This window comes from Citrus sinensis, chromosome 2, assembly GCF_022201045.2.
Source record: "Citrus sinensis cultivar Valencia sweet orange chromosome 2, DVS_A1.0, whole genome shotgun sequence".
NCBI classification, from domain to species: Eukaryota; Viridiplantae; Streptophyta; class Magnoliopsida; order Sapindales; family Rutaceae; genus Citrus; species Citrus sinensis.
In genome coordinates this window covers 28,706,284-28,843,696 of record NC_068557.1, presented here as the reverse complement: position 1 = coordinate 28,843,696, position 137,413 = coordinate 28,706,284, and the positions used below count along the sequence as shown (strand labels likewise).

The following is a 137,413-nucleotide window of genomic DNA, read 5'->3' as shown; positions in this document are numbered from 1 at the left end:
ATGTGAAGCATATACTCCTATAGTCCTATATACAACTGGAAGATCATAGACTGAAAGTTGTCTGGCATACTGCCGATCATGTATCAGAGTAGTTATCGACTCTACCCATCAGGGCTCGCCTATCTAATTCCTTCCACAGTTTTTGAAGCAGAAATATAGTACCATTGATCAGAGAATTTCATCTTTTGACCTAAATGTGGCAGCATCCTTATACTATTGTTTTCATGGTTGGAGTATGTTTACTCATTTACATGGAATGGTTCAATTGCAGGTCCGACTTGCTGCTAATAGCTGTGTCTTCAAGGACATCACAGAGCCTGGGGATTATGGTGGCTTCCCTGCTGTGAGGATTTTCTTTTAAGCTCATTCATTTATTTGAATTTGTCGTGTAATAAAGAGTAAAATCTGAGTGTGTCAACTAAATTTGTGAGTGTCAGTTGATTGATTTGTGCAACATTGTGACGTTCATCTATAAACCCTTTTACAAATTGCTCTACAGGTTCCGATTCATGAATGGAGAAGACAAGTCGCTAACCAGATTTGTAGTTCAAAGAAAAGGACCTCATGAAGTCTTATGTTCAACGGATGTTGGGCAAAACACTTATAACATATATTTTGATATTCTTGTGTTAAGAAGGATTTAGGCCAGGACGGCCATGATTAGGGGATGGACAATTTAGAACATTATTAACAATGTTGGTCATATTTGACACGTTTAACAATTATCTAAAGATTTCCTTCTAATGGATCAACTGTTTTTGTACTAACATTCACGTCATCGGTGCACAAAAGTTGAAATTATTATGCAAATTGTCTTTTTCCTTTTTACTATTTTTCTAGTATCTAGTGAGTCTGAATTTCACGCTATGATTGTTCAAAAAAGTAGTATAATGTTCAAAATACTTCTCATTTTTTTTGGTTGTGCACAATTCTTGAGTATAATTTAGAATGCAAAAAATCACACTTTTGTCAGGTAGTGATTCTCTGTTATTATTATTTTTTTTTTAACAACCGAATTAACTATGTGACACTAACACTCGGTACTCTCTCACAAATCTAACAAATGGAAACCTGTTTCAACTAGGAAGGTGTCAACTCTGCGAAACAATCTGTTCACTGTAAAAACAAGTGTATGAAGCTAAAACGCCACTTGACCCTCTGTTTACTGAAAGTAACAATGCTGATCAAATCTTGTGAAGTTAGCAGCCGGGAAGGCTAGAGATGCTGCAGAAGAGTATTTGAAGCTTCAGAACGTAGACATGGCGATCAAGCAGCTGAAAGCAGCCAAAGATTTTAATGGAAATTTACCCAATCTCGATGATTATTTCACCGCCTACAGAGTGCATCAACTACCAGAGATGAAATCAACCCGGTACGACATTCTTGCCATTACTGATCCCGAAGTTGATAATATCACTGTCAAGAAACAGTACAAGAGATTGGCGTTGATGCTGCATCCGGAAAAGAACCCATCTATTGCCGCCGAGGGTGCTTTTCAAATAGTTCAATCAGCCGGGGACGTTTTGACAAACCCCGAAAAGAGAGAAGCTTATTACCGTCGTAGTTTCTGTTCAAAGAAAAGCAAAGCGGGTTCCAATTCAAGTTGGTCTCAACCTCGAGCAGATGGTGATAGTAATTTCTCAAGAGCACGAAAGCCTTCACCATTTAGGTTCCAAAAGACTGACCCTGACCCAAATAATTCATCTTAGTTCGAAAACATAGACCCACCGGTTGATGCGGAAATCTGGTCGAGTTGTGTGGCAATTAGATGCCCACGCCAACATTTAAATTTGTTATAGTTGGGGAGATAGTTTTTACTTGCAACTTCTTGCTCAAGCAAACCCAAGCGACCACAGGCACTTCTCGTTGCGTTCATAGAGAACTGTTAGGAGGATGCCAAAGGTTTTTCTAACTTGAATCCTCCAACACTCAAGTCAATTATTTGAGTTTTTTTAAATAAAAAAAAAAACTTGTACAACAACTCATGTGGTTTAATTATTCAATTATTTGAGTTTTTTTAAATAAAAAAAAAACTTGTACAACAACTCATGTGGTTTAATTATATTTGCTTTAAACAAAAAGGTATAAAGAAAATCTAAAAAAAAAGTGAAAGAAAGAAAGAATTTTTGAGTGAGAATAAGAGTGAGATCTATGGTAGAGACAAAAATATATTACTTTTTTTTTTCACGGATTAAAAGGATTTTTTTTTTTGGGGGAGATGAGGTAAGATATTACTTACCTCATTTGAATTTTTTGGAGTTTTTATAAATAACCGAAATTGCCGTCTTTAATTTGCTGCATGACCATTAGTGGATTTGTCTGTTCTAATTCTTTGGAGGGATTTGTAGGTTGACTTGATCCAAACCGGTGGCGGACCTACAGCTGGGCTAGACTGGTCAGTAGTCCGGTCTAGTCCAGAAAAAATCATTCACCCCCTTATTTTTTCATCATTTGTTTCAAATAGCAGAGTTTCTATTTTCTTTACATATCTGTCCCTAACTCAATTACCCTTATATTTTCATCAATTTAATATTACAATAGAATTTTTATTTTATATTCAAATATGTCCTTAACTCAATTGTCCTTATGTCTCATCAATTTTAAATAACAATAGAGTTTTATTTAATTTTCAAATATGTCCCTAATTAAATTATATCTTTTTTTCTAATTGAAATGAGTGACTTATTTTATTAAATGATAAATTATATATTTATTGAATAGATTGAAAACATTAGGGAGATAAAATACTATTACTACTTTAATTTATTTTAAAAAAATACTAATTGAAAAAATTAAAGTATAACAATGTAATATAACGCCGTCATTAACACTAATGGTACTTACAAAAGCAACATATAGTAACAATTATCAAAATTTTCATAAACTTTTTAATATGAATTTTTAGATTTTATTTATTAATTACATTAACTAAGAGTATAAGTTAGAAAATAAAATTTGAGTATGAGGAGTTTTTTATGGAAGAATCATCAGCATTTGGGTTTTCAAAAAGAGTCAGAGCGCATGGTAAAAAAATAACAATACTGAAATACTTTTTTGTTGAGTTAAGTTTAGTTTATTATTGAAACTTTTAACAAATAATACTTTTATAATTTAAAAGGATGAATAAATTTTAATTGTTTAATTATTAAATCTGATAATTAAGTATTTGACTTCAAATATAAAAGTTTTACTAGCTATTTTTAACAGATTGTAATTACATGTATTGATTTATTTTAGTTTGAAATTCTTAATTGATTTATTAATCCTTATATAATTAAATGTTATTGTAGGTTGTAATATCAGATTTCATAATAGAAAAATAGTATTTTTATGAATTGTCTTTTATTTTCTACTCTTTTATAACTATTTTTGTTTAAAATAAATATTTATAGGGATAAAGTTCATCATGTCACCCTTTATTTAATGTATTTTTTTCTATTTATAAATTTTTACACTCACTTCAAAATATTAAATCCTGGGTCCGCCCCTAGTCAAGACTTCTCCTTCTAATGCCCTTGATCGTCCACACCTTATCGGTCATCTGCAAAGGCGCGTCTAATCGTGGTCCTTCTTTTACCTCCCAAGCATCACCAAATACCTCTTCGAAGCCAATTAGAACAAGTTATTATTCATACAGCCAATGCAGCGCCAGAGTAGAAATTAGCAGACGAGATGGCGGAAGAAATATTATAATCTCTATCAATGGACGAGACGAGAATTTTCAAAACCTCGATGCCAATGATAGCAGTGTTTTCCGTTTTTGTTGTTCTTTCTTCTTCGGGAATTGTCCTCCAACTGTAATCATCGGTTCTTGAATCTTATGAAACCATTACTTCGACCGAACTTTTTGTTATTCTGTTGGCTTTTGGACTGCGTTAATATTGAATCAATTATTGATTATATTCAATTGACTTTAACGAAATTGACTAAAATCTATTGGATAGATCAATTTAAGCAGATTAAATCAGATTCACTACAAAAATAATACCACGAATTCAAATCATATTGCTTTGCAAAAAAAGTAAATAATAAAAATGGTTTAGAATAAATCAAATACATCAATTACGCAATGGAATTGACATCTTCCTATTGTGTATATACAAGTACATATACAGCTAACTGATTCATTCATGAAACTATGAATGAAATACTTTTATTCTTTCTGTATCAATTAATTTCCTGTACATATAATTAAAAATTTGGTAAATATTTTATATATATAGTCCCGATTTGTTCCGGAATTTAAAATATAGGAAAGTCTAGAAATTAAGCGGATTTAAAACTTAAAGCACATATTAATTTTCAGACTTTCCCACACTTTTAAATTTCGGATTGGAATATATATATAAAATAAATCCGAAGGAATACATTAATTTATCATATTGTTTAATGAAAATGAGAAGCTCTCACTCTCCATTTCTTGGATGTAAACTTAAGCTTAATCTTCTTCTTCTTTCCTGAAATCTTGCCATCCTTACCCAGTTGTACATCGCCTTGCAACTTAGCTCCATGATGCTTACTCTTTATGCCTATCGTTTTATAACGAAACTTGGTTGCAAAATCAACTTTCAGCAGCGCCGTTCCATTTTTTGATATTGAACTGCGAAGAGATTTCCATGAACGACCATTGATATTTACGCTCTGTCCTCGTATTTCTCGATCTTTGTTCTTGTCAAGATCGAAAGAAGGAACTGTGTCCGTTGCTGCTGCATCCTGACCAAAAAGGAATGTCAGTATAATGTCATCAAAATTAATACTAGAGTCTTTGTTTGGATTTTCAACTTCAAGGGCGAATGAGAGGGTGCCATTGCTATCATCAGCCGGAGAGGAGCTGTCACCTATCGGCGGGATTGTGAGCTCAACGACGGTGACAGTTGGGTTCTTAGGACGTAAACTTAACCATAGGATAAGTGCGATGAGCCCCAAGAGGCCCACAATCTGAAGAAGCCAAAGATAAAAATTTCTGGTTTCGCACATATTAGTATTATTGTTTTATTAAAATGGTTGCGGCATGGAGAGAGGAAGAAGAAAGTAATTTGAAGGGATTAATTGTTAGGGAGGCAATATTTTAGTAAAAACAAATGTGAAAAAGCATAAGGCAGCTTGCTGCTTAGAGTTCGTGGTGCCCCCATCAAGGGAATATTATATTTGCAAGCTATCGAATAAGTTTCAACAGGGACGGGAAATAGATGCTTTCCTTTGGAGTGATATTTAGCTTTCTGTGCGACCACAAAATGGGGCCTCAAGGCCACATGAAATTAAAGTAGCTTCGAGGAGGCTGCTACTCCCTTTTTTTTACATGGAATTGATACATACAGGCAGTTGAAAGGCTTATCTCTTATCAGACAGGGAATTTTCTTTAAACATTGAAAACAAGTCAAAGGATATCACTTGTTTTCTTGGGGAAGCTTGTTTTATGCACTTCAGAAAAACCGTTAGGGGGGTGTGTGTATAGTATATGTTTTTCTAATAGACACAAAAAGATAATAAATTAAACCTGAACGAAGTGTTATTAATTACAACTATCTCGATAAATTATCTAGGCTTTTTTGTCTAAATTAATTAAATAAACCTTAATTTCCATCTTTGATTTTCTCCTTCGCCATCATTTGTTGTAGCTTTATCTCTCTCTGCCCTGAAATCCTTCCATCTGAACCAATGCATATGCATGCCTCAAAATTCATCCGATGATGCTTCGTAGTCGATAAGAATATCTTGTACCTAACAGCAGTTTTCAAGCAAACCCTGATCATTTCTACAGTGGTAGTGTTGCCTGTAAGCACTCCTCTTCTTAATAGTTGGTGATCATCAGTTGCATTCACCAACACTCCGTATGATGTCGCTTTCTTGTAGCCTTGGTAGAATCCTGCCAGAGAATTGGTGCCAATGACTGTATCCTTGTAATACAAGGTTATGATGATGTCGTTATAATAGATGCCAATTCTTTCGTTGGGGTTTGAGAGTTCAAAGTTGAGGTTAACAACAGAATTGTTTCGTATGGGTTCTGTTGAATTGTGTTGATTCAAGGCTGGTACGTAGGCATTAGTGATCATGTAAACAGGACTTATTGGCTTCAAACATAGCCATATCAGCACAGAAATCAAAACCCAAACTATTACTACTTGACAGAGCCACAACAAAACAGAAATTTTAGATTTTGTTTCTTCACGGAGACGCATTTTTGGAGACATTTTTGCACCACAGACGGAATGATGACTGTATGTATATAGGAAGGGATAAGGACAGTGAATGTGACGAGAAAAAAGATAGCCTCGAGTTAATCAAGCTGGAAGAGAAGTAGAATTAATTTTGAGTTTTAAGCCATTGAAAAGGTGATTTATATAAGATCACTCCACACATTGTGGTCAAAATCACTGGCCAAAAATTTCTATTATAATTGGTTTAAGCGCTGTAAGCAAGCAATATTGCTAAAAGCATTGTGATTACGTGATCAACTTTTGCTTTCACTGACTTGACATCTCATTAACTAATAAGGGCGGTGTGTAAACGCAAATACTTTCATTTCCCACTTGAAAATTGTAACAATTATTTCACTTTCTGAAGAAACTTTTACTTTGTAATTCTTTGGTGGAAAGTCCTTTTAGCTGCTTTATATCACTGCGATGATATACAGATGCAGGGAAAAATCTTTCGCAGGCCAATTCTTTAAGGGACTGGTGGATGTACACCAAAGAACAGATCTCTTAGTACCATAATTAATCCTTAAAATAGGATTACTTACTCGCCTGGGTTTTTTAACAGGGAACATGCTTTTCCTCTCTCTGAGTTGAAAAAGTAGCTTAAAGCTAAAACAACCAACCTGCTTTATTTCCTTTTTCTTAAGAGCATCAACAACATGACTCAATCTTAATTTTGTGATCGGATTTCTTCATGAATTTAGCGAAACAATGGTTATCGGCCGCATTGGAACTTGATATCATGAAAGATCATTTTTGAAATATCAGTAACTGATCAAGGAAAACAAAATTCTAGGTAGGCCCGCTTTAACAAATTTTGTGCTGTTGAACAATATATGTTATCGTGTTGTTTGGAAATAGACGCAGACAAATAGTCATGTACAAACAATTGTTGCTCAATTAAGCAATTAATTACACCTCCCAGCAGGTTACAAATCAAATCAAAAACCAAATTTCCAAATTCTATAAGAAATTACTCTGAACTCACTTCATGTTAAGAAAACAAACAATATTACATGATAATAATCAAATCAGGTGAAATAGAGTGGACACCTCTTATCTTTATAAGCTGGCAAGATAAATCCATCTGTACCCACAAAAACATCACAGGTGGCGTGCATCGTGTGGCGCTTACTATCCCACGTGGACACCTGAAATCGGATGGTTGATTTTATCTCCAGACGAAAACCAACCTTTCCTTGTCCACGATCGTGCATGAACTCCATCCAGCGCCGGCTATTTACAGTTAACGTTGCCCCACTTAATGTAGCATGTAAGATAGTTGTAGTCTTGGGCTCTTGAAAAAATGTGTCCGCCAACGGAGTTGCCCCGACCTGTTGGTTCTTGTAATAAACCGACCCCTCCACGGAATCGAAATATATCCCAACGTGCTGGTTGGAATTACGGGCCGTTACATTAAAGATAATTTCAGCATTCTCGAACCCGTTGGGTTGAGCCAAAGCCGGGATGGAAAATTCATGGATAAAAATTCTTGGCCTATGGGGGCGTAAGCTAAGATATAAAACAAATAAGATGATGCCCGCAACCAAAAGGAGTGACAAGAATATGATACATAGCGTTTTGGAGACCCTAGTGGTTAGGCTTTCACGCACCCTGTGGGCATAGTAGCGGGCGGTGTTGTGGCGCTTGATGGGCTGGTTTTGCGGCGTGGATCGAACTGGTAGCCGGTCAGTTGAGTGCATTTTTTTTTTTCTAGCGAGGGTTTAGCTGGAACTGCAAGATGTGTTTATGTAGTAATTAGAAAGGTGGAGGGAATGAGAAGTTGTACGAATTTTGGATGTTGATTTGCATGGATAAAGAAAAGAATAAGGACATTGTTTCATGAATCAGCTATTTTGCCATATTATCTTCTTCCATGTTGATTTGCCCGGAGAAAGAAAAGAATAAGGGCATTGTTATATGGTATAATGCCATAATTGTTAATTTTGTAATTTGGGACTAACAAGATAACAATACATTAAGACAAGCAAATAATGAAATTTAAAGAAGATACATGTATAATGCCGTATATGCTGAGCTTTGCCAATAAACGAAAATAAGGTATAAAGGTTCCTTACAAGAGGTGAAAGGTATTTTATATATACATACATATATATATATATATATATATATATATATATATATACAGATTGTGTGATAAAGTTTCCTCTGGACTTCTGATCATATGTTAGTTGTATTTGAGCAAAAGCTTACAATCATATCTGTACATATACTTGAGCAAGCAACTAAGCATAAACCAAAACACGTCATCCATTCGCTACCTACAGTGCCTTTTACATCTTAGGAGTCTTAATTCTCGATGCTATGATATAAATATAACTCTGTGAGATTTATCTTGTCACTTAGAAAACAAAGAAGGGAAAGGCAACTTGTAAGCTGAATTGTGTTTTTGTATTGCTCAATAAAACAGTAATTCAAATGAAAATACATGCAATTCAAATTGAGTTTTTTGTTTTAATTTTTTAAAAGTTAGAGGTTGGCAAAGCTCAAGTTGATTTTTTTCCCCATATCTCCCTTAGAATTCGAACCTAATGATAAATTAAATAAAATTGATTGAAAACGACTCGCCTAAAGTCTAAACCCCTAACCTAAAGGCCAATAAAAAAAATAAGTTTAGTATAACTACAAGATGAGCAAGGGTTGAGCCTAAGTGAAGAAACTCATTTCATGGCTCGCAACCCAATGAGCATGTGAGTACTTTTTATCATTCCGCTATGCATCTATTAACCTTCACTAAGAAGCGAGGTCCTCAAGAGGAGAATAATGTAATATACAACATCATGGGCGATTGAGTTCTTGTAATAATTTATAATTCATTGGTTCTTCCAACTTAGGAGGCATGTTTTGGATTGTAAATTCAAAAAAAAAAAAATTGTAAACGGTTGTGTGCCCAAAATAAATAATATCTATTCGATTACTATGCCATATCCATTCCAAATTAAGTTTTCATTATTGTTATATTTGTATAGGATTAGTCGCTAATAGTGTGGCCAACCTGAGTTTTACAAGTTTCATTATTCTTATATTATAAACGATTGGCCTAACTTGGGTTTATTATGTTTGACATTTGTTCTGTGGGGGTAATCCTCCTAGAGTCAATTTTTTTTTTTTTTCATTTATACAGCTATAGCATTTGTGATCCCCTCTTATTTTGGAAGTTGACGACGACGCCGACGATGATGATAATTAATTGAGTATTTAATTTTTTTTAAAAAAAATCTAATTCACCTTTATGTACTAGCCTAATGTAGTAATAATGTTTGGAGCCTCTGAAGGTTATAAACTGTCAAGTCATTTAACCTTTAAGAGGAAAAAAATCCTTAAACTCGAGATTGTTCACTTTAATTGAATTTGAAACATTAAACTTGAAATCCACGACATCAATAATACATTTATTACACGTTTACAACAATATTACACATAAAATAAAGTCAGAATCAAAGACACATATTCTGACGTTCGTGAATAAAGTTTTATATCTAAGTCACGTCAATTATAGAGTTATACCAAACAACACATAATTATATCATATGCACTATAATTTTTTTTTTTTTGTTTGGTGTAACTTTATAGTTGATGTAATTTATATTATTATATAAATATAAAGGATCGAGGTTCCAAGAGAAAATCAGAAAAAGCAAAATGAAATGTACGGACACTGACATCCTTTATGTGTACAATTCAAATCAACTCATATGCACATGGCATTGTCTGTCTTTATATTTTGCCAAGATCACGCCGTTCGGACCAACCCCAACGTTACAAGTGGCACGCATCCGATGGCTCCTTTTATCCCACATGGACCCTTTGTATTTGATGACTGATTTGAATTGTAAGCTATAAACCACCATTCCTTGCGTACGATCATTCATAATCTCAATCGTACGTTGATTGTTGGACGCCTGCGCGGTCAGGGTCAGGGGCTCATTATAAACATAATGCAAAATGGTTGTGTTCTTCGGCTCCTGATAATGCGATTCGAAAACCGATACTACCCCGACCCGTTGATCCTTATAGTAAACCGACCCGCGCATAGAATCGTAACATATCCGAACCCGATGGCTCGGGTTTCGGACTGTTACATTGACATTTAGATATCCAGTTGTTTGACCCAAACCCTGAAGGGTGAATTGTTTGACGTGGAATTTTGGGTGATGTGGGCGTAGGCTAAGCCATAGAATGAGAAAAATTATGCCCACGACAAAGATTGGAGTGAAGAAAATGGCACATAGTAGTCTATAGCTAAAAGAGCGTCGCTGAGTAGCCATTTCTCGGCAAGATAAATTTTTTGGTTGCAAGAATGTTAGTGATGGTTTCGTCGTTTTATAGTGACCAACTAGACTGCAAGTGTGAGATACAAGACACAGAAGAAAAAAAAAAGGCGGAACTAAACAATTTGTGTCTCTTTTGCAAGGACAAAGTAATGTAAGCTCGCTGTTGGGGCGGCTAGGTAAATTAGGCAGTCGGTCCTTTATGTTAGAAAGGTCAATTGTTGTCGTTTAGGCCTCACATGTTAACAATGTTCTTTTTTTTAATATTTCTTTGATACACTCAATTTAATAATTTTTTTAAGTTGCTTATTTAGGCCTCTTTAATTAATAATTATCCTACAATTAATTTTTTTTATATAAATTATATATTTAGTAATCTTAGTGTTTAAAGGCTATAATTAATATTATTATTTGACAATCAATTCATTATTATTATTTTGCAAGGACAATGTTAACGTGAGCTCACTGTTGAGGCGGCTAGGCAAACTAGGCCGTCCTATATGTTAGAAGGTCCGTTATTGTTGTTTAGGCCTCGAATGTTAATATGGCCTATTTTTTTAATATTTGTTTGATACACTCAATTTAATATTTTTTTTAAGTTACTTATAATAGGAAAAGTTATTATTTAGTCTTCTCTAATTATTATTATCTTACAATTAAATTTCTTTATAAAAATTATATATTTGGTAATCTTAATGTATAAAGGTTATAATTGATATTATTATTTGACCATCAATTCACTATTAATTTTTTTTTTAAAAAAACATAAATTCTTTATTTGTTTAAGAATAATAACCTTAATTATTTATCATCATAAATTTCTTGCTCTCTTCTGTACAAAGAAAATTATTATACATACTCATTTTTTAAGTTAAAAAAAAAACTTGAAATAATAGTTCTAAAGAAAGTAAAAAAAAAATATATCTTCTTGTCTACTTTTCTTTTTTAAATTCCTTTCTATCTTTGTTGATTGTTGATATTTAAGATATAGTTGAAATTGATTGAATTTTAAACTTTTTATGTTTATTTTAAGTGTTAAAGTTGCTAAAGGTAAGAAAACCTCATAAAAAATTTTGCCTAAGGCTTCTAGTACTCTAAAGGGAGCACTGCTCATTGTTTACATATTTAATTCATGAACTTGGCTACTATTAAATTTCAACCCTACCTCTGCCCCAGAAATCAGAATTGATTTATCTTAATGAAAAAGCATGAAAGTTCTTGATTTTGCTACAAGTAGGAAGCTTGCTCGAGCTAATGATGGATAAAATACCTCATTTTATGATAATATTTTCTTGATGGTTTGCTTGCACGAGCTAATGATGGATAAAGTACCACATTTTTATATTAATATTTTCTTGGCGGTCCGCTTTATAATATTTCCCGAATCACTTTCCACTAAAAAAGTGAAAAATATAACGTAAAATAATAGAAGGAATGAGAAAAAGAAGACTAGAAGCAAGAAGAAGAAGAGAGGAGAATAAGGGGTTGGTTTTACTTCCAAGGAATTAGTTTTGACCTTAGATTAGATTCCTAGAAAAAGGTCAGCTTTATAAATAATTTAAATAATTTAGTAAGGAGTGTGATAAATGAAGATTATTTGCAATCACTTCTCAAATGATTTAAAAATTAAAATGCAATTTCATGGACAATGATAAAAATAGGCTGATTTAATTTATAATTTGTTGAACATATTTAGTAAATTAATCATGGGCACAAGTTTTCTTATATAGTAATATATTAATGATAATTATTAATATAATTATATTAATGACAAATCAATAATAATGATTATTACTATTAGTCCATATTAATGAAGCAAAGTAGGTTAGGATTAGCAGTTGAAACTTTTCAATCTCTATGACGGCGCCGTCGCCATCAGCGATGCAAGCAAGAATACCACAATAGCAATAGGTGACTCTTTTCAAGCATCGTCACAGTATTCCAGGTCGCCATTGGCCTATATATCTAATGGAAGTGGCTGTGCCACCCTTTTTTATCCTCTATTTGATGGCGGCTTTCTGGTTGCCGTTTTATTAGGGAAGCTATCATCGGTTGCCCATGACGGCGCTGAAAAATTAACGGCACCGATGATAGCTTTATTATTTTTAGTTATTTTAGGAAAATTAAATTGCTGAATATTAATAAATTATATTATTTCAGTTCATGTGCATTTTTGGAAATATGTTGTTAAGTTGAGGATAAAATTGGTATTACATATTATAATATCAAATGCTTAGAAAATTAAATTTTTTTAAAGTTACTTCCAATAATTTTTAATGTTTAGTACAAAAATAGATTATCTTATAATCAAAATTTTAAATAATCTATTTTAAAAGCATTTAGCAAACATTTTTTGAGTGCTAGATTGATTATTTGACGATCTAATACAATCTCAAACATACTCTAAATGAGATGAGAATATAAGTATAGATACCGTGATAATTTATCAAGAAGATAAATTGGCAACAGTACCTTGAGCATATTAGTTTAGAGTTTACGAATGTGTACAACAACTAGGAATAACATTGGGAACAAATGTTCTAGTAATGTAAAATTAAAATAGCAAATCGATAATAATAAATTCATGACTGAGGCAAAAAAAAAAAAAAGGGGGGGGGGGGGGGAGGGGGGGAAAAAGAGAGTTTAACTCTGTAAATTTCAAAGGTCTAAAATTAGATTTCATATGTTTAGTTAAAAAAATTATTTGAAAATCATTGGATCAAGCCTTGGGGACGACCTAGCTTTATAACCTAACTAGTAACTATATTTGAAAAAAATAAAAAATAAAAATATTATATGCTTTGTTAGTAACTATCTAAATATTGTATTTGTTTTAATGGGTCAGAATATTTTAACATAAATTTTGTTTACATAATTTCAAATCTATTAATTTTACACAATCCAATGGTTGATAAATTTGTACCACTAAATGCTATTTAATATTTACCATTAAATTGTATCAAATCAATGGCTTAACATTTGTGTAAAAAGTTTTAAGTCAAAATCTTAAACTTTGTGTACGTAAAGAATACGCCAACATACATAAAGAATGTTCTTGCTTTATAATGGGCCTCAAGTAAATGAGCCATTACTGAGGTCCATGTAACTATTTGGGCCTACATATTAAACCCAACGATTGATAGGAGATGCCCAAACCACCAGAACAGACAGTTGTTTTTATTTTGAATCAGAAAACTTATTAGAATCACATCCATTATCGAATCAAATAATCAATCCACACACTCATTCATATAACAACTATTAAAAATCCACAGAAAATAGAAAACATTAAATATATTACAATACACCTTTCAAACAACCGAGTTTTATATAAAATTAAATCAGCTTAAACTGGTATGACATTTTTTACCTCTAAAATTTGGCAAGATCAATCCGTCCGAACCTACACCAACATCACAATTGGCATGCATCCGATGGTGCCTTAAATCCCACATGGACTTTTGGTACTGGATAACTGATTTGAACTGCAAGCGAAAAATCACCGTTCCTCGCTCGCGATCATTTGTAAACTCAGCCCAACTTTGGTTACTCACCGTTGACATCATCATGGCCCCACTCACTTCATATTGCAATGTAGTTGTGTTCTTCGGGTCTTGTTTGAAGGAATTTAGAAGGAGTACTGACCCGACTTGATAGTCCCTGTAGTAAACCGACCCGTCTAAGGACTCGTAGAGGATCCGGACTCGCCGGTTCGGGTTCCGGGCTGTAACGTTGAAAGAAACACTGGCATTCTGGAACCCATTGGGTTGACCCAAACTCAAACCCGGAACTGAAAACTCGTGGATGTGGAATTTGGGGGCATGTGGGCGCAACCCAAGCCACAAAATGAGAAAAATTAGGCCCAAAGCGATAATTGGAGTCAAGAAAATGGCACACATTAGCCTAGCTGGTGCGGTTTCTTTCATTCTCATGGCGACTGCAGGAAAATTAGGATAAATGGTGAGTTAAACAAGAGTGTTTATATTTATGTAGCGTGAGAAAGATACGTGGCAGAAAAAATAAGGGGAATTTAGGACTTTTGCTTGTTGAAAGAAAAGAATAAAGTCGTGTTACCTTATTGGCTACTTTACTCTGTGTGTGTGTCTCAAATTTCACGTTGTTTAGATTATGAAGCCCATATCATGCATAGTGCAATCACTTCCTCTATTACAAAATTATATGAAGGAACTGATCGATCATCAATTACGGTTGTTCCGCCAAAGTTTACCGAGAAATATGCTACATTCAAAATTGACTTTAGTTTAACTTACTATTTCAGTAAGGTATAAGTAAGAAATTGACCTCATATAGCACACTTGCATATTTACTATTTTTATATTGTCTTGTTTGGTTGTAAGAAACAGATGTACTTTACACACATGCATGCTCACTAGTATCGTTCTTTCTTTGGTTTTTGTTGCCATCAGGATTGATTATCAACAAGGAATATAGATATTATAAATAGCTATGTCACAGGAATAAAGTTTTTCTTCTTCTGGTTTAGTTTCAAGTTTTCCTATCAACTATTGACACATGTGAAATTTTAAAACATTAGCAGAAATTTCAAAACATACTTTGGGATGAGACAGAAGCAGAAATTTTGAAGGTACAAGTGGAAGGTCATGAACATACATCTTGAAAAGTCACTCAGTATTATATACAAACTTTATGTGATGTTTATTGTGCAAACCTGCAAACCACCCTCAGTGAAGATGCGCAGAAATCTGTCTTGCCAATAATCTCCTACAGTGGCTAACTGGCTATTGCAAAACTATATTATAATGTATGATACATCAAATACAAAATCTATTTTTATGAACTCAAAACATAATTTTGTTCGATTGGATATTACTATTAGGTTAATGTATGATACATTATAACGTATTATAACAATGTTCTCCTAGTTTAGAATCTATTTAGTGTGTCTATATATAATCAAATTGAGTCTTTCTTGGGGTTATAAAAAATATAAGTTGATTTTGATTCTATCAAATCACTAGAACTACTTCCTTATTTAATTTTTTTTTAAAATTATGGTAATTATTTTTTATTAAGTGAAGATGTGATTACACCAATTAGTGCGTCAATAAATATGACCAGTCTTTTTTAGTAATATATGCCAACCTACGACCACTCGGATCGTGGTGGACCGAACAGTTCGAATCCTTAGGGACGCACACTTCCTCAATTAAGAATAATTGAGTGGCTCCCTCACAAAATGTGAGTGGAACAGACAACTCTCGAATATTAATGCGAATAAATAATCTAGACAAGTGCTTCTAACTTCATAGAATATAAAATTTAATAAATATAAAGTTGTAGTCTTTGCATGTGTAGCTGTAATTGTCTGTTGAAATAGCAGTGTAAATATTTAATGTAATATCAATTGTCTTTGTATTGTCAAGGTTATATATATATGCCAAGCTGTGTATTGTTCAATCTGCTTGCTATATCCATGCAATCCTCATGCTATTTGAATATTTCGAGCTAATCCAATATTATTAAATCTCTCGTTTTAGCATTTTGCTTAGGAAACAAATAATAATTTATTTTTGGATAGGTCTAATTCATGGATGGGGTGCACAAGAAAGGCCCATTAGTACACGTGTAAGGCCCACATACCAACATAGCCTATATTAGTTGTGCGCATGGGTACAGGGCACTCGCAAGAAATTAGCTATCGTTAATTGCACGAGGAAGAGGAACCCCAAGAGCAAATATGACGAGCATAGCAATTCAAGGGAGGGTAGGTTAGCAAACATCCAAAGCTCGGTTTATTCATAAGTTACGGCCCACAGTGCCCGGCCCAAAAAAAATAACAGATTACACAAATGTGCTACACATTCTAATGTCCTCAAACTCAATAATATTATTATGCCATCTAGATTAGGAACAAAATACAGTAAATTAAAGAAAAATCTGAAGTCACATCTAGCAATAGCATCACCGGGCCTGCGTGAAAGCTACCATTTGCCTAGGCATAGGCCAATAGGCAGAAAGGAAAAAGATTAAACAAAAAAAGAGTGGTGCTAAGGGGAGAGAAAGATGAGAGAAAATGAGAAAAATTTGTCTTATTTCTTTATAATTTTCTTTATTATTTCTCCTAGTTTTCTCTCTCCTCAGCATTACACACTTGTGCTAAGGGGAGAGAAAGACAAACTTATTTCTTTTCCTTTATAGAATATTATAGTCACGAGCATGGCATGCTTTTTTTTTTTTTTTTTATAGAAAAGTGACTCTTTGATCAACTTATTGATTATCCATCGATACAAATTGAAACTAGGGAACTTTTGAGATTGCACCATCATAATGAGTTGTACATGTTTGTGTTAATTATGTGAGACTCATAATCAATCACACAGTCACAACTGAATATGCACATATATCACAAGATTACCAAATAAGAAGAGTGCTTCTTCAGGGATATTCAAGAGATTATCAATTGATAATAAGTAAGGCCCCCTGCATATTCTTCCATTCGTTAATATGTACTGTATAATATAGAGGAGCTATTGCATTATTTCATGCCAATATTTTATTCTATATATCTTTATGTTCAATTATTTGTTAGCATAGTATTGATCAAGGGATACAAATCCACTGGCAATTGAGTCCCCTTAAGTGGCTTGACTGAGTTTGCTCCCCAGTTCGAGTCGCAGGGAAGTCACCTTTATTGGGAGAACCTGTGCCTCCCGATTCAAGCGGGGACTTCTAGTTTGGGTTGTGGTACGGGCTTAAAGGTGCCTCCCACAGTTGGGACCCTCCCCAGGATACCTCGTGATTAATATAAAAAAAAAAGGATACAAATTACGAGGGCACATGATACTACATGCATGCTACACAAAAACATTCCAATCAGTACCAAATTATTCGAAGAGAATTTCGTCAGAAATTCGATCAGCTGAGCTGACAGTATTGAAGGCTCTCTATTTGAAAATTCAAATACAGTTGGTTAAACTTTGCCAGCTTCTCAAGTCCCTTTGTCCTATTCATTCTTGTGCATGCAGCTCTACAGTACGCCAGGATCTTTGTCGGCGCCAATGGTAACTCCGCCACCGTATGTTTATTGGGGCGACTAAGCTATGATTATATGGGTTCAAGATTTAACCAAAATGGAAACCAGAGATTCTGTAGTTCTATACACAAACAAGTTTTCCCTTAAACGAGAATTCAAATTGTTATCAAGATGAATGGTGGGCGCAAATTCATACAAATGAGATGTATTTAAGATTATGTTTTGTTTGAAGCTAGCCATGGATTGGCTCTGAAGTGTAGTCAATCATGCTGTTATAGTCTTTTAGTTTCCCTTTTTCACCCTTTCAACTTGGAACTTAACCCTCATAATGAGAGAAATATTGATGCGTTCAACATTTAAATTATATGTCAAGAGATCAAATTGTTCATGCCCTGGTAGGCTATCTGGCCATGATTTTATTATTTAAGATTCAAAGTGGAGGTTGGAACATGTAGCAAGTTTTCAATTCGAGTAATAAGAGATATTGAATTTTCAATTGAATGCAACCCATACATGATTAATAGTCTCGATTACGCGTTCTATCGGTTTCTCTTTCTCCATCATCTATGTATGTTTGATTGGTGTTAGTTTGATAATGATCCTGAAAACGTGATGGTGCCACTATACATCATTTCATTACGCTTGAAATAGAATGATACACACAATTGTCCATTTGCTGAATGGAAATAGAAGAATTATATATATGATCGATTCATCCATCACAATTTATAAGAAAATCCAAGAAAATTGTGGCCTACATGTGATTGGATTGTCGAGCTTGTTATAAAGTACACATTACTGAAACAATAACGTGTCAACAGAAATTATACAGATAACGCAAAGTGGGGCAACATAACCATCATAAGTAGTTACTTTGTAAGTTAAACAAATTGATCATGATTATCAATTTGGTAAGATTGAGTTTATTGTAGAAATGAATTTTCAAGAGTGAGAGGTGGTCACTTCCTAATGATTGCGCATCACCAAAGGGTGAGAGAGGGCACAAAAGCTCATAGTGATTATATCATCACAAATCACAATAGATCAACCAACATAGACCAGAAACTGGGGAATTTGTTGATGACCCTTCACAAATCCCAACACACACCACCTCCTCTGTACTTGGCCTAGTAATATTAGAGTTCTCTTCTTTTCTTTTTATAGGCAAAGCTTATGTTACAGTAGTTATATGTTACAGTTATGAATTTTTAAACCCTTAAAAAAGATAATAATTATTAAAAAGGTTAATAAGTTTTAATTTTTTACATTATACCCCAAGTTGTTTATACTACAGGTTGTTTACACCTAACTTGCAATATTTCAATTTTTTTTGAAGCTTTTCATTTATATTTATAGCAAAGTTAGTATTAAACTGCTCAACAATTTTTTCTATTTTATTTAATTGAATCTTTAACTTGTTTAATTTTATATCTATTGAGTTTTTATTCATTATATTTATAATCCCTTGGTTTAATATATCATGATTTTTAATGTTGAAGTCTTCTATGAATTCTTTAACTTTATTAAATTCTTTACTTAGTTGATCACTTGATCTCTTAACTTTTTAATTTATTTTATATTCCTTCATTGAAATTATTAATTTCTAATATTTTGTTTACCATTTCTATATCATTTATAGATAAGTTTAGATTTTCTAATTTATTTAATAAATATAGTGACATTCAATTTAATTGATTATTTCTCCACATGTTTGAATCATTGATAAGATCAAAGAATTTGAATCTTTTTATTAGAGGCTTTGGTAATTTATTCATTGTTAATATATTTATTACATATAATATCTCTTATAATTCATGATACTAAATTTAGATTATAAAATCTGTGTGATGGCATTGATGATATGTATTTAAGAAGGAAAATAGATTGAATGTGTGTGTGTGTGTGTGTGTGTGTGTGTGTTAGAAGAAAAATTTAGTTTATGTCTCAAGAGAGACAAGAAATTATAAATGTAAGTGCAAAAATATATTCAAAATTTGTGGATCTTTATGAATATAATAATCATTTAAATCTTTATAAAAATGTTGTAAAAAATTTATAAAGTTTTAAAAATAAATGTAGAAAAGATGGATGAAAAAATCATTTAATTATAAAAAATCAATGAGGACTTATTTGAAAAAATAAGTAAATATATGATTAGAAATAAAATTTTCTGTAAATATCTATTTCACCTGTACTTTATTTTATGTTAAAATTATTTTTATCCATTAGATTTAAAAAATATTAAAATTAATGACCTATATTCATTGATTGTTTGTTACATTATATGTAATGTAAGCTTTGCCCTTTTTATAATGGTCAGTAAAAGAAAGTATAAAGAGAATATATTTTGATCGCACAAAATATGATCAGGTGCTGCGATATTTCTTATTCAACAGGAACCACTCAGTTCAATGGTTTATCTTAATTACCCTGCAATGAGATATTGGTACGGATACTGTGGTTACATTCTCTTCCCATTTAATTTTTTTCTTGCGTAAAATTTACAGTTCCACTCCCACAAATCTGTTTCTCTTTATTCCTTCTTTAAAACTAATTATGAAAATAACAACAAAAGAGGGGACCCAAATTGAAAATGTAATTAACGGGCAAAAAAAAAAAGGGAGGTTACAATCGTCCTTTGGATCATCTGATGTTACCGCTATACTTCGTTCTCAGAATCTTTGGAGCTCTTCAAGTTGCCAGCTGCTGCAGAAAATCCAAGAAAATTAATTTTTAAGGGACAAACATGAAATGGGTATGCTGCTTCATCATAACTGACAGAGACCCCGAGGTTTTGTTATAAAATTTCAATTTAAAAGTTGATTGAACTTGTTAGTTAACTTAAATCTGGGTAAGGTTTGATAATCAAACTTACATTCCTCAGTACGTATGCAATTTCATTTAGGTTGCGTTTAGCATTGAGATTAGACATGTATAATTTAAAAGTTACAGTATTAAAGTGTTTGGTAAATACTAGTTACTGTAACTTATAAATTATGTTGATATAATTTTTCACTTGTATAATGAAAAATCTATTATATCTTTAATAATTTTATCAAAATTATTATTTAAAATTTATAATTACTACATATTATTAATTTTTATTTGATAATTACATTATTTTTTTACAGTAGTTATAACTTTTAAGTTACAACACTTCAATCCCAAACGAGACCTTAAACTTTCCCTTTCGAGATCAATCCTCGTTCGTTGGTAGTCATTGTTTCACATTTCTATTTTATAACCTAGGAGAAAAAGAAAATTATAATCTAGGAGCATGTTTTAGATTGTACATCAGCATAATAAAGATGAAACACTTCTTTGTCCCATTGGCCATTCCTGTACTGTGATCATGCAATGTCCGACATTAAGAACCATTCACGCCATCATTTTTTGTACAAGGTGTCAAGCATGTGCAATTTTTAATCAAATTAACGCTGCGTTTCAATTCCTAGCTATTATTTTATTTCACGGTGGAAAATATATATGAGGTCCGCCATTACCACCCAAGAACTGGAGGTAATAAATTAACAAGCCATGACATGCGCCGCACTTGCTTTCGCCGCCCATCATGTGCATGCAATGCAAGCCCTTCGTGTTTATTTCGCTTATATTTAAGATCACAAGCCATCGCATGAATTTTTAATTAATTCTGTAAATATTAATTACCAAATGGACAGACTAGACTGCACCACACAGAAAACCAAAAAAAATGATGCCAGCAATCAATCACCAAAGCAAATATGTGTATGTTGTGAAGGAAATATACAATGAATCAATAATGTTCATTTTAAATGGATAAATAGATAATCTCATTGTCAATGCCATCAATCAATCACCAAATACACACACACACAAGCACACATACATATACATATACATATATATTACGGTAACAAAAAGCCCCTGTTTTTTTTTTAATAAATTTGTTTACGAATCTTAAGAGATATTCAAGAAAGTATTAACTTGGTCAAAATTAGACTTAGTTTTTGGATTCATTAGAAAGAAATATGTACTAATTAGGAACATTAAAAAAAAAAAAAGAAAAGGAGGCGGAGAGATGATAATTACTTGATTGCGAAACAACTACGAGCTTACAAGCATTTCATTTTCTACCTTCATACCATCGTTGACTTTCCCCCAAGAATTCTCTTTCACATGTATATACCGAATCCAACGAAAAGAACATGAAAAATAAAATAAAATCAATTGAATGTAATCATTTGCTGATTATTTGAGATGGTTTTGTTTCTTAATTTTAGAATTTAATCATATTAATTAATATTCTTCCAGCTTTCTCCCATTGCGATAAAGAACCATTTACGTTTATAATTAAGCAAGTAATAATGGTATTTATATAAGTATAATGAATCAATAATTAATGTTAGTTTTAAACGGATATAAAGATAATCTCACAGTCAATGTCACCAACAATATTGCGGTATCGTCACACTTACCAGGTGGGCGTTATCCTATGATTTCAGGTTGAACACGCAATTAGCGATCTTATCGCTATCAATAAAGAAAATTGGCTCCACAAATTAAATATCAAACACCCATCATCATTCTTATCATTTTGTTTTCTGATTCTAGACCCATTAGCTCATGCTGGTGTGGTGCCTATGCCTAATTCACGACTCACGACTTGATGGTTGTCAATGTCACATCTCTTGAATCGTTTTTTAATTAAAATTTCACCCCTTTTTTAATTTTTTATTTTTTTGGGGCCAATATTCAAGAAAGCTTTTGCTTTAAAACTGAAAACATTTCTGTATTTGAATAGATCTTATATCATCTCCTTGGGAGGGCTTGGTACGAGAACATAGAAATAGTGAACTTTCCAAAATAATTTAATATATGGATGGCTTCAAGTATACAGAAGTAAACTTGTTAGTTGATATTCATTATTGTTTTAAAAAGAAACGAAAACAGTTCTTCCTTTTCTCGGATCGAAAAGTAAATATATTTAATACTTTTTGACTTTGGTTTATTTTGGACCATTTAATTGGCTCCCCGGTCTGTTTCGGTTCCATAGTCAAATGCCTCGATGGTGCAATAAAACGTATAGCTGGGGGTCCAAAAAGCTACTACACCGAATTGTTGTTAAACTTGTTTATATATATGTCTTATAGATCAATTATATATTTATAATCACAGGTCTGGACCAAACTACATTGTTATTAATACTTAGATATCTACTAAAACTCACCTAAATCATAGCTACCATAACGGCTAACGCAGTCTAAATCTATATTCTTATTTTCATGATATGTTTACTAACTAATATTCAATATTGTTGGCGGCGTTACTATTAAGTTAGAAATAATCATTATTTAAAAAATGAATTTAGTGCCCATATTGCATGTTTTAAAAGTATTATACACTATTAAATTTTAATTAAGTGGTGATAGATTTCCAATAGACAACAATAACAGTCTTTAAAGATAAAGTTAGATCACAGACGAATTCAAATCCTTAAGAAATTATGTTAGGCTATGTTTGGGAGTAAGGATTATGTGCAGGATTGGATTAATTTTGGGATTAATTATTTATCTTATGTTTGGCAAGTTCCACTTTGAATTAGATTATGAGACTAAATGTAAATTTAGTTAGGATTAACTTTAAAAATAATTGTCTATTTAATTAATTATTACTTGAATATCTAATGTAGTATTTAATTGAATAATCACTATATTAAAATTAATCATGAAAATTAATAATACTAATAATTGGTTGTTTGTATATTATTTGCTAACATTTTAATTTAATTTAATTTAACTTTATCTAATTTATATTTGTTTATTATAATTGTGATTACATAATAACTAATTTTCTAAATATTAAATTTTAATTGATTTCTTTTAAATAATATTAATAATTATTTTGTTATTAAATATTAATAAATAATTCATATTTATATTTAAATGTCAAATTAAATGCTATTTTTATTCAAATATAATTTAATATGGTCCAATCTAATACTGTACCAAACATAATACAATATTATATAATCTAACCTAATTCAATTAAATCTAATTCAGTTCAATTATAATAATTAATACAACCTAATCTTGCTTGTCAAACGTAACGTTATAGAACTAGTAGCCGGTTTGTTATCTGTAAAAGATACAACTTGTCTTTGTATGTGCTTAGGGATGTAGAGTCTTACCATAGTCTCAATCTTACCTAATCACCACTCCGAAGCTCATAAACGAATCAACAATAAATAAACAAATATGGAGTACATAATGTATTTAAATTTTAATACGTCACAACAGATGTATATATAAATCAGAAGTACACAGCAACAACAGCTCATTAAAACAACTCATCGTATAAAATAAAATCCTTCAACACAGTTTGGCTTCATGAGTACTTCAGTTGCCTCTGTAGTTCCATTTTTATGTCCAGATACCAACAATCTCATCACACTTTTTTTCGCTTGACCAATTTTCTTTTCGACTCCTCTTCATCGAAACCAGCCTGATAGCGATAGAATACTATTCATAAGGTACTACTTATTATAAAATTTTACTGCAGTTTTTTTCGACCCAGAAGGAAGGAAGGAAGGAAAAAAAAGAAAAAGGAAAAATTCTGGAAATCCAGAATTTCCAGCTGTGTAAGCGATATCTTGAGAAACTTGCAAGGCATTTCTACAACATTCTTTAGCTTGCGGAATTCACGAGATGTATAGGAATAGGGACTCATATATATTTATTCTAAACATTCAAGTTTTGACTTAACGGCGCAGATATTTTTATTTTTATTTTTTGGGTTTTTGATTCCGATCACTAATTGGAACGTGAATAGCGTTTCCTTTCCTCCATCGGGTACGCAAATCCATTTAACACACGTTCTTCCATCTTTCTTCAGCTTTTGTACATATATATACATACATATCTATATTTTCTTTTCCGGGAAAGTGACGACGACAGAGAAACGGCGGACGATCCTAAGTTGGTGAGCATTGGTTTCGGGGTTTCTTTTATTATCTCTTAATTAATTAATTCATGTTACTGTTGTATTGGGTTCTGTATGTAACTCTGCTGTTGTTTCTTCTCACTCCTTTAAATAATCTCAAGGATATGGCATCTTCTGGCGAAGCATATGGAATGGAAGAGAGCTCGTCAAGCACACCAAAAATTTCTCTTTTGGATCATGTCAACGGCTTTCACTATAACGCACTCAAGAAATCTGATAATTTTGTTATTGACATGGATGCCTTCTCTCATGGAATCAATAAAGATAGTACTAATAACGCAAATTCAAGAATTACTGTAAGTTTTTTTTTCTTTTTTTAATTTTCGTTTTGTTGTTATTATTGGCTTTGCGGGCAATTCAATTCAACGGCTCTCTCTTTCTCAAGCATAGTTGTTATCTTCTCTCTTTTTCTCTACTTTAATTCTTAATTTTTGTTAAAGAAACCGTTTCTTATGTTTAAATATAGAAGAAACCCCATAAACTTCTGATTGTCTTGTTTTATTATTGATGGCTGTGCTTTGGTTTTAATGTAAACGTTAATTATGGAAAAAGTTGCAGAAAAGCCTTTCGAGAAAAGGATCCCAGCGTGGCGGCTGCGGCGCCGAAAAGAAGTCTAATTCTAATGCTAATGACAGAGATGCCACTCTTGCTGCATCCTCCCCCAGAGGTAACATTTTCATCAATTAGACATACCAAATTCAACCCCTGGAAAATAATCCGATGAAGGATTTGGGCTAACAGAGTATTCACCAAAAGAGAGAGAATGTTACTCTTTGCTGGAAGGTGGAATTTCAAATTTGTATGAAAGAGAGCGTTAAAGAAACTTTAGCCGTAGACCGTTCGATTACATTGATCAACTTAGCTTGGCTGGTTGCCGAATAGTTTGTTTGATCTCTTACTGGTCCCCGATTTGCCAGGGAGATGCAAATCGCTAGAAACCAATACTTGGAATAAAATTAAGATTTGGCCAAATATGATATATGTTTGTCGTATATATGCTAAATTACAAATATTTTATCTCCAAGACTCCAACCTGTACTGGTCTCTCATTGAGCTGGGTGACCCCAATCGTCTAATGCCACGTCCCCCGATCCTCCACATGCTTCTTCTTCTTCTTCTTCTTCTTCTTGTTATTATTATTATTAGAACTACCATGGATGAATTAGTCGGACTGTTACAATTTGGTTGTTGTAATCTTAGTCTTCTGAATTTAAGTGTTGTATGGGGTCAAAGAAGTTGGTGATCCTACGGTTGAGAAAGTGAAATGTTACCAAACTGCTGGTTCGACTACAGGTGGGTCATGAAACTTAAATTGGGACTCGGGCCTTTTTGTTTTGACAACTAGTTTGGTGCAAGTTTGGTTGAAGAATATCATTGTTTTGCGTGCTGCTTTACATGATTGGGAATTTGGTGGTGAAATGTTAGCTAGCTAGCAAAGTGGTACACTCTTAAGTGCAAATTTGGTCTCAATTTACTAAGTGCAACTGTTCATGCAGGGCCTAGCACGCCTGAAAAGCCAGCGGGGGCTGCCATAGGGTCCACGGATATCCCTCAAGTTCATCACCAGATTACCATAACGACCGGCAACATCATCACAACCCCAGATAGCAAAAGCGGTTTCAGGAGAAATAGTTTGAAGCGTTCTTCTCATTCATGGGCTATTGATCCTAAAAGGGTTCTTCTCTTCTTTGCCACCTTGTGGGTTTATAATCCTAACTTCTACCAACATGCTTTAGCTCTGGAATTTGAAACGCGTAATAAATCTTCTTATGTTTGTTTACGACAGGTCGAGCCTGGGAACAATTCTGCTGATATACTTCACGCTATCCTTGAAGCACAGTGCTGAAGAAAATAATTTGGATTATAAAAGTTGATAGTAAGTACTGTGGTATCAAAACCTAAGTACAGCAGTGACCACATCATGAAGCTGAATGCATCACAGAAAGAAACATGAGCAGGCTTAGCTTATGGTAGAGGTTCTTTTTGTAATTACTGTCTTCTTTAAAACAAAGTGAGGCGGCAAAATTCACAACAAAAAGAAAGCAGCAGAAGATAAAAACTACAGGGCAGCAAAAGCTAACCGACGTTCCATTAGCATGACTACAAGCTCGGCAATCCTTTACTTTTTCAAGACTCCATAAGGATTTTAGAAATGAAGACAATTACATGCTGCATTATGACAAAGAGGAGGAATCTTCTTTAATTATATGTTATTGCAGAGATCAGGAAAAGGGGGAAAAAAAAGTGATGTGTTTAACGTTTGTGGTTTCTAGTGCTTTTCTGCCCAGCTTAATGGAAGATCGCAAAGTTACTTTTTGCTATTTTTTTAGCAAACTATTTTCCTTTCCCATACCTTCCATTTCGTATTTTGCTAGCTCTTTTTGGCATATCACCTTAGTGGTCTCTTTTTGTGGTTTGTGGTTCTCATGTGAGCCAGGAATTAGCACATATTAGAGCTTTCCAGTAATAAAGTATTCGCGTGTGCGCGCAAAAGCACGCGCAGCTTTAAGCTTTTTCTAGTTACCTGAAAGAATAAAGGAATACCTATGAATAAACCTATAAATGCTTCTAACTCATTATGCCGACCATTGAATAGACAGGGAATTCACTTACTCAGGCAACTTGGACGCAACTTCAATTAGAAAGCAGAAATCCATCCATGGACTTTCAACCTTGGCTTCGCCGACCACAAATTTCCAAGGGGGCAAGGATCGGTTAACTGTCTCTTTCTCAAGTTGATTCTTCTAGTCCGTCCACAATAAAATACAAGTTTTATTTTTCTTCTAAACAAATACAATGTCGAGATTTTCCTCTTAGAGCACCATTACCAACTACTGAACCTGATGACATCTCCTAATAATATCACAAACCTACTCCATTGACTTTCCCCATAGATTCACCAATCATAAACATTGATTTATTCGCTTTTTGTGTGGCTAAATTTTCTGACTTTCTGTAGAAGACTGCCATGAGTATGCTAATTGTTTTACATCTAAATTAATACAACTTTGTATAAGACCATAATGAGTATGCTAACTGTTTTACATCTAAATGAATACAACTTTGAGATTTCTTCTTATAAAATAATTAAAAGCTGATCCGGATAAGATCTTCCAACAAAGATAGAAACCCACTCTGCAGACTGTCAACAAATGTTCAACAACCACAATTTTTTTCCAAGCGTGGTTTAATCTCTCTTGTTTTCTGTTTCTCCAGTTAAACCATTGATTCCTGTGCACAAGTGATCCTGTTAGTTTTATAGAGTACATTCTCTGAGAGAAACCACGATGGATGATAAATGTTAGAAAAGACTTGAAAAAGGTTACCCAAATCATGATACTTCATGAATTAACCATGATGGATGATACGGGGGCAATCTACCTTCACCTCGTTTATTCATATGGTTTAATTGCCAAAAGTTACCATGTATTGACATTGATGACTATTTGCTTTGGAGTTTATCTCTTCATTGGATAAACACATAAGAAAGCCATACGTCATCAGATTGGCTTCACTCAACAATCTATTGCATCAATGATAAGAAAGCTGAAAAGTGTGATGGCTATACCCTGTATTCAAATATTTTTTGCAGAATTTGCAATTGATGATGGATCTGATGTTGGCTCACCATTATTCAACATCAATATCTAATCAGTCATCCTTGCATACGAAAGAATAAGAACTTTACCTCTTCTAGTAGCGTTTTGAGATTCGTGGCATTGAGCATTTGTGTTTCCGGTCATGATAAAGTCTCAATACAACTGCTGCAGTTTCTTCAATAGCTTTGCCAGTCACTTCTGCAGTAACAAACAACCAACAATTTTATTTCTATAAACATAGGGTTCAATACGGCTTAAATTCTGAATGTTTTAAGAACCATAAGTAAAAGTAATCACATAACTCGTAGGTAAACAAATGAACAAATGAAACTTGATTTGTCTCACCAATTACAGGCCAAACAGGATTCTGCGCAAATATCCTGCCGGCAAATTCTAATTCCTCTCTAACATAATCCATCTCAGAATAATTGCTCCTTATTTCATCTCGGAATCCCAAACTCCTAGCTCTTGCTTTTCTAATAGATTGCAGGACTAGAGGATTAATTGTCAAACCAAAAACCTTTTCTGGGTCTACTTGAAAAAGACTCTTAGGCAATTCTACACCCATCACAATTGGGACATTTGCCACTTTGTATCCCTTCTGAGCTAAATAGATGGATAACGGTGTTTTTCCAGTACGAGAAACACCTGATAGAATAATGTCGGCTTTTTGCAAATTTTGTGGAAGGGCACCATCATCTTGCTTAATGGTAAATTCAATAGCCTCTATGCGACGAAAGTACTCCTCACTAAGAGGAAAATTTCGGCCGGGAGCACCGCGGGGAAGGCCAGAAGGTGAGACACCTAGATGGGATGCAATTGCCTCCGTAATCGGTCCCAATACGTCAGTGGACGGTATACCCCAAAGCTCGCAGGCCTTTTTAGCAGACTCCGCCATGGAAGGATCGGCTAAGGTGTAAACAAGCATTGCCCCGTCCTTGGCTGCTTGCTTTATTATCACCATCAACTGCTCTACATCATCAATCTGACAAAATTGTTGCAACTACAATATGTCAGTGCTCACATTTTAGCTGATTAAATTAAATGAGATTTCAACATTAAGCAAAACAATGCAGATTATAGTAATAAGCATGGAAACATTTTCTAACATATTATGCATCTCAAGATAAAGAGAAGGCCTGATTCAAAACAGTTTGTCCTTCAATGATCTCTTGTTTTATTCCATCCACTTGGAATGCGAGGTCAGGTATCCCTTTAGTTTTGATAAGTACCTTGAGAAGCACATAATAAAAGTGCTTCCTGAAAAAGCAACAGATAGGGTGATTTGGCAAAAGTGCTTTTAGAAGAAACTTGCCCCATCAAACAAGGCCACAGATTTCAACATAATAAAATATCAAGGTATCGGACATAGGGGGAGAAAATAAAAAGACGAACATACCCCTGAGAAGAGGTGGGTATTTACAGCACAGTTTCGATCTACTAAACAGTGCTCGAACTGCCCCAACGCAGCATTAACGGCGTGCTCCGCCGTCCATCCAGTGCCGTCAGAGACCATGTAAATGGACTTCCCTTCCATCGCCTCCACGTTATCCTCGCCGTCACTTATTCTTTCCGGCTCCAAATCAACACCATCTCTGTCTCTAACTTTAAAATTAACAGACGACTGGGGGGACCGGTGGCCCAACCGGTCCAATTTACGACCTGATCGTACAGCGCGGGCCCTCGACCAGCGGTTCAGCTGAGGGCTGCTCTTCAGTTTCCGAGCCTGGGGTTTAGAGTCAGGCTCGGATGTGGTTTGGCCGGGGGCGGTCGGCGTGGAGTGGAGGTTCGGGAGGTTGGAACTTAGACAAGCTATCATTTTTTTTCACTATTATTAATCTTCTTGAAGGGAGATTTTATTCGCACACACACATTGATATTAGGAAAAAGAAGCTGAGATGCTAAACTGCGGAATGGATGGAAGCAACATTAAAAATTCTTCGGAATTTTTTTTTTTAAATGAACGTGTTTTTTTGGGTTAATTTTATATTATTCCTTATAAATTATTTTCTCATTTTTTAAATTTTAATTTATTAATGTTTTTTAATTAAAAAATTTCATTGATTCACTCCTTTTTTTTGTTATTTTTTTTTAAATAAGAGTAACTAAAGTTTTTAAAAATAAAGAGTGATATGAAGATATTCATGTTATGGGAGATAATCCAAAATTTTCCTCTTTTCTCTTCAAAATTAGTTAATACCAATAGTTGTTTTTTCACATCCAGTAATTGATTTATATGACTATCAAATTTTCATGGAACATAATTTAAAGATATTTTTATAGAAGACGTGTTAGAATAAAAACATATTTCATAAATATTAAAAAATAAATATTTATTAAAGATATTATTAAATTATATTTTCAACACCCACTCTCAAATAGGGATCGCATTCATGCGATGCAAATATAATATGATGTAAGATGGTGATGTAGAATTAATAGGATCTTTTTTCTAGGACTATAATTTGAACTACAGATGTTCGTTTAGGTAATATAATTATAATATACTATTTCGAATCTCCTGATGAAACAAATTTAATCACATCATGTACTATGTCGTATTAACCACGTGGTTGGATCAAGAATTTTGTTTCTTTCATGGTCATTTTGAAAGTTTTAGTTATTTCCTATTTTTCTATTGCTTTGAGGATTTTACTTTTTTTTTTCTTGTTTCAATTAGTACAATTATATTTATAATAATAATTCGGGTTTACTTATTTTGTTATATTCACGTTATTTAAGATTTGTTCTATAGGGCCTTAAAAATCTAATTTTGTCATTTAGATTTCTATAAATAATATATCAGACTTTCGAAAACATGTATTTCTATATCTTTTATCAAGCTTTATCTTTTCCTTTTTGGTCATAATATACGGTAAGAATCAAGACTATAATGTGAAGCACATATGGCAATAGTCAAAATCACTATGACATAGACAAATGGTAAGAATCAAGACCATTGTGTGATGCATGGATGGTAAGAATCAAGACCATTATGGCATTCACATATGGCACTAGCCAAGGCCATTATGTCATATGCATATAGAAAGTGTATCAAGAACATTATGTGCATGTTAATGTGGAAGATTTCGTTTATAATGTTTGATTATTTTCCTTTTATGTTATTAAAAGTCTTGTATAAATAGGCTTTTGAGTCTTGAGAGACAATCAACAAAACGAATCAAATCAAGAGTAGCACTATTGGCACTCCTCAATAATCCTATTAAAACCCCATTGTTCTTTTTACAATTTCAACCATGCAAGATATTACATTAAAAGACAAATAAAAACCTAACGAAACTCTTGCATGCAGCTTGCGCAATTCCGTTTGGAATTTGGGTACAAACTACTCTTTTTTGCACCCATTTAAAATAATGGAGAAAAAGCTCAACTAATAAGCCCAAGTGGCTAGAGTCACGCCACTTCGGCCTTGGCCGAAGTGGTGGGCTGCTGCCCTCACAAGCAGCGGTTCTAGCCCCCACAAAAGCATTGTGGGGGCTAAATGTTCTTTATACTTCCAAAAAAATCATTCTCCCTTGCGAAATGCGAGTGGAGTATGGACATCCCTCTCCTGTGAGAGGTTATTTGTTTGGGCATGTACTTCATAGAATTCAATGTCATAATATAAGTCCCAATTATGTATATCTGATTGTAAATATCAGTATAATATCTCTGCTACAATAGCAGTTGTTGTAAATATCTGTGTAATGCAGTAATCTGATGATTAATCAGTATTCAAAAAAAAAAAGTGGCTAGAGTCACTCCCTCACAATTGTAGGAGAAGTGGTTCGAGCCCCCGCAAACATATTGCGGGGGTTTAATTTAAATATCCTTTCTTAGAGTTTCAAAACTTGAGTGAAGACAGTCTTTCTTTTAAAATGGGAGTTGAGTGTCCCTCAAATATTTGAGAGGGTTAAAAATCTGAGCAGTGCCATATCAGAACTGATGTAAACAAGTCTCAGTAATTTGTATGATGTAAATATCATGAGCAATAGTTCTCTTAAAAAAACAATAATAAATAAACAGTTGACTATATATGCTCATAAATTTTTACTATTAAATTTTGGCCTATGGCGAGATTCTAAATTTGTTCAGTCAAATTTGATGAGTTAATTTTCAATATTCATAAACACATCTCTCTCTCTCTCTCTCTCCAAAAACTTTTTAAACTCCTGTGTACTATATTATTATTATTATTTTTGTATTTGATTCTTCATTGATGCTGATGCGTGCAATTAAATTGTAATAACCAGGGAAACTTTCTATTTCAAGAGTTCTGGAATAAGAAATTTGTAGAAGAAGAAATCTTCTCACGAAAAAAATATTATCATTTTCGCTTCTAGATGGGGGTTCGTTAGTATATTAAAGTTTTACTACTCCTCTTTTGGCAAATATGATTTCTTGCATATAAAAATGGAATATTTTGCTAAAATTCCTTGTATTGTCTTCTTATTTCTCAAACCCCACTACATTTTCTTTTTTATGTAAATTGAGGCAAACTATTAGACCTCCGTTCTTTATATAGATCTTATTATTATTATTCAATCATTGTGAACAAGGGCATCATGGGAATTGAAGGTGGTGTTATAAGAGGAAAAGTCAGTTTTGCAATTATTAAATGGGGTGTATCTAGAGAAGGGGTTGTGAGAGAATTATTGACGGGTGCCTGCCAATAGTACCACTCTCAAATCAAATTATGCTCCCACTCTTTGTCCATTCCAACGAACCCAAATCATTATCTTATACTCTCGTGTATTATGACTTGTGCAACTGGTTTTATTTTGCATTTACAATTTTTCACCCGAATATTTTCTCTATTTCAAATACTTTAAATTTACAAACATAAAGAAGAAGTCAATTGTAAAAGAGTAAGAACTTGATAGAAGCTACACTTTATCCCAATTTGTACTTGCAGGAAAGGTAATATTGTGAAGTTTACATAAAATATCAACTTTTTGAGCATGCTACGGAACAAACGAGCTTTATACTTTTTTTTTTTTTTTCTGAAATAGAATACTGAAATAAATTAAAAATACACACACTTGAGTTACCTACATCTTTATATATTTTGAGGAATACAAGCTTACTTATGTCGTAAGAGTACTAAATGCACATTTGAGAGGTTCAGCTGTGAAATTGGAGAAAGAGCCCTACTAATTGAGAGGCTAATTGTTCGAGGGATTATTTTAGAAATTAAAAATATTATAGATAGAGAAGGGTTTTGATAAGGATAATAGAGGGGTGGGTGCGAATAGCACGACCCATATATTATTATACCCACTTAACAATAGATATAAAGATCTTTCATTGTAGGCTTGTAGTGAATCACACAAAATTAGTTAGCAACTAAATAAAGATACTGGAAGTACGACTTCGTCCTAATACTTTATATTCAACTTTCGAGCTAGCAAATTAAGAGTTTTTTTTTTTTTTTTTTGGGTTTTCTGTTTTGGTGGTGCGGTGATGAGGTACAAATATTAAACTAATCGTAGAAAAGATTCATTTAATGACTTATAAGGAATCTGGGGAGCCCTACTTTGTGACCATACTTTTGAACGTCCTCCTGAACCTGCAGTCTGAATTCTCTGAAGCTAAACTTCCTGTAATTAGAAGGCTCTGAATTCTGAATCACAGTGTCGTACGAAGGACAGAAGAAATACGCAATCGAAAACCTCTCCGTCGACGGATTCGTAACAACGCGGTGTTCCACACTCTTGTAAACGTCATTGCTCCAAGCCTGAAATAATGTAGCAACCAAATATTAATTAGAAATTAATTATCACATCTCTTACAATCAACTCGAAATGATGTAAGTACGGTATGTATGCTGAGCAAGTACAAAAACGCACCTGGAATAAGTCTCCAATGTTGACAATGAGAGCTTCTGGATTAGGTTTCACTGCAATCCATTTGCCATCTTTGACTAACTGCAAGCCTCCAACCTCATCTTGGTGCAATATTGTGAGGAAGTCACTGTCTGTGTGCGGCATCAGCCCGTGTATCGCTGAAGGGACAGGGCATGGTGGGTATCGGTTCATTCTAAGGTAGCATGTGCTTGGCAAGCAATTTTCTTGGAAAAACGTTGACTCGCGACCTAATTTCTCCGCCAGGATTGCAGTTAACTTTCGGGCAAGACCCGCCACTGTCGTAGCAAACTGTTCCAGAGTTGAACTGCACATATACCCATTCAGAAGAACCTCACTTGAGTTAAAAAGAAAATAACAACAACACAGTCAAATACATTATAGTTATACTTGAACACATGGCTGGCAAAAGGAGCTGCGTGTATATGCATATAACTATACATGGGCCAGGAAAGATCAGAATTATGGGTCGGATGTTGGGTGAATAAGGGTGGAGAGTCAAAAGGCCGACTCTATCAATAATCAGCAAATTGTGGACCCATTAGAGGCCCGCTTCGGGGTCTCTTAAGCTGTCCGACTGATGTATCCTGACTTCCAGCGCATCGATTTTTTTATATTCACGTGAGAGCGAGCCCCTAACCATGCATGCAAGCAAGTTGTGTGCCTGATTTGATTATATGGTAAATTTGCAGAATCATTAGGAATTGCAGTGTTTTGTTTAAGTGCAAAACGAACTGCCACCAAGAAAAAGGTAAGTTGCTTTCTGGGTATCGTCTCTCTCTTTAATTGGAAAGCCAATTTGAGTACGAACTTCCACAAATTAGATGAAACATCGCACATGCTACTATGACTCTATGAGCTTCAGCCTAGCTAGACGAGTACTGTGTATTAATTAATCACATGAGCTGTGGTTCCCAACAAGTAACACTCAAACGTGAAACAAAACTAGCCATGTCATTGATGTGTTAAGCGGGTCGGATACATTCCCATATTCTTCTGCTCATGTTTCTAAATCATATATATATATATCCTAGATTAGAAAACAAAAATAAATATATATAAACAATATGGTTACGTTAATCTGAGCTAATTAACAAGGAAATTATGGTTATTTAGGAATAGGGATACTCAGTAGATTAAAAGCGTACACTCTTTTAGTTACAATATAATTAATCACAACCTTTCCTAGTCATTAATTGATTAATACTTTCTATTAGTATGAGATTTTTTCCATCACATGCTGCATGCTGTGCTCTATGCATACTGCAGGTGCTAGCTGCACTTGCCGTACAGGCAACATATATAATATTTTATATTCAGGCTAGAGTATTTACTTGTTAAATTATATAAAAAATTTAACTAGGATCCCATTGACTGACATCACATGCTCACATGCTCTAATAGGGGTTATATAAATGGGTTTGACTATTTCTCTACTAGCTAATAGTCCCAGCGAATCCAGAAACATGTTTCATTGAAAATTAATGTTAATCTTAAAATGTCTCGCCGCATTAAAATAAAGGTGTCATCAATTAAGCTATTACATTAATAAAAAATTTGGTCAATTAAGAATCAGATTGACTCTAAATGTTCTCCTATATATGTTGTATATGTGAATGAATGAATACTTTAATAATTACGTCATGTGGTACTGCTCTCTAGTCTCCCTTCATCTCTCTCCGGTCTTCAGGAAATAAATGGAAAAAGAGACAGCAGATACGTACTCATAAAATGATGATGAAAATAATAATAATAACAAAAGGAAAAATAAATAAAATTAACCAGGGTACGTTAGCGGTAGGTTGTTATGAAATATATATAAAAAGAAAAAAGAAAAAAAAAGGGTACCTGAGAGTAGTGAAAGCAGCAGCAGAAGCAGAGATATCGGCCATAGGAATGTGAAAAGCTTCGGACCACGATAACTGGTTGAGACATGTGGCCGTTGGTGTTCCCCAGCGGTAACTGCCAGCTGGGAAATTCATGAACTTGTCTTCTTTGCTTTTCTTATCAAAAGGCTGCTTGAAAACTTTCACTTGCTCTTCTCTCATCTTCTCCAGTAAATCTTTTGAAATCCCATGATTAGTAACTTGGAAAAAACCCCATTGCTGAGAAGCCCTAGCTATCTCCTCCTTGCACTCTTCTCTTTCTGATTCGTCGACGACGTTATCATTATGAAGTATTCGGCTAAGATCAATCAGCGGAAGCTCACATTCCTCAACAAGTACAAGCTTCTTGCCAAAGATATTGTTTGAGGTATCTTCGATGAGGGACTTGTAAGCTTGGTGAAATGGTGGGTCCGTGGCCATGTTTAGTGGCTAATAGAAGATGATGGATGCGAGTGAGAGGAGAATTATAATATCAAATTAAAAAAGGGCAACACATTAATTGTGGGAAAAGATAGAGACAGAGAGTGTAGGGACTGGGACACTACGTTTGATTCTGTTTCCCTTCCTTTTCTATAGATGAAAAGGTTACATATATGGCGGTTACTTTTCCACGTTTTGGACCTTGGAGAAAAAGTTGATTGCATGTCTTTTCTTCTTCTTCTTCTTCTTTCTTTTTACACCTTTTTTTTAACTGAGCTTTTGTTTTTCATGGTGCACTCTAGCTTTTCGCTTTCTTTTTCTCTCGGTAATTATTTTTTCTAAACATAAGATCCGATGGAAAATTATTATGGTTGTTACCAAGAGAAGGAGAGGATCAATACATGTTCTCCCCAGTGATTCCATTTAATAAATTATGTTATTTATTATTGCGATATTGCCTCTAATAATTAGCTTTCATTATGATACGATAATTGACACACATTGAAAAGTAGGGACGGGTGTATCCAAAGTCTTGTGATAAGACCGCCTGACGGAACCTTTGTGTGATGGGACCTTCGGCCGAAAAATTAATTGAACATAATTATTTCATGGGATCCTCCAATTAAAAATAAAAGAAAAAAGTACATTACTAATTAGCTCTTTGAGTTGGACCTTATTCAATATGTTGGCTAGTTTTGAGAGGTCATCCCCGTCGAATTTTTATTTTTACTTTTTAACCAAAAAATGCACATCTATTTATTGATATCGGTGTTAATAACAACTTGTTGATCTAAAACATAAGCTGCTCATCAATTATTTTTTCGGCCATGCACGCCATATATTTTTCCTAAAAATATTGCTATGGGTGAGTTTTTTTTTTTTAATATTGATTATAAATCAAATTACTGAATTATATCAGATATATATAACTACTATTATAGCATATAATATAACTGAGACTACAATATCACATTAAATCTATGAAGTACTTGCCCAGACAAATAGTCCTCACAGAGAATGAATGTCTCTACTTAGGGAGAAAAATATAAATTAACTCCACATAATCATACTTAATTGAGGGATGTTGAATCCATGAAAACTTGAATCACTGCCCTCACACTTGTGAGGAGTGTGGTTTAGCACTCGGCCAAAAACTGAGTGACTGAGCGGGATTAATATAACATGTACCTCTTATAAATTAAAATATCATTTACTTCACCATAAGTTACTTCTAACTATCTAGATATTTTGGATTTTCATTTCTTTTCTTAAAAAATGTTGTAACCTAAGTTTTTGTCAAAGTAACTGTTCAACTTATTTTATTTTATTTATTCTAATCACCATTACAACTAGCTACCTGGATATTTTAGTTTTTTTCATCCCATTAAATACTCTCTTGTGCTGTATAAAAACAATAAAAACTGATAACCTTTTTCAACGGGTTCTAGGAAAATCTTGTCTACAACAAGGCAGTTTTGACATCTAACTTTAAAGTTGTCTTTCGAGTTTCAGTATGTGCATGGCCATTTGAAGCTGGAATTTTACGATGTCCAGCTATGTCTTAAAACATGTGGCCCCTTGGAGTTGTCTCGTGGAGTGGGATTTGGTTAGCATGGAATCCAGATTTGAATTAGACTAGGCCCTTTCTAATTATTGTGCGACTTCATATAAGGATTCAAGGAAAATAAAAGTACTACAAATTAGACTAGGCCCTTTTGATCAAGCTAGCTATCATTCTCCAGGATATAATTAAATGATATCATCATAACAAGTACTACAAATTTTGTGCACTTTTCTCTCTTTTTTTTCACAAAAATAAAAAAGAAAATAAAGTTAGATGCCATACATAAAAAGAAAAGTAAAGTTCCAGAAAATACTTAAAAGTCAATATTTCTAATGATCATTTTTAGTCCATTACGATTGACTCAAAAATAAAAGTTATGCGAGATTCATTCACTTACCTGGTTTAATTCTGTGATGAAGTTGTCAGACTCCAGCATTTGTACTTTCTTGAATGAGGGATGCATCACTTCCTGCAAGACTTCTGCTGGTAAGAACCAATTCTGCAGTCTAGCTGTAGGGAAACTGAAAATGACAACCTAATATCACTCATGACTCCCCCCCACACCAACAAAAAAAAAGAAAAAAAGAGCTCAACTCAATAATCTTTTTATTTATTTCTTTACTCTACAGTAATCGATAATTAAGGCCACGAATTCAAACATTGAAATGATAAAAGATAAAAGATAAGCAAGGAGAAAGATATAGAGTTACTTGCATGACAATGCACGGGAATGTCTACGTCTACAAGTAGTTATCTGTCAAGCAAGAATATGTTTTTAATATGAATTTTAATAATTCTGATATGTGTAGCACATTCGTATGCATATTGAAAACAACTGTTGAAAGAAAACAAAAACATGAGAACAAATGGAAGATTAAGACATGCATATACAATATATAACTTGTGTTTTATAGAACATCAAATACCTATAGATTAAGAGTCGCAAAGATAGAACTTGTAGAGGAAATATGCACAAAACTGAAACAAGCGTAAAAGGATACTCACAAGGGAAAAGTTGGGTTGAGAGCTGAGATACATAGAGGGAGCAAATTAAGACTAAAATGCGTGTACTCCAATAAGAATGGAGGGGCAGATATTTAATAGGGGGAAGGGAACAACACACCAATAATTGTGGTGATGATTAATGCAATAGGTAATGAGGATTATCAGCCTATGCTTAAGAGAAGTACACGTTTCTCATAGAGCTATCAAAGATTTTTAATCCGGATAGACTAGAGTTAGTTTCTAATGTTATTGAACCGCATGGTTTGTAGAGTATTAAAAACTAATTCTATTAATTCGCATAATGTAACAACGTATTTGCATTAAAGAAAATGAGAGTGCTTGTATATACATATGTATTCCTTCTTTAGTGAGGACATTTTCGCTTTATTAAAGAATCAGTAAAATGAAAAAAAAAATTTCAATACATTGAAAATTGTATTTTTTTATTTGTTAGTGAAGTATGTATATATATGTGTGTATCAAGTACAATAATATATCATCTATTTATTATTAATTTTTTTAAGCATCGACAAAAATAATTTCTTTTTCCCTTTCATAGTGTCGACAGGAAGTGAAAGCTAGGAAAGTGATAAGGGAGGCAGAGACTTGGATGAATGAGAACCAAATGAAAATATTGTGAATGAAATTTGCTTGCTCAAAAATTGAAAGATACATAACTGGTTTTATTTTCAATAACCATTAATTGAAGGTCGTTTGATTTGAATATCCAACCTACTAAAATTCTCCCTATCTTTTCAGTGAAATCTGAGAAACAAGGCACATGATGATTAGTATGGGACCCAACTGTAAAACCAAACCTCTCGACTCGAGAGTCCATGTCGGCACAGACGTGGCAGCATCTATAAACACATGCACGTCGAAATATTTTACACGCTCAAATAGGGCTATGGAAGGACAAACAAGGGCAAGCATGTGCATTGCTTGGGTGCATAGGACATGAAGATCAAAACTGTAGGATTCATGCCCAAAGTCCTTCGAACAAGAGGCTATTTGAAAAATCTCCATAAGCATTATAGGGTATTTTAATATAGGTAAGGTTCTCACTTTTCCTAGACAATATTGATTCTCTGCTTTTGAGAAAACTACAAACATTTCAATTAGGCAACGTGCCCTGCTGCCAGTCGACGCTGTTCACTCATCTAACACCATGCGAAAATAAAGGGCCAAATTTTGCAACAGTTCCGCCTACGGCGCATCGCATTCTCCATTAAAAAAATTAAAATAAAATTGAGTGCTGATATTTGAACAGAAGAATCTAATACAATAAGGATAAAATAACTGTAAAATTATATAGTATTATAGTATCAGGTGAAAATTTAGCATAATTTTTCAATGAACATTATAATATTGTAAGTTTTACAGTTATTCTTGTCACCGTTGTGTCACCGATAATGCTATTTCTAAATCATTTAAAAAAAAAAGTTTTGTAGTAGATATTGCAGCTGCGGACTGCCACATTGCATATGTGTATGTACACTGAGTATAATTTTTTCTTTCGGTCAACGAAATTCCCTGGTGCTGGCGGGCTGCCAGGTTTAAAAAAAATAATAAAGATTTAGAAGATTAATCTCTTTTTTTTTTTTTTTTGTTCATTGATATTTGTTTAATATCGATAGTTTTTAAGCTACAGCTACTATGAAAAAGAAAACTATGATTATTGTAGAGTGTTTGATAAATCACTTGTTTTAGAATAAAATGTTAATGATATTTGAAAGCATAATTATCAAAATTTATCAATAATTTCATACGCATAACAGTTTTAATCAAAGAATATTAAAATTTATTTTAAAAAATCGTAAGTTTTTAAAGCGCAATAGACCCGTTTGGTTTAGACGTCAAGCAGTTGGCCTTAGGCAACCTAGTTCCTACACAGTTAAGCTAAACTAGGCTTTAAACAATCAATCTTTATGTTAATTTGTCCTTCTTATCTTCATTTTGATTTTTATCATTGTTAGAGGATAAATCTTTGACAAAATCTATACGCTTAAGATGATATAAATTAGACCCATAAAATTCTATAAATAAATGTATGATGTTCAAGTTTATTATGCTTTCTCTTGGTTTACTTAAAAAAAAAAAACAACAACTAAAGTGGAGGGTTTTTTTGAGTTGGCTTATTAAGAGTATCTCCAAAAGATTTTATTAATTTTACTCTTTAAATATTTATTTGCTTACCTATGTGATAAACAGGAGAGTGAAAAAGTATGTTATTCTCCAAAAGACTATTTAATTATAAATAAGTTAATATTATTTTAATCAAATAAATATTTTTTCAAAGGAAAAATAAATAGTAATTAAAGCACTTCTCTTTTTTTCTCTCTCTCTCTCCCAATAAAAAGTAATAAAATATAAATTGAAGAGAGAGAAACCAACTCTACAAAATTGAAGGAGATAATTATTTCTTATTTGAAGAATATTAATTGGAGTGTCCTTTAAAGTCTTAAATGCTGATGTGACTCTTCAAATAAGTAATAAAATATTATTTGAAAAGTCTTTTAGAAATGCTCTAAGACTGGTTAAGGTTTCAATATACTTTGTTTAAAGTACTAAAAATATATTCTTTAAAGGTGTTTAACATTAATTTCCTAAAATGTTCTTTTTTAAAAAATATTGTTTCTCTAAAAAACGTGTCAAGATATTACAATCAGAAGACTAGTGATCTTTGCAATAAGATAATTACTGAAACGAATTTACATTAACATATTTTGTAGGGGAGAAGGCTACCTCCACTCAATTTTTTTTTTTTAATTGAGAAAGGAAATTTGAATCCTCATTTTCAAATGGGTGACTTGAACTACTACCCTGAGAGCGTCACCAAAAGAATCTTTTAATTTTACTTTTTAAATATGTATTTGCTTACATATATGTGTGATAAATAAAAGAATAAAAAAAATAAGTGCACTCCCAAAAGACTATTTAAATAAAAAATATATTATTTTGATAGACTTTTTCCTCCACCAAAATAAGAACAATTATAACACTTCTCTCTCTTCAAGAATAATGAGATAAAAAAATAATTTAATACTAAATTAAAAATTCCAAAAGACTTTCCAAATAAAATTCTTCAAATGAGATAATATTTCTCTCTCTTTAATGATGAAGAGAGACCAGAACAATCATATTTAAAGAATCTCATTTAAAACTCTTTTTGATAATGTGAATCTTCATCAAATGAGATGAAGAGTCTTTTAACCATGTTCTCACATCACTACTTGACCAAAGGGCACCAAGCAGCCACTAGTCAATCATTTTAACTAAAATTAAAAGAATACTTATTAGTTTTTACAAAACACACATAAGATGAAATGAGTTTAATTTGGCCTCGTGGGTCGAGGTTTGCTTTGACAAGAAAAGGAAAAAGAAAAAGAAATGAATGTTGAAAAAGAAAATCATCCATTCAAATTAAAGATACGAGGCTCAGCTTTCCTGACTATGTTTTGGCAGCAGCGAGAGCGTAGAATGAGCTACCTTATCTAGAATCTGAACGGTAGATTTATTGCAGAAGCATGTGATGCATCTCTACAGAACAGAAGCAGCACTTTTTCGCTGTAATGGGCCTAAGGTTGAGCTGTAAATGTACGTTGCTTAAGTCCTACAACTGCACTATGTTTCTAGTAACAGAGATGTTTCTAGTACCATCTCTGTTACTAGAAAACCACAACCAAAAGCTAGCTAGCTTTAGAATTATGACAAGCCCTAATCGAGGACAACAGATACATGAACCATACGCAACGAAGCCCTGCACATATAGCTCAAATTCAATTCGCACCCTTAAAACGACCGTCATGTGATGTGTTAACTGTTCCTTATCTTGCCACGTGAAAGGTCGACGAATGCGGACGCCTAATCGAGGACAACAGATACATGAACCATACGCAACGAAGCCCTGCACATATAACTCAAATTCAATTCGCACCCTTAAAACGACCGTCATGTGATGTGTTAACTGTTCCTTATCTTGCCACGTGAAAGGTCGACGAATGCGGACGCCTAGCCAATGCAATCAGCGATGATGGTGAAGGCAGCAGAGAGCGTAAAAATGAGTCATGAGCCTGCCACTGCCTCTGTCTGGTCAATTTTTACAAAAGAGAGTGCTGGCATGGCCTTTTCACGTCATGTCGTTGTTGAGAATGAGAACCTCATTATTTTGTTGCTCTCTCAAATCTAAATCATTTTGATTTATGAGGCCCAAAATGCGGACTTAACAATTCGATTATGAATCGTTCGATGCGTTGACACGTTGCAATTGGTCCTCGGCCGAGTTAGCCCACGCCCATCTGCTGGAATCATGTGATGTGAATATGTATATATATGTGTATATATATATATACATATATATATCAGTGAGGTCTTTGCTCATTCATATTTCATATGGGTTATTTAGCCTTAATATTATTGTATGTATATATAAAGTTTTTAGTTTTGATTTTGTCCCACTCATGGGCTGATCTTCAATTAATTAATTTTACGTCCTCAAGGTTGTCAGAGAACTTTGCGGCCTTTGCTGAGAAGAGTGTATATCTCGAATATTGTCAGTTGATGTACGTATTGGAAAGTAACTAATAAGCATAAATTATTTTCTGTCTTGCGTATATTTGTGATTACTAGTGTGGGGTCATATTAAGATATATTATATATAACTTATATTAATAAAAAAACTATGCTCAATAAGTGTCGTTTGATTATTTAATATCTTGAATTATTAGGTAAAACTCCTAAATTGGAAGTGTTAACTTAACCATACCATCGGTTACTTGTTTTTCATCTGCTATCACTAGAAATTTTAAGTTTTTAACCCCAAGCTCTACATGATGACGAGGTAAAGCTGGCAACATATAACTAGCTAGCACTGGCTGGCATCAGCACTTCTTTGAAAGTGTACTACAGAAGTACAGATTGCATAACCTAACTACTGATCACTGACATATTTAATTCTTTTGTGGCTGATAGGATTGATGGTGAAATGACTAAAATGAGCGATCAGTCCATTCATTTACAGGATCATGTTACAATTATCTTTTTATCAGTGGCAGTTCCGCAGTCGCAACTTGCTGGTCTTTCTGTCTCTCTATTGACTTATAATTCAAGGGGGTGGCTGTTAGATTCAAAGATCCTTTCTAATCATCAATTACATTAATCATTAATGTACATCTATTTTTTAAAAATTAAGGGGAATCATTAATATCTGTTGATTGCATGATGACAAAGAAATAATATTCCTGTTTTAATAGTGCATCTGAGTGGGTCAAGTGGGTTCTGTTGTTGGACCCGCTAAATTTCTTTCAAATGAATACTCTGTCCCGTTAAAAGTGAGACCCATCTCATCAATTTAAAGGGTCATTCTATAATGCAGTAATTAAATTTACGATATTGATACCGTAATTGACGTGGACAGTTAGATTTAAATAAAAAATTTATATCATTAATTTTAAATAAATAAGTAACTTGTTACCTAAGTAATAGGTAATTTACCTAAGTTTTAAATTACATTTACTAATATGTGTGATTTACAAGTTTTATTCAACGTTTACAAGTTAATGTTGATTTACAAGTTTTATACAACATTTACAAGTTTTTGTTTAGTTTATAAGTTTTTCATGTAATTTACAACTTCATCATTAATTTATCCATTTTTCCATCAATTTACTAGTTTTATGTGTGATTTATATATTTTTTTGTTTCATTTCACATTTAATGTCAATTTACAAGTTTTATGTTATTTTTCTAAGTTTTTGTTCTGTTTACAAGTTTTTCTTGCAATTTACAACTCCAACATTAATTTATTATTTTTTTCATCAATTTACTAATTTTATGTGTGGTTTACAAAATTTTTGTTTCATTTCACATTTAATGTCAATTTACAAGTTCCACGTCATTTTTCTCAGTTTTTGTTTTGTTTACAAGTTTTCTTGAAATTTGCAACTCCAACATTAATTTACCCATTTTTCCATCAATTTACTAGTTTTATGTGTGGTTTACAAGTTTTTTGTTTCATTTCACACTCAATGTCAATTTACAAGTTCTATGTCATTTTTCTAAGTTTTTGTTTTGTTTACAAGTTATTCTTACAATTTACAACTCCAATATTAATTTACCAATTTTCCCATCAATTTACTAGTTTTACGTATGGTTTACAATTTTTTTGTTTTATTTCACACTCAATGTCAATTTACAAGTTCTATGTCATTTTTTTAAGTTTTTGTTTTGTTTACAAGTTATTCTTGTAATTTACAACTCCAACATTAATTTACTATTTTCCCATCAATTTACTAATTTTATGTGTCGTTTACAAATTTTTTATTTTATTTCACACTTAATGTCAATTTACAAGTTCTATGTCATTTTTCTAAGTTTTTGTTTTGTTTACAAGTTCTCCTTACAATTTACAACTTCAAAATTAATTTACCCATTTTTTCATCAATTTACTAATTTTATGTGTCGTTTACAAATTTTTTGTTTCATTTCACACTTAATGTCAATTTACAAGTTCTAAGTCATTTTTCTAAGTTTTTGTTTTGTTTACAAGTTCTCCTTGTAATTTACAACTCCAACATTAATTTACTATTTTCCCATCAATTTACTAATTTTATGTGTCGTTTACAAATTTTTTATTTTATTTCACACTTAATGTCAATTTACAAGTTCTATGTCATTTTTCTAAGTTTTTGTTTTGTTTACAAGTTCTCCTTACAATTTACAACTCCAAAATTAATTTACCTATTTTTCCATCAATTTACTAATTTTATGTGTCGTTTATAAATTTTTTGTTTCATTTCACACTTAATGTCAATTTACAAGTTCTATGTCATTTTTCTAAGGTTTTTTTTTTTTTGTTTACAAGTTCTCCTTGCAATTTACAACTCCAACATTAATTTACCAATTTTTCCATCAATTTACTCATTTTATGTGTCGTTTATAAATTTTTTTTTTCATTTCACACTTAATCTCAATTTACAAGTTCTATGTCATTTTCTAAGTTTTTGTTTTGTTTACAAGTTCTCCTTGCAATTTACAACTCCAACATTAATTTACCCATTTTTCCATCAATTTACTAATTTTATGTGTCGTTTACAAATTTTTTGTTTTATTTCACACTTAATGTAAATTTACAAGTTCTGTCATTTTTCTAAGTTTTTTTTTGTTCACAAATTCTTCTTGCAATTTACAGCTCCAACATTAATTTATGCGTTTTTCCATCAATTTACTTGTTTTATGTGTGGTTTACAAATTTTTTATTTTATTTAACACTTATTGTCAATTTACTTGTTTTATGTGTGGTTTACAAATTTTTTATTTTATTTAACACTTATTGTCAATTTACGAGTTTTATGTCATGCTTCTAGTCGTATGTATGATTTATAATTTTTTAGTTTAATTTCATACTTGTTGTGATTTTACGAGCTTTATGTTGTTTTGTTTAAGTTTTTTTATTTCTTCTAATTATGAGACCAATTTTCAAATCTAACATTAATTTACTTAATTTTCTGTCAAGCAATTCTATGTGTGGATTACAGTTTGTTTGTTTTATTTACAGTTAATGTTAATTTATGAGTTTTATGTCATTTTTCAAAGTTTTGTAATTCTTACAATTCTGAGGACTAATTGACCACTCCAATGTTAATTCGCTTCTTTTTTTCCAACAGTAGTTTAACTTAGTTGACCCGACCATATCCTATGCGAAATAAATTAGAGAGTTAAACTATTGGCAATCTTTTGGAAGTCTTTGAAAACCTTTTTGTGTATTTATAATTTTTGATTATATGAGATTTGAATGATAATAACACATTTATAGTGATTATGAATTTAACTGATGAGCTCGTAATGTATCAATAGTATATTCGCAAGGATGGCAGTGGGTCGAGTCGGGCCCGTGCTTAGCCATAGTAACACATTTACAGTGATTATGAATTTAATTGATGAACTCGTAATGGATCAATAGTCAAGGATGGTAGTGGGTCCAGTCGGGCCTGCGCTTAGCCATTTCCGAGCTTGACACTATAACTGAAATAAAATCTTGAAGCCTAAAAAGGCCCGATTATTTGAAAGCATAGGCCTGATCACACTTTCTTTTTAATTTTTAGTTAATTTAAAATTTAAAAATTGGACGTAGCCTCCCTATATACATTACAATATAAAAGCTTCAGAAATTATTTGAAGTAACATAAAAATAAAAATTACTCAAGATCGTAACCATATTATTACATAAATAATAAACTTAATATATATATATATATATATATATAACATTTTTTTTTAAGTTTTAGGATCAGCTCGGGTCGGGTCGGGCATGGCATATAGGTCTCGAACCCTGATATGAATTAATTCATTATTATTATTAAATTATTTCATTATTACTATTATTATTACTATTATTTATGAAAATATCATTGTAATCAAAATTTACAACAATTATTATTATAATAATAAGTTGTTGTTGTTGTTATTATTATTATTATTATTATTATTATTATTATTATTAGTTTATAGTAAAAATGTTATTATAATTATAATTTTATTGTTTTTATTATTATTATTATTATTATTATTATTATTATTTATGAAGATATTATTATAATTATAATTATAATTTATTTATTATTATAATTATAATTTATTTATTATTATTTTCATTATTTTCATTATTATATTATTGTTATTTATGAAAATATTATATAATTAAATTTATAACTGTTATAGCTGTATCAAAATTTGTAGAAAAATTCCTCAAAGAGCGACAAAACGTTCACTCATACCGCATCATTTATCATCTCCAAGCTTCTTTTGTAACATAAATCTTGTCGATTTCCTTTCATGTAATCAAACAAAGCCCAATTCTCTAAGCTCCTTGTGCACATTTTAAATACTACAGCCGTGGCATGGTTTTCATGATAATTTCTCTTTAACTTGTAGTAGGCAAAGTTGAAATACCTTAAGCTTGCGATGAGGAAAGCTTTTGAATAAATTTACCTTTTTAGCTAAATTACAAAGGTAAATTTGGAAGTTAGTCTAAAGTTAAATGGTTTCTTCTCAAAGAAAAGAAAAAAAGAATGCAATGGTAATAATTTTTTTATATAATTAATTTCTCAAAATATCTACTGAATTCACAAGAGATGATGCGGAATGTGTCAAACTTGTCCCGTCAATATATGAGACAACCAGACGTTAAATATTTTTAGCCAAACATAAGACTAAGGTTCATGAATAAAAACTTAAAAAGGTGCCTTCAAAGTTCCGTAGCGACTCTATACTTACTAGAAGTTCAATGACAAAATCTAATTTGTTTAAAGAGCTCTAGAAACAGATGCCCAGTTGGGCCTAGCTGCAAGTCCAGTGTTGTTAAAAGATGAAGGTGTTAACATATATGTTTTCATAATATTGATTTTGATGATAACAAATAAGATTAAGAATGATTAATCTTTTAAGCTCAAATTATTTAATATTCTTTTTAAATAAATCATTATTTTCACATTATAAATGTTTTATATTTAATGAAAAAATGATTTTATGAAATTGATTGTTTTTATTCTTTTTAAATAAATCATTATTTTCACATTATAAATGTTTCATATTTAATGGAAAAATAATTTTATGAAATTGGTTGTTTTTCAAAGTTTATGGTTTAATTGAAAGAATTTTGAAAACTTTGATATAAACAAGTATTGCTTGAAATTTTGGTAAAGGACTTATTTGAAAAGTGTCATAGCATCTTTGGCAATATCATAATTTCAAAAAGTTTTGGGATTAACAAAGTATTATTTAGAAATTCTGAAATTGGACCTATTTGAAACGTTTCATAACGTTTTGGGCCTTAGTACAGTTTTATAAAGTTTTAGGGTCAAACTGTAATTTTAGAAAATAGTGCACTGTGCAGGTTACTGTAGCAAGCGGCTTACCGGATTCTAAAAATCGAAAATCCGGATTCGGGGCAGTAAGCATCCGAAACGCAAACGGCTAACCGGATGTCCATAAACGGCAAGCCGGTTACGACAAAAATGTGCATAACGGCTAGTAACGGCTAGTTTTTGAGTTCAAACTATATAAACTCAAAACCAATTCATTTTTGGCAACTCAAGCAAGCAAGAACAAGTGCACACAACATATATTGAGCTTCAACTTCGTGAATCATCATTCATTAAATCATCTTTGTTCTTCAATTTGTATATCCACTCTTAAAGAGAGATTCATTGTTGTATTTTTTATTTCTCATCAAATTGTGAGAGTACAAGTGTGAGAAACACTTGGGGTGAAGAGATTGGAGATATAATCTCTTGTTGTAAAGGTTCATTGACACCTTGAAGTCAATTGTAAACATTTAAAGCCTTGAAAAGGCTTGGATAGTGAAATCCTCAAGCCCGGTGTGCTTGGAGGTGTGGACGTAGGCGGGGATTGCCGAACCACGTAAAAATCCTTGAGTTTGCTTTCTCTTCCCTTACTCATTTATTATTGTGCTTTTATTGAATTTATTGTTTTCGAATTTATTAAGGCATTAGATTAAATTGTTGTGTGGTTTGCCTAGGATAATTTTTAAAATCCCAATTCACCCCCCTCTTGGGTTGCCTAGTTAGTATTTCATTTGGTATCAGAGCGAGGTGCTCTTGTGTAGATTTAATCGTCTAGAGTTAAAGATCCATAGCAACCCAAATTAGCTCAACTATCATGGAAGGACAATCTATCACAAGACCTCCATTTTTCGATGGAAATGATTATCCTTATTGGAAAAATAGGATGAGAATTTATTTACAAGCTTTAGATTATGAAATTTGGGAAGTTGTTTGTGATGATTTACTCATTCCTAGAAAGAATGCTTTAAGTGAGTTAGATAAGAAAAAGATGTCTTTAAATTCCAAAGCTATGAATGCTTTATTTTGTGCCTTAGATAAAAAGGAATTTCATAGAGTTTCAAATTGTTCTAATGCTTATGAAATTTGGAGAAAACTTGAAATTGTGTATGAGGAGACTACAAAGGAGGAGGAATTTCATGAAGTGTCGAATTTGGCACTTATGACAATTGGAGATGAATCGGATGATGATCTTGATGAGGTAAATGATCTTTTTACTTATGATGAATTATATGATGCTTTTAAAGAATTGCATGATAATTGGATAAAAATTGGTAAAAAGAATGCATGTCTTAAAAAGAAAATGGTAGAGCTCAAAAATGAAAATGAATCTCTATGTGCAAAGATTACATGCCTAGAATTAGAGAACAAAACATTGCATGATAGAGTTGCATTATCAAATGAGAAATCTAGCACTTCACATGAGCATCTAGAATCATATGTAGATGACTTGAAAAATGAAAAGGATGCTTTACAAAAATGCAATGATTCATTAAATGAAAAGATTAAAGGACTAGAGTTAGATAATAAAATGTTGCATGATAGAATTGCATCATTTAAAGGTAAACAAAGTATTTCATATGAGCATGAGAAATCACATGTGGATAAATTAATAAATGAAAATGAAACGCTTAAGAAAAGGAGCAATGAGTTGAATGAGATTGTTTTGAAATTCACAAATGGGCAAAAGATGTTGGATAACATGCTTAATTCACAAAAATGTGTGTTTGATAAAGGAGGACTTGGGTATAAGCCTTACTTGAAACAAAAATATTATAAGAATTATTTTGTTAAGGCTACCTCCACAAGTGATCATAAAATTGTTTGTCATTATTGTAATGGAAATAGTCATATGAGTTTTAGATGTCCAATTAAGAGAAATGTATATTATGGAGTCAAATGTATTTGGGTTCCAAAAAGAACTAAATCTAACATTCAAGGACCCAAGAGTATTTGGGTACCAAATGGTACAACTTGAATTTGTTTTGTAGGTACCACAAACAAGGAATGGTGGAGAGTTCCTTGATGAAGCTTGTGAGGATAATCACTCGAGTATGATCTAGAAGAAAAAGATGAGGCAAGATGATTTAATTGTTTTGGTAATAATTCTTGCCATATTAATTTTGTTGAATGGATCATGATAAATGAATAGTAGCTTGAATTTGTGATAATATACTTGTATGTTTACATGATTGAATTATCATTGTGTTTAACATTGAATGCTTCATCATAATGCATGGTTATATATATAAGATGATAGCTTGTCAACTCATCATGATAGCTTTGTTTGATTTTGATGATTATGTAATGGCTAAGCTTGATAAATAAATGATATGCTTGAATTATTAATCTTTGAATGCTTATATGTTTCATGATTGTGTAAAATATATACATGATGAATGAATTATATGTGTGAATTCTTGTATCGTTAATTGTGTTATATCATCATTCACTTATAAAATTGACATCATCGTTTGATACGATTTCATATGTTTGATCTTGTATGCATTTATGTCTCATGTATTAAATGGCTTATTGAAAAGTTTTAAATCTCAAAATGATTTAAAATTAATCAATTTTAAAAGCCAAAAATAAAATGGTGAGTGTAATACAAGTATAGGAGCTAGCCAATATTCAATTAGAGACAAAAGGTTTTCCAAGTCTAAACCGGTTTATCACTTTCTCTAATCCGGAAAATCATTTTTCTTATTGATTTCTCTTGGGACAAATTCCGGATAATCGGATTGTCCAAATCGGTGAGCCGCATTATCTTTGGTTGCTCTCGGATCAATATTCGGATAACCGGATTATCAATCTGGAAAACTGGATTCGCATATGGCATTCACTGGATTGAACCAGATAGCCGGTTATGTAAATCCAGAAATCCGGATTCGAGCTGCACTTTGGCAGCATTCTGGATTCATTCGGCCAACCGGTTAAGGAAACCGGTAAGCTAGTTTTAACGTGCTATCCTCTGGATCCAACCGGCAAGCCGGATTGTGATATCCAGAAAATCGGATTCGAGTGAAGGACTTGCTGGTCACAATCGGATTTCCGGTTCAAGCCTAACCGGCAAGCTGTTTACGGGTTTGGCTGATTTTGTTTTGCTTCTTCTTCCTTCGTTATTTTTCTGCACTTGTTCTTCCTCTCTCTCAAAACCGTGAGCCACCCTCTTCCATTTCCAATCAATTCCTCTTCATTTCTCAACCATTTTTATGCCAAGATCAATCTCTTAAACCATTACCCATGCATTTCATCTTCATTAAACACTTCTCCATCATGATTTCTTCATTTGTTTTTCATCATTTCATCATCATCTCTCACGCGTGAACAGTAACTCTCCATTTCTCTCTCAAAATTCTTCATCTTTCACTCATTTTCTTGTTAAAATCAATCATCCAAATCATTATTCATCCATTACTCCTTCAATTTTCGTTCTCAAAACTTCATTTCATCAACTCTCCACATAAAACCCAAAATCAAAAACCTAACTACCCGTTTCTAAAATCAAAAACCTAACTACCCGTTTCTCTCTCTATATTTTCAAGCTTCCTTTAGCCCATTTTTGATCCAATCTACATCATATATTAGCTTCATTCATCTCTAGGATCGATTTTCTTGGCTCAAATAATCCATTTCACTCATTATTTTACAAAACCGAATTTGTGCATTTTGGGTATTTTAAATTACCATGGTTCCTTATTATATTATGCACCTATATTTTCATATGCATAATTATTTTAATTATGGATTACGGATGATGGTTGTTTAAAATTTGGATAATTTATATTTGGATTATATTTTTTGAATTCTTAGAATGAATATGACTCTTTAGTTAATTGCACGCTCAATTTTTTTTATTAATCATTGAGATATTCTTTTTGGTATAAGCATGGATTTATAGTGATTATATGTGTGTTGCTTGATGAATTGACGGAGTTGTTGGTTTGGTATAATTGTTTAAGCTTATATGGAAGCGTTTTTAACCATGTTGTGTATTTGAGGATTTGTGCATTTTAAGGGGAGACTCTGCGAAATTTTTCCTAGCACAAAATTGGTAATATCTTTATCGAATTATTTTTGATGCTTTTGTTTCAATTGCATCTATCTATTTTTTTATGATAAAGGGGGAGATAAAAGTGATATATTTTTAGATAAAATCAGTTTGGTTAAAATTTTAATTGGCCATATATTTAGGGGAGCATATAATATGATTTTGGATAATATGCATTTTGAACTTTTTTATTGTCTAAAGGGGGAGACAAAGTAATCTATCATTTCAATATTGTTAAAAGAAGGAGAATAATATGCACTTTGAATATTCTTTTGATGATTTTGATGATATGTGATTATGGTGAGTACTTGATGATTTTGAGATATGATGATAATTTATGAGTAATATTACTAAATTTGTATTTGAGGTGATGCTTGTTGTTAGGGGGAGATTTTGTCGAAATTTCTATTCGGACAACATGGGTAACAAATTTCCTACTCTTATTCTTTTCCTTTATGTTTTCTTTTTTATGATGAAGGGGGAGAAGAATACATGTTTTCGAATTTATAAAAAAAAATATATATATATATATATTTGCTATCTTTTTTCTTTGCCAATTAAGTTTTTCTTTTTGATGATGAGGGGGAGAAAATCCATGTATTTAAATATGTTAATTTAGCTAATTGGCAAATTGTAAAAGAAGAGTATATTTAGGAGCAATTTGTGGAATCATTCTTTAAATACATGAAATATTTGTCATCATCAAAAAGGGGGAGATTGTTAACATATATGTTTCCATAATATTGATTTTGATGATAACAAATAAGATTAAGAATGATTAATCTTTTAAGCTCAAATTATTTAATATTCTTTTTAAATAAATCATTATTTTCACATTATAAATGTTTTATATTTAATGAAAAAATGATTTTATGAAATTGATTGTTTTTATTCTTTTTAAATAAATCATTATTTTCACATTATAAATGTTTCATATTTAATGGAAAAATGATTTTATGAAATTGGTTGTTTTTCAAAGTTTATGGTTTAATTGAAAGAATTTTGAAAACTTTGATATAAACAAGTATTGCTTGAAATTTTAGTAAAGGACTTATTTGAAAAGTGTCATAGCATCTTTGGCAATATCATAATTTCAGAAAGTTTTGGGATTAACAAAGTATTATTTAGAAATTCTGAAATTGGACCTATTTGAAACGTTTCATAACGTTTTGGGCCTTAGTACAGTTTTATAAAGTTTTAGGGTCAAACTGTAATTTTAGAAAATAGTGCAATGTGCAGGTTACTGTAGCAAGCGGCTTACCGGATTCTAAAAACCGAAAATCCGGATTCGGGGCAGTAAGCATCCGAAACGCAAACGGCTAACCGGATGTCCATAAACGGCAAGCCGGTTACGACCAAAAATGTGCATAACGGCTAGTAACGGCTAGTTTTTGTGTTCAAACTATATAAACTCAAAACCAATTCATTTTTGGCAACTCAAGCAAGCAAGAACAAGTGCACACAACATATATTGACCTTCAACTTCGTGAATCATCATTCATTAAATCATCTTTGTTCTTCAATTTGTATATCCACTCTTAAAGAGAGATTCATTGTTGTATTTTTTATTTCTCATCAAATTGTGAGAGTACAAGTGTGAGAAACACTTGGGGTGAAGAGATTGGAGATATAATCTCTTGTTGTAAAGGTTCATTGACACCTTGAAGTCAATTGTAAACATTTGAAGTCTTGAAAAGGCTTGGATAGTGAAATCCTCAAGCCCGGTGTGCTTGGAGGCGTGGACGTAGGCGGGGATTGCCGAACCACGTAAAAATCCTTGAGTTTGCTTTCTCTTCCCTTACTCATTTATTATTGTGCTTTTATTGAATTTATTGTTTTCGAATTTATTAAGGCATTAGATTAAATTGTTGTGTGGTTTGCCTAGGATAATTTTTAAAATCCCAATTCACCCCCCTCTTGGGTTGCCTAGTTAGTATTTCAGAAGGGTTATGTACTACAAATAACAAAATCTATTTCATCAACTACACATAATCGAAGGGAAAAATCTCATTTAGTCCCTATATTTTAAAATTAGTGTCCGTTTAGTCCCTGTATTTTTAAAAATGCCTCAAAACATCCCTGCCGTTAAAGTATTGATACCCCTACCGTTACTTTTTATTTCTTTTGGCTTACTTTTACAATATTACCCTTTGATAATAATTTTTTTGTTTGGACATTAATAAAAAGAAAATAATTAAATTACCAATTTCACCCTAGAAAATAAAAAAAATTATATTAATTTTTTTGCAAGCACCATTTGCACACTTGGTAGTTTGCATGCAATTTTTGACAATTTAATTTTTGACAATTAAAAATTAATATAATTTTTTATTTTATTTTTTAGGGTTAAATTGGTAATTTAATTATTTTCTTTTTATTAATGTCCAAACAAAAAACTTATTATAAAAGGGTAATATTGTAAAAGTAAGCTAAAAGAAATAAAAAGTAACAATTTAATTTTTGACAATAAAAAATTAACATATTTTTTTTTTATTTTTAGGGTTAACTTGGTAATTTAATTATTTTCTTTTTATTAATGTCCAAACAAAAAAATTATTATAAAAGGGTAATATTGTAAAAGTAAGCCAAAAGAAATAAAAAGTAATGGTAGGGGTATCAATACTTTAACGGCAGAGATGTTTCAAGGTATTTTTAAAAATATAGGGACTAAATGGATACTAATATTAAAATATAGGGACTAAATAAGTTTTTACCCCATAATCGAACTTAGCGAAATCCACCATATAATTTTGCACCGAGAGGATTTATGCTTCTCTTTCATGGCAAGAGTAGTCATCTCGAAAAACTCTTCATTAGGTTTCATCCATTATTTAATTATCTTTTGGCCGATAGCTTCAACCGTGCGATTAGTTGACTCCCTAAATTCTGTAGCAGTATTATCTGCTGCTTCTCTGATTGCCTCAACTATCTCTTCAAACCCTGCATCATCCTCTCCATTCTCATTGTTGAATCGACTGCTTTCCGTTGCAGCAACAACAGCCAACTGCTTCTTTAAAATAAATTAGTTCTAATAATTTTTCAAAAAAATATAATAATTCTTTTAATTTTAACCGGTTAACTTTTACTTATAAAAAATATTAATCGGATTGTAACCTATTGAAAAAATAAAATTTATATGATTATAATTATTATGTGTCGTTGATCTAATCTAACGGTACATAATAACTACGGCGTTGATAATCACGGCAGCATATAATTTTCCCAATCTAAATGACTAATTTTAACCATTTGCCCTAGTGGGCAGGACTCTCCACTCATAAATGTGAGAACACTGGTTCGAACTCTTGCGATGTATGTAAGGGTTTATTTTCATACTTAATTATGGTATATAATTAAGTGAATGTAATTTTTTTTCTTTTTGAAATTTGAGTAGAGTAGACATCTCCTTTTTTGAAATGTGAGTGAAGTAGATATCTCTCGAATATTTGAGAAGGTAAAATCTAGGCAGGGTTACATAAGAATTAATGTAAACTAGTCCCAATAATTATCTGATTATAAATATCACTTGTAAGTTTCATATAATTTATAATCTGAGCATTAGTCTCATGTAATAAAAAAAAAAAAGACTAATATTAATTAACTGATTGCACCATCTTAACATTATGAGATAGGAAATAAAACCAACCCGTACAAATTTCGTTTTTATTATTGATTTTGCTTTCGCAGACACATTTGGTCTATTTGTACTGATTTTAATTGAACGTGTTTTCTCAACCAGCCAATTACAAAAATATTCAAATACATATAACAAAAATTGAATTGATAAAAAACATTAATTTAGGAGGAATTTATGCTGAATATCTCTAGTAGTCAATAATCGTTATGCCACTAGACCCAAAAAAAAAAAAAAGAAATTGGGGTTCCGGATTGCTATCGCCACCCTCAATTCATTGAAAAAGTACATGCCACTGACGTTTGGGTTATTCTTGGGGACATGTAGAAACACCAAGACCCAGAAGCCCATTAAGTCAGGCCCACTTGTTTTTTGGGTCCTAATTCGGGATCCATAATTGATAGCTCCCGATCATTTGACTTTTTGTTGTCAAAAGCCATTTTCCGATTGAAAAGTTGTCGCCTCTAAAACATCAGTGCTGAGGGAAAAGAAGGAAACAGACCGGAGGCTATGGCGCCACCGACGGTGATTCGGTGGTACGCAATCACATCAGCTATCGTGCTCCTCCTCCTCATCTCTCCGTCAGTTGCCATTTACTGCGACGAAGACGATTGCTACGATCTACTAGGGTCAGCTCTGCTCTGTTCCCGGGCTCACATTATATTTCCCAATTGGAAGATCTCATTTTCATTTGTCTGTTTGACTGAATTTGTAGGGTATCTCAAAATGCAAATTCATCTGAAATCAAGAAAGCATACTATAAGCTCTCATTGAAATAGTAAGTCTCTTCCTTTTCTTTTTTAACTCATCTGTTTGTTAGTTTAAATGTTCAAAAAAAAATTTGTTGGTTTATTAATTTTCCATTTTGGTTTTGTGGTTAGTCATCCGGACAAAAACCCGGATCCGGACTCAAGGAAGCTGTTTGTGAAAATTGCTAATGCTTATGAGGTAATGTCATAATTTGTCCTCTAATTATTAAATCGAAAATTGGTTCATAGTAAATTAATATCCTCTTTAACTTGTTTGATATTGAAATCTGGTCACAGATTCTGAAAGATGAAGCCACAAGGGAGCAGTATGATTATGCAATTGCCCATCCAGAGGAGGTATATTAGAGCTTTGTATGAGAATATATTGATCATTGTCTAAGACTTTGTAGATTATTATATAATAAAATATGTAGTTTCATGTTTTGTATCATGATATCACTGATTGTAGTTTTATATTGGAAAGAATACTGTTATTTTCCATGAGTTTTGCTTGTTCGATCCGATCAAATGCTGAGAGTTTATCAGCTTGCTTGAAGATTCGAGAAAGAAGAAAGCTTAATATTTGCTGATTCTATTTTTTCTTATTAGGTCTTTTACAATGCTGCACGTTACTATCATGCATATTATGGTCACAAAACGGTGAGATTTTTGTATTATTTCAAGTTTAATGAAGTGGTAATTTTGCAACAATTAGATTAGGCTGCGATTCTATAGAAGCGAGAGAAAATAGACTAAGTATTTTCTTCATTTACTTCTAACCATAAACTTCTAATCTCTTCAGGATCCTCGTGCTGTCTTGGTTGGTCTTCTTCTGATTTTCTCTGGATTTCAGTATCTAAACCAATGGACTAGGTATAATCAGGTACTGAGATAAATCAAGTACATGACAGCATTTGAATCTTGGTGTGCTTGTGTTTCATTGATATGGCTGAATGTTAGGCTTGCATAGTTAGAACTTTCTGCCAGTAATAATAATACTTTTTGTTAGAACAATGGAGAATCAGAGAGTCCTGGGCTCTTGGCACTAGTTCACCATTTCGAAACTTGCACGCAACTCCTTTACTTTTCTTATTCTTTCATTTTTCCATTTGGAAATCACTTTTGCACTGACTTGCACATGTATGCAATAAACAGTGTCTTGAGCATATATAACGCAACTCCTTTACTTATTCATATCTGAACTAAATCAGTGTCTTGAGCATATATAAGGTTCTGCATTGAAAATTCACTGTCTAAACTGCTGAATACATTATAACATGTTAAATATCTTTATGAACTTTTCAAACTCATACTAATTCTATATCATGTAGCAAGCTTGAAAAGTTGTTTCATTCTATAATATCACTGTGATTATTGATGCAGGCTGTAGCGATGGTGAAAAAAACACCAGCTTATAGAAACAAACTCCGGGCATTGGAACTTGAACGTAGTGGGGGAATTCCGAATAAGAAGAAGAGTAACAAGCAAATGGACAAGTATGTACTGAGTTTTTATTAGGAAAATTGTGAATGGATTTGATTTAGGTGCATCAGTTTTTTCTAACACCGGTAAGTCCTTATAGGGAGCTTTCAAATTATGAAAGAACTAAGGAGACATTCTTTATGGCAGGAAAACAGGGGAAGACCTCAGCAAAGAACTTGATCTGCAGATAAAGGGAGCTGAAAAACCTTCTGTGTGGGAGCTTATTGGTGTCCGTTTAATTCTCCTACCTTACACTATTGGCAAGGTTAGGAAAACCCAACTTCTTTGGTTGAGAGTAGCCACAATGTTAATGAATTCAAAGAAGCGAAAATAGTTATGGTTGATTGTTTCATTTGTGTTTATTGTTGTATTCAAGTGATGCTTTACTTGGAATCTGATCTTAACTTAACTGACTAAATGGGGTTACTGATAATTTTTCCACCCAGCTATTACTATGGTGGGGCCGTTGGTACTGGAGATACAATGTGAAAAAAGCTTCATATGCTTGGGAAGATGCTTTGTACCTGACACAAAAATCCCTTAGAGTGCCTCATGACGCTTGGATGAACATTGGTAACTTCATCAAAACTCCTGCATTTTTTATTTTTACCCACATAGAACATCATAAAATTTTGAGGACGATGGGAGGTGTACTGTCTAGTGAACAGAGCAAAAAAATAATAAGTGCACATTTTTTTTTTCTTGAATGATATGTCATGAACCAAAAATCTTTTGCTGTGGGCACGGGAAAAGCTGGAGCCTGGAGTCAGGTGTCCAGATCATATGCATAATTTGCTTCTATTATGCATTATCCATACATAATACTCATATTTTAGGATTTTACTGATCAATGCTGTGTGTATTTGTCAGATGAATCGAAGAAGGAAGATCTTGTCAATAGACGTTTATGGGAGAAATCAAATTTGGAGAGCTACTTGGCAGAAATGCGTAAAGAATCGAAGCGCAGAAGATAGCAAATTTTGTTTGTTGCTATGGCTTTTTTTTTTTTTTTTTTTCTTTTTGCCCCTTTCGTTTTTTCCATAGAAGTTAATCAACATACAAAGAGAACGCCTATATTATACCTAAATAGGCCGAGTTATGGAATTTGTTTGTATTGAAGGGCAGGTCATATTCTTGTCGACAACACTGAGATTTTAAATTTATAGACCTTTGTACATGCTATTTCATTTGGTCCAGTGATGATTCTTTTCTTTTGCATCCAATTAAATTGTACTTGTAATCCTGTACGATCGATTCTTCTTATAATTTCGTCACAGGGGAAGGATCTGCCGTCCCTTTTTTTCTTATATTTTAATTTTTTTTAATATGACGAAGCGAAGCTGTGCGTTTTGCAAGAAATAAAATTAAACAGGAGAACGCTAAATTTAAAAAGACCTACAAAAGAAAGAGCTAAAAAACGGTGCGTTTTGTCCGGTGCCGAAGGTTAACGCCTTGTTAAATCTCGCGTCTCCCTTTCGCTAACAGAATCTCTCAGACACTCCCATTTTGAAGCAACGGTATAGGAGTACATTCATAAATGTCAGCAACGAAGATTGGATACTTGGTTCCACTTGATAACAACTTAAGAGAAGATAATTCACTCCCAAAATTGCCACTCTCTCAGGGCCCCAATGTGATTGGCCGCACCAATATTCCTGTTTCTGACAAGCGACTCAGCCGGAAACACATCACTTTAACCGCCTCCGCTGATGGCTCTGCAAGTTTAGTCGTGGTAATTATCAACTAAATTCTTAATTTTCACCATACTATTTCTCTTTTTATTTATTTATTTATGTTCTCGTCTTATTATTACTATTTTTTTTTTTTTGAGTTAAAATTATAGGATGGAACTAATCCAGTAGTTGTTAAATCCGGTGATCAAAGAAAGAAGCTGAGTTCTAATGAGCACGTGTCAATCGCTGATGGTGATATCATAGAGTTGATCCCTGGACATCACTTTTTCAAGTATGTAACTTTGTCTCGATCTCAAAAGAGAGTTTCCAATGATGGAGCTACAAATGGAGAACTTAGTTCAAAGAAAATGCGACAGCAAGTATGCACAAGTTTTTATGAGTTAAATTCGTTGCTTGTCTCCATTTGTTTTACCAAATTTGTGTTTTTATGTGCAAATGCCTAGGATGAACAGGATAATGAAAATGGCAAAAACAGTGAGGAGGCTCTATGTAATTTTCGTGTGTCTCGTGATAAGTTGCCATCAACTTTTCGGCTGTTGCGCGTGCAAGGGCTGCCAGCTTGGGCAAATACTTCTTGTGTTTCTATAAGAGATGTAATTCAGGTGACTGATATTATCTTTAGTTGTTATGTGAACATTTTTTAAGTTCCCTTTTGGTGTTACATGCGTATCTAGCCGGATTTGACATAGTAATTTATCCATAGAAGATGAGTCATGTGAACTCAGTGCAGAAGGAAGTAGCAAGTTAAGTTGATTTTTTATTTGTTTCATAGGGGGATATTATTGTTGCTATTCTATCAAACTACATGGTGGACATTGATTGGTTGTTGCCAGGTGATTTCTTTTAGCTTTTACTCTGCTTTCCTTTCTGTTGTGAGTTTTAACACTGAGAAGTTGTTCTTTTATATCATGTGTGCCAAAACTATAATCCAGTTTAGTTTTATTCGTGCTTGGACAGGTTTCTGGCACACATATGCAATGTTTTAAATTTCTGCATTTAGATCATTCTTGTCATTGTGTCACTTTCATGAGATATTTTACACTGCTTTCCAAATTGTAGCCTGTCCGGTCCTTGCTAAAATTCCCCATGTATTGGTTATTCATGGGGAGAGTGATGGTACACTGGAACATATGAAGGTTTGTTTTGACTTACTATTTTCTTCTATGCATTTGAAAGTTATTTGAAAACATGGAGCTTAATTCTTTTTGCTCTGTTTAAACTACAGAGGAATAAGCCTGCAAATTGGATTTTGCACAAACCCCCCTTACCCATATCATTCGGGACACACCATTCCAAGGCCATGCTTCTTATCTATCCTCGGGGTGTGAGAATAATTGTCCATACTGCAAACCTGATACATGTTGACTGGAACAATAAAAGTCAAGGTTTGTGGATGCAAGATTTCCCCTTGAAAGATCAAAATAATCTGAGTGAAGAGTGTGGATTTGAAAATGATTTGATTGACTATCTCAGTACACTAAAGGTACTAATATTAGTTCCATGTTATGGGGACTTCTTGTGCATGAGATTTCATAGATAGCTTGGATCAATGTTAATCATTTAGCAGCATAACAATGTTGATGTTTTGTCTTGAATATGTGCAGTGGCCTGAATTCAGTGCTAATTTACCAGCCCATGGAAACTTCAAAATAAATCCATCCTTTTTTAAGAAGTTCAATTTTAGCAGTGCTGCGGTATTCTTTCCAATTGCTTTAATTTTGGTTCCTTTCCTCAAATAATAGTTCATCTTTGCGTGGAGGATATGATGGCACACAGAGTATTCATTGACTGCAGCATGTTACTGTATGGGGACATATAATGCTATGTAAAAATTTTCAGGTCCGATTAATTGCATCAGTCCCTGGGTATCACACTGGTTCCAGTTTGAAGAAGTGGGGGCATATGAAGCTACGTACTGTTCTCCAGGAGTGTACCTTTGAAAAAGGGTTTAAGAAATCTCCTCTTGTTTATCAGGTGTGCTTTGACTACTTTTCTAGATGATGTACAACAAATTAATTGATTTTCCTCTTCATACATCCTTTCTCCTTTATTTATTTTTATATCTTTGTGGAAGAGATTCTCTCACACTTTTGATTTCTCTATGTTTTGTTGGGTTTGGGGCCTGGTTATTTCATTTGACCTTTTCACCTAATGATGGTATGTGTCAAGTCATCTGCTATATGTCAATACCACTATGGAGGCAATCATTTGAGTTTTTTTATGGAATGATGGTTGCATAAATTTTGTTTCACTCGAAGGAGCATTTTCGAATTAATTTTTGGATGTATTGTTGCAGTTCTCTTCCCTTGGTTCTTTGGATGAGAAGTGGATGGCCGAACTGTCATCCTCGATGTCATCAGGTTTCTCAGAAGACAAGACACCGCTAGGTATTGGAGAGCCACTAATAGTATGGCCCACTGTCGAAGATGTCAGATGCTCTTTAGAGGTACTCTCAAGTGGGTTACTCGTGATCATTCATTACTTCTTGGAATTGTACAATAATCCGATCTTGCCAAATTGCAAGAAATCTTTGTCTATGCTAAGTTTATTACTTAAAATTTTCATTCAAGTGAATCATATGGCATCCACTGTACTTAGAGCCTGGATGGTGCTTTGCAATACTATTTACTACAAAGATTTTTTTCTGGATCCTTTGGCAAATCTGGATTGTAATAGTTTTTCTTCTGTTACAAATGAATGTAGAATGGAGTTTAATTGCATTTCTCTTATCGGTTTGCATCCCATTCTGATTCTTCAAATTTGTACTTCCATTTCTATGCCTATTAATTGAAGTTTGCATTGCATTTATTTGTCTACTATTTTCTCTAGGGCTATGCAGCTGGGAATGCTATTCCTAGCCCACAGAAGAATGTGGATAAAGATTTTTTGAAGAAGTATTGGGCTAAATGGAAGGCAAGCCACACAGGCCGCAGGTACAATATTGATTTATACTTGCCTCCTCCATATTGAAAAGTTTGAACTGGAGATTGCTAAATAGTGGTTTGGTACCAACAACTGACTACCCCTATAATCAAGTAAATAATAAGCAGCTAAGAAGATTCTTGATTTATACCACAGTATTTCACGTTCTCACTGACTCTGTCATACTTCTGTTCCCATCTTACAAAAGTCAGAAGCATTAATTATCACAAGCAGATGTTGAAATTGTTATTCAGTTTGTTGAGTCAATGCGTGGGAAGACTTTTTAGCTGTTCATTCTCTTCAGAAACTCATCTCTTACACCTTCAGCGAAATTTCTTTTGGAAATTAAGTAATTTGAGATGACACTCATCAGACTTCTGAAGAGTGACAGAGATACCAAAAAAGAGAGCTGCAGTTGACAGCCTCTTTTGTTAGTTACATTGCGCCCCACCTATCCTCACCATAATTAAATGTACCCCTTGGACTTGAGCCCCTGAACTCTTGCTTTCACTGCAAGAGTCAAACCTACTGGGCAATCCTTTCTTGTTAGAATTATCTTCAACTGTCTATTCCAAAGCTTCAAATGTTACCGTTTAGAGTTAATAAGTTATAGTTGCACTTTAATGAACTTCTCAAATGTAATTAAATACTTAAACAACACACATGTCCTTCTGTATAAGTGGAATTTCAGTGGTTCAATTTAATTTTGAGTCCATTGCTTAAGCTTTTGACTATATGCTTATAACATAGCATCTTTCCATTTTTTTCCCCGACTCTGTCGGTATTTTATTTTTATTTTGCATGTTTCTGTAATTCTGTTGATACCTTCAGATTGGTTATTTACTACCTTGCTTTTTCAATGTTTCAGTCGTGCAATGCCGCATATTAAGACATTTGCACGCTACAATGGTCAGAAACTGGCGTAAGTTTCCTATCAGATTTCCCAGAATCTTTTAGGTTTGATTATCTTTCATTTCTGCGCCAAATCATGCATTTTCAGTTTAACTGTGAAATCTTTTCTCTGCAGTTGGTTCTTGCTAACTTCAGCAAATCTTAGCAAAGCTGCCTGGGGAGCACTCCAGAAGAATAATTCTCAGTTGATGATCCGTTCTTATGAGGTATGTCTACTGAAAACTTTTACTGGTTTGAATTATGTTAAATTGATATATATGATGAGCTTTGTATGTGGAGTCATTGCATGTCCCCATTCTGTGAGAACCTAGAGGATGTAATGCATTGGTTGTTTTCTTCCATTATTAACAGTTTCTTTCATTAACATTTTGGATGTTGGCTCTTCATGAATCATTTCAGCTTGGAGTGCTATTTTTGCCATCTGCCAAACGACATGGTTGTGGATTTTCTTGTACCAGCAATATTGTTCCATCTGAGGTAATGACTATGTCCTGGTCATTACATCCATACCCACTAGTAGAATAATTTCCTGGTAGAAGAAAACTAAAAGCCAATCTAATTGTTGCATGATTTTCAGATTAAAAGTGGATCAACAGAAACTTCTCAGATACAGAAAACTAAGCTAGTGACTTTGACTTGGCATGGGAGCTCTGATGCGGGTGCCTCTTCTGAAGTAGTTTATCTGCCTGTGCCTTACGAATTACCTCCTCAACGATACTCGTCTGAAGGTCATCTGCTATTATCTGGTTCGTTGCTGCATCTCTTACATTTTGACATTGATCTGACTCCTTTTATTGCATTCACAGATGTTCCTTGGTCCTGGGATAAGCGATATACCAAGAAGGATGTTTATGGTCAAGTTTGGCCACGACATTTTCAACTGTATGCTTTCCAAGATTCCTGATTTATTGAACTGTAATATCTAGGTTTAGGATTCTGTATGGTTAGATTCTTCTTCTCATTTGTTAATACATCTGAATGCTGAAGTAGCCTAAATTCCATGGTTTGAAGACACCCCACTTCCCGAAGAATTATTGCATGATTTCTGACCTGTTGATCTGAGCTTGTGGTATTATCAATCTCTTGACTGAAAATCAAATGGAAATCTGCAAGATACCAACCGTACCTTGCAGAGTGAAATATTTGGCTTGGCTTTTGTTGGTTAGAAATTACTGAATCTTGCAACATTAAATTAAATTCAATTACATAAACGCAATTGAGTCTTGTAGGGAAGTTTAACTCAATCCAGTAATATGAAAATTTGATCCACTGAGACTTTTAGATAGATTCAAATTCACTCTAATCCATTGATTTTCAGATTAGTTTCTATCAAATATAACAAAAATACACATCAAAAATAAAAAATTCTAAATAATTACACTGGAATTCAAGGCGAGAAAAAATTAAACTGAATCGATATTATTTAAGTTACAAAAATTGTGTCCTTGATGGGAACCCGGGCAAGAAATTGTTGAATAAATCGTGAAAAAAATAACGAAACCACAAAAGCAAATAGGAAAGGAAGAAGCAAGTCTAAGTGGTCAACACGTGGTGACTATAACAAACAATCAATAATAAGCATAACCGAAAATCCGACGGCGGGATTACGTGTAAAACAATCTAACGATTTGTTATTGGTTCTGAAGCCAAAATCCGAAAATTGCAAGGCAACCAATTGAATAATATCTCATCTTCAAAAACTCAAATCAAGTGAAAAGTAATAACGCGCATCACCATGCGTCTCGCTTCGCAGTTAGAAGATACCGGAAACTGTTAAACGGCACACGTTCCTTTCCCATAAAACACACGGTACTAACATTACACATTTACACATTACACGTACAGTACGCGCGCGTGTGTGTGTAAATAGTCACTCCACTCGCTCGCTCGCTCGCTCGCTTAAGAGTGGCAAGTGCACGAGTCGTCTTTTCACCAATATTATCGAGCGAGAATCACAAATTACAAGCCTTCTCAGATTCTTGAAAGAATTATAGTATACTAACAAGATTGACTGCTTCGACATGGACGTCATCTTTGAACCCCAAAGAGGCAAGGCATTCACCATAGAAGTGGGCTTCTTCGATACAGTGCTGGAAATCAAAGAAAAGATTGAGAAATACCAAGGGATTCCAGTGCCTAAACAAACCCTAGTGTTTAATGGGCAAGTTTTACAAGACGATCGGGACGTAGAGCATTGTGAAATCCTCCAGAACTCCCGCATTCAGCTGCTCGTCGCTTCCGATAACAAGCCTCAAGTCAAGACCGAACAATCCTCGCCGTCCAAAAAGATTCATCTCAAGATCAACATACCATCTAATTCCAAGACTCATCATCATCATCACCACCTCCCTCTCGACATGGACGTCAACGACACTGTTTTGCGTTTAAAAGAAAAGATTCACGAGATGGAATCCATTCCGGTCAACCGGTTGTTAGTTCAGTCAAGTGGTGCGGAATTGCAAGATCATCGATCTTTACGTGACTGTGAGTTGATGGACAATGCTGAGATTGATGTACACGTCAGACCGTCGCCTACGGCTACCAGTACCACCTCATCGGGAATGGGACCAAGAAAGCTGAAGCTGTTGGTGTTGACCCAATGCGGGAATAAAAGGATTCCGGTGGAGGTGAATGCATCGGATAATGTGAGCGAGCTGAGGAAAGAGCTGCAAAAGTTGCACCAAAGATACCATTTTCATCTGCCACAAGACGGCTATTTCTTTATTTACAAACAGAATGTCATGGACGATGATCGCTCCTTTCGCTGGCACCATGTTGGACAAGGTGATACCATTGAGATTTTCAACGGCAGTGTTACCGGGGGATCCTAATAGCTACGTCCTATTTCTTCTTTTTCCTCTCGACATTTTAATCTGTTAAGTACGTGTGTAGACGCTAGAATATCTTAGATTGTATACATTCATCATCGTTCTTGAACGCTAGATTTTTCTTTTTCTTTTCTTTTTTTTTGGGTGTGATTATGACATACATTCACTGTGCTTAGAATTAGAATCAAAGATAGCGTTATGTGCATTCCTCCCATGCTGCTTTCTTGATGGATGTACACAGCCGATCACCCATTGTTATTGTTGGCTGAATAGGATATCATTAATTACCAGAAGCAAAGAGGTGATGGCTTAATTCGAGTTCATCTTATAGAGGTTGGATGCTAACTGTGGGCTGGCTGCTTATTTGGATACACCACAAAATATGCACATCCCTTGTAAATACGAAGAAAGACGAATTAAGATGTCTAGGCTGGCTGGATATTATCCAATGATAACACAAAATATGCGAACGATATATAAGTTAGATTGTTTTAACTTTATTTATTAATCAATTTTTTGCTTTTCATTTAAGCTCTAGTTATAAAATTCGGTAAATCCAATAATAGAGATTAGAAAGAAGCCAACCCACAGTCTGTTGGAGTTTCCAAAATATCTCAAAGCTAGTCTCAACTACCATCCAAGTTGCTGAATGCTGATATTCAAATTCAACTATCATTCTTTGCCTTTTCATGACCATTTTTATTCACTCTCTGAAGGATGCCCCTTTTTTTCTGGTGTTCCAACTAGAACCATTACTTAAGCATATCCAGTCGCCAAAAGCAACCTCCAATATTAATTGGCTGAGATTTTGAGACCCTAGTCTCAGTCTCCTCCACCTCAATATGGCTGACACCGATAATAATGCCATGGATTCTCGAGGTACACATTTCACATGCTTGCATATATTGACCATTTTGTTTTCTAAGACATTAATCATCGATCTTCCAGACCGATATTGACCTAGCTCAGTTAGTTGTTTTCAATAGCAGATACAAGTAATCTATCAAAACTGGAATTCTCAGAAGATGAGGAAACACTTATTAGAAGGATGTATAATCTAGTTGCTGAAAGGTTAATTCTTGTTCTTTATTTTCCTTTTGTTCTGGGCTCTGGCTTTGTTGAGAGTCTTGTTCCAGCTTCCAATAATTTATTCTCAATGGCAAGTCTTAGCCAACCTTTACAGGTGAGCTCTTATTCGGGATCAAGTCCTGTTTGAAGGCTTACTATGAACTTGGACTAAATGGCTTCCACTTGAAACCTCCATACAAAGACACAGAAAAGAGTAAGAAACCAAATAACAGTCTTTGGTGACTTAATATAAGAAAATATGTTCGGAAAGTCATAACTTAAAATAGAGAAGGCAATACTACACAAAAATACTGGTATAACTGAATATTACAACTTTCAAGTCCAACATACTGTACTGACACCATGCAATAGTTTATAACATCCTCAATTGAGATATTTTTCACATAACATAATTGAGGCCTCAAAAATAAACTTGTGTGAATTCTCAGCAAAAGAGAAAATAATTGCATCTAACAATTAACACCAAGTAGTATCTGGTCTGTGTTATACATTGCTTTGTTTATAGAACTTGGTGTCTAACACTTGTTTACCACACATTGCACAGACTCCTGCACGATAAATAGCAATAATACCACTTCAGGAATAATTACATAAAAATTAAAAATTAAAAAAATCATAAAAAATATTAAAATAGCATGATAAGAAATGGCAAGTAATAGCACCTTTGCTGTATGCACAAGTATGACAATATTTGGCATCTTGGTGTACTTGCTGCTTGCAAATGATGCACTTGGTATTTCCATAAGGAGTCCATCTGCAACAACAAAATTCAAAGTAAATAAATATCTAGCAAAAATCATAGATCGAGGACCACAGGTGTAGATAGACCAAGTACCAAAAAATTAAAATAAAATAAAAATAATCAACTGAACCATGGCACAAGTCAAAAACTAGCAGAGAAGAAGCCTAAACCCATATCTGCACAAAATAGTACTAGAACAGCAACCAGAGCGTCTCATATTCTTTGAATTGATGTATACTGGTAATATGCGACATGAACCCACATCGGAAATTGTAAAATTATCATCAAAACTCCATTAAATACAAAAAAAGTATCACATTCCTATTGAGTTCTTCTCATAATTCACACTATCATCAGATTCACAATCTTTTTGGGAGTGCTTAAAAACCACCCAAAGCCTTTTTATCCTTTTCTATTTATTCTAAAGTGCTAAGCTATCAAGAAAGTACTTGGGCTGCATAATGAAAGAAGCAATTGATGTGTGCTTCCATGAAGAGTGTTTTTGAGTCAGAAGAGAACATGCTAGGTACGACGTGAACTACAAAAATTTCAGTGCCTTCTACAAAAGCAATCTCAAACTCAACCCAAGAATGAGATTCTGATACTGCAATATAACAAAATCTAAGCCCTTTCCAGAACGGAAATTTATGCCCAAAAGCTTCAATTATAACAATTAATTAATCTGAACAGTTAAAAATGAAAATATGGGAAAATATAATAACCGTTTCTTCTTGGAGAGGAGTTTGTTTTCATTGACTTTACGGCCGCCCGCTTCAGTGGTGTTGCTGGCACCTTCCTTCCACTTATCTGGCACTATTACTTTCGATAGCTTCTTTTCACCTGCACAATTCAATCAACAGCTAATCACCCACTGCTAAAATTTAATTAATTCATCTACGATATTGATAATTAATATGACTGAACTGAGGAAGAAGATTAGAAAACTTACACTTTTCGCACACCATTATAGCTTTTCTCTTCTGCAAATTCGTCGAAGCCCTAATCTGAATTTGTTTATAGACCTCGAACGAATTGAATCCTCTTCTCCGACCCTTGGGGTAATTACCGAATTGACTCAAATACCCTCAACCAGAGATTATAAATTTATATGATTAAAAAAAAATTCTGAATTTGATTAAAAAGAAAATTCGGAATTCGTTTAATAGACGTTCGAAGACGAACCCTTAAAAATGTTAATATTATTTCGCCGTCTGTGGGGATCGAACCCACGACCACGTGGTTAAAAGCCACGCGCTCTACCACTGAGCTAAGACGGCGTTCGCGAAGGACTGTCAGTTACCTTATTTTTATTGGTTTGTCTGAATTTGTAATTTAAAACCAAATAACCTCTGGTGTAGGAATCTCTAACATCATTATTGTTATTATGTTTAAACGTTAGATCACTATATTAACTATTTTAATTTTAAAAATATATGTTATATAATATGCTAGCCAAATGATATCTATTTCACATTCCAAGAATTTTTATAAATTAGGAGAGCTAAGTTACAGCTGGTTGTAACTTACTTTTCACACAAAAATTATATGGAACAACTGATTGTAATTTACTCTTCACACAAATTATGCGGTTCCTACTGTTATGTTACTGTTCCATATGATTTTTGTGTAAGGAGTAAGTTACAATCGCCTGTAAAAAATATTTACTTAAATTAAGATATCATTTAAAAAAGTATAACAATATATTTTAATTTTTACATTTCATCGAAGTGAAGAAGTAACTAGTAAAATTATAAGACACATTTTTTCTTTTTTTATAAATGGAATATGGAAGATGATAATGGAATAAAATTAAATAGATATCCAATAACCAATCAAATAGAATAACGGTGACAAAAGAATTAATTCACATTTTCATACTCGTGATCCCGAAATTTAAAATGAAGAAGAGGAAATTAAAAATAAAATAAAATGAAGATGAATCGCCTTTCGCCAGGGGTGGGTCATCTGTCAATCCCATGGACTCAATGAACACTCGACGGGCAAGGTTGGAAATCTTTCAGTATCCTTGCAATAATCATAAATAACAAGGTTTCTCAGAACCCAAGCATGGTCCAGTTTCTGAGAATCAGAGAGATGCCAGGCATCGTATTGATCCCACCAATTCTTAGTGGTTGTTGATACGCATTCAGGGTAGGGATCTTCCCATTGGCATCCATCAACACTGAAATCCTTGTAAGATGAAACAAACGGAGCCTTCTTCCAGTCAGTCTTTTCCAGGCCCCCTCGCGTTGCCCATTCATCCGCATTCCATATGCTGGAAAATAAGTACATTGGCTTCTCATTCGGGAAGAAATCATTTGCTTTCCCATTGTTTTTGAACACTCTTATTGGAACCCTGTCAACAAAAAACCTGCAATTCAATTGTATGTCAGTGCATGCCTACAAGCAGAGCAGTGTTATGCATACACATATATACACCCACACCCACAGGCACATGTTGATTTTAAAAAAGTACTTACACAATCTGGTGGTTGTTCCATAAAATGGAATAAGTATGGTAATCTTGAGTTGGGTCAAACCAAAGCATGTGCCTCATCTCTCTGTTACCAGTCCCATTCTTATAAATATTCGTTTGTATAAGATATGGCTGCCCTGTTCTATTCCCCAAGAACTCAAAATCCAATTCATCTCTTGTTGGCCCTGCCCCATTCTCTGTACACATCTGCAACAATTTCATTTTTTTTTAGAATACGATGCTATGCTTAAGGTAATTCAAGAAATGCAGATAGCACAACCGCAAGTCAGAGCTTTTACATAGTAAGCTGTAACAACACCGGCAGAGTCCCCTCCAACCAGCTTCAGTTTCATGCTAAACCAACCAAATCTGTATCTCTGCTTCGTTTGAAACCCACAACCTAAATCAATGGAAAATAATATCTTCAAAATGAAGCAAGATGATTAAACTTTAAAGGAATAAATGCAATGGAATCTGAAGCATTAATGAATAATGACTCTGTCAGCATCAATGGTGGAGTTGATAACAATGAAATCATCAAGCAAATATTGAAGAATGTGTAAGTTTAATTATTACCTGTTTCTTTGTCTAGAGAGAGGAACCAGATCTGTCCATCTTCAGAGGTTGTAAAATGATTATCGGACCACATTATGCTGAAGTTATCTTCAAAAGATCCCTTTGATATAGCTGCTGCTTCAGAAGCATAACAAGTGGCAGCCATTAGAGCTGCAATGAAGACAGGAGTGACCATTGAAGAGATCATTCTCTCCAATCTTCAGTGCTCAGTGACGGACTTTGGAAGCAAAGAATGAGCCTTTTTTCGCCCCCCCAGCTGGATCTTTGAGAAGATGATGTGCATTAAATATTAATACTTGAAAAATGACTCTTCATACGAAGGGGTATAACTGGAAGACAAGTTGCTATATTATTGTCTGATTTATTATTTCACTAGTACAGTCTTGCCCACATGAGCGATTTAATAATTCATCAGTTAAATGAACGAGGGTCAAGTTGATTTTTCTTGTTTTCGGTGAATCTATACTTTAATGAAAGGTAGATTTATGGTAATCGTGTGTGTGTGTGTGTGTGTGTGTGTGTTTTCTTCTTTTATATATATATATATATATAAAGTTTCCTTTGGTTTTACTAAATTGAATTGTTGCATCAAGATCGAAAATGCAGCTACAAAACCGACATGGGCATTTTGGGAATGCGGGAAACATGATGCATGGAGGAGTGCATAAATTCATTTTTGATAAATAAAAAAAATATTGAGCCAGGCTGACATCCAATGGGTTTTAGCAGAACAAAAATGGAGGTAGGGACCATGTGTTGCTGCTATGAACGTGAATGATTTTGATTAGTTTTTCAAGAATCAGAAAGTTCTTGGAATTGACAACTGGATTTTGCGGTCGGTTAAATAAAATTTGAACGGGGTTTAAACTAAAGAAGAATCACATTAGCTTTAGTCAAAAGGATTAAAACAACACAATCTTTCCTTCAATAACTCGGGCTTTTCTCTGTTTGATTATGCCAGCTCCACTTTTCATGCACGCAGCAAAATCGATAATTCTTAAATTTGTATTTAATTAACAAAAACTTTTAAGTTTTAACAGAGCTAGCTTACTTTTGCTGGGGGGCAAACATGACCAACATGCTAACCCTGTAACCAAGAGTTAATGGTGGATATATTATATGTGTGTTGCTGCGGTACAGCAATCTTGTTAAATTGTTGTCAGAGTAAGATGGAATCACAGCCGTTTCATAAGGTCAATGATGAATGATTGACTAAGAGTTGAAGAAGGGTGTCACGTCACGTGTCACGTGACATGCCAGGAAGGTCATAAGAGTTCTTCTCCGGTGGGGATGACCGTACATTATAAAAACTTTTGAGTTCGCCTTCACAAAGAGCAGAGAATTTCATCCCTAAACTTTTACTATTAATTTGTTTATGCGTAGACGCGTACGCTTTTTCACTCTTGGTTTTATCTGTTTGTTTCTAATACATATGAACGGCAGCTGATGATGATTTGTAGGCTTGTTCACTTTTCAGGCGTCTCTTTCGGAGGACTCCGGCTCTTTTTGCAACTTGAATAGAGCCACCTCAGTATCTCACTATCGGGGATCAGGCTACGGTGCAATTGTAGTACCGTGGCACAATTGCATTTAGCCGTTGAATGTACTTAGATTGGTGGGGTCTATTGACATCCAACGGCTAAATGTAACTGTGGCACAGTACCACAGTTGCACCACAAATTTCCCCCACTATCGAAATGTCTCCTCTACACAATTTATTATAATTTTAATCATTATTTTCAAACTTCTATTATTCAATATGCCGAGAGTTCTGTACGTTTGGATTTTTTGAGGTTTGAATTTTATTATCGAAATTTTTAAACCATTAGCTTCAGCAGATATTACGTTCTCATATACCTTACTTGCAATATTCTTCAGTAAATAATTTTGTAACTATCGGAATTTGCAAAAAGACTTTTCTGACAAGTAATAATTGGATTAGGCCAACTTATTCATCCATTTGACATTCGCCATTGTCTTACAATTAAGTTTTAGAATCATGATAAGCAAAATAGTTTGAGACTATTTTTATTTTTCATTTGCACAAACGAAAAAAGAAGTTAAAATGTCTAAACTATAAACTTTATTTGATATTGAGGTTAGACAGTTGTGATTTTTAAGTTACAGTATTAAAATATTCGATAAATACTAACCGCGATACTTTAGAAGCTAAATTAATTTTATTCATCACTTGTATAACAAAAATTTTATATTTTTTTATCAAAATTTTATTTTAAATATCAAATTTACCACATATCTATTAACTTTTATTTCATAATTATATATATTTTATAATAGTTATAATTTTTAAATTACAAAACCCCAATATTAAATAGTGGCTAACACTATATATGATTGGTGGCGGACTTATTTAACTGTACATCTATTTTCGAAACGGACAAGGAAGTAGGGGTGTCAAAAAAGCCCGCCCGGACCGGACCCGGCCCGGACCCGGCCAATCCGGTCCGGGCAAAACCCGGACCGCATGCATATAAAAACCGGACCCGGGTTTGAAATTCTCAAACCCGGACATTTCCGGTCCCGGGTCCGGGTTCAACACAAAAAACCCGGAACCCGGACCGGACCCGGTTTTTTAATAAATTTTAAAAAATAAATATATTATATATAAATATATAATTATGAATTTATGATATATTGGATGTTATTTAAATTTATTGTGTAATTATTGTGTTGTTGAATTTAATTTATTTATTTTATATATAGATTGAATGAGTTTAAGTTAGAAATTGGATGAATTTAGGTATTAGAAAGTAGATTGAAATAATTTTTATTAATCATTTGTGCAAAATTTGCATTGTTAATGTGTTATATATTTGTATTTGACTATTTTCTTTTTTAAAGTTTGAGATTGAATGAGTTTATTTGATTATTTTCTTTTTTAAAATTTGCATTGTTAGAGAAATGAAAAAAAAAATTAAAGAAAAAAATTGAAAAAAAAATTAAATTTATCACATGCGGGTTTTAAAAGCCCGGATCAAAACCCGGACCCGGAAGGTACCGGGCTCAAGCCCGGACTGCACCCGGAAAAACCAGGTTTTAACCCGGGTCCGGGCTTGCATTTCTCTCATCCGGTCCGGTCCCGGGCAACACCAAAACCCGGACCGGACCCGGATTTTGCCAAGCCTACAAGGAAGTCAGACTTTAGTATGGATAGTGAATTTTTTTCTAAAAAAAAAAGGAAATTAATTTGTGGTCTATCGAGCACTCCCGTGTAGCATATGAACAAGTCACGTGCGAGCAAAAGAAAATATAAAAAATAAAATAAAATAAAATAAACCTCTCAGGGGCTGTTATAAATGTCGGTAAAAAGATTGCGTAGTCGGACCTGGATATCTATAACGAAAGTGCCGTCTTCAAAAAGTAAAAAGATTAAAGCAATGAAACCAAAATTTGAAAGCTCCTCAATGCAAATTTGGCATTAATTAGTGACCACAAAAATCCTTTAAATATAAAAAAAAGTTTAAATCACACCCATGGCGACAGTTTGGCCGAGTGGTCTAAGGCGCCAGATTTAGGCTCTGGTCCGAAAGGGCGTGGGTTCAAATCCCACAGCTGTCAGACTATCAATATTATAATTTTTAATAGGGGAAGATAGTGGTAAGGCCATCTCCAATGCATAACAACATTTTGGTGTAATACCGATACAAAAAATGTATTTTTTTCACATTAAATTATTATTTCATCTTCAACTCATTTGCACCAAAAAGAATATTCTTTTTTTTATTCCTTTAATTTTCAAGAATTAATTCAATTAACACAATAAATATTACTATTAATATAGATAATTAAGTAATAAGTAATTTTATATCGATTAACAAAAAAATATAGAAAATTATTAAATTTGTATTTAATTAACTAATTAGTACATTATGAAAATTAAACATTACATTCATATAGAAAAATACAATAACAATAAATAACAACAATAATATAGAAAAATACAATACAATAACAATAATACTCTAGTTATTCGAAATAATATTGGCCAATATTTTGGTGATATTGGAGGATCTAATAATGATCTCCCACATTACTAAATAATTGTTCTAATTTATGCTAGTAGTAGTAGCTTTTTTAATTTGTGTTAATTTAAATTTGTAAGATGTAATCTAGTAATTAATGTTATTGGCATTTTATTTTTATTATTAATTTTTGTGATGAATATTTTTTATTTAAAATATTAGTATAATATTCAAAAATTAAAAAAATGAAATTAAAAAAATAACAAAAATAATAATAATAACTTAAAATGTTATATAAATATGACATATATGTAAATAAGATAAAGTAATAAAGATATTTGAGACTTTTTTCTCTAGTACCAAATTTGGTGTAATAAATAGTGTTGCACCATACAATACTATTCATTACACCATTTTGGTGTTATATTAGAGAAGTATTTTATACTAAAAATGATGTAAAAAGTGATTTGGTGTTACATTTATTGCTATATTAGAGATGTCCTAAGATTATATATCAGGAAAAAAAAGAAATGTCAAATTTTTTTTTTTTGGACGAGAAAAAAGAAAAAAAAAAAAGAGCCTTAATTAGTAAAAGGTGATTGGAGAAATTTTGGTAGGCTCATGAAATACATTTAGAGAAAAAATGAAAATGACAGAACCGAAAGCCGTGCTGGTTGTTTCCTTTTCCACAGGAAAATGAGAAAAAATATCAGAAATCCCAAGTAGATAGCCAAATTTCCAGATAAGATACGGACCGTTCAAATTCTATCTTCTCCTTCTAATTGCACTTTCTAGATATTTTCACACGATATTTTTCATCACTCTCACCGCCTGACAAGTGCTTAAATACCCACTTCCACGGTCGCCTTTCTAAAAAATTCCATTGCAAACTTCAACCCTACGCAAGTGTCCAAACAAATTAACATAATGGCAGCCATGTCTACAACCCTCACTTCCTCACTCTCTTCAGGCCCTAAATCTTCTTTCTTAGACCACAAGTCATCTTTCCATGGCAGCCCAATCATCACTTCTCGTGTCACTCCCATCAGATCCTCCTCACAATCACAAACCCACACCATTTCCATGTCCTTGACTCCACAGTACGACTTCAACTCATTCACATTCGACCCCATCAAAGAATCAATCGTTTCTCGTGAAATGACCCGCCGTTACATGACTGACATGGTCACCTACGCCGACACTGACGTCATCGTCGTCGGTGCTGGCTCCGCCGGTCTCTCCTGCGCTTACGAGATCAGCAAGAACCCCTCAATCCGTGTCGCCATAATCGAGCAATCAGTAAGCCCTGGTGGTGGCGCATGGCTCGGTGGCCAGCTCTTTTCGGCGATGGTCGTGCGCAAGCCAGCTCAGAGATTCCTAGACGAGCTCGGCGTCGAGTACGACGAGCAAGACAACTACGTCGTGATCAAGCACGCCGCGTTGTTCACTTCAACAATCATGAGCAAGCTGTTGGCGAGGCCAAACGTGAAGTTGTTCAACGCTGTTGCAGCTGAGGATTTGATCGTCAAGGGAGGGAGAGTAGGTGGCGTCGTCACAAACTGGGCCTTGGTGTCTATGAATCACGACACACAGTCTTGCATGGACCCCAATGTGATGGAGGCCAAGATTGTGGTCAGCTCGTGTGGCCATGACGGCCCTTTTGGGGCTACCGGTGTTAAGAGGCTTAAGAGTATTGGCATGATTGACTCCGTCCCCGGAATGAAAGCTCTCGATATGAACACTGCAGAGGATGCTATCGTTAGGCTTACCAGGGAGATCGTGCCTGGCATGATTGTCACGGGCATGGAAGTCGCAGAGATCGACGGTGCCCCTAGAATGGTGAGAATTAATTATTTTTATTAAATTTTGTGTACGTCTGTTCTGTTTTTAATTATACGATTAAATGGGGGATTTTGTTGATTTAATTTAAATCTGATGATCCTGCAGGGACCTACATTCGGGGCCATGATGATTTCAGGGCAGAAGGCAGCCCATTTGGCGTTGAAGGCATTGGGGCAGCCGAATGCGATAGATGGGACATTCAGTGAAGTTACGGAAGTACAGCCAGAGTTTGTCCTTGCTGCCACTGAGAACAGCGAGATTGTTGATGCTTAAAAATTATAAAATCTGAGAATTATGTACATTTTGATGAGAATTCAAAATCAACAATAAACCCAAAAAAAATAAAAATTGTAACTACGATCGGCCACTAAATATCGTGGGGATGGAGAAATTTGGTGTAATTTTTCTTCGATTTTTGTTGAGTTCCAAATTAATGAATTCAACAGCTAAAAAAAAAAAACACGGCAATGCTGCTTTTATGTTGAAATAGAAAATAAAAAATAAAAGCAAATGTTTACATAGCCTTCAGAGTTTCCGTAATACTCGGTACATAAAACTGTAAGCTCCCAAAGAGCGGAAGGAGCTCGGGGAGGGCTCTATCTCCGGGAGAGCTATTGAAGAATAAGTCAGCGACTCACAGGCAGTGGCATTTAGATCCTATAAGAAAATTATTGCTATCATTTCTTCCAATTGAACCAAGATATGATTACGAATCCAAATTGAATGACTGCTCCAAAAGAAAAGAGAAACAAAAAGAAAAAAAAATGAAGAAAAATGAGTTTTTCTCGCTAAAATTGATTTAACAATAACAGTAAAAAAATTAAAGTTTTCGATGAGATTTTTAAGTGATTCTCATAGAGGTATTGTTAAGTTATATAATGACGTAACTTACATCAACACAATAATAGTTTCCAATAATTTAAAAATTGTATTAATTAAACTATATTTGAGTTTGTGATTATAATATTTTTATTGATGATATGTAACTTCTTAACAAGGATCATCTTATAAATTAAATTTTAAATTAGACTAAGAATTAAATTTTGTGTAAAGTTTATCCAATGACCATGATTAAAGTGAGAAGAGTCCATTAATTCTCAAACTACCTAAACAAACAACATCAGTTTACTCTCATCAATTGTGTGTTTGTAGGAATGACAAAAACTCAAACCAATTTATGGCAATGTCCAAATTCAGTCTAAGCATGTTTTTTGAACACTCGATCAAATTAAAAAATCTGAATTTATATTTTATAATATTATATATGTATATTTTTAACTTATTTTATAATTTTGTTTTGATGAAATTGAGTTTGAAAATACGAATTTAAAATGTTTAAAATTTTAAATATATGTAATATGTGAGATCCCACACGGACCCTCAGAGACGCTTAGATTAGGACCGGTCCAACCTCATCTTCGACCGGATGTAACTCGGACCGAAATCGCCAAATCCGGGCCGGGCGGATATTTTTGCCATGCCCGTTATGTTGTCTACATTGTCGTCATACAAGCAAACAATACAGAGTTGATCTGTGTCTTCACAGAAAATGAAATGCTTCCCAACAACAGAATTTACCAATTCATCAAAGTATTCTCAACTTCAACAACAAAAGCGAAAAAAACTTCTATCAATTGGAGAACCCAAATCAAACGAACCCAGCTAGTCCATCAAATCTCATCCACTCTCTTACAAAGACACAACTGGCCCTCTCTTCTGCAAAACCTCCACCTTTCCTCCAAACTAACCCCTTCTCTCTTCCTTCAAATCCTCCACAAAACCAAACACAACCCGCAAGTCTCTCTCAACTTCTTCTATTGGATTAAAACCAGTTTACACTTCGAACCTGACCTCATATCCCAGTGCCACATCATCCGATTACTTCTCGGGTCGGGTCAAACCGAGCGCATCAAACCCATTTTGGATTCTTTAATCCAGACGCACACTGCCACTGTGCTTACTCATTCCATGATTCAATCTTGTGAAGGTAGAGATTCTCAGTCTGATGCTTTAAGTTTAGTTCTTGATTGCTATTCACATAAGGGTTTGTTTATGGACGGTTTAGAGGTGTATAGAATGATGAGAGTTTACGGTTTTGTACCTGCAGTTAGTGCCTGTAATGCGTTGCTTGATGCTTTGTACAGACAAAATGAGATTAGACTAGCTTCGTGTTTATATGGTGCCATGGTTCGGGATGGAGTGTCGCCAAATAAGTTTACTTGGTCATTGGTTGCTCAGATTCTTTGTAGAAGTGGAAAATTTGAGGTTGTTTTAGGACTGTTGGATTCGGGAATTTACAGCTCTGTTATGTATAATCTTGTTATTGACTTTTATAGCAAAAAAGGGGATTTTGGAGCTGCGTTTGATAGATTAAATGAGATGTGTAATGGTAGAAATTTAACTCCTGGTTTTAGTACTTATAGTTCGATACTTGATGGGGCTCGTAGATATGAAAAAACTGAAGTGAGTGATACGATAGTGGGTTTAATGGTAGAGAAAAAGTTGCTTCCAAAACATTTTCTATCTGGAAATGATTCTGTCATTCAAAAGCTTTCTGATATGGGGAAGACATATGCAGCAGAGATGATTTTCAAGAGAGCTTGTGATGAGAAGATTGAATTACAGGATGATACATGTGGGTGTATGTTAAAGGCATTGTCTAAAGAAGGAAGAGTAAAGGAAGCTATTCAAATTTACCACTTGATATCTGAAAGGGGTATCACGGTGAGGGATAGTGATTATTATGCATTTGTAAATGTCCTGTGCAAAGAACATCAGCCCGAGGAGGTATGTGGATTGTTAAGGGATGTCGTAGAAAGAGGATACATTCCTTGTGCAATGGAGTTGTCTAGATTTGTAGCATCACAATGCGGTAAAGGTAAATGGAAAGAAGTGGAGGAATTGTTGAGTGCTGTTTTAGATCAAGGTTTATTGCTTGATTCCTTTTGTTGTTCCTCCTTAATGGAGTACTACTGCTCCAACAGACAGATTGATAAAGCTATTGCCTTGCATATTAAGATAGAGAAATTGAAAGGCAGCTTGGATGTAGCAACATATGATGTACTTCTTGACGGACTGTTCAAAGATGGAAGAATGGAAGAAGCAGTCCGGATATTTGATTACATGAAGGAACTTAAAGTTGTGAGCAGCTCAAGCTTTGTGATTGTGGTTAGCAGGCTTTGTCACCTCAAGGAGCTGAGAAAAGCCATGAAAAATCATGATGAAATGTTGAAGATGGGACACAAACCTGATGAAGCAACATATAAACAAGTGATTTCTGGATTCATGTGATAGACTTAACTGAACGTGTATATCATGATCAAATTCAAACTGGATCCACCCTTTGATGATTCATTTATGTTTATGCTGAAGGTTTTGAAACTTAAACGGTATTGAGCTGAATTGAGTCACAGAGCTTTATGATCCAATTTCACATTCACAATTTGACTTTTCTCTTTTCTCCCAGTAGAGATAATCTGCCACCATCATGGAAATGTTGCCGCAATCTTGTATTCATTCTGATTATTTTGTAGTTGTTTTTGTTGCGGTGTTTATGATATCGTCCTGTGTCGAGAGACCCTAAAATTTCCAACGAGCAGCTAAATAGAGCGACATGTCGTATTCCATGGTATGTAAAAGTAAATAATATTTGACCGTTTAGATTATAGTAAAACAACGCAAAACCGTCGTCGTATTGACCCAGGCTGAAAGTCGTCTGAAAGTCTGAAAGTCTGAAAGTCTTCAAGTTTGTTTGGTCATCTCCTCGGACTCCCAAATCGAAAACCTAGAAGGCTAAAACAGAACTCCAAACGCCAGTGTCGAACAATGGCGATCTCCCCAAAAATGAACCATTTGATCCTCTACTTCGCAGCCATTATAATACTCTTGGTCTCATTATCCACGTCGGATTCGAACTCGGATTTGGTATCGGAGCTGCTAAACCTGCAATCTCAATCAGAAGCCGGTGTGATCCACCTAAACGACCAACTAGTCTCCCGTTTCTTAACCTCCACAAAAACCCCACGGCCATACTCTATCCTCATATTCTTCGACGCTCATCAGCTCCACAACAAGCCGGAGCTCCACCTCCAAGAACTCCGCAACGAGTTCTCCCTCGTCGCCTCCTCATTCATCGCCAACAACGTCGACAATCCTTCTTCTCGTGGAAAACTCTTCTTCTGCTACCTGGAATTCAAAGAATCCCAATCCTCATTCGCTCTTTTCGCAGTCAACTCTCTCCCTCACATACGCCTCGTGGGCCCCGATGCCAAATCCCTCAAAGACGATTCGGTTCAGATGGAGCAGGGTGACTTCGCACGGATGGCCGAGTCAATGGCCGATTTCGTCCAATCACGTACCAAACTCACCGTGGGACCCATCCATCATCCCCCGCTTCTCTCCAAGAAACAAATCGGACTCATCGTAGTCGTAATTTTAATCTGGATACCATTTATGGCTAAGAAGATATTTGCCGGCGAGACTTTACTGCACGACCGCAAGATTTGGCTGCTTGGTTCCGTCTTTGTTTACTTTTTCAGTGTGTCCGGTGCAATGCACAATATAATTCGTAAAATGCCCATGTTTTTAGCTGACAGAAACGATCCGAACAAGCTGGTGTTCTTTTACCAGGGTTCCGGGATGCAGTTGGGAGCGGAGGGTTTTGCTGTGGGGTTTTTGTACACTATTGTGGGGCTTTTATTGGCGCTGATGACGCACGGTCTTGTTAGAGTGAAGAGTGTGTCAATACAGAGATGGGTTATGATTGTCTCGTTGTTGATTTCCTTTTGGGCGGTGAATAAGGTCATTTACCTGGATAATTGGAAGACTGGATATGGAGTTCATGGTTTCTGGCCTTCCAGCTGGAACTGAGATAAAGAATTGAATGTGGTCAGGATTTTTTTTTTTTTTTTGTTCACATTTTGAGCATATGATTTTCCATTATAACTTCTGCTTCGACTGTCTTGTTTTACTTGTACACCTATAGATTTTTAATACCTGACCATGACAATCTTTCAAAATTCTGGTAATGCCGTTTCCACACTTTTATGTTTAGGTTATACTTGTGATCTTCTACTATTGCTATACCAAGTTCAGCCATTGAGCTAGAAGTAGAAGACATTGCTAAATCTTGAGGAGGTTAAGGAACTTGGCTGAATTTATCTATGACTGGATTGCAACTAAAGTCTTAGAGGTTCCTGTTGTTTCCATATCATGCCTTTCTTTTTTTTTTTTTGGGGGGGGTGGGTGGGGTTCAGTGTTGGCAGGGGGTTCCTAATATTTTTCTGGACTGACAATGTGTCCCTCAGCCTTGATTGTTTCGATGAATTTTTCCCTATGAACACACATGTTTGCTTGTTCTAGGTTACTCAATCTACTTTTGAAATTACCTTGTCCTTGATACCTGTAGGGTGTCGTAGATGCAATGGTTTTGACATACAGATATTTGTGAACTCTAACCAAACATGAGATGATGGTGATGAATACAATATTCCTGGTTATGAGAAATTTTACTTCAATCCCTTTCTGTCTGGGAAATTGGATTGATCAGGTCACCTGCTTGTATTTACCATAAGGTCCGTATTTGAAAGATTAATACTAATATTTGTAGTTGAGTCTTTCTTGTTGGGACTTTTGCAGTTTTCTTGTGTGTGAGAGAGTGGCATCACAGATTTTTCCATCCCAGATTTTGATGGCTTGAAACTTTAGTTAATCAGGTTATTGTGACTTGTGAGTTCTAAATCAAATACAGCTTGGTCTGGTATCATATAGTGGTCAGAGTTGGGCTTTCCATTTGGATGCTACTGTGGGCAGCATTTATTTGTCCATTGGGCATACTATTGTTCTATCAAATGGTAACACTGAAAGCCCTTTCATCCAACAAGGGAGTATCTCTTAGTTGGTACTATTTCCATTTTTCTATCACGAGGAAATGTCGTGGTGACTTTATTTACTTTTTGCTTATTTTCTTTTTCCATGTCTAGCCTCATCACTGTCGTCCATGTTTTTATATGCGAAACAGCAGAATAACTTGCATCTTTATTTTGATGCAGCCTATAATTTGTTGAATGAATGGCGCGGGAAACAAAGGGAAGTTTTAAGTTGCTGCTTTCTTGTTTCTAGCTGCTGATTGCAATTACATTTATAGATTATGTTGGTTGAACTGGTTGGCTAAGAAGTTTATTGTGATATGTTATGGTTTTGATAATATCAATTCCTCTAGAGATTCACATATCACATTTTTATATATACCTTAGTACGCTAAATTGTTATTTAAGATCTGAAACAACGCAATTATAAGTTTTATGTTGTATTAGGATCAATAGTCATGACTGTCCTCCATGTATTGTTTCATTTGGATCCTGCTTTTCCTTGATGAACACAATTGAAGCTCGTATACATGATACACCATTTGTTCTGTTTCTGTTTTATCACTCTGCTCAGCCACAGAGCAGAGTGAAGGGCTGCTTTTATTCCATGTGGAAACCTCAAAGCTTATTTAGCATAGGCATCGTGGATTAAGCAGATGAGGCAGATGCTCAGTTTTTCCTCCTTCCCTTTCTGTATTCTAAATGTGAAGCTAGTTAGGTGCCCCGTCTTGCTGTCCTGGTCCTTGGGTGATCAAGATTATGCCATATTAGAGACTAAAAAGTGATTTTCAAGCAGCATAGCAGATATGATATTTCATGACGCTAATTGCTTAACCCAACCCACAGTCTTAACTCAAATTGGGCTAGGCCATGTCCAAGGTCTAGCGTTTTAAGGGGCAAAAGCGAGGGTTCTCTGCTGTTGCTCCCAAAATTGCCCATTGAACCAGTTGAAGAATGTGCTTTGCACATTTAGTGTGAGTCTAGCATCTGATGCCAAAACGGATTGCAATACCAAATTCAATCAACCTTCTTCATTTCTGACCCATTGCTCCAGTTTGAGAGTTTGTTCGGAGCCTCCAAATGATCGATCCTTCCAGAGTTTCTTTCTTTCATTCCGCTTGTGGAATTTTGCTTTCAATCTTTTAGTTTTAGGTTGTACAATATTGAAATGTTTATCATGGACAAGCATAAAGATATGTTGAGTATAACACGCAAAATCTGCAATAGGAAAGAAATTAGTCTGGAACTTTCTGGGCACGCATCTTGATTCCAACGATCTGATCTTGTAGGACTAGTTCTAGCCCGCTAAATGAACAAATGGGTTTTCCTAAAGAAACTCCTGCCGACTTTTCCCAAGAGGAAGTTACGGATTGGACTCGGAAAGAATGAATGATCACTCAATTCAGAAAAGGCAATTATTCCATACTTTCGGCTTTGAGCAAAAGACCCACTAAACACTGAAAAGAGCAGTGTAGCCATCACGCTCTGAGTTGTAATCTTTAGTAACTCTCTGTAAATCTCACTTCCATTTCTTCACTCCTCCTGTCCTTGAGACTAAATATTCTAACAATCACAGAAGCTGATTTAAAAAGTGCATTTGGACGGTCAAGAGGCTGTGAAAAAAACCAACACAAGGTTCAAAGGTTGATGCCATTAGATTTTTCAAAACAAAAGTGCATTATACTATTTCTATCACCCTTTCCAACTTTGCGTACAAAGGCAGCATTATATCGATTCTCCTCAGCATTACCCTTCAATTACCCTCACGTCACATGTCACCGTCCACTACTACTTTAATTTTGTTAGTGCTTTATCCCACTGCCCACCCATCTGAAATGCACTAATTTAATTAATTAATTAATTGGTCACATGCACCCTTTCCCCTACGTTATTTGAGGGGCTGGTGGAGACTACCGAAGAAGAGGAGTTGGAAAGAAAAGAGAGAATGGAAGATCAGACTGAATTGGTGGGAAAGACATTTGTGGGTCATTACTACCACCTCTTTGACAACGATAGAGCTTCCCTTTCTTCTCTCTATCAACCAACTTCCATGCTCACATTTGAAGGCCAAAAATTTTTTGGAGTTGATGATATCTCTACCAAGTTTAACCAGCTACCGTTCGATCAATGCCGACACATGATCAGCACCATTGATTCCCAGCCCTGTCCATCCACCGGCGGCTTACTCATCTTTGTCAGCGGCAGCCTTCAGTTGGCCGGAGAGGACCACCACTTGAGATTCAGCCAGGTTATGAATTTCACTTCACTTCACATCACCAATTGTGGTTCTCTATATATATTACCTCTATAAGTCAAGTCACATTTACTGTACTTTACAGTGACATAAAACTAAACATTGATATTGAAGTGTTTAATTTGCAGATGTTCCACCTGATTCCTACGCCGCGGGGAAGCTTCGCTGTTCAGAATGACATATTTCGCCTTAATTATGGTTGAATATTTATTTACTTCTCCTTAATTCAGATTGTCAACAGTCCTGGTGCTGCGTAATGTGTTCCATCAACACATACTGTTATTGTAATCCCCCGGGCCGTGCCATATTATGAACCAATTAATTTGCTCATTTTATTTTCAAAAAACAATTTCTTGATCGTTCTTTCTCATCGTATACTTGCTATCTTTAGTTTGCGGAAGTGATTAGAAATTAAATAGAATAAGATAATCCAAGACGGTTGGAATAAATTCTAAGTAAGTGAAATAACAATCCTAATGCTCATCGATTAACAAGTAATCTTCCATTATAAGGGGTAGGTTCAATATCCATAAGTTTAAACACAAATTTTGGCAAAAATTTTAGGTCCTTGGATTATAAAGAACAATGAAGGATCAAGATTTGATGATACTAATTAATCATAAATTTTTTCTCTGTCCTCTGTCTTCTGTTTAATGTTTAATGATTTATAATTTCTCCTCTATCTCGAGCGATTTTCTTTCTTGTTCATCTCTTCTTATTCTTTCTCTTTCTCATCTTATTAGCAATCGATCATGGCTACAAATTTAGATTAAAAAATATACAAATTTCTGGCTTGTAGCTGCCTTGTCAAAAATAAAGGACTCGATCTAGTTTTGAGATTTGTATATAAAATCTAACCTACAATTACAACAAATGGCGCTTACATGCAAAAAACTTTTCAAAGTAAAATGAAACCATAATTATGGTGTTATAGGGAATGTTATATTTAAATGTATATATCATTATAATTAAAATTGATGCACTCAGTTAAAGTGTTATGCTTTCTAATACAATCTTTTTACCATAAATATATGTATTTAGAATTTCAATGGATCTCTTATTATAATATATATGTAGTTTGTAACTACTAAAAAAAATGATGAAATTAAATTGTAGATCAATCTCACATTCCCATACTCTAGTTTTGAATCCTCTTCTAATAAAAGTTTTTCTAAACTTTTGTAGAAAATTATGACACATGCGATCCAAGACTTTCTAAGCCTAGCGTTTAATTCTTTTAGTTTTTCTTAGTTCTCATTAAACACTACTAAACTAATCAGACAACTAACCACACCTAAATAATTACCTTTAATTTTTTTATTTATTAACTGATCGCTCACATTATTAGTTTTTTGCTCCGGAATTCTTGCACATATTTTACCCTATATATATAAACTCAAACAAAGGAGCACAAATAATTGATAGGCATAGATAAACAAATGTTCTTATCAAATAAAGTAGGCTGGGTGGGCCGTGGGCGTGATAGCAGGGGAAGGAGCAGGGATCAAATTAAAACAGTTCAAAATTAATTATATGAATTTTTTTTTTCAATAGGATAGAATGTAACATGTAAAATTAATTTTATGATTTTTGTGAAAGTAAACTAGCATTTGCTGCTATAGTCAAAAACTATCTGAACGTCCTGGTCTTGGAAGATTGTGAGGAGCACAAATTTAGTGAAATTAAGAAGATTTGTAAATATCAGTTATAGTCTCATGTAATATCAGTAATAGTCTGATTTGTAAATATCAGTTATAGTCTCATGTAATATGAATTGTAGTTTGAGCAATAGTCTCATGTAATTAAAAAAAAAAAAATTACTCAATTGACATTAATCCGAGAATTAATTAATCTCATTTCATTCTCATTCTATACCTAATACTCAATTGAAACATTAAAGAATAGAGATTATACAATTTTTTTTTCCTAGTTGTTTAACATTATACAATTTTTTTTCCTAGTTATTTAATACATTATGACTGCGTATCGACCAATGTATTAATGCCATCTCATTCTATACCTAACGTCGGCTTGTAACATTCATGTTAATCTAGAATTCTGCCGGCTAAACTAAGAACAGTTCTTTTTCTTTATAATAAAAGTCAAGTCGTTCGTGAATCATGAACAGTGCTCAGTCAGTAAACTCTTTTGGATTTGTATGGACTTTCAACTTGTAAGTATATATCCAATGTGAAGATGCCTGGAAATTAACTGGTAACTAATAAATTTAATCAATAGTCTACACTGGCTTGCTTGACATCGATCGATATATAGTCGTGGCTAAGTGTTGCTTTTCCAGTAAATGTGCTATATTGATTAACTAACAAATATGCCGATCATAATTCGGTTGCTTCACCTTGTTTCCTTTCTTTGCTTAGCTATGCTTATGTTACGGACTTCATGGGACGCTGAAGCTGAAGCCACCAACCCAGTGGAGTATCAGTACAAATTCTGCCCACGCGGCACTAATAATACTGCTTCCATCATCTACATATACAATCTCAGTAAACTCTTCAACCGGAAGCTTCACGAAGAAGGTGGCAACTCACTCTACCGCAATGCAAGCGTGGGAGATAATCCTGACAAAGTTTACGGTCTTTTTCTTTGTCGATTTGACGTTTCTCACCAGGTCTGCCAAAATTGCATATTTGATGCAATCGATATCCTAGTGGAATCCTGTAACGGCACCAAGGAAGCAACCATTTGGTATGACATTTGTATGGTCCGATATTCTAACAAATTTTTCGCCACTACTCTGGATACATCTCCATTCTTGTGCGTGAAAAACGAAAACTACACCACCGAACCTGATAAGCTTGCTCAGATTTTGAATCAGACGTTCAATGATGAAATTCGAAATGCAGCCTCAAGCGATTCCAAGTACGCAGCCCAAACGATTAATATCTCTAGCTTTGATACACTTCAAACTACTGTGCATTGCATACCAGATTTGTCAAAATCGGACTGCAATGTTTGCCTGAACTCGGCTGTCGCTCAAATTCCAACCTGCAGCAAGGGAAAGCTTGGGGCTAGAATTTTCTGCGCAAGTTGTTCTATAAGGTACGAGCTGTACCGTTTCCTCGTCGACACCCCAACAGTTACCGTCACTGCACCTAACAAAACTAGTAAAAGATGGATTACGATTGCGGAAGCTGCATCAGCAATCATAGTATTTTTGCTGTCTACTTCTTTTCTTTGGTGTATAATCAGGAGAAGAAATAAAAGAGTCCGAGGTAACGGCTCCTGCAGTTTCAACTCCACCCGCCTCCCTTTCTTTTTCAATTAGAAAGTAAAGTTAATTCATTTGTCTTGCAGAAGAGAAAGCAAAGAGTCATCAAAAGTTTCAATTGCTTAATCTAGGAGCAGGAGATGGCAGAATTAGCAACGACTACTCATTTGATGTTCTTCTACATGGAGAGAAGCAGGAGGAATCTCAAGCGTTTCCTCTGTTTCCATTGGATCTCATCGACATAGTCAAGGCTACTCAGGATTTCTCTCAAGAAAATAAGCTTGGAGAAGGTGGATTCGGCCCCGTCTACAAGGTAACTATGAAGTGATGCCAATGCAGCTATAAATCGCAACATTAATCCATGCATATGAAAAGAAAATTTAATTGCAGGGTGTATTAGCGGATGGCAAGGAAATTGCAGTGAAGAGGCTCTCAAGAACATCTGGCCAAGGCTTACAAGAGTTCAAGAATGAAGTGACAGTTATTGCCAAATTGCAACACAAAAATCTCGTGAGGCTCTTGGGATGCTGCTTGGAGGAAAACGAATCACTGCTCATCTATGAGTATATGCCTAATAAAAGCCTAGATGTTTTCCTCTTTGGTTTGTCACTAACCCTTTCTAATATTGGCTAATGTACACATGAGAAGTTGCATTTCATTTATTGCTTGGTGATTGCTGATTGTTAAGTTGTATAAGTAGAAGCATAATGTGGGATATTTTGGCTTTATTCTGGTTTGTACTAAGCCTTCCAAGTTGGAAGTGGTCCTGTTTGCTCTGTTTGTGGAACATAATTAACTACTAGCACAACAACAACTGTACCAAGTCTTTCTTTTTCCTCCGTTTGTTTTACTTTTCTCGTGAAGCCACAAGGCATGCTTCTAATCATGCTAAATGTTTAATTTTTCCAACTAATTGTTAGATTCAATGAGAAGTGTACAATTGGATTGGAAAAGACGCATAAGTATCATTAAGGGAATTGCACGGGGTCTTTTGTATTTACATGAGGATTCTCGACTCAAAATTATTCATCGGGATCTCAAAGCTAGTAATGTTTTACTCGACCATGAGATGAACCCAAAGATATCTGATTTTGGAATGGCAAGAATATTTGGTGGAAACCAAAGTGAAGCTAACACCAATAGAGTCGTTGGAACATAGTGAGTACATTCCATTCCTTTCTGTGTATGATTTCTTTGTTTTCAAGGCTTTAACATAGCCAACCCATATTGTATTGTGTATGGTTTTAGCTAATTATGACCTTAAACTAGGGTCGTACTATATGGCACTAGTTTTTCTCTAAGGCATTTATTATGACATCATTATTGTTTTATTTTCAAAACAGTGGATACATGGCCCCGGAGTACGCTATGGAAGGGATATTTTCGGTGAAATCAGATGTTTTCAGTTTTGGAGTTGTCCTGCTGGAGATTATCAGTGGGAAAAAGAGCAGTGGATTTTATCATTTAGAACATGGTCCAAGTCTCCTTGCTTATGTATGTAATTTTCTCTTTCTTTCTTGCTTTCTGGAAAAATAAATGACTGCCAATGGTTGATACTCTCTTACTCTCATATCATCTTTGTTTACATCAATTTCAGATATGGAAACTATGGTGTGAAGGACATGCAGCAGAGTTGATGGATTCAGTGGTAAAACAGTCATGCGATCAGGCTGAATTATTGAAATATATTCATATTGGATTGTTGTGCGTTCAGGAAGATCCAATGGACAGACCAACTATGTCTTCTGTGGCTGTTATGTTAGCAAGTGACATCGTGACACTTCCGAAACCAACCCAACCGGCATTTTCCGTCAGCCGAGTCGCTTCTGGTCAATTCGTATCACATTCTGAAGACCATTGCTCTGTTAATGCGATTACTCTTTCAACTATGTCACCTCGCTGATAAAACTGTTCGGAGTGGAAAAAATAAATGAATAAATAACTGTCTCTCGTTTCGTAATTCTCTGCATCCTCTATGTTTCTTCTCTCTTTATTTGTTTAATTCATGCTCCATATGCATTTTTTTATTCACTTACTAATGTTTAAATATACTGAAAGAGAAAATAATCAAGTCTAGTTCAATAAACACACAAAACAAAAATAAATTAGCCATAATTTTCTCAGCAACCAAACAGAATCATAAACTCAACAAATCAAAAAAATTAACATAAAACAACTTAATAAATCTATAAAATCATAAAAATTTACGTCGGTTTTCGTCTTGTTCTCCTTATTTTAAGATGAATCCATGGCAGCAACTGATTTGAATCGATGGCAGTGGCTGGGAAAATGGATGAAAATCATAGAGGGGGCTGCTAGATAGAGAGAAATCGAGAGATAAAGTGATTTTAGGGTTTCATCTTCTAAATTTTAAACTAAGGGCAAAATTGAAAATTTGGAAATGTTTTGAGGTTACAAAGGACAATTCAATTATTTTTAAGTCAGGGAATTAGAATTCCTACATTTCAAAGAAGAATTCGAATTCCTTATTATACCAGATATTAAATTTCCGTTGAAATTAAATTCCTATTAGTTTATGCCAACCAAACAAAAGAAATTATTCAAGATTTTAAATTCACTTCCTTTCCCACCTCCTCTCCTGTCAGCCAAACATGCCCTTAGAACTTGGATGAATATATTATTTACTTAATACTAAACGAAATAGCTTTACCTATTTCTTTTAATATATTTTTTTACCATAGAGGTAATTTTGTAGTTAACCCTTTTTTCGTTTTGTTTTACCAACCTGGGTTAGGCCACCTTTAGCTTTGCCTCTGCTTGTTAAAAACTAATTGGGCTAATAATGTTTGCAATTCATCATTATAATACTTGACATAATGCACGTAGGGAAATTGATTTTAGCATAAATTTATTAGTTGGATAGAAATATAAAATAATATAATAAAATCTTTCAATAGTAATATTTTATATCGGAATAACTTCTATATTGTCATAAAAAAATTATGATCCCAATTTAGGTATTGAAATAAGTTTTAGGTTTTCTAAATCATATTTTTAGAAACTTGCTTTCACATAATAATAGTTATTTGTATATTGCAAAACACACACACATATATTATGTTATATCAAAGGTTTAAGACATCATAAAGTATTTTTCTAAAGTTGATAGGGATAATGTTTTATTATTTAAAGTTGTTATCAAATCATTAAATAATATTTATAGTAGTTACATTAAAAGAAAAACATTGAAGAGAATGCAAATACTTAAGACGTTTAAGATGACTTTACATATTTTCAAATAATTTTTGTAATCACAACTCTATCAAGTTATAACCTTCTCATAATAAATAAAAAATAAGAAAATAATTTGATCCAAATATTGTGATTATAAAGAGATTTTAGTGTAAAAACAAATTGTGTAAGCTAAAAGATATTTAATTCAACTATTTTAAACATACAATGTTAGTTTTGTATAACAAAATTTTATATAAAAATTCGTAGTTTTATTATTTTTAATTCCGTGAGTCTTGAAAAAATAAATAAACTTACTTCCCTTAATTAAATTAATTTCGTTAAGTCAAACAATGCCATGGAACTACGGAGGGACTGATCGTAAGCAATCATGTCATATGTATTGTGGTCGTTATTCCAAGATTAACTATTGTGGCCTATAGATTTTTAATACCCGACCATGATAATCTTTCAAAATTCTGGTAATTCCGTTTCCACACTTTTATGCTTAGCTTATACTTGTGATCTTCTACTATTGCTATCCCAAGTTCAGCCATTGAGCTAGAAGTAGAAGACATTGCTAAATCTTGAGGAGGTTAAGGAACTTGGCTGAATTTATCTATGACTGGATTGCGACAAAAGTCTTAGAGATTTCTGTTGTTTCCATATCATGCCTTTTTTTTTTTTTTAGTGTGGTGGGGGGGGTTTCACTATTGGCAGGGGTTCGTAATATTTTTCTGGACCGACAATGTGTCCCTCAGCCTTGATTGTTTCGATGAATTTTTTTCCTATGAACACACATGTTTGCTTGTTCTAGGTTACTCAATCTACTTTTGAAATTACGTTGTCCTTGATACCTACATGGTGTCTTAGATGCAATGGTTTTGACATACAGATATTTGTGAACTCTAACCAAACATTAGATGATGGTGATGAATACAATATTTCTGGTCATGAGAAATTTTACTTCAATCCCTTTCTGTCTGGGAAATTGGATTGATCAGGTCACCTGCTTGTATTTACTATAAGGTCCGTATTTGAAAGATTAATACTAATATTTGTAGTTGAGTCTTTCTTGTTGGGACTTTTGTAGTTTTCTTGTATGTGAGAGTGTGGCATCACAGATTTTTCGATCCTAGATTTTGATTGCTTGGAACTTTAGTTAATCAGGTTACTGTGACTCGTGTGTTCTAAATCAAATATATCCACTCACTGAGCCGCAATCTCATTATTTTCTTATTTATTTATTTTCTTCCAAAATTTCGCAGGATTTCGTGCAGATCAATTTTAGTTAATTGATGTTGAGCCACGAGATACATTGTTAAATGATTTGCATTTTGTGTATGTTTATGTTGTTTTATGTATATATTTGTAATATAAGTATTTATAGTGAGACAAGAATTATACAAATTTTGAATACATATTTTCGTATGAGGTACAGAGGTTGTTATGTGTTTATAGTAAAAATTATTTTTATATATTCATGTATTAAGTTTGTAACGTGAGTTTTAGTTATTAAACCGCATGATTCGCCTCGGATTGATATATAGGCTGGGGCCAGTCGTGTCAATAAATCATCAAAAAAAAAAAAAAAAAAAAAGGCTCGCGTGTTCTAATAAAGGAATGAGAAGTGAATATTCGTGGGGTTTCACAGATTTTCACCGCGTGGGGTTCCGCAGAAGCAAATCAGATATTCTTGACGCGGTTTCTATTAACACCAAGAATGAACGTGCCACACGTGGTACTTTCCCTCGAGGCTGTTTCTCAGATTTGAACAAGGTGCATATGCTAATTTTTGTGAAAGCAAATTAGCATTTGCTGCAATAGTCAATAACCATCTGAACGTCCTGGTCTTGGAAGATTATGAGAAGCACAAATTTAGTAAGAGATGGTTGTGATTGTCAAGTAATATTTAATTGGGAAAATGGTTACTGCATTTATTATAGTATTAAAACCGAAACAACATATATTTACAAAAGTTATTAAAAGTGACATTTATTCGATTAAACCTAGCTACTTATTATATTAAATTGATGTTTTTCTGTTCAATTTTACAGGGATGTTTCAAAATTTCAAATCATACAAGATTTGCAAAATTTCAAAATTTCTGCTTTTTCTTTATAATAAAAGTCTAGTCGCTCACAGTGCTCACTCAATAAACACGTTTGAATTTGCGTGGACTTTCAACTTGGAGAATATGACTACAACCTCCAATGTGAAAATGCCCGGAAATTTACGGGTAATTAATTAATTTAATCAATAGTCTACACTGGTTTGCTAGACATCGATCGATATATAATCTTGGCTAAGGCTTTGCTTTTCCAGTAAATCTGCTTTATATATTGAATAACTAATAAATATGCCGATCATAATTCGGTTGCTTCACCTTGTTTCCTTTCTTTGCTTAGCTATGCTTATGTTACGGACTTCATGGGACGCTGAAGCTGAAGTCGCCAACCCCGCGGACTATCAGTACAAATTCTGCCCACGCGGCACTAATAATACTGCTTCCATCATCTACGTATACAATCTCAGTAAACTCTTCAACCGGAAGCTTCACGAAGATGGTGGCAACTCACTCTACCGCAATGCAAGCGTAGGAGATTATCCTGACAAAGTTTACGGTCTTTTTCTTTGTCGATTTGACGTTTCTCACCAGGTCTGCCAAAATTGCATATTTGATGCAATCGATATCCTAGTGGAATCCTGCAACGGCACCAAGGAAGCAACCATTTGGTATGACATTTGTATGGTCCGATATTCTAACAATTTTTTCGCCACTACTCTGGAGACATCTCCATTCTTGTGCGTGCAAAACGAAAACTACACCAAAGAACCTGATAAGTTTACTCAGATTTTGAATCAGACGTTCAATGATGTAATTCGAAATGCAACCTCAAGTGATTCCAAGAACGCAGCCCAAACGGTTAATATCTCTAGCTTTGATACACTTCAAACTACTGCGCATTGCATACCAGATTTGTCCAAATCGGACTGCACTGTTTGCCTGAACTCGGCTGTCGCTCAAATTCCAACCTGCAGCAAGGGAAAGCGTGGGGCTAGAATTTTTTGCCCAAGTTGTTCTATAAGGTACGAGCTGTACCGTTTCCTCGTCGACACCCCAACAGTTACCGTCACTGCACCTAACAAAACTCGTAAAAGATGGATTACGATTGCGGAAGCTGCATCAGCGATCATAGTATTTTTGCTGTCTACTTCTTTTCTTTGGTGTATAATCAGGAGAAGAAATAAAAGAGTCCGAGGTAACGGCGCCTACAGTTTCAACTCCACCCGCCTCCCTTTCTTTAATATTAGAAAGTAAAGTTAATCCATTTGTCTTGCAGAAGAGAAAGCAAATATAGGAGCAGGAGAAGGTAGAATTGGCAACGACTACTCATATGATGTTCTTCTACATGGAGAGAAGCAGGAGGAATCTCAAGCGTTTCCTCTGTTTCCATTGGATCTCATCGACATAGTCAAGGCTACACAGGATTTCTCTCAAGAAAATAAGCTTGGAGAAGGTGGATTCGGCCCCGTCTACAAGGTAACTATGAAGTGATGCCAATGCAGCTATAAATTGCAACATTAATCCATGCATATGAAAAGAAGTTTAATTGCAGGGTGTATTAGCGGATGGCAAGGAAATTGCGGTGAAGAGGCTCTCAAGAACATCTGGCCAAGGCTTACAAGAGTTCAAGAATGAAGTGACAGTTATTGCCAAATTGCAACACAAAAATCTCGTGAGGCTCTTGGGATGCTGCTTGGAGGAAAACGAATCGCTGCTCATCTACGAGTATATGCCTAATAAAAGCCTAGATGTTTTCCTCTTTGGTTTGTCACTAACCCTTTCTAATATTAGCTAATGTACACATGACAAGTTGCATTTCATTTATTGCTTGGTGATTGCTGATTGTTAAGTTGTATAAGTAGAAGCATAATTTGGGATATTTTGGCTTTATTCTGGTTTGTACTAGGCCTTCCAAGTTGGAAGTGGTCCTGTTTGCTCTGTTTGTGGAACATAATTAACTACTAGCATAACAACAACTGTACCAAGCCTTTCTTTTTCCTCCGTTTGTTTTACTTTTGTCGTGAAGCCACAAGGCATGCTTCTAATCATGCTAAATGTTTTATTTTTCTGATTAATTGTTAGATTCAACGAGAAGTGTACAACTGGATTGGAAAAGACGCATAAGCATCATTAAAGGAATTGCACGAGGTATTTTGTATTTACATGAGGATTCTCGACTCAAAATTATTCATCGGGATCTCAAAACTAGTAATGTTTTACTCGACCATGAGATGAACCCAAAGATATCTGACTTTGGAATGGCGAGAATATTTGGTGGAAATCAAAGTAAAGCTAATACCAATAGAGTTGTTGGAACATAGTGAGTACATTATATTCCTATCTATATATGATTTCTTTGTTTTCAAGGATTAACACATCTAACCCATATTGTATTGTGTATGGTTTTAGCTAATTATGACCTTAAACTAGGGTCGTAATAAATGCCGCTAGTTTTTCTCTATGGCATTCATTTTGATATTATTATTGTTTTATTTTCAACACAGCGGATACATGGCTCCAGAGTATGCTATGGGAGGGATATTTTCAGTGAAATCAGATGTTTTCAGTTTTGGAGTTGTTCTGCTGGAGATTATCAGTGGGAAAAAGAGCACTGGATTTTATCACTCAGAACATGGTCCAAGTCTCCTTGCTTATGTATGTAATTTTCTCTTTCTTTCTTTCTTTCTTTCTGGAAAAATAAATAACTGCCAACGGTTGATACTGTCTTACTCTCATATCATATGATTGATACCCTCTCACCCTCGTATCATCTTTGTCTACATCAATTTCAGATATGGAAACTATGGTGTGAAGGACATGCAGCAGAGTTGATGGATTCAGTAGTAAAACAGTCATGCGATCAAGCTGAATTATTGAAATATATTCATATTGGATTGTTGTGCGTTCAGGGAGATCCGATAGACAGACCTACTATGTCTTCTGTGGCTGTTATGTTAGCAAGTGACATCCTGACACTTCCGAAACCAACCCAACCGGCATTTTCTCTCAGCCGAGTCGTTTCTGCTCAATTCGTATCACATTCTGAAGACCATTGTTCTGTTAATGCAATTACTCTTTCAACTATGTCACCTCGCTGATAAAATAGATATAATACAAGTCAAACTGTTAGGAATTTAAAAAATGAATGAAGAAACAGCTCTCTCTCCTTTTGTATGTCTCTGCATCCTCCGTGTTTCTTCTCCATATGCCTTTTTTTATTCGCTTACTAATGTTTAAATATAATGAAAGAGAAACTTTAGAAATTTGGATGAATATATTATTTACTTAATACTAAACGAATTAGGTTTAGCTTTTTTTTTTTTTTTTTTATACTATAGAGGTAAGTTTGTAGTTAACTTTTTTTTTTTTCGCCAACCTGCGTTAGGCCACCTTTAGCTTTGCCTCTGCTTGTTAAAAAATAATTGGGCTAATAATGTTATGCAATTCATCATTACAATACTTGACATAATGTACATGGAGAAATTGACATAGCATAATTTTATTAGTTGGATAAAAATATAAAATGATATAATAAATTTTTTTATAGTAATATTTTATATCGGAATAACCTCTATTATTGTCATTAAAAATTATGATCCCAATTTAGGTATTGAAATAAGTTATAGTTTTTCGAAATCATATTTTTAGATACTTGCTTTCACATAATAATTGTTATTCATACATTGCAAAACACACACTCATATATTATGTTATATAAAAGGTTCAATACATCATCAAGTATTTTTCTAAAGTTGTTGGGGATAATAATTTATTCTTCAAAGTTGTTACCAAATAATTGTATAATATTTATAGTGGTTATATTAAGATAAAAACATTAAAGAGAATGCAAACATTTAGACTTTTCAGATAACTTTACATATTTCCAATAATTTTTATAACCACAACTCTATCAAGTTATAACTTTCTCATAAAAAATAAAAAATAAAAAAATAATTTGGTCCAAATATTATGATTATGAAGAGATTTTATCGTAAAAACAAATCACGTAGACCAAAAAATATTTAATTTAACTATTTTAAACACACCATGTTAGTTTTATATAACAAAATTTTATATAAAAGTTTGTAGTTTTATTATTTGTAATTCCGTGAAGTCTTTGAGAAATCAAATAAACTTACTTCCCTTAATTAAATTAATTTCGTTAAGTCAGACAATGCCATGGAACTATGGAGGGACTGATCGTCAGCAATCATGTCATATGTGGTCGTTATTTCAAGATTAAACATGTAGATGGTTAATGTATTTAAAGCCTTTTTAAATAATGGATCTGCCTTTCATCGTATTTCGTAGTCCCCGGATTTGTCTCCGCTTTTAAATGGACCCCGCCTAAGTCGTTCTCACTAAAAGCATTCCTCACCAGGAGAAGTTTTCACATTTTACGGAGAAAATAAAAAAGATGCAAAGGATCGGGAATTGGGGACTTTTATTAGCGGGTAATTTTTAAAAACCTCCCCTGAGGTTTGGGCTTGTTGCAAGTAGATGGCGAGAATTTATTTATTTGTAAAAAATTTCCTACCGTCAGTTAATTTTAACATTGACTGTTAGTTGACTATGCAAAGATAATATTACCCTTAACAACAGTTTGTAGACGGAAATAACTAAAAAAAAAATTAAAATTGTTGGCGCGAAAAGCACAAACCCTATTTTTTGACAATTTTATCATTGTCAATTCCAAATATTTACAATATTATAGATAAAGATTATAACTATTTTATTTTCAAGTTTTTAATTTTATCTTTTTTGTAGGAACTTTAAGAAAATATCAATAATTTAAAGAGGATTTTTCAAATTTTTAATTTTATCTTTCTTGTAGGAACTTTAAGAAAATATCAATAATTTAAAGAGGGTAAAATAGCCAATAATTTTAATTTTTTTTAGTTATTTCCGTCTACAAACTGTTGTTAAGGGTAATATTGTTTTTGCACAGTCAACTAACAGTCAATGTTAAAGTTAACTGACGGTATGAGATTTTTTACAAATAAATAAATTCTCGCCATCTTCTTGCAACAAGTCCAAACCTCAGGGGAGGTTTTTAAAAATTACCCTTTTATTACCACAGCAACATCATGTCTCCGTGGTCAAAAACACAAAAAGCGTATGCATAGCCCGCCATTTTTTCCGTGTCAATTTTTACTGCACGATTTTGATCATTTTCTAGTCTTATCAAAAACAGTTTTGGGGTTAGCTTTAACTGTTGTGGATTCACCAAGTCTTCATTTTCAAAAACACGTTAACCCGGCTTCTATTTTAATCTTGATCTCCACAGATAGCGTTCATATGTTTTTTTATTTTCACGTGGATTCGATAGTATTTTTCATCTGTCGTCCGTTTTTCAGTATTTATTACAATTCTATTAATTGCCATTGCAATCTCTGTCAGGATCCATCCTAACAAGCACCCCAATAATGTGCATGTTTGAAATCGGCCTTGGTTCTACGATTGTGATGGATGCAATTGCAATCTATTTTTAGTATTTTTATAAAGGATTTATTTTTGAATGTTACATTGCACTTCTACGCTCTACAGCTATTACAATATCAGTCAAGCCAATCTAGACCAGCACTGTAAAACCAGTTGGATCAATTTTTAACATTATTTACAACGGCAATGAATGAGGTCCGGAAATTGGCTGAAGATTCTACTCCAATAAATAATAGTAAAAAAAAAAAAAACTCCATATTTTATCAATGATAAAAATTGAATCTCTTCCCAGGTCCCACAAAACTATTCATATTTTATCAATGGTATAATCTAGCCATTACTTTATTTTTGGCGTCAAATGGCTGTTCAGATTTAGTCAACCTTGATATTCGAGTTGAATTTAGTACAATCATTGTATCAAGTGACTGACAGGTCATGAGTTGGTGAAAAAAACGTTTTTCTCTCTTTTGTTGTACAAGGGCCCAAAAACACGTATCAATGTTCGGTGGTTGGAGCTGAAAGCAACTGTGGTACCACAGTTGTACTATAGCGGATTCATAAATAATATATTTAATTATGGTGTAAATGTGATACCACACTATACTTATTTAATGGATGAAAACAATTATAATGTGGTACCATAGTTACATTATAGCTGAATTCATAAATAATATGATATTATAGGTCCAGTTATAACATTATAGTGGTACCATACTACAGCTGGATCCAGCCATTTAATCTAATTATGGGGACCACTGTAAGCTGAATTTACTTGTGATATGGTATTACTGTGGTACCATAATTTTGTCCTGACATTATATATGAAAGGACCATGCATCATTATATAACCAGTAGAATTTAGAAGGGATTCAATGACTGAAAGTAACTATAATATGGTACCACAATTACACTATAACTGAATCCATAAATAATATGATATTATATATGAAAGGACCATGCATCATTATATAACTCACCTTTATTATTATTATTTTTAAATTACAACATATGCCTCACTTTAGTCCCAAATCAAAAAGGAGACCCAGGATTATGACTTATGAAACCCCTTTTGTATATTTAAATTAATTAAGCGCACAGATTATGCTAATACCAGATAATTCATGATAATTAAATAATATTGTAGGCATTACTTTTCATTTAAAGATGTAATCATAAAGAGTGCTGATATACTCACTCAATGGACCCCGATTCAACCAAGTGGAAAGAAATTAAAAAAATGATTTTTTTTTTCTTTTTTCGTTTTTTGGAACAAGTGGCGGACTAGTTCAGTTTACCCTTCGGTGTAATTACGATTTTCCAATCAGACAATATAGTGTCAAACCGACTTTGTTTGTTCCCTCATCCCGGAAGACTCGTTCCATATTTTAAATTTAATTTGAATACACATGGCCAGTTTGACAAAGAGCAGTACTACAAATCTCAAAAATTCATCTCAAAATTCCATCATTTCATTTAAAAATTATTAAAAATTTATCAATTATTCAACATGTGACAACTCACATACCACTTCATTTGAAATAAAAATATTGAGATGTAGTGTATCATCACTTTTTAGCCCAAAATGTCCCCCTGACACTGAAAATACTGCCATTTGTTTGAAATGGCCGTCAGTGGCAATTATTATTTCCATTAGCGTATTCCAGTGGCTGCGTGCTGTATAATAGGTCAGCACAGCTAAAGCAACCATCATGGCACATTATCTTCAATTTCATAGTTGACAAAAGCCACATTGCCACATTGCCAGTCTATTTAAAGAGCGCAGGAGGAAAATACATAGGTAGCACTGATCAGAGAGCAACACTTCACAATAATCATGGCTACAATCGACCGGCCTCTGCTACTAAAGCTACACACGCCAAAAGCCTCTAAACGTAAAATTCTCCTTCTAATTCTTTCCGTGGTTTCCGTGATGTGCTCGGCTACATTTGTTGCCATACACTGTATCAAAGCTATCAACTCAAACAATCATTGGTCACTGCATCAATTTTGTGCTAAAGCCCAGGACCAGTCATCGTGCATAGCCATGGTTTCAGAAACAACCTCAATTAATGCAACCACAAAAATGAACGAGGTTGATCTGTTACTTATCTTCTTGAGCAAGTCCACATCAAACATACAAGAAACTATCGAGGTGGCCAATCACGTCAAGCATCGGATCAACAGCCCTAGAGGACAAGCGGCTTTGACTGATTGTGTGGAGTTGTTGGAGTTATCCGTCGATAGAATTACAGATTCCATGGCGGCTCTTAAAAAAAGGAGGACAAGTTCCAACGAAGATGCGCATGCATGGCTAAGTGGCGTTCTTACTAACCACGTCACGTGCTTGGACGGCCTAGATGGCTCAGCTACGAAGTTGATGGAGCCAAGGCTCGTTGAGTTGATGGCAAGAGCTGCAAATTCTCTAGCCATTTTAGTGGCAATTTCCCCATACAACACCAACGTCATCCAGCAATATTACTTGAGAAAAGAAATTCAATTTCCGTCGTGGGTGACAAGCAGGGACCGGTTGCTTTTACGGCCTTCTCAGGCTGAAGCAGCTAAGGCCAACGTTGTGGTGGCTAAGGATGGAAGTGGAAACTATAAGACTGTGAAAGAGGCCGTGGCATCAGCACCAGACAACAGCAAGACAAGGTACGTTATTTATGTGAAGAAAGGAACGTACAAAGAAAATGTCGAGGTGGGCAAGAAAAAGAAAAATCTTATGATTGTTGGTGATGGCATGGATTTGACCATCATCACCGGCAGCCTTAACGTCGTTGACGGATCTACAACCTTCAAATCAGCAACGATAGGTACTTACGTAGTAATTAAAGATCCTGTGTTTGAATTAATTTCTTTCATCACGTAAATTAGCTAGGCTTAACTAGCGGATCCGAGTGACTTAAAAGAAATAGAGACATATTTCTTATCATGAGTGCTATGAACAGCTATAGAATTTCAAGGGAGATCACTGATTGTGACCTCCAGAGTCATTTTAATCCAAAGCTATAGTAGAAATTTAATTTATGATATATGCGTAAAAATGCAGCTGTTGGTGGTGATGGATTTATAGCCCAAGATTTGTGGATCCAAAACACAGCCGGGCCAGAGAAACATCAAGCCGTGGCACTACGGGTCAGCGCTGATCAGTCGGTCATCAACCGCTGCCGCATTGACGCCTACCAAGACACGCTCTACGCCCACACGAATCGCCAATTCTACAGAGATTGCTACATCACCGGCACGGTTGATTTCATATTTGGCAATGCAGCGGTTGTCTTACAGAACTGCAAAATCGCGGCCAGAAAGCCCATGAGCAAGCAATCCAACATGGTCACAGCCCAAGGACGGACTGACCCAAATCAAAACACAGGGACTTCGATCCAAAAATGTGACGTCATAGCAAGCTCAGATCTGGAGCCCGTAAAGGGCTCGATCCGTTCGTACTTGGGCCGGCCTTGGAAAGAATACTCGAGAACAGTTGTAATGCAGTCACACATCGGGGATCATATCGATCCAGCTGGATGGTCAGAATGGAGTGGAGATTTTGCACTGAAGACACTGTATTATGGGGAGTATCTGAATAGAGGGCCAGGTGCTGGGACTAGCAAAAGAGTGAAATGGCCTGGCTATCACGTTATTACAAACCCAGAAGAAGCAAAAAAATTTACAGTAGCTGAGCTTATCGGAGGAGGGTCATGGTTGAAATCAACTGGAGTTGCTTATACTGAGGGGCTGTGATGTCAGCTCAGCATATATCTTTTAAGCTTGTATTTGCCACTGCTTTCTATCAGTTGAATAATGAATGAATCCCAGTAACGTGCTGTACTAGTTTCATAAATGTTTTAGGTTAATGCAATAATGCTTATGTTACGTTCTATCCAATTTTTTAAGTACTTGTTTATCATTTTCTTCAATTCAGCTAAGATTACTAAAGGGTGAAAATAGAAGCATTAACTTGCTAGTGAAATTAAATTCATGGATTGGACAATTAATTAGCTTGTCCACAGGTATATACATGTCTAAACTTAATCATGCGGTGTGCCATGAAACTGCTGATTCACATTCGAACCATTTTTTTTCCCCTTCTCTATTTTGTCTTACGATTACAGCTGATCAAAATTTGCTTTATTTAATATTTTAAAATCAAACAGCACACCATTGACTTTCTTCAAGTTGGAAAAAAATAAAAAAAATCTCTTTTCATTCTTCAGCAATGGCATCTCTATCAAATAACTATGTTGCCTTGCATTTTAATAATTTGCAACTTCCGAATAATAATGCTAGGCAATCCAAAGTTCAGTGGGCTACAAAATCCTAAAATGTCTCAATGAGATCAGCACAATTCTGAATTTGGTTGTTGCTAAAAATTAAAAAAAAAAAAATTTGTATTTCATTCCAAGAAACAGCTGCCCAAGGACGTGGCTCCAACAAACAAAAATCACAAAGCATATTTTGAGATTTGCCTGAGAAGTGAGAAGCATATGAATTAGTTTTGAAAGGATTTTTTAACCGAAGGAACTAAATTAATTAAAATACAAATATTACTAATTCATATCATATGATCAGAAATAATCAGAGATGTGATCATGCATGTGGATGGCACGAAATGATTGAAGACAAAATGGCAACTCTACAATGTCTGACAGTTAGATATGAAGATACTTTCTGTTATTTGATCAAATAAAATGAACAACTTGCTCACTTGTCTTCTGGGTTTTGACTTAAAAAATGTTTAAATTTTTTTTTTTTGTCATTGTTAAAAAGGTATTAAAGGACTTTCTAAAATTGCCAACAAAATATTAGAATTAACGGGACAACCTGCAAAACAATAAATTAACGCTGGCCAAGTAACCAAAAAACTGATGGCTTAACAAGTTGCACTAATAAATATTGTTAACCATCATAAAATTTATTATCTATACAATTAATATTGCATTTTTCATACAAGTGATAAGAATTAACTTTATTTGACCATGGTTTCCATAATAATAATAATAATAATATTTAACCATAATCTCCACAAAGCCAAACTCAGTGAATTAAAATAAAATAACATCAGATTTATTATTTTCTTATTATTACATTCAAGTCTACGGATAGTAGTATCACATGCCTGACGTAACTTGTTTGATGTAGCCTATTTAAAGCACATACATTAAATATTTACATGAGAAAGGGAGTACATAAATAAAAACAAATTATCCTCAGAAAACACAAATAATAAGGCTAAAAAATTAAGTATCAATAATCATAATCCAATGAGTAACTTAATACTTTCTAACTCATATATTAACAAAATGATGTAGGATCGAAAACAATTTAAGACATCGATCGTAAATAACAGACTTTTTAACTCTCACAGTTCAAGGATTTAATATAAAAAAGATTTCTTATTATTAATAAAAGATCTAACGTGCAATAGAGAATTTTTAATTTTTAATTTATGAAATGTAATATATTGTGAACAATGAATTGCCTAAAAGTTTTGAGTAATATTGCATAATCTAAATTTTATTTCATAATTTTCATTTTAAATTATGTGACATTCCACTATAAAATTTTGTTATTTTCTAAGGTAATCCAAATATATTACGATAAACAGTGTTAAATTGTGTCTTATATTAACTAATAAGAGAGAATTACTTAGATTTGTGCTTAAAATAGATATCTCTACCCATTATACAATGAACCAATCTTTTAAAATTGAATATTTAAAAATTCTATGTCCAACTCCCAACAGAATAAAATGAAAATGTAAATTCTTAGTACTAATATCATTAAGTTAAAACTTAAAAAAAAAAATTATTATTACAAGAGCAGACACAATTAAGTGATAGAAACAAGCTTCGAGGAATAATTTATTAATCACAGGTAGCTACTGCAAAAACATAATTAGCATAATAAAGCTCTTCGGTTTCCTTTTTCTCTCTCATCTGATTTTTAAAATTTTTACCGCTTTTTAAGTGAAAGATTGAATTTTTATTTAGAGAGGAGCCCCTAAGCGTTAACGATAATTACACATAAAAAGAGCAGAACCCCGCGCTTTACTCGCTCTCAAAAGTGTACATATTTTGTCACAATTTGCCGAGCCAACGACATCATCAGTAACAACGACAGGTCAACAGCTAAAATTACAATATAATGTCTATTGCCTTGTCTTCTCTCTCATAGCCCTTGCTTTGGGTTTGGGAGCCTCTCATATTTCCATTTCATGGCTCCCCACTCTCTTTTTGTTTTTGGCTCCAATTATTCTTTTTTCTAATCTATTAAGCTTGACAGATATTACATTATTCATCACTCCATATTTCTCATCACTTTCTTTTATCCATTTTTTTTTTTTTTGCTTTATCCCATTTTAGCTTCAATGGGTTATCATTTATTCTGCTAAAAGGGAAAAAAAAAAGAAAAAAAGAAAAAAGGATTTGCATGTCAAATTGTTCATCAAGTTTGGTTGAAGAGAGATGGATAAAAGAGCCATGCAAAAGTAGTGCTGGGATAAGCTGGAAGAGAAGTTGCTTCTCGCTTGAATCTTTGTACCATCACCAGGTCCGGGTGTAAATACTTTTAACGCTACAGCATATGCTTTCTCATGCATAATTATGATCAACGAATTTTGGATAAATATCTTTTTCTCATTAATGCGATATATATTTTGTTTTTATTTGTAATCCAGAGTAGATGAAGATACCAATCTTGTTTCACGGGTAAAATAATTTCCTGAATCACGTGTAACTAGCCTTATATGATACGCAGGAAATCTTTTGTCTTTTTTTTCCCCCCCCCAGTTATCATTGATGGTGAAAAATACCATACAAGCACAAAGTTGTCTTATTTCTCTCTTGTACGTTGTATCAGGCAAAACAAGATCCATCTCTGTACATTTTCGTTGCTGTTTTCTTGGCCTTTGCTTCTTTCTTTCTCCATCGCGTTGTGATTCGGACTCCCCGCATGGCGACCAAAATGAAAGGCATTTACAAAAGTTTCAAATACATCTCTCAAATCTTTGGTAAGCAAACCAATTAATTAAGCCTAGCGCCTGCCTCTCTGTCTGTACTCTGTTAATCTACAAATTGTGACTGGTTGTTTTGGGCTGATTAGCGTGCGAAATTGCCAATATTTGTTGCAGTTGTGAAGGAGAGGGAGATGGAAATTGGGTATCCAACAGATGTCAAACACGTGGCACACATTGGCTGGGACGGCCAATCTGGTTCTGCACCCAGTTGGGTATGTATTTGTAGTCCAGATTTTTGTTTCAATATGTGTGTTAGTTTGTATATAATAGATGTGTCTCCAGATGTCCATTTATGCATAAATTGATCTTGTGTTGTTTAATCAATTGTTTGTTCGGGCTGGTAATGCTGCTAATTGCAGATGAATGAATTTAAGGCAGCCCCTGATTTCACATCTTCGATTGGCAACCCAGTGGATTCCTCCCCATGGTCCTCCCAAGGCATGTTCTTGGTTTTGCTCTCCCTCCCTCTCTTTCTTTATGAAGTATCACAGCTGATGGAACATATATGTTATGCATATCAAGTCGTCTATATGAGATGATGAATAGGGTAGATAACGCCAAGGGCCGGTTTGAAAACAAATCTTAATTATGTTTGCATAAACAATTGTCTGATACCACGTGAATGGGGACTTTCTTCATGGGTTAGAGAGCGAGGGTGTTGTATTATTGTCTTCGTATAGTTTGATGAAGCTATACCGGCAATGTAGAATAAAGAACTAAAGATTCTTTTCTCCAAGAACAGGCAGAGTTTGGCTGTTCTGTCACGAGACAACATTTTAATATCACAAGAGGGAATCTATGAGGCTTATGGACTTTTAACTATAGACATCTTTGGTGGTCCATTCAAGAAATATGTGTGGGAGAATGTGATTGAGAGTGTTGTTGAGCGTATCAATTGAAATTTCACCCATATTAAATCAAATTATAATCAGATTGCCAAGTGATGCAAGGTTTGCATGAATTAAATCCTTTTTATCTTAACATGACATCCATTTTAGTGGTTAAAAAAAATGTCCTTATTCTGAACTGGACAAGGAATCCATAATTTTTGAAACCCTTGGTGGGATGTTTTAGTGATTGCCCCTAACAAGTCTAATGAAAAAAGGACTATATAGCAGCGTCCACTTCATACTTTTGTGGTATATTGACAGTCTTTTGCTTTGTTCTAGCAGATTTCGAACAACAAATGGGACAACAGCCTGCATCAGAGTTGTTTAAAGACATTCTGCCTACAGATCTTCCAAAAATTCCAAAGAAACAAAAACGGAAAAAGAAGTCATCAAATAACTCGCCCAAGTCTTCATCTTCATCCTCAAGATCCTCACGAGCAGCAAAGACGAAGGCTACATACAGTGAAATGGAAAAATCAAACATACAAATGTAGAATTGGTGTAAGATTTTAAGGTTTTCGTCACGGACATCTAGTGAATTACCAATGTGCATAGCAGGAACCACAAGAGGCCCCCTTCAGTACATAAGATGTTGAATTATGAATAAAACTTGTGTAAATTTAGATGAGGAAGTGAAAAATTGGGGAAAGCAAGCAGATGTCAAGGAGGAAAAGAATGATACAATGTTTCAAAGTGACGCTAATTTAGGTAGATGCAACTTTTTGTTCTTCCAGAAATGTGGATTGTTGTGCTGGTGGAAAGTTTTGCTAATTCAATTTGTTGAATTGAACAAGAACACCAGGAAATGTGTGTTCAGCGGTTATGAATTATTGCTGATTTAGAATGATTGTTGACAGCCTTCAAAATTTATTTGTAATGCTAGAATGTGCAGATTCTATAAAATTTGCAGTTTCAAATTCTTGAACATATACTAGCGTCTCTCGAATCGCATATCTGGAGCAACATCTTGGGTTCTATGTTGTCTGATGAAATTCTCGAAATTTTCTTTCCTTGTTTTTTATAAGGTAGCATTATCAGCTCTACTTTAGTTGCTAGAACAGATACATCATCTGGTGCAGACCCTACAAATAGTTTTAGAAGTTTATCTTAATCTATGAATATGCTGTAGTCCGATCGCTGTCCAAAGTTCAGTTAAAATGGGTGTTAACATGCTGCCACGTGTTCAAGATGCTGAGTTCTTAAGCTGCAACTTGGAGAGGGTTTTTAGCAGCCTGTAACTTGTGATTTCTCGGTGACAGCTGGGTGATTTTGATGCCACTTATCCTCTGTAACTTGGTGTCTAATTATTACTCTTTCTTCGGTGAAATAGTGAAGCCTGAGATCACTTTATCCTGCTGTTGTAGGCTTGACCAGACCACATTATAAACTGTTCCATTGTTAGCTTCATTTTAAGATTAATCAAGAAATATGATCTTTGATTCGAGGGGAATTCTTAACAATTATGCACATGATAAAGAAGAACTACATATGGTGCTTAAAATTCACATAGTTTTTAAAAGATCTCCTTGTGGTGAATCTTAAAAGTCATTTGTATAATATCATCTCAAAAGTCATTTGTGTAATATTATTTACCCCAAAAATTATGCATAATTTTCATCTAATGTAATTTGACATTCATTATGTGGATGGTAAGATGATATAATAAAAATCTTGAAAATTACAAGCATTCATTATCTGTTTGGTAAATGACATATCACATGTCAACTTATTATTGTTGAGGACTTGAGGTTTTGAACATAATTGTTTATTAGTTTTTGAAACGTCACATCATTTGAAATAACTTATGATTCAAATAGCATTACTCATTATTCCCTAGATTTTACTTTTTAGATGAGCTTGAATGATTAAACCACATATTGGCGGTCATGTATAGATCCATATTCAAGCTCAATCTCCATGGATACATAGAAATCAGCTTATATAAAGTAACTTATAGGTCGGCCGTTTGCCCTTCAAATTCGATGTTTCAAAACTTTTCTTTATTTATTTATTTTTATTTTTTGAGGTATATAAGATAAATGTGACAAGTTTATCGTCAGCCTCACAAAATGAAGTTGATTGATCCAAAATAAATGGGACCCAAAAATAAACAACTGGGAACTATTGCTTATGCAGACCAGAATGAGGTAACAGAGGCTCAGGCTCTCCAGGATTGAAGAGAAGCATCTGAAACAGTGAGGTGAGGACATTGTTGTCATTCTTTTCTCACAACTGTTTTTCAAATATTTAAAATACCGTTAATTGCTGCAAGCCCTAGCCAAATGCTTCGCCAACTTAGTGGTTGAGGTTTCAGCTGACTTTTTCTCCATCACTTGCTTCTCTATTGCAATTTTCTCAAACATTTTTCTCTTTCTCCAGTGTCTCTGTAAAATCCAAATTGTTCAACGAAACCAAGTTTCTTCAAAATTCAATAATTTTTACCAATAGAAAATTCCCCATGTTTTTTCATTCATTCTTGTTTTAACATCTTCAGATTCATCTCAGTAATAAGTCATGAAATTGTCACGGAAAGTGCTGAGGTTCATCTTACTTTTGATTTATCTAAAAATTCATGCAAGTGTAGCTCAAGACTACGATGAACCTAAAGAGGAGGAACCAGCTTCCCCACCCCCAGCAGTAGAGGAATGCAATGGAATCTATGTGTCCTATGAATTTCTTTCGCGAACGAAAGGATATCCTCGTGTGAAGAATACCACAGCTCAATCTTGGACCTTCAATGCTACGGCAACTGTAGTGAACACTGGTGCAGATGAACTCAAAGCATGGAAGATATTCATAGGATTTCAGCACAAAGAGATTCTTGTTTCTGCAAGTGGAGCAGTTTCATTGGACGGTGAATCCTTCCCTGCAGCTGTTGGGAATGGGACTTACCTCTCTGGCAATCCTCAAGCAGATTTGAAGACATCTATTGATACAGCAGGAGATTTTACTCAAATGCAAGCGAAAATTGACTTAAGTGGCACTCAGTTTGGCGTCAAGCCACCTGCGGTTCCAATGCCTAAAACTATAAAGCTTGTTAATGATGGATACCAATGTCCATCACCAACTCGTAAGAGTGAGTACACACAACTATCCATATTTCTTTCTTTTCTTGCATATGAAATACTGTCACCAATCGTACTTTAATTTCTATTTGCTCTTTTTCTGGCACTCCAAGTTTATCGGTTTTAATTTAATTTCGTCCACAGAGACCTCAATGCACATATGTTGCAAAAAGAATCCCAAGCTTAAGGCCAAAGAGGTTAAAACAAAGTTCTTGCCGCGGCAAAATGGCGATCTTTCAATCTCCTATGATGTAACGCAGTCCTATGCAAATAATTATCTTGCTCAAGTAACATTAGAGAACAAAAGTCCTCTAGGACGTCTCGATCATTGGAACTTAACTTGGGAATGGATGAGAGGCGAATTCATATACACAATGAAAGGAGCTTACACTAGAAACATAGACTACTCAGGTTGTCTCTATGGTCCTGCTGGAACATATTATGCAGACATGGATTTTTCTAAAGTCATGAACTGCGAAAAGAGGCCAACAATTTCTGACTTGCCTCGAGAGAGAGCAAATGACACAGAAGTTGGAAAGATACCATATTGTTGCAGAAACGGCAGCCTGTTGCCAACAATCATGGATCCGAGTCAATCAAAGTCGGTGTTTCTAGTGCAAGTGTTCAAACTTCCACCGGATCTGAACAGAACAGCCTTTTACCCTCCTGAAAAATGGAAAATAGTTGGTACTCTTAATCCAGATTATAAATGTGGCCAGCCCATAAGGGTTGATCCAACAAAAACTCCTGACCCTAGTGGACTTCAAGCTACAAAATCAGCGCTAGCAAGCTGGCAAATCGTTTGCAATATCACAAAGCCAACAAAAGGGAAATCAAGATGCTGTGTTTCCTTCTCTGCTTACTACAACGAATCTGTTATCCCTTGCAACACCTGTGCTTGTGGCTGTCCTGACACGAAAAAATGCAATCCTGAAGCACCAGCGTTGCTTCTGCCAGCAGAAGCCATTCTTGTTCCTTTCGAAAATAGAACGATAAAAGCAAAAGCATGGGCAGGCATGAAAAAATTTCATGTTCCGAGACCACTGCCGTGCGGGGACAACTGTGGAGTTAGCATAAATTGGCACGTTTCAACAGACTACAAAGGTGGATGGTCAGCTAGAGTGACGTTATTCAATTGGGAAAGAATGAACTTTGAGAATTGGTTCACTGCAATTCAGCTGAAGAAAGCTGCACTTGGATATGAAAAGTTTTACTCATTCAATGGCACATTTCTTCGTCAATTGAACAACACAATATTCTTTCAGGGCTTAGCGGGGGCAAGTTATTTGCTGGGTGAAACAAATGAAACAGCAACAGCTATGAAGGTCCCGGGAAAGCAACAGTCTGTTTTAACTTTCACCAAGTCAAAAACACCAAACATCAATGTACCAGGAGGAGATGGGTTCCCTTCCAAAGTTCTTTTTAATGGGGAAGAATGTGCACTTCCTAAAAGACTTCCAATTGCAGAAGGAAATCGATTGCATGTAAATATGGTGCAAGTTTTTGTCCTCACACTATGTCATTTTTTTGCTCATCAAATAAGGTTGGTTTTTCCTTTTCTCTGAGTCAGGTTTTTGTACATGCGCATTAGTAGATGGAAATGATTCAAGCTCCCGAGTTTGCCAAGCTGTCCAATTTTTATGTTTGAATATAAAAACTTAGGCTTCCTTTTCAACGTACAAAATAGTGATTTTTTGCTTTCTTTCTGGAAAAGGAGCCGAAAATTCATTTTCAGTTTTTGGACCATTTGGTTAGGAATGGACTAAATTTGGCATAGGAAGATCCAGTTGGCCTGTGATTAAAGTTTTCCAATCCACCGTCCTGACTGAGAACTAAATTTATTGGGGATGTCTTTAGTATTTATTGCCCTTGGGCTTCAGTCCAGTATTAAATATCAAAATAGCCAATAGCATGAGCCCACTTCCCCGTTTCCACGGCTCAGCTATTACGACATCCGGGCCTGCATTTTGGCGAAACAGCAAAAAAGTGCATAGTTTGCAAAATCACTTCATATAGCTCCTTTCGGTCATAAAACATCAATCAAGGTTGAAGGGAAAATTTCTCTTTTTTCATTTTGTCACCATCCACTAACCTATGATTCTATATCCAAGGATTCTTTCTAATCCATAAAAGTCCATAAGTGATCTATTTATATCCATATGTCAAAATTCATTACATGTTTTATTATTCTTGTGCACAGACTTATAAGACATTTCAAGAGATATTAGAAATGACTATTGTTAATAATACCGAATCAGTTCATCTTAGTGATGGATATTATTAAGTTTAAGCCAAATGTTTGTGATTCTTTTATATCCTTGATTTAAGGGAGACATAATTGATACTCTTACTATTACATTTTGGATTACAACAAAGAGTGGTGAAGAGTCTAGAAACAGTACGACACAGATGAGTGGGAAATAAAGAGTAGACAACTAAAGAATATATTTGCAATTTGAGCAACGAAATTATTATTTTTATGATTGTAATGACCTATTGGAAAACATAAAAACTATGTACTAATGTTTTTTTTTTTTTTCAGAAAACCAGGTATGCAGATGTTATTTCACCATATATATTTTAGAGTGAAAATATATCAAACAAACAAATAAATGTAAAATTGATGAATCAGTTAAATTCCGGCAGCAGAAAATAGCTAACTAGCTAGGCAGTAAATTTTTAATTTGGTACAGCCTGACAACTCAATTAAATTGAATTTCCACAACTACATTTCAAAACTACCCTTCCATTGCTTTCATCTCCATCTTGAAATAATCCCCATGTTCTACTTGTTCTCCAATCTGATAAAGATATTTCTGATATTCTAATCTAAGGCCAGCAATAACCGCTTTCTAATTGTTGCCACGATTTGACAAGGACAGGTTCTGACTTCTGAGATTCTAATGTAATTCCAGCCAAACTAAAACACTTCTGTGTCTCTATTATTGTTTCAACTACAAAAAAGCTAACACCCACATGCTTTCAATCTCCAAATTCTCGGACTCCCAGTTGAGGGAAAAAGGAAATCATGGTATGCGGAAAAAGGTCTAGTAAATGCCTAAAGTGTTGCTGTGGAATCACTTCAATACTCTTAATCATAGTCTTAATTGTGTTAATCATCTTGTTTTTCACACTCTTTAAGCCTAAAGAACCCAAGATTACAGCCAAACCCGTAGACCTAGAAAAAATCAATCTGCTATTTTTTCCTACGATACAGCTAAATGTGACACTGGGGGTAGTTGTCACAGTTGATAATCGAAACTATGGAGGCTTCAAGTATCAAAACGGTACAGCTTATGTTAGCTACCATGGCGTTGTGGTAGCCGAAGCACCAGTTGAAGATGGCAGAATTCCAGCACGAGGGAAGCAAAACATAAGCTCATCACTTACTATTTTCGCAGATAAGTTGATATCGAATTCCAACTTTTTGGGTGATATTTTAAGTGGAGTTATGAATTTTAGTTCAACAACAACCTTGCATGGAGAAGTAATCGTGCTAAAATATTTCAAACAGAAAGCAACCAGCTCTAGTTCCTGTGACATCTCTATCGTCCTCCAAAGCCAAATTATTGATTCAGTTTGCGAATCAAAAGTTGAGTTATAATTATAACATTGAATTACTACGTACATTTATTCCGTATGAATTACTATTAGAAGCTTATAGTTGTTGGTTCATTAAAATATTTGTCTTTGTAATAAAAGAAGTTGGTGTCTCGCTTTCAATTTTTTTTATAATTAATATAAGCTATTGAGTCAGAGAAAGTAAGGTGAACATTTATTTGAACAGCAACCGTTCAACTTCGGAAGTGGTATCAAGTGGCCCATTTAGATTTTCTTTTACCAAATATTGGTAACAGCAGCTTCAATATAATAATATCCTTAAAATTTGAACATTGAAAAGCTAGTGTGATGCATCAACATCCAACAATAGGACCTGTCTATGGTACAGATTCTGTAACAGACATCTCCCGTCATCCCACCACCCGATTTTCTATTGTTCAGTTTCTCACTCCACATCCAACCACATCCAACGGCTGATGCTGCAGTCTGTACCTTACAGATTCTGTAAGCTAGTCGAGTCCCCAACAATATATTATTACGAAATTTCTTCAAGTACATAAGGCTTTTAACCAAGGCTCCTACGTTATTCATGGTACCGTGAGTCAGACAATAAATTGAAACGTTTAGCAAGTATGGGGTGTAACGATAAATATCACGTTTCGATAATATTTTTTTGTCGTCCCAAATTCCAAGATTATTTTTAAAGATAAGAAAATTGTTGTATATATATTACCATCCAAATAATTTTTCATATCTTTGGCAAGTTTTTGTATACAACTTTTAATTGTTCGAGAGTATTAACAAGGAGTGTGAATCATTTTACACCTAAATCCATGATCAAATGTTCGCATTCCCCAGTTAATTTTTCTTCTGTTTAGAATTTAAGCACAACATTAGATTCACTTTGGGTCTCTTCGAATTGTCAATTGATTGAAAATTAAGAGTTATATAATTATTTTTTTTTATATTAATTTTTTTCATTCTTTTTTACTTTGATTGAGTAATGGTAGATATCTCAATTTTTTTATCCTAATTAAATTTAATATTAAAATGATATCATACTAAATGGCTGAACAAAAGATATAATGAAGTTATATATATATAATAAAATAAAAACAGCTCATTATAGATAAATCAAAATCTTCTCAAAATTAACATTAGCTGTAAAATAAAACATAAATTTTAGAAATTAAACATAAGACTTGTAAATGTAAAGAAAAACGAGTAAATTAATTTATTATTAGTAAATAAAACAAAAACTTACAAATAAAACATAAAACTCATAAATCAACATTAAGTGCAAAATAAAACATAAAGTTTAGAAATTAAACATAAGATTTGTAAATAGGAAATAAAACAAGAAAATTAATATAAAACTAATAAATTGATGTATTCTTTACTAAAGCTTGCAAATATAACTTAAAACTAGTAAATTAACATTAACTATAAAATAAAACATAAATTTTGAAAATGAAACAAAAGACTTGTAAATAGAATGTAAAACAAGTAAATTACTATACAACTAATAAATTAATGTATTACTAGTAAATAAAACAAAAATTTACAAATATAATATAAAACTAGTAAATCAACATTAAACGCAAAATAAAACATAAATTTTGGAAATAAAACATAAATTTTGGAAATGGAACATAAGACTTGTAAATGGAAGGTAAAACAAGTACATTAATATAAACTAGTAAATTAATGTATTACTAGTAAACAAAACAAAAACTTGCAAATATAACATAAAACTAGTAAATCAACACCAACTGTAAAATAAAATATAAATTTTGGAAATGAAACATAAGACTTGTAAAAGGAAGGCAAAATAAGTAAATTATTATAAAACTAGTAAACTGATATATTATTGGTAAATAAAATAAAAACTTATAAATATAACATAAAACAAGTAAATCAACATTAAGTGCAAAATAAAACATAAATTTTGGAAATTGAACATAAGAATTGTAAGAGGAATGTAAAACAAATAAATTAATATAAACTAGTAAATTAATGTATTACTAGTAAACAAAACAACAACTTGCAAATATAACATAAAATTAGTAAATCAACAATAATTGCAAAATAAAATGTAAATTTTGGAAATGAAACATAAGACTTATAAAAGGAAGATAAAATAAGTAAGTTACTATAAAACTGGTAAATTAATGTATTACTGGTAAATAAAATAAAAACTTATAAATATAACATAAAGTAAGTACATCAACATTAAATGCAAAATAATACATAAAAGTTTGTAGATTATACCTAAAACTTATGAATAAAAGATAAAATAAGTAAATTAATTGTTACTGTCAAAAAAATTCACAATTGTAAAATGAAAACTCGTTATAATGTTTATTACCTTTTATATTTATTGAATTTTTTATATTTAAATTGAATAATGTTAGTTTTGCATTTATGTATACATGTGATGTTTTTATTAATGATGAAATTTATGCTCAAAATTGGATTTTGAAAAAAATATTATTTTAATATCTTTCATAATTGTTGTAAGATGAAGTTATTTTGCATCTTTTTGTACTTCCTCAATAACAACTTTAAATGGTCTCCAAATAGAAGTAAAAAGTTTGAAACTATATATATAAAGTATGCATAATACTAAAAATTTTTATTGATATATCATATATGTGTCTAGTGATATAAGAATATTTTTTTATTTTGTTTTTACTTGATCCACATCAAGATAAATAATTGCGCTTAATTAACATGTGTAATAAATAGATATCATTATCGAAAATGGGAAAAAAAGTATACAAATGTCCTAAAATAAATATAGAATTTATGGTAGCCAATTCAATAAAACTTATTCCACTTTTTTTTAGTATAACTTTTTTGTTTAATTAATGAGTAATTTTTTTGTTTAATTAAAGAAAATATTTTTTGTAAATGAATAAAATATTTTTCACTAAAATTCTATAGAAACAATGTTAATTTTTTAAATAATTAACAATCTTGTCTGAATTTACTGGTTTTATCTTATATTTACTAATTTTATATGTAATTTACAATATTTATGTCTATCACGGTATTAATGCGGTAATTTTCACTATGGCATTATAGAATTTTCCATATAAATATAGAAAGAAAAGCTATGCTTCAATATGACAACACAAAATAAACAATTGATACTATTGCGGTGGGTGGGAGACATGAATACATTCTTACGTTGTTTTTAATACCATAGGATCTTCTCACCAACTCTATTCACCACTATAATAAATTTCAGTTTTTAAATAAATTTAGAATTAGCGTTCTTTTTCCCTTCACAATGGGTTACTTATATTATATATGTGATTTAGACTATATATATATACTTATATAGCAGAGCTATTTATTTTCAATTGCAAATTCAATCACTCAATGAGTATTTATATCATATTCTGTATATATCCTCTAAAAAATACCCCTTGGTCCACTAAAATAAGCTTTTCTTATAACTGATTACATGGCATCACATATCATTAATGTATAAATTAAGTACTCTATCTGCATTCCTTATTATCATTAAAAACGAAAAAAAAAAAATGGGCTAAGTGCAACCAAGCAATTGCAAAGCCAGTACAGAAGACAAATCGATCCTAATCATGAACAAAATTGAAATTGTTTTTAAATGTCATTAATAAAGCAGACTAGCAACAAATGGAACCAAATTGAGATTCTTAGTCTTCCTATTACGGGCATACGGATGCAGTTAGCCTAAAGTGGAGACCCTTATGACATTGTAATTGAATTTAATATAATTAGCTATAAAAGTGTTTAAAAATAAATACACATATGTCATAATATCATTTACTTATTTTATTATTAATATAATATTTCTGATGTAGTACATAATTTGTCCTTATTATGAAATTTCTAATAAATTCATAATTAATGCCCTGCATGCTCACATTATAAGACAAATAAATTGACTCTGCATACACGCAACATAATCTTTGATGATGATAACAGTAATCGATCTGGAAGTGTAAAACTGTGACCATTTATTTTGTTGTCTTGGTCCCATCTGATGTATATATTGCCTTATGATATTCATCATCTAGATAGAAAAAGACTTGTGTAGGGTGGGTATACCATCTCAGCATATTGAGGAACCTTGCATTAAGTAGGTGTAATGGATCCTGTTAGTGGAACCAATAAATTAAATGATATGGAACTCATATCAATTAAAATAAAAGTTAAGGTAAGTTTACTACACATTTATTTGATCAAAAACCTAAGTCATATCCTTACTACTTTGTTCAAATTTGTCACTTTATTTATTAAATATTATCAACTTTTATTTCACTAATAGAGTGTTAATTCACCTAAAGTTAATTTTAAATTGTATGGTTTATCAGTCTATCGCTTGGGAGGTTCATATAAAGTAAGAATAAAATTTGGAACAGTTGTACCTCTACCCAATTCTAGTAATAGATGCAGTCCGGCATGCAAGTGTGTATACAAACAGGTAATTCCCTCACGTGCCTGGTCCAAGACAGCCTGCAGATGCAAATTCAGGGCAATTATGCACGAGTCAGACTCTTACACATTATGCGATCGACTTTATGGAGATACGAGTGATAAATATATATATATATATATATGATTCGAATCGACTAAGGCGGGAATCCAAGTACTTTGGTATGCAAGATTATGAAAATGACTGTACTACTTACATATGACCTTGCTATAAACGCTGCTGCATTGCAAGATAATTTCATTTTTATTTACATGAGCTATGTAATAGAATTGTACATAATGATAAGGATGCATCATTGTGATTACTGATGACCGCACGAAAATGGAAACAAGGAGCAAAAGATTAAGGGTACGTTTGGGATTGAGGTTGGGCAGCTGTAGCTTAAAAGCTACAGCACTAAAGTGTTTGGTAAACACTAACTGCTGTAGCTTTTAAGCTATGTTGATATGATTTTTCACTTGTATAATATAAAATTTATTATATCTTTAATAATTTTATCAAAATTATTATTTAAAATTTATATTTACTATATATTATTAACTTTTGTTTCATAATTACAGCTTTTTTTTCACAGCAGCTGTAGCTTAAAAGCTACAGCACCTCAATCCCAAACACACCCTAATACCCCCAAAGTACGTACTCATAAACAAAAGTTCCTGTGAAATTAAAGTTGATATATTTACTGTTTACCTAAATGTACTATTGCGTTCATCGTTTCTTTCAACTAATTTTATTAAAACCAAACCAAAAGCCCAACAAAATAAATGATATTGATTCCGATCAATAACCCAATTTGGAAAATACATTAAAACCATAATCCCATGTGCCCAACGGCGATCGGAGCACCAAATGCGCCATTAGAGAAAAGAACAAAATTAAATAAAACGAAACTATAATCATTGGTCGGTCCAACAAAATGACTCAAAAGTCAAAAGCCTTTCGGGCCATTAATCACTACCCATTCCCTGGTTTGTATGGAGAATTATGGACACCTTCCTAGAAATTAAATGTAGCGTTTGGCTTTTGAAACCAGACTCTTGAAAATTGTAACAATCTCATGGCCTGCTTTTTGGTTGAAATTTATTTGGAACTATAAGAAAGTGGAAATCAAGTGAGTTTTTTGGAGCATCATGTATGTATTAGGTTGTAGTTATATTAAATAAAAATATACATGCCATAGACTGTAGTATTCTTGTTGTATTTCCTCTATTCTACAAAGTTTTTGTCTCTTAATTAAGAGGTGTTTCTTTTTGATCTCCTATCCAAGAGAAACCAATTACAGAATACACACACAGATCACTGAATTGTGAAAAAAATAAAAATAAAAAAATAAAAAGGAATTCTTACAGTTTTTGAATTTTTTATAGCCACGTTCATCAATTCACTTCATTTTATATTTAATTATAAAATTGATAATTTTCTATTAGTGATAGTTTTTAGTTACTGAAATTTCAGTTTTATGTCCATAAAAAAAAAGGAAATTAGTCGAGCAAAATATTTGTCATTTATTTTTCTTAAGGACCTATTTAAATTTTGTTAATCAATAAGAACATCATGTCTTATTAATTAATGAAATTATTGAGAAGCGATTGACATTGAATTCTCAAAAATATTGACGTTCCATGCCTAAAATATTGAGCATCTTCTTCCAATTTTTTTTTTTTTTTTGGCTATCTTTTTATATAGAAACGTGATAATATATATAAATGCTGAAAAATCCTTTTCAATCCTTGACTACGTGGCCAGACTGCAAATTTTAGACGTCATTACTCCTCCGACCTTTGAAGATAACCTATGCATGCTATATGGCGAAGCAATGGATTCGGCTTATAATTATCACGTACGAAAATGTAAATACATGTATTAATGGGTTCATGTATAAATGTAATCATAATAACTACCAAAATTCTGACAATGTAACAGTGAATGGTTAAATTATGTTTTAAGCAAATTTAGAACAAATTTGAAAAGATATATAGACGATTAATCTCTCAACCCTCTCTCTTTCTCTCTTGCAATAACACCTCTTTCACCATCCATAAATGCAATTGCTACACCTCCACACGAATTGCAATAACTCCTTTGTTGTTACCTTCTCTACTCTACTAGCATCTACTAGCATCACCAAAGACGACGCAAATTCTATATCAACTATAAGGTATTAATTAATTATGAACAGGCTGGCGGTGAAGTATAGCAGTGGAATAAATATTTTTTTGATATGGTTTAATAGAATAATAACATTACATTATTATATTAGATGGTATAATAATTTTTTAATATTTTTTTTTGTTTGGTTTTGACCACGAGGTATCTTAGGGAGGGCCCCAAGTATGGGAGGCACCTTTAAGCCCGTACCACAGCCCAGACTAGAAGTCCCTACTCGAACCGAGAGGCACAGGTTCTCCCAACAAAAGCGACTTCCCAATAAAGTATCAAAATCTTAATTAAAAAATTTAACATCTAACTCAGCTCAACATTAGATTCATATTCGTAAATAAGTTATTAGTAGTATATAATCTTGAAACTGTAATTTAAAATTCATCTCATCTTAGCCTTGCCAATAGGCAACAACTAGAAATGAAAATTTAAACAAAAGAAAGGAGATGGTTTCTCTTCTCCTTAACGCAATAACTCTTCTCACCAGCCATAAATGCTATTACACCATCTCTATACGCTCTGCAATAACTCCTTTGCTGCCATTACGTCGTCCACTCTACACCTGTTCCTTTCCATTTCCCTTGTTCACACACACTCTTTTGTTTGAATATTTTTTTTATCTCCTCTTTTTTCTCGTCCGTTTCTCTCTTCTTGTGTGCCCTTTTTCCTCTTCTCTTTGTATTCCTCTTCTCTTTGACAAGCTCACTATCACTACAGCTACTCATAAGTGGTCTTCCGGTAAGTCATTACACCAACAGAATATATTTAAACCCTTTTTTGTTTTGTAATATCTTGTTGTTAACATGTATTATAGTATAAGATTCATTGATATATTTATTTCCTTCATATCTATTAATTTTAGCTAGTGTAGTATCCGTTATAAATTTGCAGAGAGAGAAAGGGAGAAGTGGGATACAGCGAGATTATATATCAAAGTGGAGCGTTATAAATCTTTTTCTTCTTCTTCTTCTTCATTTTTTTTTTTTTTGGTTGTATGATATCGGAGTGTCAAAGAGATTCTTCTAATAGTGTGTCAACTCTTTCTTGTATTTTTCCGGCTATATCTAGTATCTTCTCTTGGCACGTAGATGAGCAAAGACTGAAGACTTTTTTTTTATAAAGACCAAAACAACAGTCTTTTTCGCTACTTCGAAACTTGGTAAAATCTCGTTAGCTTGCTCAGTGAAGACCAGAGAGCTGCGCCTCACTAGCGACAATCTTAAGAAACCAATCTCAAAATCTTAACAAGAAGATAAAGTGATAGAGATGTATGCTACTAGTACTGCTGGTTAGGGCTTCAAGTTTAGTTATGAAAAATGCTTCTGGAAATTCGCCAACCGCCGCTCGAAGAGTGAAAAATTAGGTCTCTCCACAACTCAATAGGTATGTTTTCTTCATTTTCCTTTGTTTAAAAATAATTTTTTTTTTTTGCTGCACCTCTCCATATAAAAAATAATAACTCTTTCAGCAATCATGCCCCTTAGATTGTTATATATCTTTAGTTGAAAAGTTTGGGCGAATTAATGATAAACAACAGGATGCATACATTTATACATTTCTGTTTCTTTTTGGTTTTGGATCCACATAAATGTCTTTATTTTCATGTAATTGGGATCAATTAGAATGGTATACTTGGGTTAAGCATATGTACTAAAAGTTACTACAAGCAAAATCCTTGTCGATAAAATAGGATTCCTTCGATATTTATTTATTTCGATAGAGGAGAGAGAAAGAGAGCTGTACATGAGCCTTCTTTGTACTTGAACACAAAAATCATCCCTTGCCCTACATATATATAGTTTGTTTAAATGCACAGATTTTCCTTGTTCTTCCTTACTACTGTACTCTCTCTCTCTCTCTCTCTCTCTCTCTCTCTATATATATATATATATATATATATATATATATATATATATATATATCTGTCCTTCATTTTACTGGACTTAACAAATATATTTATGTATGCTTAGTCTTCTTGTATTTTGTTGGCAGATCAATAACTTTGCAGCAATAAATATACAGTATAGGGATTAGTCAAAATGTTTCAGCCAAACACGTTTGAGAGTCATCATATGTTCGATATGACAAGGAGAAGCTCTGAGAGTGATTTGGGAAAGCTCAAAGAGGATGACTACGAAACAAAATCCGGCACTGAAACCATGGAAATGGAAGCTCCTTCTGGTGATGATCAAGATCCTAGCCAACACCCCAAAAGGAAGCGTTACCACCGCCACACTCAGCGTCAAATCCAGGAAATGGAAGCGTAAGCTGCAGTCTCGTCTGACTTTTCATTCGTTTCTCTTGCTTGTTATTGTGATTGTTTGTTTTATTTCTTATGCGCTGCTTTATTTGTTTTCTCAGTTTCTTCAAGGAGTGTCCTCACCCAGATGATAAGCAAAGAAAGGAGCTGAGCCGTGAGTTAGGGTTAGAGCCTTTACAGGTCAAATTTTGGTTCCAAAACAAGCGCACCCAGATGAAGGTAACGCTCCTATATGGCTATCCTCGTATAAATACCATTCATGTGAAAATATTCAATGCTTTAATAACATTTTGTACATCTATCATAACTCTTTCAAGAAAGAAATCATTTCCTAAAAGATTTCCATGTTCAAAAACTCAAAAACATCTCTCCATTGACTTTCAACTATTGATATATATTATGCTAGTGTTTTTGGCATATACATATGTGATTATTTCATCTGGTTATTTTTTTATTACTATTATTATTTTGGTCCCCCAATACAGGCTCAACATGAGCGCCACGAGAATCAAATATTGAAGGCTGAGAATCAAAAACTTCGAGCCGAGAATAACAGATACAAAGAAGCCCTTGGCAATGCCACTTGCCCCAACTGCGGAGGCCCAGCAGCTCTTGGTGAAATGTCCTTTGATGAGCAACATTTGAGAATCGAGAATGCTCGTTTAAGAGAAGAGATTGATAGGATATCAGGAATTGCTGCCAAATATGTTGGCAAGCCCTTGTCTTCTTTTCCTCATTTAACTCCCCGTTCTCTTGATCTCGGGTTTACCAATCTCGGGACACAATCGGGCTTTGTGGGAGAGATGTATGGAGGTTGTGATCTTATTAGGTCAATTTCTGGACCTAGTGAAGCTGATAAGCCTATGATTGTTGAGCTTGCAGTCGCAGCAATGGAGGAATTTTTGAGGATGGCTCAAGCTGGTGACCCTTTGTGGACTGATCAGGTGCTAAACGAAGATGAATACTTGATAACTTTCCCTAGGGGAATCGGGCCTTTGGGGTTAAGATCTGAAGCTTCAAGGGAATCCACTGTTGTCATTATGAATCATGTTAACCTTGTTGAGATTCTCATGGATGTGGCAAGTTTATTAATTCTCTTCTCCTTAAGTTTGTTTTTACTTTGCCCAAATATTAGATATCAAGCTATATATATATATATGATTTATTGAATGTTCTTTCAGAATCAATGGTCAAGTGTGTTTTGCGGCATTGTTTCAAGAGCTATGACCATAGAGGTCCTATCAACTGGAGTAGCAGGAAACTACAACGGAGCCTTGCAAGTGGTAACAATTAAGTACTTATAAAGTTTTCAATTTTATGCAGTAATTGGTTCAATTAACTTGTCATACCTAACATTTCATATTTCTTTTGTAGATGACAGCTGAGTTCCAGGTCCCATCTCCTCTTGTCCCTACTCGGGAAAATTATTTTGTGAGGTACTGTAAACAACACTCTGATGGTACTTGGGCAGTTGTTGATGTTTCCTTGGACAACTTACGCCCTAGCCCGACATCAAAATGTAGAAGAAGACCATCGGGTTGTTTGATCCAAGAACTGCCAAATGGCTACTCCAAGGTGTCTATTTTCACTTGAATACCGAGTTATTTTCTGGATATTATAAATTTCATTATACAGTAGATCAATTATCTTAATTGTGCCATAATTTCATGACTCGTCAGGTTATATGGGTGGAACATGTAGAGGTGGATGATAGATCTGTCCACAATATCTATAAGCCTCTAGTTAATTCTGGGCTAGCATTCGGTGCAAAGCGTTGGGTGGCTACATTAGATAGACAATGTGAACGACTGGCAAGTTCAATGGCCAATAACATTCCAGCCGGAGATCTTTGTGGTAATTAATACACAAACACGCTAGCACACAGATATATTCTTCTCTATGTGTTAGTAAACTTATTTAAAAAAGCTGAATAAAGAGTATAGTTCATTGGGGTTTTGAATTTTGTCAAACAGTGATAACAAGCCCAGAAGGAAGGAAGAGTATGCTGAAGTTGGCAGAAAGGATGGTGACTAGCTTTTGTACTGGTGTTGGTGCTTCAACTGCTCACGCTTGGACGACATTATCAGCAACTGGTTCTGATGATGTGAGGGTCATGACCAGAAAGAGTATGGATGATCCAGGGAGGCCTCCTGGCATTGTGCTAAGTGCTGCAACTTCCTTCTGGATTCCAGTTCCACCCAGGAGGATTTTCGATTTCCTTCGGGATGAGAACTCTCGAAGTGAGGTATATACATATATTAATTCATTAATCCTTAATTCCTTGTTCTCAGTTTCAACTGTTTAATCACGAGCATTCAATTTGCAATAAATAAATGGGTTGAATGATCTCATTCGATCATGTCCGAATGTCCGAATGTCCGAGTGTCCGACTAACACCTATCCCCTTTTTGTTCCCAATTCCCAGTGGGATATCCTATCCAATGGTGGCCTAGTTCAAGAAATGGCTCACATTGCAAATGGACGTGATCCAGGAAATTGTGTTTCTTTGTTGCGTGTTAATGTAAGTAGCAGCGGATTGTTTTTCCTTAGACATAGCTCATGAACATAAAAAATGAACTCTATCTCACTAATTCTAACACAAATTTTGAATTGTCAAAATGACATCAGAGCGCAAATTCAAGCCAGAGCAACATGCTGGTTCTACAAGAGAGCTGCACTGATTCCACTGGCTCATATGTGATTTATGCTCCTGTTGATATAGTGGCAATGAATATGGTCTTGAGTGGGGGTGACCCAGATTATGTTGCACTTCTGCCGTCGGGTTTTGCCATACTTCCTGATGGCCCAGGATTTAATGGAGGAGGAATTCTTGAGGTTGGTTCCGGTGGTTCTCTGCTTACCGTTGCATTTCAGATCCTAGTTGACTCAGTTCCAACGGCAAAACTCTCTCTTGGATCTGTGGCAACTGTGAACAGTCTAATCAAGTGTACTGTTGAAAGGATCAAGGCTGCAGTTATGACAGATAATGCATCATGCAGATAATCTGACATGCGGTGAGTGAATTCCACAAACCGATCCATCAATATGTCATTGCATGTCTTTTTAATTAGTAGAATGATCGACTTTAAATATGTTGAGGAAATATTAATTAATAACGGCATGAACAATCGTTGATAAGTATTTTTAATAAATTAGGCAGGCTCTAATTGCTAGAATTGACAATTGATCAGCTTTTTGTTTCCTATCCTGTGTATTGCAGCAGGAAGAGAAGAAACTGGCAGTAATATGGTGTTCGCTTCAAAATTGTTAGGAAGAGAAGAAGTCAAGAACGCACCTTACATAATCCTTGCTTTGTGATGTTTCTTTTGGCCAGAGCAGCAATCAAAAGGCACCTCACCTTGCAAGGGTAAAAGGTTCGGGCATTGACTTCGCCAAACAAAGATGAAAGTGAACTATGACCTTGATATATATGTATGTTAGAATAACTCCACATTTCACCTTTTCTTCTTTTGTTTAGTGCTAATTAGAGTAGTGCCAATGATCAAGTAGGGACTATCGTCTAATTGTCTAATCTTTTCTTTTGTTTCAAGCGTATGAGTCCTTAGTGAGCTGTAATTGGACAGAGCTTTGAATGTTGAAGCTCACACCAATGAAAATGATTGGAATATGTGTTTTTGGATAGATATGCAGTGATTAGTTCTGGTTGTGTGGCCTACTTGGTGACTTCATTTGGTTTTCAAATCAGTTTAGAAGCTCATTTACAGCTCTAGGACCTAGGCTTACGTATATACCTAAAATTTCTAATGGCAACACATGCCTCATTGACCCCCGCTGATTACGAAGCTTAAAAGCACACAACGGAATGCCATAATCATCCTCTATGACAAGCAATTGAATATTCAGCGTATAAAGGCAAATCTTGTGAGAAATGTTATGCAGTGTTTTTATGCTAGTATCAATTACTTCTAGTATAACCAATCTGATTGAACTGTACCTATAATTTTGAAGCATGTAACATGTGGAAAACCTATAATAATTGGAAAACTACTTCGAATATAGGGATCAAAAGTTCATGATGACAAAGCTCTGCTTAGCGCTTGTATAAATTTGCAATCTTTTAGGATTGGGTACAAAAATTGCCATCCATGCTATCGGCATTATCTGTAATCAATGCCATTGTTTTTGTTCACTCTTGCTCAAGGGATTTTGATGCATTGAGACAACTTTTTAACTGCAGGCATTGCATCCAAAAATGGGAAGTTTGTAGCAGTGGATTCTAATATCAAACTACTTGAAATTAAGCAGTTGCCAGATCAATTTCAACATATTTATAACTACACAAGTAGTGTTAAGTGGAACCACCAAAACGATCATAGCTACACCAGCCGATGTCAAATCCTCTTAACCGCAACAACTCTTGAGAAAAGTTTGACTGAGGCCATTGCCTCATCGTCATTGTAGAATGTAGATGATGCAAAACTGACCTGTGCTACCTGCAGTACGATAGAGAGACATTTATTTACATAATTATATGCCACTGTACCAAACAACCAAGTAAATTCTCATAATGTAAGGGGGGCTACACTCTACTGCAGCAGTCATGATTTACAAAGTCCATTAAAATGGAAGGTCCAATACTGCAACGACTCATTAATAATTGAAACAAATAGCGACCAGAATTTCGTAAATATATCGGGAAGAAATGTAAAGAAGAAAAACAATGTACCTGTTATAATTTTGTGTCTGGCAGCGATAACATACAGTACAATACTATTCTATACTGTTGATTATAGTATACTAAATAGGTGAGCAAAAAGACTGCAATGAGCCTATATATATATTCATATTTATGTTTATGTTTTTACAGGTTGCCTACCAAAAGCCGTAACAATGTCACAGCTGCTGCTGCGTAGAAACTAAGACATTGAGCATTTTAAATGAAAATATTTCTCTAACATCCAAAATTCTATTTGTTGTTTGGGATCGCAAACAAGTGGGTTGAAGCCCGAAGACTATTGATGTCGAAACACGGTCGTCAATGCCCAACGTCGAATCTTAACAGGCTGACTTTTAGCCTTTTTCTTTTTTCCTTTTCCCCTTTTCCTTTTTAATATTGACAATTAAAAGTCTATTTTATTTAAACATTTTGAAATTTTTTGGGAATAAATCTCATCTTCTTTTGTGTCATTGGACATTTGGACTCGGTCCCAACGCTTCTACGAGTATGATCAAAGACCAATATTTTTCCACACTGTTGTAAAGGTTGTTTACAAATAAAATATCACGGAAATTTCAAATCTATTGTAACAAAGATCGCTGCCATCGAATTGACTCCTGGATGGCTAAATTCGATTAATTAGGCACTTTTTTTCCTTAATATCATTCTATCATTTTTATTTTTAAGATGTCATTATGCTATCGATAAGTAATTTCATAACTTGGAAATTTTGACGGATGAATAATTCTACTTAAAAAATGTAATATTCATATTCAATTGGCTAAAAAAATTGTAAACTTTGTTATTTGAATAATTAATGCATGTAGAAACTCAGATCACAAAAGATCTTAATTTTTATACATACCTAGCAAGCCAAAAGATATTTGCTTTTTCTCTCTTTCTCTCTTTTTAAATATTGATATATTATAATTAAGAATCCATGATATTTATAATCAGACATTTATTAAGACTTTCTTAGATAAAATCATAAAATCTATAAGATACAACTTAAATGTATGGATTTGAATCTAATATTGAGCTGAGTTATGTTCAACTCTTTGTTATCACATGTATATTTATAGTAATATATGATTGAGATTGTAATAATTTTATATTCTTATCTAATAACTACGTATTGTATACTCAGCACTGAAAGTTTTATTTTAACGATAGAAGGCGCTCAGCTCCGCACAACAATAAGGATCAGCACGCTTTTGAAAAACAATATAGAATAGTAAACACAAATCCTAAATGTTTGCTCTCGTTAATATTGAACGGATTTTCAAATAGCTCCACTACACCCAAACCTAATTATATAATTGGGGCAGGAGATATTAAGTCTTCCTTAGGAGATATCATTACAAAGGGGCGGGGAAACACTGTGAGAGCAACACCCAGCGCCAGCGGCCCACCCAGCCGATAGGCCGAGTGGTCACACCCTCCACCCCGCGTGAAATCAGAACAAACGGATTCTTGCTAAAAGTGAATAAAGACCACAAAAATTATGGACCAAAAAAAATGATAATGATAGTGATAAGAAGAAGAAAAAATATCATTCACATGTGCGAGATTTCAGGAAAAAAAAAACGTGTTGAAACTTTACAAATTACTTTGTCTTTCTGACAAACACGTGTTGTATTTTGTTCTTGCTACGTTGACATTCAGCATCTAGCTATAGTGTCGTACTGTTGTCACATTGCAACAAATGAAATTTCCATGAGAATTTAACAAGAAAAAAGTTGATCGATGACATCTAATTCCTCAAAAAAGTTAATCACGTGAAAGTCGTTCGCTAATAACAAAATACGAGATAACATTAAATGTATGTACGAACTTCAATTAAAACGTTCAAGATTTTGTTCTTGAAGATAAGGTCAGCGCTAAGTTACGTAACGTAACTTAGGCCCTCCCATATGTTTATTGTAGCATGGATTATATTGCAATATGATATTTTTATATTACTATTTATATTAAATTAGTGGTATAATATACACATGAAACATGTTTCTTTTTTTTTTTTTTCCTTCTCGTTCTCTTTCGATATCTCAATCAAGGATATATAAATCACAAAGACTCCGTGATTAAATTAAACAGCCACAGCAAAACAGGATAACATTTTTATGTATATGTATAGGTGTGTGTGTGTTTAAAGATATCACAAGCCAAAATCGTCTCTTAATCGCCACACATACTGCATACAGAGAAGTGTTTTTGCGCCCACTAACATGGATATTGTTTGCAATAACATAAGTTTTCAGCTTCCTCACAAATTATCTATTACACGAACGCCATTCACATTCACAACAACAAAGAGTCGTACGGGGCCGTACTGCTCTTTACAAAAGTACTCGACCTCGAGTCCCATTATGAGAAAGCCTTTGATAAACAGCTTATTACCTAAAACTGATCATGATCATCGTGAGTACTGGAAACTCAATCCAGGAAAATTTGGGAGATTTGGAGGAAAGTTTGTGCCTGAGACACTAATCACTTGTTTGAGCCTACTTGAAGCTGAATTCAACTTTGTTTTGCAGGATACTAAGTTTCAGGTAGTGTCATCTTTGTTTTACTTACTATATAATTAATGATTGATTAATTTGACATGAATATATATGCATGTTAAATTATTGTATACATATAGCTAGCTAGCTTGCTAGCTTGCAAGATCATTAATTGAATTAATTGTTTAATTTTAATTATTATTTCAATTTGTTTTGTGATATATGTCTATATATAGGAGGAGCTGTCGACTGCATTAAGAGACTATGTAGGACGGGAGACGCCTCTTTATTTTGCTGAGAGGCTGACAGATCATTACAGGAACGAAAAGGGAGAAGGGCCAGAGATTTATCTGAAAAGAGAAGATCTCAACCATGTGGGTGCACACAAGATCAACAACGCCATAGGACAGGCAATGATAGCCAAGCGCATGGGCCGGAAAAGTATTGTCGCGGCCACCGGTGCTGGACAGCATGGCGTCGCTACAGCTGCTGCATGCGCAAAACTGGCTTTGGACTGTACTGTGTTCATGGGCACCGCTGATATGGAGAAACAATCCTCTAAAGTGCTCCTAATGAAGCTACTAGGAGCTCAGGTACGTACCTTTCGATTACTTTTTTGATTAATTAATCTTTATAATTAATTATAAGTTATTGGTCAATAAATTTGTTAAATGTTAATTTGACTTAATTAGGTTAAAGCAGTGGATGGATGTTTCAAAGAAGCAAGCTCAGAAGCTATCAGAAATTGGGTGGGGAACTTAGAAAAAAGCTATTATTTAACGGGTACGGTGGTGGGGCCTCACCCGTGTCCAATAATGGTACGAGAATTTCAATCAATCATAGGCAAAGAAACGAGAAAACAAGCAATGGAAAAATGGGGAGGCAAGCCTGATGTATTGCTGGCTTGTGTGGGCAGTGGATCAAATGCGTTGGGTTTGTTTCATGAATTCATAAATGATGAAGATGTGAGATTGATTGGAGTGGAGGCTGCTGGATTTGGCTTGGACAGCGGCAAACACGCTGCAACTCTGGCTAAAGGGGAAGTGGGTGTTTATCATGGAGCCATGAGCTACTTGTTGCAAGATGAAGAAGGCCAAATCTTGGGGACTCATTCTGTCGGTGTAGGGTAAGTGTCTTGAGCGTCTTGCATTTTCTATGCTTTGAGTTTCTCGCAGTACTAGTTGGGGACGGGAGCAAATGATTCTAATTAAGGATTTGTTTGGTATTGAGATAATATGACTTAAAAAATAAATTACAGTTATGAAATAAATATTAATAGTATACGGTAAAAATTACTTTTATATAAAGATATTATAAATTTTTCATAAGGTAAAAGTAATTTTATTTTCAAATCACAACAGTACAACGATTACTAAATACTTTCATGATATATCTTTTAAGTTACAATTGTCCGACCATAATACAAAAAAAATATAATATTAATTAAGATCTTTCAATCATTATATTTATGCTTAGCTAATATTATATTGTTATTCATAAATGATTTAAGGCTAATTGGAAATTCAATGCACACAGGCTAGAGTATCCAGGAGTTGGCCCGGAGATAAGCTTTCTTAGGGACACTGGGCGTGCGGAGTTCTACACTGCGACTGACCAAGAAGCTGTCCAAGGTACTCCAGCCTGTGATTCAAATGTTACTACTTTTTTATTAATTAGACATTAATTAGTAATCAAAATTGATTGTTTATTTCGATTTGGTGTCTTTTGGCAGCATATCAACGGCTGTGCAGATTAGAAGGCATATTTCCGGCCCTTGAGGCATCTCATGCATTAGCATTTCTAGAGAAACTTTGCCCTACTTTACCTAATGGTGCAAAAGTTGTTGTCAACTGTAGTGGAGGTGGGGATAAGGACGTCGACACGGTCGTCAATTACAGATACAATCAATAATTATCGACGTAGAAATTGTAATGGATCGAAGAAGTGGTGACCACAATATTTAAGGGTTCCCGTCAATTTAGCAGCAACCCGAGAAATCTATTAATTTAAGACCTATTTTTCTCCCTTTTGTGCATATTTTAATTTAATGTCTAAGTTTTTCGATCCAATCCGAGCCACAATCGCCAAAGCAATTATTGTACTCGTTGATATTTGTTTTGATAGGAAGTACAATTATAAGATCTGTTTGTTACACAGATTACACAGACAATATAAGACGATGGATCATGATAAGATATGATATGATAAGATTGTGTTGGATTATATTTAGTATCGTATTTGGTGTAGTTCATGATTTGATTGAATTTGAACAATAGTTTTATTATTAAAATTATATTAAAATAAATAAAAATTATTTATTTATTTATTATAAATTAATTAAACTAATATCAATTATAAAATAAAAACTCATAAAATGGGAAAAATAAAATCAATTTAATTATAAATATAGTACCTAAAATTTTTTGATTTACAATATTAATATTATAATTACAATTTAAAAACTAATTTTTTTATTAAATTAATAAAATATTTTAAATATTAACTTACTAATAAATTTATATATGAAAATTAAGATTATATTATTATTTAATATTTTTAAAAGTTTAAAATAATATCACAAATTAATTTGAAAAATGTTTAGTTAAATAAAATAATTAATTAATTTAAATCAATAAATATCTAATTAATAATCCAGCTTCTCTGAATAGTTAGGATAACATTTTTGGCTTTAAAAATAGTAATCCCAAGGTCCCCCTATGATATAATTTTCACACTATTTAAGACAAAATGATGAAACGATCATAGTTTATTCCAAACTTATTTTTTAACACCAAACATTGGATTAGGATTATTATAACATGAACACAACGGTCTTGATAAAGGTTTGGAGCCGAAAAATGGGACTCGCTCTCCCCGGGTCTCACATGGTCTGTATTCTTCTTTCTTTTTTTCAATTTCTAAACTATTTATTAAATGTATTTTAACAATTTTAATTTAATAAGTTTATTAAATTATTATCAGTAACTGATTGTCACTGCCGACAATTTGCACCACCGATCACCATCGGTCTGCCGTCGTTAAAGTTTTTCCAGCATCTTTTCACATCAAATTCATCGCCATTAGAATTTGAACTCGAGCTCTACACAACGGTTACTAATGTGATTGGCAACGAAGTTTCAGTTCACCGTAAATTTACAGTTGAGATTTTAAATTTCAAAACTTTAAACGTATATATATGGAAAACGACAACTTCATTAGCGACGTTATTAGTACCATTGTATAGAGCTCAAAGAGGATTTCCAATAGTACTAAATTTAACCTCAACGGAGAAAGTTTATAATTTCCAACAGTGGTAGGCGGTGGCCTATTGTGCCTGCTAGCGGTTATTTAATTATCAAAATAAAATAGTTTTATATACACACTCATTATTTAGTACGTGTTTCCTTACTTTAATATAGTGAAGGACAAACCAAAAAACAAAAAAACACATATTATATATATATATATATATATAACGACCAAGAAACCACTTCAACACTTAAATTTGTAATTGATAGGGGACGATTTTAAGCTGCTTCCTCTCCTAATGAGCAAGACCTTGGGACCAGCAGCTCTGTCCTTAAAGACTCATGCACTCACAATAAGCCAGTCAGAGGACATTGGAGAACCTCCGGCGTAAACCTTCCGATGCTCAATTCAGCACTATAGACTTACTTGGAAAAATCTATGCCACCAATCCTGTGGCTTAACTATCACAATTTTTCATTTTTGTTGAAGTCTAAAGAAATGGCTTTTTGAAAATAAAAGGAAGATTCAGAAAGAGAAACTATCAGCCAAGAGAAATCAAATTCAGATCAATTCAATATTTTTTTTTTTTGTCCAATCCTTTTATACCTAGCCTGAATATTCAGCTTCCTCTTCCCCACGATCACTCTTGAGTCAGTTTCACTTTCGTGGATGAATGGGTGTAACAATCGTCGTTGAGTGGGTTTCGTGCCCGAATTATCTGGAGGTGACCCACACACTGATAATTATCGCTGACTGAGTCCTTGATCCAACTCAACTAGGATTCTCTTGACCGAGGAGAGCACATTTCTATTCATAGTTGCTTGGTCATAACGCTTTATATATATAACCATATTAAAGTTGGAGATAAACTACAAGATAAAAAATCACAAATTTCAATACAATTTATTCTATCCTATAATGATATTGGAAGTATAAAGGGTAGAATAAATTAGGAATTTTAAACTTTGAGTCAATTTGGTATTTAGTATTTTATTATGATTTATCTTATTTTATTAAACTTATTTGAGTCACATTTATAATTCTAGTTTAGCTAGGATGTTTTATTATTTCTCTTATTTTAGAAAGATTAGAATTTAATAGTTATTGGTATAAATAGGCTTGTTATCTTAGTTTATTATCATACCTTTCATTAATAACATTTTAGATTATTTTTTGTTGGGTTTATCTTTGTGGTTAACTCAAGATTTTCTCTTTTTAAGCGCTATTCTTCATAGGTAACGTATGCTAGAACGACATCTAGTATCACTTTCACACTACATCTAGTAGTATATTGAAATATATATATGTATGTATGTATGTATGTATGTATGTATGATTATTGAAGTTGGATTATTGTTATCTCTATATATAAAAGCTTAAAAGACATATGAACCAAAGGAGTATGTATTTTAATTGTATGGTCTTTGATTCAATGAGCTTTCTGAGTTCCCTTTCAACACTCAACTTCCTTGTATCAGCAAAACTCATGTAAGCAAGCCATCAACTACTGGTTAAGATTGGTGGACAAAAAAGGCTATTAGGTTCCATTCAATTATTCAAAATAAAAAACCCATGTGAACAATATGCAATATGACATATAAACAATTGTTCTTTCAATTGTCAATGCCTTGATTTCCCTTCTTTAATTAACTGGAAATTCCCATACATATGCAAGCAACTTCTCTATATATAAAAGCTTAAAAGACATATGAACCAAATGAGTATGTATTTTAATTGTATGGTCTTTGATTCAATGAGCTTTCTGAGTTCCCTTTCAACACTCAACTTTCTTGTATCAGCAAAACTCATGTAAGCAAGCCATCAACTACTGGTTAAGATTGGTGGACAAAAAAGGCTATTAGGTTCCATTCAATTATTCAAAATAAAAAACCCATGTGAACAATATGCAATATGACATATAAACCATTGTTCTTTCAATTGTCAATGCCTTGATTTCCCTTCTTTAATTAACTAGAAATTCCCATACATATGCAAGCAACTTCTCTATATATAAAAGCTTAAAAGACATATGAACCAAAGGAGTGAGTATTTTAATTGCACGGTCTTTGATTCAATGAGCTTTCTGAGTTCCCTTTCAACACTCAACTTCCTTGTATCAGCAAAACTCATGTAAGCAAGCCATCAACTACTGGTTAAGATTGGTGGACAAAAAAGGCTATTAGGTTCCATTCAATTATTCAAAATAAAAAACCCATGTGAACAATATGCAATATGACATATAAACCATTGTTCTTTCAATTGTCAATGCCTTGATTTCCCTTCTTTAATTAACTAGAAATTCCCATACATATGCAAGCAACTTCTCTATATATAAAAGCTTAAAAGACATATGAACCAAAGGAGTGAGTATTTTAATTGCACGGTCTTTGATTCAATGAGCTTTCTGAGTTCCCTTTCAACACTCAACTTCCTTGTATCAGCAAAACTCATGTAAGCAAGCCATCAACTACTGGTTAAGATTGGTGGACAAAAAAGGCTATTAGGTTCCATTCAATTATTCAAAATAAAAAACCCATGTGAACAATATGCAATATGACATATAAACAATTGTTCTTTCAATTGTCATTGCCTTGATTTCCCTTCTTTAATTAACTGGAAATTCCCATACATATGCAAGCAACTTCTCTATATATAAAAGCTTAAAAGACATATGAACCAAATGAGTATGTATTTTAATTGTATGGTCTTTGATTCAATGAGTTTTGTGAGTTCCCTTTCAACACTCAACTTCCTTGTATCAGCAAAACTCATGTAAGCAAGCCATCAACTACTGGTTAAGATTGGTGGACAAAAAAGGCTATTAGGTTCCATTCAATTATTCAAAATAAAAAAACCCATGTGAACAATATGCAATATGACATATAAACAATTGTTCTTTCAATTGTCAATGCCTTGATTTCCCTTCTTTTTTAATTAACTGGAAATTCCCATACATATGCAAGCAACTTCTCTATATATAAAAGCTTAAAAGGCATATGAACGAAAGGAGTATGTATTTTAATTGTATGGTCTTTGATTCATTGAGCTTTCTGAGTTCCCTTTCAACACTCAACTTCCTTGTATCAGCAAAACTCATGTAAGCAAGCCATCAACTACTGGTCAAGATTGGTGGAAAACAAAGGCTATTAAGTTCCATTCAATTATTCAAAATTAAAAACCCATGTGAACCATATGCAATATGACATATAAACAATTGTTCTTTTAATTATAAATGCCTTAATTGCCCTTCTTTAATTAACTGGAAATTCCCTTACATATGCAAGCAACTTGAAGTATGCCTGCATAAACACACACACATAAAAACTACTACTACATCAAATTCGTCAAGGGTAGCTCCAACAAGTACTAAGAATGGTACGATGATCAACGGTGGTGGTTGTGCCAAGAGCTATGCTTCAAGCCATTTGATAACAAAGAGACGTCAAGTGAAGCTGGCGATGGAGATTTTCCTCTAACGCGGGCACCGATATTTTTTAAAATATAGATTTAGTTCTTTATAGTTTGTATAGTATTATAAAAGCTAAATTGAATTACAATATGAGAATTCTGAATCAGATTGGCTCATATATATAGCCATTCTTAAAGAGGGCATCCTCACTTTTAACAAAATAATGATATTATTAAAATATAAATTGACACATATTTCAGAGTATTAGAAACTATATTTTTTAATCTATTGATATACTAAAATTTATATATTTTTTATTATCCTCACTTTATTAAAATAAAAATGTCCTCATTCAAAAATTATTATATATACATATATAGATTGATTGATAGATAGTAGAATCTTATCTAAAATCTTA

General features: G+C 33.8%; 23 protein-coding genes, 1 long non-coding RNA gene and 2 other non-coding genes across 39 annotated transcripts in view; 18 read left to right on the top strand and 8 right to left on the bottom strand.

Moving 5' to 3' along the window:
- The window catches only part of LOC102623207 (probable UDP-3-O-acylglucosamine N-acyltransferase 2, mitochondrial), a 2,657-nt gene extending 1,831 nt beyond the window's left edge, over positions 1 to 826 (top strand). For all 4 annotated transcript variants that reach the window (XM_006467903.4, XM_006467901.4, XM_006467904.4 and 1 more), the window contains 2 exons: positions 272 to 343; positions 500 to 826. In XM_006467903.4, the coding sequence (XP_006467966.2) occupies positions 272 to 343; positions 500 to 644 (217 nt within the window). In that variant the 3' untranslated portion in view covers positions 645 to 826. The remainder of the gene's footprint in view (positions 1 to 271; positions 344 to 499) is intronic.
- Positions 827 to 4,018: 3,192 nt separating this feature from the next.
- On the bottom strand, positions 4,019 to 6,336 carry LOC102624082 (uncharacterized). Of its 2 annotated transcripts, none has more exons than XR_008051675.1 (2): positions 4,839 to 6,336; positions 4,019 to 4,713 (listed from the first exon to the last, which is right to left on the bottom strand). XR_008051675.1 is itself a non-coding variant. In XM_006467905.4 (2 exons), the coding sequence occupies exons 1-2, from the start codon at positions 5,582 to 5,584 to the stop codon at positions 4,387 to 4,389; spliced, it is 339 nt and encodes a 112-aa protein (XP_006467968.3). In that variant the 5' UTR covers positions 5,585 to 6,322; the 3' UTR covers positions 4,019 to 4,386. The 2 variants fall into 2 exon arrangements, 1 of the variants encoding a protein (XP_006467968.3); XM_006467905.4 differs by having other exon boundaries at positions 5,573 to 6,322.
- A 733-nt stretch (positions 6,337 to 7,069) lies between these two features.
- On the bottom strand, positions 7,070 to 8,040 carry LOC102624650 (NDR1/HIN1-like protein 26). The gene has a single exon (XM_006467907.4). The coding sequence runs from the start codon at positions 7,898 to 7,900 to the stop codon at positions 7,229 to 7,231; it is 672 nt and encodes a 223-aa protein (XP_006467970.1). The 5' UTR covers positions 7,901 to 8,040; the 3' UTR covers positions 7,070 to 7,228.
- Positions 8,041 to 23,812: 15,772 nt separating this feature from the next.
- On the top strand, positions 23,813 to 26,806 carry LOC102624937 (hypothetical protein). 3 transcript variants are annotated; one of them, XM_006467909.4, is made up of 5 exons: positions 23,813 to 24,464; positions 24,587 to 24,781; positions 25,038 to 25,152; positions 25,982 to 26,160; positions 26,272 to 26,423. In XM_006467909.4, exons 2-5 carry the CDS (start codon positions 24,590 to 24,592, stop codon positions 26,329 to 26,331), a joined length of 546 nt encoding a protein of 181 aa, XP_006467972.2. In that variant the 5' UTR covers positions 23,813 to 24,464; positions 24,587 to 24,589; the 3' UTR covers positions 26,332 to 26,423. The 3 variants fall into 3 exon arrangements, with proteins under 3 accessions (XP_006467972.2, XP_024950428.2, XP_006467971.2); XM_025094660.2 differs by having other exon boundaries at positions 23,815 to 24,464; positions 25,044 to 25,152; positions 25,982 to 26,183; positions 26,272 to 26,806; XM_006467908.4 differs by having other exon boundaries at positions 23,816 to 24,464; positions 25,982 to 26,183; positions 26,272 to 26,806.
- A 574-nt stretch (positions 26,807 to 27,380) lies between these two features.
- Positions 27,381 to 30,032, bottom strand: LOC102625399 (probable pyruvate, phosphate dikinase regulatory protein, chloroplastic). 4 transcript variants are annotated; one of them, XR_008052282.1, is made up of 5 exons: positions 29,484 to 30,032; positions 28,430 to 29,069; positions 28,174 to 28,282; positions 27,812 to 27,949; positions 27,381 to 27,716 (listed from the first exon to the last, which is right to left on the bottom strand). XR_008052282.1 is itself a non-coding variant. In XM_052434738.1 (4 exons), exons 1-3 carry the CDS (start codon positions 29,901 to 29,903, stop codon positions 28,179 to 28,181), a joined length of 1,164 nt encoding a protein of 387 aa, XP_052290698.1. In that variant the 5' UTR covers positions 29,904 to 30,031; the 3' UTR covers positions 27,381 to 27,716; positions 28,174 to 28,178. The 4 variants fall into 4 exon arrangements, 2 of the variants coding, with proteins under 2 accessions (XP_052290698.1, XP_052290697.1); XR_008052283.1 differs by having other exon boundaries at positions 27,812 to 28,282; positions 29,484 to 30,031; XM_052434738.1 differs by lacking the exon at positions 27,812 to 27,949 and having other exon boundaries at positions 29,484 to 30,031.
- Positions 30,033 to 33,303: 3,271 nt separating this feature from the next.
- Positions 33,304 to 38,893, bottom strand: LOC102625856 (gibberellin 2-beta-dioxygenase 8). 2 transcript variants are annotated; one of them, XM_006467915.4, is made up of 6 exons: positions 38,824 to 38,893; positions 38,529 to 38,572; positions 38,216 to 38,287; positions 35,797 to 36,263; positions 33,934 to 34,255; positions 33,304 to 33,821 (listed from the first exon to the last, which is right to left on the bottom strand). In XM_006467915.4, the coding sequence occupies exons 2-6, from the start codon at positions 38,532 to 38,534 to the stop codon at positions 33,588 to 33,590; spliced, it is 1,101 nt and encodes a 366-aa protein (XP_006467978.2). In that variant the 5' UTR covers positions 38,535 to 38,572; positions 38,824 to 38,893; the 3' UTR covers positions 33,304 to 33,587. The 2 variants fall into 2 exon arrangements, with proteins under 2 accessions (XP_006467978.2, XP_006467977.2); XM_006467914.4 differs by lacking the exon at positions 38,529 to 38,572 and having other exon boundaries at positions 38,824 to 38,886.
- Positions 38,894 to 56,800: 17,907 nt separating this feature from the next.
- LOC102627708 (chaperone protein dnaJ 50) lies at positions 56,801 to 59,784 on the top strand. Its single transcript, XM_025094536.2, has 10 exons — positions 56,801 to 57,000; positions 57,087 to 57,149; positions 57,253 to 57,319; positions 57,418 to 57,477; positions 57,730 to 57,780; positions 57,923 to 58,003; positions 58,504 to 58,616; positions 58,750 to 58,867; positions 59,049 to 59,175; positions 59,473 to 59,784. The coding sequence occupies exons 1-10, from the start codon at positions 56,882 to 56,884 to the stop codon at positions 59,574 to 59,576; spliced, it is 903 nt and encodes a 300-aa protein (XP_024950304.2). The 5' UTR covers positions 56,801 to 56,881; the 3' UTR covers positions 59,577 to 59,784.
- A 246-nt stretch (positions 59,785 to 60,030) lies between these two features.
- On the top strand, positions 60,031 to 65,192 carry LOC102627995 (tyrosyl-DNA phosphodiesterase 1). The gene is made up of 15 exons (XM_006467922.4): positions 60,031 to 60,334; positions 60,446 to 60,655; positions 60,740 to 60,898; positions 61,069 to 61,129; positions 61,356 to 61,432; positions 61,522 to 61,779; positions 61,901 to 61,990; positions 62,136 to 62,270; positions 62,593 to 62,742; positions 63,126 to 63,229; positions 64,087 to 64,140; positions 64,246 to 64,336; positions 64,530 to 64,607; positions 64,708 to 64,858; positions 64,937 to 65,192. Exons 1-15 carry the CDS (start codon positions 60,140 to 60,142, stop codon positions 65,032 to 65,034), a joined length of 1,911 nt encoding a protein of 636 aa, XP_006467985.2. The 5' UTR covers positions 60,031 to 60,139; the 3' UTR covers positions 65,035 to 65,192.
- An 823-nt stretch (positions 65,193 to 66,015) lies between these two features.
- Positions 66,016 to 67,094, top strand: LOC102628289 (ubiquitin domain-containing protein 7SL RNA1). Its single transcript, XM_006467923.4, has one exon. It carries the CDS (start codon positions 66,152 to 66,154, stop codon positions 66,959 to 66,961), a length of 810 nt encoding a protein of 269 aa, XP_006467986.1. The 5' UTR covers positions 66,016 to 66,151; the 3' UTR covers positions 66,962 to 67,094.
- Positions 67,095 to 68,325: 1,231 nt separating this feature from the next.
- On the bottom strand, positions 68,326 to 69,931 carry LOC102628586 (uncharacterized). The gene is made up of 4 exons (XM_006467924.4): positions 69,739 to 69,931; positions 69,512 to 69,629; positions 68,710 to 68,801; positions 68,326 to 68,595 (listed from the first exon to the last, which is right to left on the bottom strand). The coding sequence occupies exons 1-4, from the start codon at positions 69,752 to 69,754 to the stop codon at positions 68,531 to 68,533; spliced, it is 291 nt and encodes a 96-aa protein (XP_006467987.1). The 5' UTR covers positions 69,755 to 69,931; the 3' UTR covers positions 68,326 to 68,530.
- Positions 69,932 to 69,994: 63 nt separating this feature from the next.
- Positions 69,995 to 70,066, bottom strand: TRNAK-UUU (transfer RNA lysine (anticodon UUU)). Its single transcript has one exon. It is a non-coding gene; the product is annotated as a tRNA-Lys (tRNA).
- Positions 70,067 to 70,582: 516 nt separating this feature from the next.
- LOC102628875 (probable xyloglucan endotransglucosylase/hydrolase protein 8) lies at positions 70,583 to 72,131 on the bottom strand. The gene is made up of 4 exons (XM_006467925.4): positions 71,842 to 72,131; positions 71,565 to 71,665; positions 71,270 to 71,472; positions 70,583 to 71,160 (listed from the first exon to the last, which is right to left on the bottom strand). The coding sequence occupies exons 1-4, from the start codon at positions 72,026 to 72,028 to the stop codon at positions 70,758 to 70,760; spliced, it is 894 nt and encodes a 297-aa protein (XP_006467988.2). The 5' UTR covers positions 72,029 to 72,131; the 3' UTR covers positions 70,583 to 70,757.
- Positions 72,132 to 75,340: 3,209 nt separating this feature from the next.
- On the top strand, positions 75,341 to 75,420 carry TRNAL-UAG (transfer RNA leucine (anticodon UAG)). The gene has a single exon. It is a non-coding gene; the product is annotated as a tRNA-Leu (tRNA).
- Positions 75,421 to 76,686: 1,266 nt separating this feature from the next.
- On the top strand, positions 76,687 to 78,187 carry LOC102629135 (thiamine thiazole synthase 2, chloroplastic). The gene is made up of 2 exons (XM_006467926.3): positions 76,687 to 77,663; positions 77,772 to 78,187. Exons 1-2 carry the CDS (start codon positions 76,752 to 76,754, stop codon positions 77,937 to 77,939), a joined length of 1,080 nt encoding a protein of 359 aa, XP_006467989.1. The 5' UTR covers positions 76,687 to 76,751; the 3' UTR covers positions 77,940 to 78,187.
- Positions 78,188 to 78,334: 147 nt separating this feature from the next.
- LOC102629430 (pentatricopeptide repeat-containing protein At4g21170) lies at positions 78,335 to 81,134 on the top strand. 2 transcript variants are annotated; one of them, XM_006467927.4, is made up of 2 exons: positions 78,335 to 79,653; positions 79,774 to 81,134. In XM_006467927.4, exons 1-2 carry the CDS (start codon positions 79,221 to 79,223, stop codon positions 80,955 to 80,957), a joined length of 1,617 nt encoding a protein of 538 aa, XP_006467990.2. In that variant the 5' UTR covers positions 78,335 to 79,220; the 3' UTR covers positions 80,958 to 81,134. The 2 variants fall into 2 exon arrangements, with proteins under 2 accessions (XP_006467990.2, XP_015382500.2); XM_015527014.3 differs by having other exon boundaries at positions 78,335 to 81,134.
- A 265-nt stretch (positions 81,135 to 81,399) lies between these two features.
- LOC102629722 (probable dolichyl-diphosphooligosaccharide--protein glycosyltransferase subunit 3B) lies at positions 81,400 to 84,081 on the top strand. The gene is made up of 2 exons (XM_006467928.3): positions 81,400 to 82,553; positions 83,717 to 84,081. The coding sequence occupies exon 1, from the start codon at positions 81,492 to 81,494 to the stop codon at positions 82,533 to 82,535; it is 1,044 nt and encodes a 347-aa protein (XP_006467991.1). The 5' UTR covers positions 81,400 to 81,491; the 3' UTR covers positions 82,536 to 82,553; positions 83,717 to 84,081.
- A 1,291-nt stretch (positions 84,082 to 85,372) lies between these two features.
- LOC102629996 (nuclear transport factor 2B) lies at positions 85,373 to 86,136 on the top strand. The gene is made up of 2 exons (XM_006467929.4): positions 85,373 to 85,781; positions 85,916 to 86,136. The coding sequence occupies exons 1-2, from the start codon at positions 85,479 to 85,481 to the stop codon at positions 85,988 to 85,990; spliced, it is 378 nt and encodes a 125-aa protein (XP_006467992.1). The 5' UTR covers positions 85,373 to 85,478; the 3' UTR covers positions 85,991 to 86,136.
- Positions 86,137 to 88,092: 1,956 nt separating this feature from the next.
- On the top strand, positions 88,093 to 90,976 carry LOC102630494 (cysteine-rich receptor-like protein kinase 10). Its single transcript, XM_006468170.3, has 6 exons — positions 88,093 to 89,020; positions 89,103 to 89,329; positions 89,407 to 89,617; positions 89,937 to 90,174; positions 90,360 to 90,510; positions 90,614 to 90,976. The coding sequence occupies exons 1-6, from the start codon at positions 88,117 to 88,119 to the stop codon at positions 90,917 to 90,919; spliced, it is 2,037 nt and encodes a 678-aa protein (XP_006468233.2). The 5' UTR covers positions 88,093 to 88,116; the 3' UTR covers positions 90,920 to 90,976.
- LOC127900447 (uncharacterized) lies at positions 90,507 to 91,446 on the bottom strand. Its single transcript, XR_008052611.1, has 2 exons — positions 91,225 to 91,446; positions 90,507 to 90,924 (listed from the first exon to the last, which is right to left on the bottom strand). It is a non-coding gene; the product is annotated as an uncharacterized LOC127900447 (long non-coding RNA).
- A 3,049-nt stretch (positions 91,447 to 94,495) lies between these two features.
- Positions 94,496 to 97,460, top strand: LOC102630805 (cysteine-rich receptor-like protein kinase 10). Its single transcript, XM_015526895.3, has 6 exons — positions 94,496 to 95,471; positions 95,553 to 95,752; positions 95,829 to 96,039; positions 96,359 to 96,596; positions 96,781 to 96,931; positions 97,069 to 97,460. Exons 1-6 carry the CDS (start codon positions 94,568 to 94,570, stop codon positions 97,372 to 97,374), a joined length of 2,010 nt encoding a protein of 669 aa, XP_015382381.2. The 5' UTR covers positions 94,496 to 94,567; the 3' UTR covers positions 97,375 to 97,460.
- Positions 97,461 to 101,365: 3,905 nt separating this feature from the next.
- Positions 101,366 to 103,596, top strand: LOC102630292 (pectinesterase-like). The gene is made up of 2 exons (XM_006467930.4): positions 101,366 to 102,531; positions 102,768 to 103,596. The coding sequence occupies exons 1-2, from the start codon at positions 101,553 to 101,555 to the stop codon at positions 103,457 to 103,459; spliced, it is 1,671 nt and encodes a 556-aa protein (XP_006467993.2). The 5' UTR covers positions 101,366 to 101,552; the 3' UTR covers positions 103,460 to 103,596.
- Positions 103,597 to 105,902: 2,306 nt separating this feature from the next.
- LOC102630596 (CRIB domain-containing protein RIC10) lies at positions 105,903 to 108,526 on the top strand. Its single transcript, XM_006467931.4, has 5 exons — positions 105,903 to 106,267; positions 106,577 to 106,727; positions 106,848 to 106,945; positions 107,093 to 107,171; positions 107,906 to 108,526. The coding sequence occupies exons 1-5, from the start codon at positions 106,148 to 106,150 to the stop codon at positions 108,115 to 108,117; spliced, it is 660 nt and encodes a 219-aa protein (XP_006467994.1). The 5' UTR covers positions 105,903 to 106,147; the 3' UTR covers positions 108,118 to 108,526.
- Positions 108,527 to 109,806: 1,280 nt separating this feature from the next.
- Positions 109,807 to 112,297, top strand: LOC102631106 (COBRA-like protein 10). Its single transcript, XM_052435406.1, has 2 exons — positions 109,807 to 110,699; positions 110,833 to 112,297. The coding sequence occupies exons 1-2, from the start codon at positions 110,138 to 110,140 to the stop codon at positions 112,251 to 112,253; spliced, it is 1,983 nt and encodes a 660-aa protein (XP_052291366.1). The 5' UTR covers positions 109,807 to 110,137; the 3' UTR covers positions 112,254 to 112,297.
- Positions 112,298 to 113,543: 1,246 nt separating this feature from the next.
- LOC127900423 (uncharacterized) lies at positions 113,544 to 114,400 on the top strand. Its single transcript, XM_052435455.1, has one exon. It carries the CDS (start codon positions 113,717 to 113,719, stop codon positions 114,290 to 114,292), a length of 576 nt encoding a protein of 191 aa, XP_052291415.1. The 5' UTR covers positions 113,544 to 113,716; the 3' UTR covers positions 114,293 to 114,400.
- Positions 114,401 to 121,466: 7,066 nt separating this feature from the next.
- LOC102631422 (homeobox-leucine zipper protein MERISTEM L1-like) lies at positions 121,467 to 126,834 on the top strand. Of its 3 annotated transcripts, none has more exons than XM_025094624.2 (12): positions 121,468 to 121,636; positions 121,967 to 122,281; positions 122,891 to 123,161; positions 123,260 to 123,377; positions 123,644 to 124,237; positions 124,340 to 124,441; positions 124,533 to 124,733; positions 124,838 to 125,012; positions 125,132 to 125,403; positions 125,584 to 125,679; positions 125,787 to 126,172; positions 126,379 to 126,834. In XM_025094624.2, exons 3-11 carry the CDS (start codon positions 122,938 to 122,940, stop codon positions 126,159 to 126,161), a joined length of 2,157 nt encoding a protein of 718 aa, XP_024950392.2. In that variant the 5' UTR covers positions 121,468 to 121,636; positions 121,967 to 122,281; positions 122,891 to 122,937; the 3' UTR covers positions 126,162 to 126,172; positions 126,379 to 126,834. The 3 variants fall into 3 exon arrangements, with proteins under 3 accessions (XP_052288244.1, XP_024950392.2, XP_052288235.1); XM_052432275.1 differs by having other exon boundaries at positions 121,770 to 122,281; XM_052432284.1 differs by having other exon boundaries at positions 121,467 to 122,281; positions 122,921 to 123,161.
- Positions 126,835 to 129,897: 3,063 nt separating this feature from the next.
- LOC102630901 (tryptophan synthase beta chain 1) lies at positions 129,898 to 132,566 on the top strand. Its single transcript, XM_006467932.4, has 5 exons — positions 129,898 to 130,385; positions 130,574 to 130,930; positions 131,030 to 131,463; positions 131,874 to 131,968; positions 132,070 to 132,566. The coding sequence occupies exons 1-5, from the start codon at positions 130,062 to 130,064 to the stop codon at positions 132,246 to 132,248; spliced, it is 1,389 nt and encodes a 462-aa protein (XP_006467995.1). The 5' UTR covers positions 129,898 to 130,061; the 3' UTR covers positions 132,249 to 132,566.
- Positions 132,567 to 137,413: the final 4,847 nt, after the last annotated feature.

Coding starts and splice junctions, on each gene's coding strand:
- LOC102624650 (XM_006467907.4), bottom strand. CDS start 7,900: ATGCACTCAACTGACCGGCTACCAGTTCGATCCACGCCGCAAAACCAG.
- LOC102624937 (XM_006467908.4), top strand. CDS start 24,590: ATGGCATCTTCTGGCGAAGCATATGGAATGGAAGAGAGCTCGTCAAGC. Junction 25,153..25,981: donor TGCTGCATCCTCCCCCAGAG/GTAACATTTTCA, acceptor CTGTTCATGCAG/GGCCTAGCACGCCTGAAAAG. Junction 26,184..26,271: donor CTTCTCTTCTTTGCCACCTT/GTGGGTTTATAA, acceptor TGTTTACGACAG/GTCGAGCCTGGGAACAATTC.
- LOC102625399 (XM_052434737.1), bottom strand. CDS start 29,903: ATGATAGCTTGTCTAAGTTCCAACCTCCCGAACCTCCACTCCACGCCG. Junction 29,070..29,483: donor ATACCCACCTCTTCTCAGGG/GTATGTTCGTCT, acceptor CAATTTTGTCAG/ATTGATGATGTAGAGCAGTT. Junction 28,283..28,429: donor TCCTGTTTGGCCTGTAATTG/GTGAGACAAATC, acceptor TTGTTACTGCAG/AAGTGACTGGCAAAGCTATT.
- LOC102625856 (XM_006467914.4), bottom strand. CDS start 38,856: ATGTATCTCAGCTCTCAACCCAACTTTTCCCTT. Junction 36,264..38,215: donor TCATCACAGAATTAAACCAG/GTAAGTGAATGA, acceptor ATCTTCTATTAG/CCACTAAACATGGCCACGGA. Junction 33,822..33,933: donor ACATTGGAGACTTATTCCAG/GTGCGTTTTTGT, acceptor ACATTATTTCAG/GCTTGGAGCAATGACGTTTA.
- LOC102627708 (XM_025094536.2), top strand. CDS start 56,882: ATGGCGCCACCGACGGTGATTCGGTGGTACGCAATCACATCAGCTATC. Junction 57,150..57,252: donor TATAAGCTCTCATTGAAATA/GTAAGTCTCTTC, acceptor TTTTGTGGTTAG/TCATCCGGACAAAAACCCGG. Junction 58,004..58,503: donor AATGGACTAGGTATAATCAG/GTACTGAGATAA, acceptor TTATTGATGCAG/GCTGTAGCGATGGTGAAAAA.
- LOC102627995 (XM_006467922.4), top strand. CDS start 60,140: ATGTCAGCAACGAAGATTGGATACTTGGTTCCACTTGATAACAACTTA. Junction 61,780..61,900: donor ACTATCTCAGTACACTAAAG/GTACTAATATTA, acceptor GAATATGTGCAG/TGGCCTGAATTCAGTGCTAA. Junction 63,230..64,086: donor GCAAGCCACACAGGCCGCAG/GTACAATATTGA, acceptor TCAATGTTTCAG/TCGTGCAATGCCGCATATTA.
- LOC102628289 (XM_006467923.4), top strand. CDS start 66,152: ATGGACGTCATCTTTGAACCCCAAAGAGGCAAGGCATTCACCATAGAA.
- LOC102628586 (XM_006467924.4), bottom strand. Junction 68,802..69,511: donor CTCCTCTCCAAGAAGAAACG/GTTATTATATTT, acceptor TTGTTGTTGCAG/ATGGACTCCTTATGGAAATA. Junction 68,596..68,709: donor TACTTGTGCATACAGCAAAG/GTGCTATTACTT, acceptor TTTATCGTGCAG/GAGTCTGTGCAATGTGTGGT.
- LOC102628875 (XM_006467925.4), bottom strand. CDS start 72,028: ATGATCTCTTCAATGGTCACTCCTGTCTTCATTGCAGCTCTAATGGCT. Junction 71,473..71,564: donor GTGTTGTTACAGCTTACTAT/GTAAAAGCTCTG, acceptor AAATTGTTGCAG/ATGTGTACAGAGAATGGGGC. Junction 71,161..71,269: donor TGGAACAACCACCAGATTGT/GTAAGTACTTTT, acceptor ATTGAATTGCAG/GTTTTTTGTTGACAGGGTTC.
- LOC102629135 (XM_006467926.3), top strand. CDS start 76,752: ATGGCAGCCATGTCTACAACCCTCACTTCCTCACTCTCTTCAGGCCCT. Junction 77,664..77,771: donor TCGACGGTGCCCCTAGAATG/GTGAGAATTAAT, acceptor ATGATCCTGCAG/GGACCTACATTCGGGGCCAT.
- LOC102629430 (XM_015527014.3), top strand. CDS start 79,221: ATGCTTCCCAACAACAGAATTTACCAATTCATCAAAGTATTCTCAACT.
- LOC102629722 (XM_006467928.3), top strand. CDS start 81,492: ATGGCGATCTCCCCAAAAATGAACCATTTGATCCTCTACTTCGCAGCC.
- LOC102629996 (XM_006467929.4), top strand. CDS start 85,479: ATGGAAGATCAGACTGAATTGGTGGGAAAGACATTTGTGGGTCATTAC. Junction 85,782..85,915: donor ACCACTTGAGATTCAGCCAG/GTTATGAATTTC, acceptor TTTAATTTGCAG/ATGTTCCACCTGATTCCTAC.
- LOC102630494 (XM_006468170.3), top strand. CDS start 88,117: ATGCCGATCATAATTCGGTTGCTTCACCTTGTTTCCTTTCTTTGCTTA. Junction 89,618..89,936: donor CCTAGATGTTTTCCTCTTTG/GTTTGTCACTAA, acceptor ACTAATTGTTAG/ATTCAATGAGAAGTGTACAA. Junction 90,175..90,359: donor AATAGAGTCGTTGGAACATA/GTGAGTACATTC, acceptor TTTTCAAAACAG/TGGATACATGGCCCCGGAGT.
- LOC102630805 (XM_015526895.3), top strand. CDS start 94,568: ATGCCGATCATAATTCGGTTGCTTCACCTTGTTTCCTTTCTTTGCTTA. Junction 96,040..96,358: donor CCTAGATGTTTTCCTCTTTG/GTTTGTCACTAA, acceptor ATTAATTGTTAG/ATTCAACGAGAAGTGTACAA. Junction 96,597..96,780: donor AATAGAGTTGTTGGAACATA/GTGAGTACATTA, acceptor TTTTCAACACAG/CGGATACATGGCTCCAGAGT.
- LOC102630292 (XM_006467930.4), top strand. CDS start 101,553: ATGGCTACAATCGACCGGCCTCTGCTACTAAAGCTACACACGCCAAAA. Junction 102,532..102,767: donor CTTCAAATCAGCAACGATAG/GTACTTACGTAG, acceptor GTAAAAATGCAG/CTGTTGGTGGTGATGGATTT.
- LOC102630596 (XM_006467931.4), top strand. CDS start 106,148: ATGTCAAATTGTTCATCAAGTTTGGTTGAAGAGAGATGGATAAAAGAG. Junction 106,268..106,576: donor AATCTTTGTACCATCACCAG/GTCCGGGTGTAA, acceptor ACGTTGTATCAG/GCAAAACAAGATCCATCTCT. Junction 106,728..106,847: donor ATACATCTCTCAAATCTTTG/GTAAGCAAACCA, acceptor TATTTGTTGCAG/TTGTGAAGGAGAGGGAGATG.
- LOC102631106 (XM_052435406.1), top strand. CDS start 110,138: ATGAAATTGTCACGGAAAGTGCTGAGGTTCATCTTACTTTTGATTTAT. Junction 110,700..110,832: donor TCCATCACCAACTCGTAAGA/GTGAGTACACAC, acceptor TTTCGTCCACAG/AGACCTCAATGCACATATGT.
- LOC127900423 (XM_052435455.1), top strand. CDS start 113,717: ATGGTATGCGGAAAAAGGTCTAGTAAATGCCTAAAGTGTTGCTGTGGA.
- LOC102631422 (XM_052432284.1), top strand. CDS start 122,938: ATGTTTCAGCCAAACACGTTTGAGAGTCATCATATGTTCGATATGACA. Junction 124,734..124,837: donor TGCCAAATGGCTACTCCAAG/GTGTCTATTTTC, acceptor ATGACTCGTCAG/GTTATATGGGTGGAACATGT. Junction 125,013..125,131: donor TCCAGCCGGAGATCTTTGTG/GTAATTAATACA, acceptor TTTGTCAAACAG/TGATAACAAGCCCAGAAGGA.
- LOC102630901 (XM_006467932.4), top strand. CDS start 130,062: ATGGATATTGTTTGCAATAACATAAGTTTTCAGCTTCCTCACAAATTA. Junction 130,386..130,573: donor TGCAGGATACTAAGTTTCAG/GTAGTGTCATCT, acceptor GTCTATATATAG/GAGGAGCTGTCGACTGCATT. Junction 131,969..132,069: donor TGACCAAGAAGCTGTCCAAG/GTACTCCAGCCT, acceptor GTCTTTTGGCAG/CATATCAACGGCTGTGCAGA.